Consider the following 139,733-nt stretch of genomic DNA (forward strand, 5'->3'; position numbering starts at 1 on the left):
AAGAGAGGGCTGCTGCCGGCTCTGGGGGTTGAGGTTGCACAAAGCAAGCTGGAGTATGCAGAGAGGATGGAATTGCCAGGCACGGATTCCGAGCTTTCTTCTTCCCTTTTCTTTTTGCCTCTCTTGTCTTTTCTTCTTTTGCTGCGAAAACGACACTGACCCTGATTGCCATTCGTGATACCCGTAACAGATTCGTAATATCAGAATGGCCATGCAATAATAGTCCACATGTATGGTGTGATTGCATGTAGTTCATAGCTGGCTTTCGCTGCGTCGTGTCGTGCCCCTTAGACACCAAGCCTAAAGACTAAGACTAGCAACACCATTCGATCGACGATTGGCGGGTAAACCACCCTTGGATATGGCAGTCTACAGAGACAAAGGGCTGGCTGGACCATCGACTGTGGTCAACATGAGCATGCATCTATCAGCGAACCGCTGCACCAGGCGTTGGCGTTGCACTGCTTCGTACATAATCGCCCAGGCAAAAGACGACATAAGGAGCTCCACTCCAACCACTGCTGCTGCTACAGTACCTACTCCCTATTCAACATAGTCCAGCTCATATCAGGCCCCCAGCGATCAATCAATCGTCAGGTGGTTCGCAATTGCTAGTTTCATGGCGAGATGCAATAGTTAATATCAGACCATCATTCAATTTGCCGCTGGGGTAGTGAGGAGAAACCCCCACGTTGTGAAGCGTCAGTCCACTTCCCATTTCCGTACTGACCATACAGTAGTGGGACGGGCGGTTCTCCTGTAACCCTGGGAGGTAGTGGTGGTGAGAAGTTACATGCAGGCGAGACAACCAAGTACGCTGCAACCTGGTAGAGCAGGAGAGAGAGAGACTGGGCGAGTCTTCGGTGGCACCGTCGCTGTGTATCTGGCTGTCTTCAGCGCCATGCGGCCTCTTCTCTGTTCGGAAAGAAGGCAAAAAGCAACGGGCTCAACATATCGAAAGCAGTCACTCACCTAGTGATTCACACAGAAACGGCACGGTAGGTATTCGCCCAAGGCGCACACCCAGGCACGTACGTACGTCCACAGTCCACAGTCCACAGTCTAGAACGAGAATCCTAAAACACAGTACGGAAGGGGAGAGACAGCCGCTCGCTTGCACGGTGCTGCGAGAATGAGTGAGTGCGTGAGTCCGGGAATGTACGTACTCTGGAGCCTGCTTCGTGCTTTTCTTGGCTACCGACGTAACCCTCTGGGCCTCTGCAAGTATCCCTGCTTGCTTTGGGGGCAGCCAGCAGCTTCAACGTGGTCCGCGAGGGCGAGCAGATTTTCTGTCGGCACACCCAACGCAGGATTTTCGTCCACTTGGGAGATTAGCCATAGCAGCACACCGTGGGGCTTGCTTCAGCAGATCGACACCCCCCCTTGAGGGCCCCTGCTCTCAGCCGGCGCTAGTCCGTGCCACCCCTGGTGACCATTGAGGACAAGGGAAAACTCTTCTGTCTCGAGGCTCGACTCTGTTTTAGACGGTGCACGCCGGTGTCCTCCCAATGTTTGGCATACCCCTTGCTGCGCACTCACACACCCTACCGACAAGCTACTGCAGGCGCTAACTGGCTTTGGATGATACATTAGCTAGGCATGGGGGGTGTGCGAGAACTGGGCTGTTGCGAGACTGCGTGAGGACTGATGAGTCTCTTCATGCGAGTGCCCATCAGGGTCGTCTGCCAGGCAGAGCACTCACGGAGCACGCTACCTGCAATTGCGAGTGGGAATGGCCTTGCTGGCAAGTACCCCCTCTCCGGCCTGGGACTGGTCTCTGTTAAGCACACCCCCTACTCCAGTAGCGCATGCTCTCTTGAATTCACCATTACTGCAGTGGTCCACTCTTTTGGCCGGTTTCCATGTCACTTGGCCCATGGGTCTTCTGCGCTGAGCAGAACGCTGAGCACACCATCTTTTGGGAATCTTGCAGAAGGATAACCGAAGATCAAAGTCCACAAGTACCTTTTCACGCTGATTCACCTACGCCAGGTACTTGGGGGACTGGCTGGCAAGCCTCCGTCCAGTCACTGAACATCTCCAATACATATGAGTCTTCTATTCCTCCACTTCCTGAAGCATCTCTTTCTATTTATTTTGATACAGCTCTACTCTTCACCACCCTCGTTGCTCCTCTTCAACTTGACACTACCATACTTCTAAAGATCACAGACTCCCAAGAAGACAACAACTGCAACACCATACCAGACTACTTCCAGACCGAACAATCCTACCATCTTACTGTCGACTCTGCTCTCTGCCCTGCTTAATAGACTTTCGACCCGCCTTGGAAACTGAAGATCACCAGTAAATACCAAGTCGGATATTGGACAGTTTAGGTCAACCTACCAGCCAACCTTGCGTTATAAACTCTTGTAGTTGGGGATCGACTCGAACCACACCTACCTACAACAACCACTTCACTCGAGAACCCCTCCTCCAGTCACAATGTCTTTCGATCAGTCCTGGGACCACCAATTTTGCCTGTCCTGTGACAGACAAACAGACGGTGCTACCTACTGCTCCGAGTCTTGCAGACTTTCGGACTTTGAATCGTCATCTCCCTCGACCATGATGAACACTCGATCTAACTCGCCCGGCCTGGCTGCCTCGTCACACTCGTGGGCCACCTCGAAGTCATCAACAAAGTTCTACCTCTCTCCAGCATACGACTTCACCAATGCCCAGCCCTATGGCTCTACACCTCAACCTCAGTCCCCTCTGGCCCAAAGGTCCGAGATGATGTCGGCCTCGTCTGGCCGGGCCCTTACACCCTCCAGCTCTCACAGCAGCCTGTGCTCTTTACAAAGCAACTCCTCGACTGGCAGCGACTCTAAACGACTCTCAGAGAAGGCCAAGAAGCAGCTGAGGGACTACGCCAGCTCGTTCGAACACGCCAAGGTGCAACGCCGCCGCTCTTATTAAACAACAACACCACCACCACCACCACTCAACTTCTTTTGCATCACTTTGCCTTTTAAATTGGATTTAACTCGTCACTCAACCCTATACCCCATCTCGGTTTTCCGGATGACTCAACCAACGACACGACTCATTACAACGACTACTGTTTTTTGCTTTCATTTTGTTACATTGGAGTTGAACATTGGGCCATACCCGAGGATGGTATGGAACAGCTGTTTGTATAAAAGCATATACCGGAGCTCAGCATCATAAAAAGTTTAGGGAAGGCATGGAATCGGCCATCTGATGTTCTACACGAGCGGCGCACTCTGGATACCTGGAATTGGACCACGGTGTACTATGATACAGATCGGAGTATCATTGTGATTTTAGCGGAACAGCATAAAGAGCTGTCAGGGAGTCCTGGCCCCAAGAGGCCTGGGCCGCCCCTTCGACGCCTTTTGGACATTGGGGGGTTCTGGAACGCGGGGAAAAACGCGAGGAACCTGGCATGAAGATGGAGGGCCACGAAGCAGCGTGCCGATGGGGCACATTCACTTTTATCAGTGAAGTTCGAGTATCACTCCGAACCTTGGCTGCTCGTTGGCGATTTAGACTAGCTTATTGATATATCACCCTCCTGCCTTCTTGTCAAGAGACAGATGGCAGGCAGGCAAGCAAAACAATATGAGAACATTTTGATCTCAAACTCTACTATCATCCCCTTCGCACAGTGACTTCGTACTACACAGTTGCCAGCCCCTCTCGGAATCAGGTCACGAACGCATGGGAAATAGATGCCCAGCCCAGAACCCGGGTGACCATGACTAATTCATCTGCAGCCTCCTCATGCGAGCTAGGTATACGTATGCCGATGGGGAACTCAGGAGCTCTCCCCAGATCAGCACCCAAATGGCCCGACTTCCACTTGGGAGTCTCGCGTTTGTGGAGATACCCTCGCATAGTTATGGGGTATACTCAATAGTGTGCTGGCAAATACTAGCCCAAAGGCCCACGGCTCCACGAACTAACAATGGGTATGCTAACTTAATTTTTCCCCAGAGTCGTTCAGAGTCGATCTCGCTTTTCCAGACCGGCCACTGCCGATACGGGCAAAAGGGCTTGGGCTTGCCTTAGACCGTCGTCACGACACTATGTATCAAGTTTGTTGTCTTTTTCCACAGGGGAGGTTCAAGGTTATGGAAATGGCCCCGACATTCAGACCAATCAGGTTGCCTGAATGGCCCATTGAATCATTCATTAACTGCCAATGTTTGCTGTGTATCTAACTTTTTCCCACTCGTTGCATAGAGCCGTAGCCTGAAGCGACTCACCCTCTGCCCTCCAGGGATCTGGCCTGTTGTCTGGCGACTCTTAGGTGAGGCACAGGGTCTACCCGCTGGCTCCGGCGTAGGGCTCTTTTTGAGTCTGTGAGGCGTGGCAATCATGTCGACGGCTATGTAACAGAAAAGCGCTCATGCACGCATACACACACCCATACACAGGGGGCCTGGTTTGTTTGTACAACCAACCACCAGATAGACAAGCATGCAATGTCAATGTGCGCCTCCGGCAACCGGTCCAGTAGGAATGGGTGTTTTTAAGGTCGTCTCTCGGGTACCTATGGCATAGTCGCGAGTTATTATGCTTGAGAGGTTTTTTCTCGCTCGCCCTATCATCTATTTGATTCCAGTTCACACAGCATCCACCCAACAGGCCGGACCCTTGCCCAGTATACGGCGGTTCAGCATTAGACAAACTCTACGGTCTCTACCTCTATTCTAAATTCATCCATGCATCTGGATCAACCCAGCCCAGCCGGGCCCAACCCAGGGCGGACGACCTCCTCTTCATCATCCCTCTAACGGCTGGGTAGAGCTTAAGGGCTAGTCGAAAGTCAGAAAGCCAAACAGAGAGGTCACCAGCCAAATCCTCAATGGCGTGCTGAAGAGCCCAATGCCGCCAGAGCCTTGATTGGATCCCAACTCTCAAGCCTTGCCCTTTTCTTTTTTTTTTTCCCCTTCTTTTTCTGCTGGCTGCTTCGGTTTCGATGTGTCTATGTGGCGGGCTTCCAGAACCGGGCAGAGACATATGTAGGTACACACTGTAAGTTTTTATAAGCGGCATACCCGAAGCATCCCCTTTCTGCCGCCCCTTTGCAGCACGCCATCCTGCATATATGCCTACCTACAGTACGTAAAGTGTGCTAAGCTGTGCTACCTGCCTGTGCCTCCGCTTGTGCTTACCAATGGGTTCCCGGCTGAAAAGCTGCGTGCGTTGTTGACGTGGACTGATCCGATCGAAGCATCGTGTGTCCCTGAAGCCTGAGGGGCTTGACTTTGGCACTTTGCCAGGCCAAAACCTAATAAAGAATATCCCGCAGTCCAGGTCCGAGGAAGGCTCGGGAAGGGCAGGCAGGCAGGCAGGGAAGGGGAAGCCATTGGAAAAAGTCAACTGAACTTCTTCAGCCCAGACTCAAGTCCAGATCGAGCGGCAGGCGACATCGAAAGCACGGCTGGGTGGGCTAAGTCGCAAGGTTATGCACCTGTTAGCTAATGAAAATAATGTGCAAAGTCAAAAGATCCAACAAGCATTTTTCTTACAGTAACAACACCAATAACAGCAGCTGGCTGGCTGGCGTGATCGATCACCCATCAACAACCCCCCAAAGTGACCCCCCCTCTCACTAAAACAGTCCGGGTTAGCGATTGAGCATAGCCTAGCGCTATTACTACGACGCGAACTCTCTCTCAGACCTCCGGACCCCGATTTCGTCTGGATGTTTATTATTGGCGTCATTTCACCCGCAGCTCAATGGGTAATTTCTCCCTTGCAAAGTTTGAAGAATTTTTCCCTCTCGTCTGTTCTCTTCATCTTGTCATGCCAACCAATCGCTAAGTTTGGGCGGTTGTTAATTCCCTGGCGGGGTCCGCGGTACGGGAATGCTCTGGACATGAGATTTCACACAATTAGCCAACCTGCCTGGTACCTTAGGTAAACTCATCTCATCTCATCTGAGCGCTGCATACAGGCACTGTCAACTCGGGCGTTTTGGGACGCGCACTGCATGGTCTAATGTTCCCTTGACCGAACCAAGGCAACCTTCTCTCCAATCGCAGCCATTGGCAGAAAATTTTCACCTCGTCTTCGGGTCTCCCTCATTTGCCGCCGCCGTCGACCTTGAGTCTTGACACCGGTAGCCTGTAGGGCCCAGGGGGAGGTGTGCTCCCAGTAAGGACCTCGCTTGGGCTTTGACACTCGCTGCCTTTCTGTTTATTTTTGCCGCCTAGAGGCGCTTACATGGATTGCACATAACGAACGACTTCAATACATGGTGCAATGCCTACATGCTAGCCTACTGCTGCTTGCTGCATCCTCCCAATGATGTGTGCAACTGATTGTTGCATGAGGCATTGCCGGGCGCCGATCAGCGTTCTCTGCCCAAAAAGTCGCTCAGGACAAAGAAAAGACTGTCGCAGTCTCGTCCCGTCACTGCTATGCGCCGATCCCTCCCACCGAATACGACACCAATTGCGCAATATGTTTCTGCTGCATGTCGACGGAGCAGCAGAGAGGGATGACGACGGCGCCTTCCAGGGACTATGCGCGACGGACGTCGTCGGCGCTACGGACTTTGTTTCGCCCGCCAGCCCTAAACAGTAGGACATCAAGGTCAGCGCTAGAACGTCAGAGGCTTTGCTGTCCTCAAACGATCGATGATTGTTTTATGCCTCCCTCCCTCACCTCACCGGCCCACCGTAGAGTGATGCCGGCATGCACACAAGCACACACTGCAGTCAGTCGTTTGTGACCGACCCCGCCCGGGTAAGCAACACGCAGCACGCAGCACTTGAGTCTCAAGAGGGATCCCGACTCAAGCCCAGTGGATCATCGATTGGAAACAACGGGGAGTGCCGCGAGAGAGAGGTACGCATGGAGTCTGATGCAACAACGGACAAACGAGAGGATCCCTCGCAAGGCGCGATGCGACTCGGCTCGTCGTCCCTCGCTAACATCTAGAACCCCGAGATTTAAGTGCACACGTCGTCGTCGACGGTTCGAGGTAACCCATCTTCATGCAGCATGGTTTGATTTGCAAATTCCCGAAAGGCCCTGCTGCATCGCCATGGCCCTGTTGCCCTGTCTTCTGCCCTGTCGCCCTGTATCCATAGTCGATCGCAGGATGGCTCGGGTTAACCAACAAGTTGATTGTTGGTTTCACTTGGGGGTTGAGGGCCCAATGAGATGCTGAGGCGCCCATTACATAAGGTGCATAAGGCTCTGTATTGACCGGGTTTGTTAATAATAGGAGTCGGATAATTCTTGCTAGACCCCTGATCTGCCGGGGACTGCCCTGTCGGTTTCGCGATCAGTCCCGCTCCCGCTGTGGGCTTACTGGACTTTGTACAGTTACAGCGGTGTTGGATCTCGATGGAGGATCGTCCAGCAGCAAACACCCTCCAAGCTACTAAATGCCATCTACCGGATCCGTCCAAACAAAACATCGTACCATTCTTATTGCTTCTGTTCCCATCCAGGTATTGAATTTGCTGCATCCAGTGATCCACTGTCCAAGCAGGCAAAGGGGTAAAGTATTTCCCGTCGCGACAACAGCAAACGACATCAATTGGGAGAGGAAGCAAGCCATAGGACAGGCTGGTATGTATCACACTGCATGTCTTCCGATATGACATGTCCGTGCTAGACGAGAACGAGTGACAAGCAATGCAATGCAACCAAATTTTCCGTGTTGGTAGGCATTGACTTTGACTGCGGACGGCGCCGGCGCCACCTCTTCTTCATCGTCGCTGTCAGTCAAGCCATTCCAGAGCACCGTTTCCACGCCGGTTTCCGCGGATGTACCGTACCAATGCCTGGACGCCCTTTGCTGGGGCGCCACGGGTCTCATCAATTAGTGGCACCACGAACCTCTCTGTGCAACACTTGGCTAAGCCTCTTTTCTTTCTCTGCTTCCGGGCACTGTGCTTACATAGCAGTCGCAGTCGGGAAGCTGCAACAAAAAAGAAACACGCAAAACGCCCACGAGAGTGGCTTGCGTCCATCTTATACGACGCTTCCAACGTGTCAGCCACGGAATTCCACCCAGGGACATCCAGAACCCACTCGGCCGAGCTGGTGAGGCATTCCAAAGAGGCAGAGAAGGGAGCATTCTCACGACGCTTTCCACATTGTCTCAGCGCCATACGAAACATTGGTGATGGCCGACGACGCCTTGGCGTCATTTTCTTTGCTTGTTGGTATCTTCGATCGCATGCCTTACCTTTCTACACCGTAGACGTCGCCTATGCCAAGCTCGGAACGCTCTCGTTGCTTCTTACCCGTGCAACTTCGGTGGGTCTCTCGGTTCAAGACAACTCGCTAGCACAGCAGCATCGTGGAAGCGCACCTGGGGCTTTGCCAAGGGCGACGACGATTCTCTACACGCTCTGTCTCTACCATCAATGTGTCGAATGCTGAATCCATGTTGTGCAACTGACTAGTTGTCACCATCGTAGAGGACGGACAGGTGCCACCAGGATCTCACGGTATCACTTGATCTAGAACACTACCAATTACGGAGACCCAAGGGAGCCACTGCTGGTCTCAGCCCGGCGCCGACTACCGAGAGGTGAGGCATCACCGCATTGTGTTTGTCCCTTCCAGAGAGACCTGACGCAAGGCACGAGTTGTCGGAGGTAGTGCGCAGGAACCATCCATCTGCCTGACCGTACCTACAGTAGCTTCCACCTAGTTTCTCTCTACCCAGTGGTTCAGGGTGAAGAGATTTCCATCGTGGACTCCGAATTGTAGGAACGCATGATATTGGACTGGAGTAAGAGGAGTTAAGAGGCTGATGTGGAACCGGTAGTGAGGCGGAAGGCTGACCCGTACCAAAGTTGAGAGGTCGATTCCATCTTCCCCGAACAGACTACTGAATTCCAGAAGCTCACAGGTAACAACGCATTGATGCCTTGCGTGTCCACCATCAACCATGCACCACCACAGCGCGCTCGACTTACAACGCAATGAGCTGAGGCGGCCTCAACCAGCTACCCTTGCGAAAGGGGGCCGTATTGTGTGGTTTTTTCCAACTTTTGGTCGTGCGTGGTCAGGCTAGATGCCAAGTGTCAGCGATGGTGTGACTAAAAGTATCCAACAACGAAGTGAGGTTTGTTTGAAAATTTTCATCGTCTGTGAGTCTGTCTAGTCCTAGTTATCCTGTTTCTACCGGTTGCTCGCTATGCATTATAGTATGGCTATATTAATATGTCAGTCATCGTCGCCGTTGACCGGCCTGCCGGCTTTTTTTTTTTTTTTTCTGGGTACAGTATAGAGAGCGGTCCCACCATAGTGACTCAAATGGCCGTTTCAGCAAAGGTGGAAAAGAAAAATCCAATTCATCTCGAGTTTAGGCGAATAGGGAAGCCACCCGTCCCCTGGAATACTCCATTGTTTCTCTCTCCTTTGCTGTCATATCCTACACAGGGCTGCATTCCTAGCGATTCCACACATCGAACAGGTTGCTGGCGGCCTTGTCCTGGTTCGCAACTCGTGGCAGCGTGGCAGCGTGGTCGGTGGCTCCTGGCTGTCTGGCTCTCTCCTCTCTCCTGGCTTGGCCGGGGCTGGGAGGAGCCAACAATCTTGATGAAAATGCCCGCCCGGATCGGATTCCGAGGTCCACACTGTGTGTATGTCCAGAAACGCAGGTACGAGTAATCGATGCGATGGACCTATCTTATTGCACACTGGAATTCCTTATTGTGTCTTTGACGGGAAACAAGTATCATATTGTAAAGAGTGAGAGTGTTGAAAAATTTTCACCGTTGTGTTCAGAGCTTGGTCCACGTGGTACTACGTGCTTGTGTTTCGGACAGATTATACAGATTCCCTTGGATCAAAATAGAACCAGCCAGTGGCATCCGCTACGAGTGAAGTGAGTACGTGCAAGTGCTCAGTATTCGTTCTTTGCGTTTCTGTAGCTGGGGCGGCCGCGAGAGGATCCCAGACAGGCTGAGACCTGACTCGGGATTAAGCATTTTTCGGACGTTGACACCACCCAAATAAGATAGATATCTAAGATGTGTACCGGTATGTACTGTGTGCAGCGTGCTATATCGGGTGAGATCTGGCTCACCGAAACCGACTACATACCTAACTAGAGAAGAATACCACCTTTGCTCTGATCCTCGTTAATCATTGCCATTGGACGGCTGTTTCACCACGTACGATTCGATTTGGACAGCGTATAGTGGCATGCACGGCTTGGGAATTCTGGATTCTGGGACTTGGGAGTGAACCACACATGGCTATAGGAACTCCCCCGAGATGGGGCACGATGGAGCCTCACGCTGGAGCTCGCACGCCCCGGCGTCCTCGTAGGACGGTAGGGAGAATGGGCTGGCATGTTCAATAGATCGACACCGTCTGGTGGAATAGGTACGTAGGGCGGCCCGTTCCCGAGTTCTGGCCCTATTTTTCTCGAGCGAGTGCTACGCGTATTAGTGGTATGTAACAGCAATCGCTACGGGTCCACGAGAGGAATAGCGGTCGAATGTTCTTGTCTCCAGCCTGAAGGGGCCTGACCGCCGGGCTTTACGGTAGCGGACGGGATACGTCGGGAAACGGGGGGAAACGGGGGAAATCAGTTTGTACGCTATTTGGCTATGTGAATGAATGCTACCACTGTCGCAATTTTGTCCCATCCAGCAAGGCCAGGGCCGCATATGCAAATTTGCACAGTACGCCGCAAACAGGGCCAAGCAGTCCCATGCGTGTTTGGCAAACGTATAACAATTGCATCAAAATCAAAAAACCTGCCGGCTGGTGGGGCTGGACATTCCGGTTTCAACCCGTTCAAGTCCTCTTATGACGTGAACAACTGCAAGGCGTCGAAGCCTTTGGCGAGGGCCTCTTCCCCGCCCGCCATGGCGAACTCGTACTCGAGGTCCGGCTGGGCTTCCCGGTAGAGGGCGTGCTCCTCGCTGGCCATCTTGAAGTTGTACGCGGCCTCCTCGTCGCTGATGACGTTCTTCTTGAGGCCGTTGGCGGCGGCGGCCTCGACCTGCAGCTGGTGCCGGCAGCCGCGGTCGAGCAGGCCGAACATGAAGCCAGCCTCGTCGACGGTGGCGCCGACGGTCAGCAGGCCGTGGTTCATGAGGATGGCGCCCTTGTTGCGGGCGCCCAGGGCGTCGGCGATGCGCTCCCCTCGTCGGCCGCGAAGACGATGCCGCCGTAGCTGGCGTAGACGGCGTGCGCGTCGTGGAAGTTGCAGATGTCCTGCGACAGCATGTCCAGCGGGCGCGCGAATACCGACCACGCCCGCCCGGCGTCCGTGTGCGCGTGGCAGATGGCGTGGATGTCCCCGGGCCGCCGCTTGTGTATCGCCGAGTGGATCAGGTAGCCCGCTGCGTTGGCCGTCAGCGCGCTGGCCGGCTTGCCCCCGCCCACGATCTTGCCCGTCTCGATCTCCAGGCAGATCATGTGGCCCGCTGTCAGCAGGCCGAAGTGCACGCCCAGGGGGTTCATCCACATGTATCCGTGGTGCTCGGGGTCCCGCACCTATGTCGAGACGGCTGGCGTTAGTATTGCTCTTTCAGGATACGGACCACATGTCTTATGGGGATGGCATCTGGGGAAGCGTGCTTGCGACCACAGGAAACGCTTAGAAAAGAATGCCATGGGTTCGGCGTTGCTTACCGAGATGTGTCCGCTCTGGCCCTCGGTGAAGCCATGGCGCGCGAAGAAGCGGAAGGTCGCCGCCATGTGCACCAGGATGTGCTTCCGGTGTTCAGTGAACGATGGAAAGGTCGGTATGCCTAGTTCTCGAGCATTAGATCAAATACTAGTCCACTACGTCGATAGATAACTTAGATCTCATGAGGACGAGTAATGAAATCATTCCTACTGCCCCCTTTGGACAGGCCTGGAACTTGAAGACAGGAAAGATAGATGAAGATTTAGGTGTACCTGGCATCACCGCGCCATGGGAGATGGCCTCGAGTGGCGTCTGCTCCTTCTCAACAGTAGTCGCTCCATTCTCTTTCACGTCGTCCGTCTTCTTGCTCTGGAGTACAGTTGGAGCAAGCTCCGAGATCGTTGACGGTGCCATAGCTAGGGGGTGGGCTGCTGAGACTAGAAACTAAATGTGCAATTCACCGAGTCTGAGGGGTGAGAACTGGGCGACTATCCAAGATGTTGTGAGATGAAGATGGGACAGCAACGGTGCTCTGTTGGACTTGCCCGACCCTTATCTCTTATTAGATGCTGAGGGGCTGTCGAAGCAGGCATCCCGACGCCACTACCGGCTGGTTATCGGAGCCGGATCCTGCCGCTCCTAGCCGGCCCGGTGTCGGGTGTGATCCGACACGGCGATCAACATGGATAATACAACCGCCTCTTACAAATCTACGAATATGTCCAGAGACTAGAAGTGTCACTCGCAAGACTCCAGAACAACCGGGTCTAAGCTGTCAACACTCATAACACTTTAATGGAATAAGTAAGGGTAGTAAATACCCAGGTCCACGGCAAGTAAATGCAATAGTCCGATTACTTAACCATTTCGTAGCCGTTATCTAGCTGTCTTGGTTCCCGGCTGTCGGCGAGTCTGGCTTTTTGATTAGTCCAGTGTCCTAATCATGCCCATGTCCCTACTGCGGAAACTTAGACCCGGATGGATCGTCAGCCCAGAAGAGAGTTTATCTATCATTGCAGGAGAGGCATAAGACATCCTGAATTATCAATAGCTGCGAAAATGGAGGCGCATCAATGCCGATTTTGACCTAGGTTGATGAGATGAACATATTGCCTCGATGTAAAGGTCTGGCCAGATGGACGCTGAACTGTACCGTTATGCGCACTTTGAGAATCCAAAGCTACCCTCATGATGCCATACAGCTAGTGACGTAAATAACATCTTCCTGTTACATATTCTGGGGGGAGAATGGGTGATGGATGGGCTTGATTATATACAACTTGAACTTCCCCGCCCCCACCATGAGATGTCAGCGCACGGACCAAAAAAGATACATGGCATACACGCCTGCACACAGCAAGGTAAGGTACCAGGCAGAAAAACAGGCGGTAAAACTGTTTCTCCAGCAGCTGCTTGATGATAGCTCTGCCAAAAGTTTTTGTGGAAGTCAACAGAAGGCCGACAGGAGGATTGTAATTTCAGCGAACATCGACCCTCCAGCCCCTCACTTGGTATTTTCGAGCTTCCATCGAGAATCCACGACTGCTGAACCATCAACGACTTCCCCAGAGCCCGTGAAACAGCGCCGCTCAAGATGCAGGCCCCGGTTGTCGTTATGAGTGAGCCCCTCCATAAGCTAGGACCCTGATATCTCCTGGAGATTTGCAGTAAGGCAGGACTGACGACGGCGAACTCGCTAGACACCCAGAGTGGTGAGAGGCAGACTGGCCGCAAGGCACAGATGTCTAACATCGCTGCTGCCAAGATGTACGTTACTGTCTTCACACAGTTCTCGATCCGACCCGACTGACAGACCCCCGCAGCGTCGCCGATATCATTCGATCATGTCTGGGCCCGAAAGCCATGCTTAAGATGTTGTTAGACCCCATGGGCGGCATCGTACTCACGAACGACGGCCATGCTATCCTGCGAGAGATCGAAGTGTCCCACCCCGCCGCAAAGAGCATGATCGAGCTCAGCCGGACACAAGACGAGGAGGTCGGCGATGGCACAACAACAGTTATTGTTCTGGGTAGGAGACCCATATCTTGAAGAATTAGCAACACATACTGATGATGTTTTAGCTGGTGAGATTCTTGCCCAGTCTCTCCCCCAGCTGGAGCGCAACATCCACCCCGTTGTTATCATTTCGGCATTCAAGCGGGCCCTGAAGGACGCCCTCGAAATTATTGACGAAATCTCTCTCCCTGTTGATATCAACGACGACGAGGCCATGAACAACCTGATTTCGACCTCCATCGGCACCAAGTTTGTGTCAAGATGGTCCGACCTTATGTGCAAGTTGGCCCTGACTGCCGTGCGGACGGTTACGTGGGAGGCAAACGGCAAGCGCGAAGTCGACATCAAGCGGTATGCACGCGTGGAGAAGGTGCCGGGTGGCGAGATCGAGGACAGCTGTGTCCTGGACGGAGTCATGCTGAACAAAGATATCACACATCCCAATATGCGCCGCAAGATCGAGAACCCCAGAATCGTGCTGCTCGACTGCCCGCTGGAGTACAAGAAGGGCGAGTCGCAAACCCAGATCGAAGTCAGCAAGGAAGAGGATTGGAACCGAATTCTGCAGATCGAGGAGGAGCAGATCAAGGCCATGTGTGATGCCATTTTGGCCGTGAAGCCTGATATCGTCATTACGGAGAAGGGTGTGTCTGATCTGGCACAGCACTACTTCGTCAAGGCCAACGTCACAGCGATCCGACGAGTGCGAAAGACGGACAACAACAGAATAGCCCGTGCAACCGGCGCCACTATTGTCAACCGTGCCGAGGATCTCCAGGAGTCCGATGTTGGAACCCAGTGCGGTCTCTTTGAGATTGAGAAGATTGGCGATGAGTACTTCACATTCTTGACCAAGTGCAAATCGCCCAAGGCCTGCACGATTTTGCTGCGTGGACCCTCTAAGGACATCCTGAACGAGATCGAGCGAAACTTGCAGGATGCCATGGGAGTGGCCCGCAACGTCATGTTCCAGCCGAGATTGTCACCGGGTGGTGGTGCCACCGAGATGGCTGTCTCCGTTCGGTTGAACCAGCTGGCGAAGGGCATTGAGGGTGTGCAGCAGTGGCCGTATAAGGCTGTGGCAGATGCTCTCGAGGTCATTCCTCGTACTCTGATCCAGAACTCCGGCGCCAGCCCCGTCAGGGTGCTCACTGAGCTGCGTGCGAAGCATGCCGAGGGCAACACCACATGGGGTATCAATGGCGAGGCCGGTACCCTTGTCGACATGAAGGAATACGGTATCTGGGAGCCTGAGGCTATTAAGCTGCAAAGCATCAAGACAGCTGTCGAGGTAAGTTCCCATTGCAAAACTCATATATACACATACTCGTTCAAGCTAACGTATTCGTATAGTCTGCCTGCCTATTGTTGAGGGTAGACGACATCTGCAGTGCCAAGAAGGCGCAGCAAGTTGGCGCTGGCATGGGCGGAGGCGATGAATAAACCGTTTAGAGGCGTTGAAGGCTGGCCATGAAAGAGTCATTACATATACCTTTGTACCAACATCTGGTTCTGACAAAGTTCTAATGAGATAGATGAATATGACGGCTCTGCAGCCAACCCTGATGCACTCCAAGGCTTTGAAGTGAATTATGCTTTACCAAGATGTCTTCCGTGTTGTGCCAACAGACGGTAATGGCTCTTGCGGTTCTCATTATTATTTATCATACAAAATGAGCTCTCTTGCCTGCCCATGGGGTATCTCTTTTTTTTTTTTCCGTAATTTGTACAGATGATTAATCCTCCTCGATGACGATGCCCTGCTGCTCCTGAGTTGCGCCAGCCGGCGCATCTTTAACATCGGTGTCGCCATCATCGTCTCCCTTATTGACCACGATGCGCGGCCCCTTGTTCACACCACCATTGGTCGCTGTCGTTGTCGTAGAGCTCTTCGCCGGGCCGACCTTGTCCTTGGCCTTGGCCTTGCGAGCCTTCATCTTCTCGCGCTTCTCGCGGTTGCGGCGAGTCTTCTCCTCGTCGCGGCGTTCGAGCTCCTCGCGGTTCTTCTCGAACTCCTCGGTCGCCTTCTCGAGCCGCACCTCCTCGTCCATCAGCCGCAGCCGCTCGTACTCGCGCCGCCGGCTGGCCTTGTACACGTGGAACTCGCCCGAGCCCGCGCCGGCCGAGGACCCCTGCACGTTGGTTACGATCTCGGGCGGGGGCGCGAGGCCGTTGCGCGACGACCGGTCCGAGGGCAGCCGGATCTCCTGGTCGGGGCGCGCGAACAGGGCGTCCAGGGTCGCGGCCTGCTCCGACACGGGCGTCAGGGCGCGCTTTTTCGTCGGGCGCTTCGAGCGCGGGTCCGCCGAGGTCGGGACGGATTCGGGGCCTTCGCCGGACATGGCGGCGGTGCGGTTGTCTTCTTTCTGCCTAACCGAGGCTTGTTGGCTAGTTGGCTAGTTGCTCGTGGCGTTGGTGATCAGATGCGTTTTGATGGATGTTTGTTGGATGCAAGCTGCAACGCTGCAGTAACCACGGCGGAATGAAACCCGCGCGCTTATCTCCGGGGAGTATGATTCGATACCGATGGAATGTACGGTGTTTAACCGCCGAGTGATGGAGTAAGGGATCAATCTAATGATACGATATTATGTGAATTTCATGTGAGATGGATGTCACCATGCGAAAATGGTACGATAAGGCTGAGAGGCTGATGGCTGATGGGCTCTAGATTTCGCAATCGTGGGTGGAACCCCACGCTGTTGGATCGTCAGCCTCACCAAACTTTTTGGTTGGAGGTCCCTTTTTCCCATGCTGCAGCTGCAGGACGGGCAGACGGGATTTGTAACGTGAACACCTGGTTCGTCAGATGCGGCCGGCAGCAGGGGTTCTTGGGGGGGGGGGGGGTTTAGTGCCATTCAGCGCCTAACGTGCTGAAGCTCTGCCGGGCAGATGGGCCGCTAAACACCCTGATAGCCGTCAAACGCCGCCGATAAGCCAATGATCAAACGGCTGACCCCTCCAGAAAACTGCCCGATAAGGTGCTGAGGGTGGGAGCGTTACAAGGGGCAAATTCAGGGAGGGGTGCTGGGCGCGAGAAGGGCGCAGGAGGGACCGAGAGTCTGGCATATGAAACCCTCAGCGTTTGCTCAACAAGCTGGAAGTCTGCCTTTCCGTTTCCCTTCGCCGAAACAGAAACACGCAAACTCTGAGGCCAGCTGTCAGGCCTTGAGAAAAGCGACATTTTGCATTTGCTCCCAAGACTTTCGAGCCCAAATATAGATTCGACTAGTTGCTATTTCTATCCATATCCTTGCCTTGCCTTGCCTTGCCTTGCATACGGCCTCCAAGACCCAATATCAAAAACCAATATCTGTGACTCAGACCCAGACTCAGCGGCTTGCTTCTGTTCTTGCTTTTGTTCTGTTTAGTTTCCAACCTGGCTCTGGAGAAACTTAACTTTGAGTGACAGCCAGCAACTCGAGCCCATTATCGACGGGGGAAAAAAAAAATCAGGTATCACTGTACGCCCAACTGCCATACAAGGATCTACCCCACGCCACCACGCCAACACCGTCCACACAATCCTGAGACATCACATACACCAAGGTGAGGCCACATTATGGGACGACCACGCCTTATCATCCTGATTCGACACGCTCAGTCGGAGGGCAACAGTAAGTAATACCCCTCGATTTAAGCACATGCCCACTGCGCCGCATCCAGATATCTGACCGCGCTTGTACAGAAAACAGAGAGATACACCAAAGCATTCCCGACCACCGCGTGAAGCTCACAACCGAAGGATGGTCCCAAGCACACGAAGCCGGCCGCCGGCTGCGTTCGTTGCTTCGCGCCGACGACACTGTGCAGTTCTTCACCTCGCCCTACCGACGTACGCGCGAGACCACTGAGGGCATCCTGACGACGCTGACCGCCGACGACCCGGGCCCCTCGCCGTTCAAGCGCAACTCGATCAAGGTCTACGAGGAGCCCAGGCTGCGCGAACAAGACTTTGGCAACTTCCAGCCGTGCAGCGCCGAGATGGAGCGCATGTGGCAAGAACGCGCCGACTACGGCCACTTCTTCTACCGCATCCCCAACGGCGAGAGCGCCGCCGATGCGTACGATCGTGTCTCGGGCTTCAACGAGTCGCTCTGGCGCCAGTTTGGTGAAGACGACTTCCCGAGCGTTTGTGTCCTCGTCACGCACGGTCTGATGAGCCGTGTTTTTCTGATGAAGTGGTATCACTTCAGCGTCGAATATTTCGAGGATCTGCGCAACGTGAACCACTGCGAGTTCCTTGTCATGAAGAAGCAAGAGGAGTCCGGTAAATACCTACTGGAGAACAAATTGCGGACCTGGTCCGAATTACGCCGGGAAAGGGCAGCTTTGAAGGCCAAGGAAGATGCGGATCGTGAGTCCGTTAGGGAGGAAGGCGCCGTGCCAGCCAAAGACGCCAGTAAGGCTGCAGAGGGCCACGTCCCGGCGCCGGCCGTTCAGCGTCGTTGGGGCGGTTGTCCAGAGGGTTGTAGCCATGGTCAGCACTTTAAGATCCGGCGAGACCTGGCAGAGTTACGCCTTGTTGATGAGAAGAGCGCTGCTCAAGCTAGCGCAACGCCTGCCAACTCGAACGGCACCAACGGCCTTCGCGGCACGATTGCCAGTCGGCGAACCAACTCCATCAGACGTCCTAACAACTCGGATGATGACTCGGATGATCCCCGTGGGCTGATAGCACCCTCTATCGACGTTACCAGGGCTCGTGAAGACGTAGTATCCTCGCCCGACGGCACCCCATCATTCATTACTGTGGAAGACCGATTGCGCTACGCCCTGAAGTCTCCTTCCAACAAGTCCATCTCCAACAAGCCTATTCACTTGCTTCACATTGGTCGCGACTTCGGCGGCACACACTCTGGTGCTAACAGTGATGCCGAGATGAGCGAAGATGATGCTCGAAAGCGGTTGGCCGACCGAGCTGCGCGGGTCAAGGAGGGTAAAGAGACAACCAACGGCATTAACGGTGCAAGCAAAGTCGAGAAATCCGAAAAGACCGACGGCAAACAATTGAACACCAACGGGTCTGGCCGTCAGGCGCACGTCAATAGGCTTGGTGATGCCCCAACACCGGCGACCTCTTCAGACCACGGCAGTGAGGATGGCGGCGATGAGCGAGAAAAGGATGACGACGCTTCCGATCAGCGAGAGAAGGACGAGGACCTGGAAAAGGCGGAGAAGGAAGACAAGAGTTTTAGAGGCAGTGTACTATAAGGGTGTACACAGCCTCGGGTTCCGGGAACGGGCGGGCAACGAACGAGATACGAAGACGATTCAAATGAGGTTCCATGAGTGGGCTGGTGATGACGCTTCTTACTTCGAATTGGTGTTTACGCATCGCATAGGTAAATTGGTGCGCCTCTTGCTGTTTCCGTAGGATATACCCAATACAGTATGTTCATTATCTATTTATATGACCTCGTTCAGTTTTTATTTGTTACTTTCCTTGGTACGTTTCCGCGGAGGCTCAGATGCAGACTCGGCTGGAACGCCTGCTGGGATCTGTAGAGTTTGCTTCTTCCCCTATCTTTCTCCGTCTCACTCTACGGCTGCATTGAGGGGAAGCAATATGAGGACGCGGATGGCCGAACAGAGCCAACTTCAGTACAGGGACCATTTTTGGATTTTCTGACAGCCCATATAATAATCAGTTACTATCAATCTTGAATACCTTTTTTTACGTACCCCTATGTGATATGGACAATGACATGGCAGAATCGTAGCCACCAATGCTCATCTTCAACGGACATCACTTGACGGATAGACTTTCATCCACAGCTTTCTATGCGCAATTTCTCTTGCAGCATTCGCGACATCGGTTTCCATATGTGAGCGGCCATGTCTACCATGTGTTTACATATTCAAGACCAAGCTACTGTAAAGGATCTAGATGCTGGTTGGCTGGTTGCCCTTCATACAGCATAATGGGATATCAAAATATGTCCAGCAGGCTCTGGTACCCATTTCCGTCTTAAGGGATTTCAGTCTACCGCATTTATTTACTACTGCCAGCCCGGCTTGCTGGTTGGGTTTGTCTATTCCTCATGCCGGTATTATGGTAGCGACATAGACTGCTATATCGAACTCTCTGCTCTCTCCTCACGATCCGTGTAATTAGTTGTGCTTGCGAGTGTGATAGGAGTAGCAAGGTAGTGCTTTCACGCTGGCTTGGGGAGACGGCAACATCATTGACTTGGCTCTGGAAACCTGCATTGTACCGCATGTCACCGTTGGCGTCAATTGCTGGCCGGTTCGAAGCTGGGCTGGTGAATTGGGAGGAAAGTGGAGGGGAAGCTCTTGAACGGCGTAGTGTGCAAGATAGGGGGGAGGCAGCCATAACCACCTAGTAGGTCTACCATCCTAGGAGGTTGGTCAGCATGGCAGGCCCTAAAGAATTGATCCTACCTAGGAAGCAATAGGTGACCTGGAGGTGAAGGAGAGGTGATTGTTGTATGGCTTCAATAGGTACCTTATGTACGTAGCTCAACTGTATTCAATGCCACTGAGCTTCCTGTCCCTCACCCGCAGGCAAAACATCTTGGTGGGTTGCTGGAAAATAATTCCCAACTCGAGATTCCCTTTCACAACAACGAAACCGCAAAGCTTTTCACAACTGCCTCGAGCAAGTCTGAATCTTTGATCGCTTTCGTTTACACACATCTCGCTGAAGAAGCCTGTTAATCCTTACGTTGTTTCGATTTGATCGTTACTAGGACCCGTTCGATTTCACTTACTTCTTCGCCTCATCTCACCCTTCTCCTGCGATTTCTTTACAGATTTCAGCACCACCCACACGTTGTTTTTGGTTTCATCCATCTGAACCAGCATCTACCATCATCATTGCTGACAGCATTCACAATGCCACGCAAAGAGCTTAGATCTGGGAAGACATACGGCGTCGACTCCCCGGTGACCGCCACAGCAACGGCCAGCGCCAGCTCGGCCAACCAATGTAAGTTTGATTCATGTCTGCAGAAATGTAGGATGCTTTTTTCTGGTGAGTGCCAACTAATAACAAATGTAGCCGAGGAGAATGTTGCCGGTCCCTCTGTCACCACCAGTACCGCAACTACTGCTGCCACCAGCTCTCCTGCCGTCCACAGCTCCCCTGCTGTCTCCCTTCCTCGCTCTCCTGCCTTACCCAATCCTACCGCCGTCCCCAGCACTTCCACAGCTGCTACTCCTGCTCCGGGATGGGACGAGCCGGTCCCGGACATGTCGAGTCTCCCCCCGACGCCCAGCAGCTCGCGCCGCGAGAAGCGACGCCGGGACTTTAGAAAGGATGGAGACGACTACGAGAGAGAGGAGGATGACCCAGAGCATGGCACCGCTCTGGCCGCCGCCCGTCGTGGCAAGAGAATTTGTGTAGAGGATGAAGGTGCAGAGGGCGAAGAAAGCTCTCAACGAGCAGTTCCTGCTACCTCCACCCCGAACACCACTTACGCCGTCAACTCCGCCGCTGCTGCCAACGCCGCCGAAGCCAAAAGGCCGAAACTTCTCGTGGGGGCCACCCCAGCCATCACTGGTCCCGTCGATCCCGCCATTGCTGCTGCCATTGCCGCCAAAGCCGGAAAGCCGAAACTTTTGCCTTTGAAGACAAATAAGGATCGCCGACCAAATGGAGGCAAGCCACGCCGATCCCCCGACCGAGACAACCAAAACTTGCCTCTTTCTCGAAAACGTTCGGGAGGTCGGACCAAGACGGATCTTCTCCGTGCCGGGCTCCGTACTGGAACTTTCCCCACTCACAGGAAGGGGCCCAAGGAACCGGCGTCTCAGCCCGGACCTTCGCGTGACGCTGCTGGCGCGGTCCCTCAGCCTGGACCTTCTCGTGATGCTGCCGGCGCCGCCCCTCAGCCTGGACCTTCAAGTGACGCTGCCGGCGCCGCCCCTCAGCCTGGTTCCTCTCGTGATGCTGCTGGCGCAGACCCTCAACCCGATACCAATTCGCGCGAGCATTGGATGTCGAGGGGCTTGGATCTCGATGAGTTCGAGCAGTTGCGAGACCTCTGGGCCCACAAAGAGCGGCGACGCCAGCTGTATCCTATGTCCTCCAAGTTCCGTGCCAGCGGCAACACCAGAACAGGCGGCCCTCGCTATACCTTGCTGGAAACCGTGCGCCAGCGGGAGCGAGAGCGAGAGCGGGAGCGGGAGCGGGTGAGGGACTCGGCTCTTTCTCAGCTGCAGCGGCTGCAGCGTCGACCTGGCTTTCTCCGTCGCATCGTCCAAGCCGGCCAGCGCGCTGTTCGATCCCGCTTTGACGCCATTCGGAACAGAGTCTCGACTTATTTGCACGACCGGTTCGAGGCATACCAGACAGAGCAGCGGTTGTACGAGGAGCGCCAGCAGGAGGAGCTCCGCCGACGACAAGAAGAACAGCAGCGACAGCAGGAGGAGCTGCGTCGGCAACAAGAGGAGGAACAACGGCGTCGAGAAGCAGAAGAACAGGAACGAGAAGAACAGGCACGCCTGCAGGTGCGGATGGAAGAGCACCAGCGGCAAGACTATCAATGGTTTCAGCAGGATTGGCTTCGGCAGCAAGGCCACACCGACCTTCCTGCTGTTGCCCCTCCGCCTGCCACTCCGAGGCCTCAGACGAACATGAACCCTCAAGGCGTCAATGGCTGCTACCATAACCCCAACTGGTCTGTGTCTGCCTCCACCAGCTCTGGGGGATCATCCGATCACAGCGGGGAGAACACGCATGACCCGCATAGACTCTGGAAATCGGGAAAACACCGACGAAACTGCGAGCGTCGGCTCGACAACTTGCTGGGACGAGTACGAGGTCAATCATCTTCTGCTGCCTATATACAGCGTCATGAGGGTCAACCGAGCCAGCAGTCCCAACGCTCCCAACGGCGTCGCAGAAAAACGCGGTCTCGAACTCCTCAGGGGCATAACAGTCGATATTATTTGCCTGACGATCTTGGCGATTCCTCCAGCGAAGAAGAAGAAGACTCGATGCTTCCTTCTCCTTCCTCTTCTTCTGCTGCTCACAAGCCGGTCTCGAACCACGCCCACTCTTCTTCTCGTATCCCCTCTGCTTCTTCCGCGACCAACCAGCAACAGTCGCTCGCTCCATTCGATCCTCAGATCCCCCAGGGAACTGATGGCAGGTTCTATGTTCCTGATTTCCCCGACAACTGGTCCGAAATTGACAGTGCCATGGCCAGCCCCAATGACAACTCTGACTCTAGGAGTATCAGTAACGAGTCTTTTTTCGGGACATATAATCGACAACAATAATTGTCTCGCCAACCTGGAGTCGCAGAAGAAAACACTTGGGGTTCAATTCCCCCTGCGCCAGTCATTTATACACGCATACCATCGCGACTGGGCTACTTACCCAACTTCATACCTGCAATCTGCGACTGCCAGGGCCACGCCGTGTCGACCCTTCCATTTTTAGTTCGACCCCAGCGTTTGCATACGCAATCAGACACGGCATATATGTCTACGAAAACAAGCATTTGGTACCAACTGAGCCAGCACTGCATGACAAGCATTCTCTAACACACAAGACACTCACCCTATAAAGCTGTGGCTTTCATCCGAGCACTACTCTCACACCAACACGACCAGTCTGGACCAGGTCAGCTCTCTCCTATATTGGTTCGATTCCAGCTTTCATGTGTTTGTTTCACACTTGTGCCGACAGGGCCAAGCCCGTTCGGTGAGTCAGTGACAAGAAAACACCAGTCGCTATTGGACTTATCATCATCTTTGGCTCGCCTGTTCCTGGTGGGTTCGATTCCCACACTACTTATCCAAGTATAGTCCTGGTCATGCTATGCTGGTTCATTCCCAGCAGTTATACATATGTCGATTGTTTATCAGCTCGACCAGGCTAGTATCATGAACAGACGCCGGAGAAGATGATTGTCCAAATGGCGACGGTATTCGAATCGCTGATTTGCTACACGAGCAAGACCCCGTTGGTACTCGATGTCTCAATTCTCATGAACAGCTGGCATCTGTCCCAGTATGCAGAGAGAGGCTTTTCCTGGCTTCCCAGCTGGACCCAAGCGCTCGCGTGAGAGAGGAACACCAGAGAGCACCAACACAGCATCCCCAGGGCAAAGCAAGAACATTGAGCAGACAAGACATTCCTGCTGCGAAGTACCATACGTGTCTCCTACCATGACTTTGGATAAGAGGGTTCAACCCTCTGGGCGGCTCGCCACCGTCTATGTCATATGGTGCTTAGTTCTTCCCGCCGCCGCCGCCATCGTTCCTTATCTGGGTTCGATCCCCAGCAGTTATCTACGCCTGGTCAGCACCGATCGATGCGCCGGCGGCAAGAACTACCAAAGTCAGAGACACTGCGATACGACACGACACTCGCACACAACGCTCATTTTCATTGCCTCGCCATCTTGGGAACATGCAAACACCTCTCAACCTCCATTCTGTTGGACTACAATGTACATCTACACACCCCACAACAAAGCGCAAGGAGCGCTGTGTGCTATAAAACGATTCACGATTTTTCGACGCAAGGACATTTTTATACTTTCTTTTTTTTTTTTGGCTGTTTGGCAAGGCGTCCAGGTTCTACACGTCATGATTGTACGGATACATGATTTCTATTCTCTTTCTTTTTTTTTTTGGACAGGCGCTTTAGAGCCTTCGAGTACGGCATGACATTGGCTCAGGATGTACACAGACACATTGTACGGATATTTAACTAGGACAAAAAAGAGAAGCGAGAGTGAGAGAAGAAGCAACACGAAAAAAAAGAACAAAAAAAAAAAAAGACGAAAGGAAGGAGAGGACGAAGGAAAGGAGAAAGAGACGAGAAGAAGGGAGGGGGGGGAGGAAAAGAAAACCGGATTGAAAAAAAAAAACAAAAACAGGTCTATTCCAGAACGAAGGCTTCATTTGCAGCAAGACGGTCGACGCTGCACACACCATTTACACGGTATACAAGATTCGTGTTTCAAAACAAGCCCTCCTCAGAGAAAGGAGGCCACCATCCATTGCTCCAGACCACGACAAAGGAGCACTTCGAAGAGCCGGAGGCGACCAAGGAACTGCACCGCAAGTGCAACGAACCTGCAGCAACAAGACAAGCCGAGCCCGAGGGTCTGGACAGCAGCAGGGGAGTTCATCATCTCAATGAACTCAATCGAGAACCCTAGGGCGAGAGAAGACCCTCAACCAGTCCACCGAGCTCGGCACGGCTGCAGGAGCACAGAACACTCGAATTCGAAAAGGTACACCCGCAAAGAGCTGAGGGAAGTTCATGTGGGTGGGAGCCAGATCCAGGCACGACTGCATGGATACAGACAGAACATTGGAATTGGAAGACACCCCCTCTGAGAGCTGAAGGGAGTTCAGGATGGCGGAAGCGAGACCCAGGGCCAGGGAGGATCTCACACGTGCCCATCCTATTTGGTACAGCACCTATCTGTACGACTTTGAATTCGAAATGTCTGAACAAATCCAGACCCCCTTGGAGGACAGATGCTTCCTTCCGATGGCGCCGGGATCTGGGACCAGGGAAAGGTCTCGCAACGACCCACCAACATCGCAGGAACTGCACAGGATGAAAGAAAAATTATCCTTGGCCGAGCCCTCTTCAGAGTACAGGGGCCACATTCGCAGTACTGAGGGACAAGAGAATCCCATGTTGGTGGAACCGAGATTTGGGATAAGGAAAGGTCTCTCTGTTCAACAACCCATCAGACCATCAGACTGGACAGAAGAGTTGTGCAGATACAAAAAGCCGTATCCTGCCTAGGCCGAGCCCTCCTTAAGGAACAGGGGCCGTTCAGATTCAAAAGACTTATCCTTGGCCGAGCCCTTCTCAGGAAACAGGGGCCACATCGCAGTACCGACAGAGAATCCGCGATGGTAGAATCGAGATACGGGACCAGGAAGGGTCTCACAACAAAACAACCCATCCGATTCGGCACAAGAGTTGTGCGGATACAAAAAGATGTATCCTTGGCCGAGCCCTCCTCGATGAACAGGGGCCACTCAACTTCAAAAGACATACTCTCGGCCGAGCCTTCCATTGGGTACAGGGGCCGCATTCACAGTACCAAGGGGACAGGGAATTCATGTCGCTGGTATCGAGATCCAGGAGATCAAGGAAAAGAAAAGATCTCACACAGTGCCATCGAGATTTGGTACATCATGCAGTTTTAAATAGAAGATTGGTAGAATTGGAATCGGTTCCCCCTTCAAAGGAGACGTGGTATATTTGGTATTCATGTCAATTGCAGACCACAAGAACAAGAAGATGACAACACAATTCCTCTCGCCCTCTCTCCATTTGACTGATGACTGACTGTGCGCCAAGCTCCTCCATCTGGAATACAAGCAGCAGACCAACAACAACACAGGACGGCCGTTATTAAAACGATTCTATACTCGAGCACTCTGAAAAGTGTATGGGCTTCTTCTTCCCCCCTGCCAGCCACAATATATGCAAATCCAGTTGTGACCGAGTAACCCATCGCCCCAAGTAGACGCAATGCCTAAAACCAGTTGCCCCATCATGAAGAAATATCAAAATCCGAGGGCAAGGCTACCCTTCCAGTAGACCAACCAATATACCTGACCTAGCCCAGCCCCAGCCTTTCAGCCCCTGGAAGGACCTGCTAAATGTTCCGTGTCTAATGACCCCCTCCCTCCCCTAGGAGTATCCGTTGTAGAATCATACATACAGACACGCCATCTATGACCATGAAAACCACCCATGACTCCTTTGTATGGGCAATTCATATCAAAATCCAGCCGAGTCTTTATTAGACCAACGCTTCGCGTATAAGTGCAGAACCCTCTTTTTTTCGAGGCACATTTTGACAGAAAACGCCATGAAGATGCAGCAATGCTCGCCGAGGCTTTGTTGGGGTTGATGCAGTGCAAGCAGTAGCGAAAGTAATAAAATTGAAAAAGAAAGAAGGGAGAAAAGGAATCGAAGAAGAGGGTATCAGGGGGTTTAAAAGTATTTGGACATGGCAGTACTCAAGTCGGCGAAGTCGACAGGTTTCGTGACGTAGTCGCTAAAGCCCGCCGCCACACATTTCTCCTGGACGTCCGACATGACGTTTGCCGATAAAGCAATAATGGGGAGCTTGGTGTGCTTCCCCTCCTTCTCCCACTGGCGAATCTCGCGACAGGCCTGGTAGCCATCTTTCCGTGGCATGTGTAGATCGCACTATAGTCATAATTGTCAGCCACAGAGGTCGGCTTTCTTTGAAGGCACCCGGAGTATCGTCCACTTACCAGAATCAGCGAATAGAAGCCAGGAGGGTGGGAGAAAACGGCTTCTGTACACTCGACACCGTCGGCAGCTATCTCTGCCACGATGCCGACCTTCTTCAGATACCTGACGAGCACTTTCTGGTTCACCGGGTTATCCTCGACAAGGAGAACTTTGTACCCCTTGTTGCCAATGCGCTTCTCAACGTCGAGAAGATTCTGCTTCTGTGTTTCCACCATTTGGAGAGCGCTTGACCGGTTTCTGTCGATGCTGAGATCCCGTGATTTCGCAGGATCGAAGACTGCAGCGAATCGAGATGGCTTGACGGGCTTGTAGACGAACGAGACCTTGTGGTCCGCTACAAGTTGCTGGTGGCCATTGTCGGAAATGAGTTTCAGTACCGACTGGCGCTGCATCGAATCGGTCAAGACCAAAATGGAGGTGGTGTCGGCGGCTGTCGCCATTATCTTGCCGATGAAGGCAATGATTTCCTCTGGAGAGCCCAGGTTGAGAACAATGTGCGTGAAGATGACGGCCTCTTCGCCGCTGATTAATTTCTGCGCCTCTTCCACAGTAGCCAATGCTGTAATCTGGTGAGGGATATCCTTGGGCAGAGTCATCTCGATGTGTTTGACGGTTGCTTCCCGGCTGTAGGTTTGCGGACAGACGATGAGGATGGAGTACATCGGGGGCCGGAATTGTTCCAGGGGGCCCGCAAGATTGGTAATGCCAGGCGTTGACGAGCCGCTTGGTGACAACCGCCCCGAAGGCATCTCCAATTTCATCTGCGACAGATCTTGCCCGCTTGCTTTGGCAGCCTCGCTGAAGTGGGTCAGTCCCACGTTGACCGACGATACCGACGACCTGGCAGTTGCCTGAGAGGGCGCTGATTTGACAGAGGGATCCGAGCTCGCCGAGGAGTTCAGGGTAGGGGATCTCACGGCGGTCTCGGAACCAGGACTAGGAGATGCCTGAGAATCCGCTGCTACCTTGTCAAGCACCAGCGGCCGCACCGTCCGCGTGCTGCTATCTTCGGACGGTGGCGCCGCCGTCTCCGCCGTCTCCGTCGGCGGCGTAACGATGACATCTGGGTGATCTGTGTCGGTAGGGAGACCGAAACGCGCGGAGAATGTGAAGGTGGATCCTTTGCCCGGTTCGGCGGTGCCGTCCATCTTGCCCCCGTGCAGTTCAACGAGCTGCCTGGAGATGACAAGGCCAAGGCCGCTGCCACCGTGTTGACGAGTGCTGCTGCCGTCGATCTGGCTGAAGGGCTTGAAGATGAGCTCCGCTTCTTCCTTGGTGAAACCACGGCCCGTATCCACGATGGAGAACTCGAGCACAATCTCCGCGTCGCCCAAGTTCGTATTGTGGTCAACGAGAACCTTGCAGCGACTGAAGACCTCCCCTTGCGCAGTGAATTTTATTGCATTGCCGATGACGTTGAGGAGCACCTGGCGGATGCGGACCTTGTCGCCCTTGACCCAGAACGGAACGTCCTCCTCAACCACGTAATTCAGTTCCAGTCTCTTTGCGATGGCCATTGTGGAGACCAATTCGTTAACATCCTCAATCAGTGACCGCGTGTGGAACCACTCAAAATTGAGCTTCATCATGCCCGCGTCCACCTTGGAAAGGTCGAGGATATCGTTGATAATCATGAGCAGACTGTTTGCGCTTGTCTGGATCGTGTTGGTATAGTCGCGCTGCTCCTCGTTGAGCACCGTGTCTTGTAAGAAGCTGACCATGCCAGAAATGCCAATCAGCGGTGTGCGGATCTCGTGAGACATGTTGCTGAGGAATCTGCTTTTGGACTCCATTGCCTCCTTCAACTTCTCTTCGAGAAGCTTGTGGTCGTTGATGTCGGTTGCCGATCCAAAGTACGAACTCTCCCCAGTGCCGAAGTCGATGGTATCGATCTCCACGCACCTGATGAGATGCCACCGATATTCCCCGGACTTCGACCTTAACCGCAGTTCGGCCGTGTAAGAAAGCCGTCCGGTGCTATCAGTTGCAACCTTCACGATGCCCTGCTTCTTTGCAAGCTCACCGAGTCGACCCGCTGGCAAATCGTATGCGGAACTGCTGCTTGAGCTCGTGTTACGAGACAAGGTCCCGGGCCCGGGCTGCTTGGTCGGTGTGGACGTGAACTTCTCGGTTGGTATCCTACACTTAGCCAGGTCGTCTGGGTGAACATAGTCCATGAAACCGACGCCCATGGCGTCGTCGAAGCCTTGGCCGGTGTAGGACAGCCACTGTTGGTTGGCAAATGTGATACCATCCTCCTCAGTAGCCGTGAAAATGATCTGGGGTATCAGGTTGGCCAACAACCGATGCTTGGCCTCTGACGCCTCGACCTCTTCCTGGCGGGCGGCTCTGAGTTCCGCAATCTTTTGGTCGTGGATATCCATATAAGAACCAATGTACTGGATGATCAAGCCTCTCTTGTCTTTTGAAGCAACAGCACGAGCTTGGTGCCATCGGTAAACGCCGTCGAAACGACGGATCCGGACAACGTGGGCAAATGGGTCACCAGTGCGTAGAGCGGTAGTCCACTGCTGCAAATACAAATCGCGATCTTCGGGGTGAAGACTACCCCATGGATCCATAACGAGGTCCGCAATAGTTTGTCCGCGATATGTAAGATATTTACTGTTGACCCACATGATTTCCCCGTTAACAGGCATGGCGACAAACACATGTGCAGGTAGAGAGTCCAGCATAAGCCCTTTCAGTCTGTCAGTCGGTGGGAGCATGCTGACTTGTGCCGTCGTAATAGTGTCCCGGCGTTGTAGCGATGGCGTCGCTACCGAAGGACTTTGGACCAAAGCCCCCGAGGGCAGGGACTGGAAGGTGGATGAGAACTCGGCCCCGTACGAGTGTAGTCTCGTGTGTTTGTGCGCAGCCTGATCCGACAGGCTCTGCGCCGCGATCTGCTTGACCAACTCATCGGTGTCCTTCTGGGCTCCGCGTGTATCCTGCCTTGCCGTGTCGTTCGTGGCCACGGCGTTCTTCTTGAGCACGCTCTGTAAGGTCTCTTCAGAGCGACCAGTACTCTGGCCACCGGTGTCACTCTCTGTGACAGAAGGCGTGTCTGGTTGCACACTTCTCCAGCTGCTTGTACGACCTTGCGCTGCTAGAGAGAGCTCCTTGGGGCTCCTGTTAGATCGACTACTCTGACCGGATATATTTTCTGCAGATACAGTTGGTTTGGATGCCGACGCAAAGTAGCCGTCTCCCGCAAAGTTTCCTGGGCTTGTGCCAGTGGTGCGCCTCTCGACAACCAGACCGAAAGATGTAGGGTCCCAGTTAGGTGTACCACCAGGAGAACCAGCGGCACTGCGGGATGGGCCCGAGTCGCTAGGACTTGTCATACTTCCTGTGATTGATCTCTGTGAAGGATCTCCGGAGGGTGACCACGGCATGTGCGCAAACAGCAAAGGATCTGCGATAGGTCGCCCATCTGGTCCAAGAGCCCCAAAACCAGAAGTGGTAGGTCTCTTGCGGTGTACACCGGCGAGTTCGGTTTCAAGATTGGAGTAATGACGACTAAGGGAGAACGACGTCGCCAAGTGAGGAGCCAAGTGTTCTAGGGAGTTGCGAAGGTTGGATGGGTACGGTATCACTGGTGTCAGGATTGACAAGATCGCGATTGGGCTTTGTTGGTCCTTCTTTCGTGAGTCCGCCGAAGAAGGTCGTTCGGCAAAAGCATTGCCCTCTGCACTAGGATCGTCGCGGTTGCGCAGGCCCCCTTTTTGCTCTAGAGCAGAAGGGTCTAGCCTGAATGTTTGCGGGGCTGGCTTCGAGAGAAGTATGTGCTTAAGGGGGATGTGAAGAACGGTCCAGGCGTTGTCAACACCTATCGTTTCAGGAGCTTGGATATCTGTGTAATCGTGAGGGCTGGGGCCAGGGTTAAACGAGTCTTCATCCACCATAGCATCGGTAAAGAAGGGGTTTTCGGAGGGGTCAGCACGAACGGCTGGCGAAGGGGCTGGCGACTGCGACCAAGGGGACGGAGGAGTCTGCTCGTATTCCTCATACTTCGGTGTTGGTGGCCGCGGCTCGTCGTCAATGTCTAGCACTGACATAACATTGGATATCTTGGACTTCTCTCGTGTCGCTGATTTACCGATCCGACCTCCCGTCCTTGGGTTAGCGGCGTTGCCAAGAAGAGAAGATAACTTGCTAGTAGAGCCAGCTCTTGTTGGCTTTTTGGGCTTCTTCTTCTCTTCTACTACGGGGGCCTTCTTTTCCGGTTGTTTTTCTTCTGTGATGGCATCAAGGTATGGGTAACTGCGAGTGAGCGCAATCACTTTGCCTCTCTCGATCACCCTTTGGATGCCGTTATGGTCAATCAGAGGATCGGCCTCCAGATCCAGCCCTTGTAAAACGGGCAGAACGCGCCCTTTGACCTCTGGACGGACCGCCAGAGGTGCTTCCCATGCCGGAAGGGGCGGTTGCTGTTCCTCTTCTGCATCATGCTCCTCGAGTGCCTCTTTATTAAGCTGGGGTCGAGGGGAGGTCGGGGAAGCCCTCTTAGGGGTCGGGTAATAACTTTTGCTGCGAGGCAACGCTGTCGGCCTCGAAGGAGGGGTCTGGCCTGCATTTCCAGAAGGCAGACCTTGGCGGGTATCCCGTTTATCTTCGTAGGAGGTAAATGAATGGCGGCTCAGCAACCCGGGACGCGTCTGCGTCTCCCTCCGCGATTGGAAGTCGGCAATCGAGGCCAGATCGGACACGTCTTCTCTACTGCTCGGTACCATGCTGCTGCCGCCTCGGCCCATATACCCCATACTGTAGCCGTCTCCTTCAAGGTTGTTGTATGTGGCCTTCTGACCCCAAGGCACATTCTCCAGGTCTGTTGAATCGGCCGGGATAGAAAGTGTCATCCGCTCGGCCTTGAAGTGTTCTTTCATTATCTGAACAACAGCACTCCACCAAGCATCCAAGCCCGGCTCAGCTGTGAGCATAAGAGCCAGCTCGTACAGATTCGGCGTGGGGAAGTCGAAGTTGTCCTGCATGATCGGAGTTGCGCCATATGGTTGGAAGGTCATGGCCGAAGCAGGTGTTGACGGATCAGACCGCAACTGATCATGCATTGAAAAATTGTCGAACTGATCTCCTGCCGCATTGAGTATGCTGGACTGGCCACTGAAGGCTCGATGCAATGCGGACGGGACATAGTTAGGCGTTGCCATCCTAGGAAACGGATACGAAGGTGTTCGAGCTGCAATCCCGGGTGTAAAGGCAGGGGTCGTACCGCCCCGGACGGTCTTATTCGACTCGGTGGATGCTGTTGGCAGATCCGAGCTGGAAGTAGATTCTGGAGTCGGGGAAATTGATATTTCCTCACGTATAGGCGAGGGCGAGGGACGCTTCGCCTCCAAGTGTGCGAGATGGGGGCTCCGGGCCAACAGCTCGCGCCGCTCCAAGTCCCGTGCCAGGCGTTCTCGATACTGATTAATGATAGACTGGGAGTCTATAACTTCGGGAGAACCAGTCGCAATGCTGACCTCCTTCCCTTTCTTCTTCTTCGCTTCATCCAAAGACGGAAGTGCTTCTGCTAGTGAGGTGCTTCCGCCCAGTATATCATCCGTGTCGGCTCTCGAATCTGGTGTCTCCTGACCTTCCTTTGCATTTGGTCCGCCGCCACGCAAATGAAAGCCGGCGCCGTCGCTCGCCCTTTCAGAATCCGCTGTGCATTCGGAGTTGTCGGTTGTCGCCAATGACTGCCTGCGCGAGCTTAGCATGGCAGGTTCCTGGAGAAGATCATGCCCAGGTGCTATGTTCGAATTCTGGGTAGATGGCGGCTCGCCCTCCAGTTCCACATTTTTTACCGAGACGTCGCTATTCAGAGAGTTGTCGTGACCGGTATCGAGCGCATTATTAGGCTGTTGGGTCAAGTTAGAGGTTCGCATTGGCATTCCTCAAGTAGAAGCGCGCCCATGCACTTCGAGGATAGCGATAGGGATGCCGCATTCGCTAATAGGGAGATAGGAGTTTTTCAAGGGGTCCGTCGTGTGCCTATGCCGTAATCATGGCCAGTATTTGGCGGTGATGTCGAATGGCAATATTCGAAGAGGAGTTTAAGTGGATTGTGGGCGATTTCGCAAATTAGGCCCTGGATATGATGGGAGATGGCGGCGTGAGAGTCGGTTGCGTCGACGTAGAAAGCGAATGGACGAGTGGTGGTGGTAGTGGTGGTGGTGCGTATGTTGAGTTGAGCGTAGGTGTGCGTGTGTGAGTGTGTGCAGCAGTGTGTGTTGTGGTCGTTTCGTGGTTCAGGTTCGTTTCCGAATGACGTAGCCAGGCTTCTGATCTTTCTTTGGCAGGCAGCCCCCGGAAAAGAAATCAGTGCTACAAGTCTGTACGTTACACAAGGGAGGCCACTTTTTTTTCTGGTCAGGACGGAAACTGAGTCGTGTGGGATGGGAAGGCAAATGCGTGCATAAAGTACATACAGGCCGACGGTTGGGCAGACGAGACTACAGGGCAGCTAAAATCAAGAAAACAAAATTCGCATACCGGTCAATGGTAATTGAGCCCAGGCGAGGGTTACCTGTCCTTCTCTAGATCCCAGTAGATGCGAAAACAAGAACAGCCTCATCCTCTACTACCGACTTCTGCCAGGTACTTGCAATACCCGCTTGCACTTTTGGTTTGGGGTTACTCGCGATCAGGCCCGTCGCTAATCCTTTCCCCATCCACTAATCACGCCAGGTATCTGCTACCATGTACTTCACTCATGTATGTGCATGTAACCACCCATGCAGCAAGAGGTGGTAGTGTAGCACCTATCTGGGCACTGGGCAGGGCCTAGGCATGTATCTGCATGTACATACGCGCCTGCGGATCTGGATTTAACAAAGTCGTCAATGTCATTGAGCCTCCTATTCATCCTTGGTCTTGTGTTCGGGGAATGCCTAGGCCCTCATGTATGTAGATGCGCATCTCTCGCTGTTGCTGTCGGTCTGGCGCTGCTGTTTATCAACCACGTTTCTCTTGGTGCAAGTTCGTGGGCGATGCCCACAGTCTACATCCCTCAGAGTACTCCAGTGTTGCATCGGCCTTGGTTGACTGGCTTCTGAGCATGGCCGACCGTCCTAGCAGACCTATTCTGGTCGCTAGGGGTCAGCCACTAGCCTGCCATGCGATCCGGAAATGCCTTGGATTTGCTGCGCTACATGCTACCATGGGGCCAGCCAGGCATTATCACCCCATTCTATTGATATTTCCAGCAGGTCCGTGTTAGGACGCCGCCAGTTAGCCAGTCTGTCTGCTGGCAGGATTGGGCGGCGGCACCAACGTTCGGTTCTAGCACAAAGCACCAGACAGATCACGATAAGTACCACTCGGGGTGTTTCTTTTAATCGCCTCTTCCTGCAACAGGACACATTGTCCCTGATGAGCCTAACGACATACCCAACCTTCGGACCTTTTTTGAGAGCGGGATGCGGCTGGCTCGCTTCGCTAAGAGCTCCATGGCACTGGATTCATATTTCATGCTCTATTTCATGCAGGGTCAAGAATGCCATTGGTGAATCAATGAGCGGTGCAGTCTGGACCGTCTTGATGTTGTCCTCGCTAGGCTGTCAGCAAGCGGCCGCAGCCACAAATTACTGCAGCACGCCGGGGCTAGATTTTTCTTTCTCTTTGCAGTTGAGCTCAGCCGCCGTTGCCACTCTCGGTGCTCTGCCTACAGTCAGTTCTGAAATGGTCCGATGAGGCGGCACTTTACAGGGCTCGTTGCTCTCGCATTGCTGTCCAAAGACCCCCTGATGCAACGGCGACAACGCTCTTTTCTTCTGTAGGGGACGCTGGAGTTTATTTACTTATCTTCGTCTCATGCGCCAATGTATCTTTCAACGTGGTCCCCGATCCTTGAGCCCCATCATCTAACGGTGTACCGGGATGGACCCAACCGACATTGACCCCGAACAAACTTTCTGGCAGTTCGTCCTTTTTCTCAGTCGACACATCTCGTGTTTTCCCTCCCCCATAATCCAAGTTTTCTTTTTCAGGCATGAACCAGTGACCAAGGCCCGTAAAGAAAGCATGACCTCGCCCTCTCTTAGGCAGCCGGGACGACATGGCACTGGTGGTCAATTTGGTTCTTCTCATGCGGATACTACGGCAACGCTGCCATAGCCCGCAGACTGAAGCTGGGGGTCCTCATCCCGACTGGTCTTCTAGAAGGACAAGACCGCTCGAGTAAGGTGCCCTAAATGCTCATTCCTTGGCCGCCGGGCTTCACTTTCCTGCGGCGTGACTCGTCAGCGTATCCACCCGGAGCGGCCTGACTAGAATGTCCACGAGACTTCGAGAATTTAGCCCTCTCGAGTAGCGTCGCCCAATCCGTCGATAGCCACGATCCCAAAAGGGGGCCCGGCGCGTTCCCGAGGAAAAGAATCGCCAAACCCAGCAGTGGAATGCCAATAAGAGCTCGTCGCTTAGGATGACGATTAGCTGGCAATTGCTGCTACCAGATCGTTGGCCCTTTGGGCGCGGCTCGGCCGTATGGTTCCGCTCATGATGGCACGGCAAAGAATTTTGTTTTTCCTCTGTAGCATAGGTAGTCATGCTGCCGGCACAAATCCCGCGTCATCGCTGAGATGGCATCATGACGTGCATGTCATCTATATTCCCCTCTGTTTGGTGGGATGAATAGTCTTGGCGCCGGCCTGAGCCACGACTCTGAGTATGCTATCTGACATCAACGATAGATATAATGGACGGTATGCAATACAGTATTTGTCCCAAGATCTAGAGTGCAGACCACATCGCGCGCAAGTACCGATTGGTCCCGGCTGTCTGGGCTTGTAACACCATGATTTCAAAAGCCGTGCCTACTTCACAGCTCATGATTCCGACGGATGTGTCACGTCGTGGCTTTGTAAAGTTATGAAATGCAACTACTCCCCACTCCCTATAGAGCACCGAATCTGTTTCGCGGCTGGATTTCAGGACCTACAGTCTTACCCCTGTTTGTTTGTTAATTCATCAGATGTTTGCGCAGACCCTGTGAGTATAATTTATGCGGCCGAAGTACTTCTGAACTCTTCCGTATACCCTCGATTTATCGATGTATCGTCTATATTCGTAAAGCCTGTCGAAAATCGTCCAAAGTCCGAAACGGTGCCCGTGAATTAACAAACTTACAGGGGTAAAACTGTATACCTGACCGCACCAATAAGGCGCCCAGTCGGACATAAAGTGCTGGATGCTACTTGAAGCGAGTGTGTGTGTTTCATTTTCAGCTCCGTCTGTACCGAAGCGAGGATATGTTGACTCGCTCGGCCGGGTGGTTCAACCCCATTTTATCAAACACGTTACCTAACTTGCTTGGAAAAAGCACTGTCCATAAATCCGGTATTATGATATCGTACCATTTTGTCCTGCTGTGTGTGATTTCCCGATAGCGCTACTATTTTCCAAACGCCGAAGAGCTTCAAGACCGAGCTCGATACTTATTAGATAGAGGCAGAGACAAAGAAGTTGGCACCGCTGCTTTCTTGCGCCAACGACACCCAACTAGTAGGTGCGCTAATCGGGGGCTTGCTTGCCCCCCATTCTCGCGTAAGGGATCCAGTTTCTACCAGTTTGCACCAGCCGCTCCAGAACAGGCTGTTGGTAAGCATTGGGCATTATTAGGTGAGTAAGTGCAATACGCAATGGATAGCCTCCGGGTCTAGGCCTCTTTTCTCTCTCCCTCTCTCCCTCTCCCCCCCCTTTTTTTTTTCTTTTTTTCCTTTTTCTAATCATTGGAGGTTGCTCGGGTTCATGTTAAGTCTGATCGCCGACGCCCCTTCGACAGGAAATTCGAAACAGCAGTAAGATCTCGAGTATTTGTATGTATGCATTGCCAACCCAGTTCGTGGCTTGTATACCAAGTAACTAAACCCCCATTCTCATCCACAAAAACGGAGACCAACGGAACTGAATTCCGCAATCTTGGTACGGTTAGTAAACGTACAGAGCGCCATCGTTTACGTAAGCAGCGATATTCAAATCCGATAGATAGGCTTCATCATTGGCATTGTCAATGGCTGTTCATGAATAGGAGGGATCGGCTCGAGGATGTGCGCTGGATAAGTGTTTATCTGAAGGAGTTGGGGTCTTGCGGAGATGGAAGTCCGTCTGCGGCCCAGCCCCTTATCAGCACCCGCTACTATCGAAGCCGCCTTTCTCTGAAGCTCCTTGAATAACGAACAGAGGTGTCGGTCATAACTCTGGAAGAGACTCGCATTATGAGATATCCTGCTTCACCAGACCCTCGTTTCTCAGTCAGGACGTAGTCTTGCCATTTTAGCTAGCACCCGCAGCAATGGTTACAGAACCGGCACTGAGAGACCCATCGTTGTACAATGTGCTGCCCAAGGAGGAAGAGGAGCCCGGCTTACCCATAGCCCCGGTCCTCTCTTCCGGCCTGCAAGTCCGCAAAGCCGCCAGGGCCAAGACCTTGACCGCGCCAACATCGGGCCTCGCCCCCAGCTACCTGCAAGCAAACCTCATCGTGCTACCATCGCGCTACGCGGCCGACTTCCGTCTCCTTTGTGCCCGGAACCCGGTGCCGTGCCCCTTGATCGCCGAGTCCACCGCCCCGGGGCGATACGATTCCGTCAAGTCGTGCCTGGCTGGTGCGCGGGATGTGTTGTGCGACAAAGACGAAGACGGCGGCGGCGACTGCGTCGACCTCCGCCACGACATACCACGTTACATGGTGTACCGCGACTCGGAGCTCGTCCGGGCCGGGGCCCTGGATATCGAGGACGAGTGGGACGACGATGACCACGTGGCCTTCCTGATCGGGTGCTCGTACAGCTTTGAAAGCGCGCTCGGCCTCGCGGGCCTGGCCCCGCGGCACACGGTCCTGGGCCGAAACGTCCCCATGTACCGGACGCGGCTGCCGCTGTGTCCCGCGGGCGTGTTCACGGGCAGCACCTATGTCGTGTCGATGCGGCCGTACAAACTGCGCGACGTCCAGCGCGTCCGGGACATCACGCGGGGTTACAGTGTGACCCACGGCGAGCCCGTCGCATGGGGCTGGGAGGCGGCACACAGTCTGGGGATATTGGACATTGACGCCCCTGAGTGGGGCGAGGCGCCCGTCACCGCCGACGGGAGACCCCTGGGTGAACTGCAGGGCTCGGGCGACCTCGACGAAGTTCCCGTCTTCTGGGCTTGCGGGGTGACGCCTCAGGAGGCCGTGATGAGGGCGAACATAAAGGGGACGGTAATGGCACATGCCCCTGGGCACATGCTACTATTGGACTGCAAGGACCACGACATAGTTGATACGTCATTTATCTATTAAAATCATGCGCTATCAAATTCCCACACATTTGTCGGGGCTGAGGAGAGGCCATCGTACGTCTTTGCGCGGTTCAATCCTACATCATACCTCTCAAATAAAAATCCGCGCTCAACCAAATAGTCCAAGGGAGTGGAGTGAACCACTCATATTTCTTCGTTCATTGATGCCTGAGCTTTAGTATTACACCGAAAGAGTACGTAGGTTAGCAGTTGTAACGGCACTGAGGCTACATACAGAGGTAGAGTTCAGGGATTGCGATCGACATACAGAAACGATATCCGAAGCATCATTCATGCAGTGCCTCCGTTTCCAACGTTGGCCCAAAGACAGGATCCATCAGGAAGTCGTCAGTTAGAAGAATCCCCAACTCGGCATCAGAAATATTCATGTTGATGTCGTCCAGGCCTGTCGCATTTGCAGATCCGAAGTCCGTAAGGAAACCAAAGTCCAGAAGAGGATCTTGCGTTGACCTGTGTTCTTCTGCCCCTGAAATACTCATGGCCTGAACAACGCTCGTTTTCACTTCAACTATGCAGGGCCAAGTATGCTTGATCTTGTCCATCGCATCCAGTATGGTCTCCATGGATTTCACGACGCTGGAGTCATCTGGAGGCAAGTCTTCCAACGATATCCGCATTAGGACCGTGCCGGCGGCAACCGAAAGAGTGTGGACGAAATCTAGAGGCAAGGCCGAGTACTTGTAATAGCGCGAATAACTGCGAAGCAGTCGGATGATGGCATGCAACGACTCGTAGCATATGTCTACGTCATCGCTTTTACTGATGCCTGGTCTGTTATAAAGATGCCGGGGCGGTCGGTGGAGAATGATCATGGCCGTATGGAAAACCATGCTGATATTGAGAATGTCAGTCTTCCATGAATAATTACGAATGGGTGTTTCTACGTACTGTAGATGAAGCACGAACGGCTGGACCTGTCCGTTGCTCCATTGATTCCAATATAGCTTGCTTGGAAGGGTGGCAAGCCACTTATTGAGTTGCACGTGAATTCGCTGGGCCGTTGCAGCGAGCACAGCACTGTCGGCATTGTGCCTCCTGTTCTCGAACAGATCCGTAATCATCGTATGGATAATCTTGTAGAGCTCTACTCGATAGATAAAGCTCCCAGAGAGTGCAATCCCATCCTCGTAGGCCGTGACCGCAACATCCTTGGCGATATAGATATCCAAAAGCCCCTGCCAATCCTCCGGGTAGGGTATTCGTATGGTATTGCGCACGTCAGATTCATGTGGGTACAGGGCAGGAGGCCGACCGAAGTACATGCTGATCTGTTTATCCGAGTTGAAAGCTGCCCAGTATACACGCCGGAGGATCTCTCGGTCGATCTGCGATTCAGATGGCTCCTCAGACGACCAATTATTTGGGTCGAGGTGCACTTCGAAATTACATGTTAGCAGATTCTACTTGGTGACGACATAGGGGTATTGCAGAGCTTGTAATGCGCCCTAGAAGCCTACACTCGCCGGATGCCTTGAGCAAACGATAACGGCCCAAGAACTTCTCCATCATGCCGAGAGAGCTCAAGCAGGCCACAGATGATTTGAAACCCACCTACAGCCCATTTCGTGAGTGATTCTGAGTGCAATCCCCAAGAATAACCAGCCCTTAGAGGCTTTACCATGACCGATTGCATGATAACTCAGCAATATCAGCGCTTGAAGCAGTGTCAAGTCTGGCTTATCAAGAGATGCATAGACCATACTCTCCGCCTGGCTAGAGAAAGCTTCCGACATGCGCGACATTGACGCATCGCCTGTTGCCAGTGCGCCTATGGCGCAAATCGCGAAGAGTAGCACATCGGAGTAATAACGGCCTGCTCCTGTGTCATAATCGCGCAGGAAGAACTCCCGGTAGACACACATGTGGTAAGGATACTGTTCCTTGAAGAAAGTAGACATCAAGCTCTGGCATGTCTCATCATGTGGAGAGAAGTGAAAATCGATTGTGGACACTGGTATGCCCGTTGACTCACTGGACGAGGAAGTAGCTAACACTTCGTCGAGGTTCAGATGCTGAGCATGTGGGAGGAGCTCGCTGGTCCCTGGATATGCGTGGAATAATCCAGTCGAGCCAAAGTATTGTAGAGAAGCACTTCCGGTGCGAGTCTTTTTCAACTGGCCAGCTCGTGCCTTTGCTAAGACGACATCGGTATCGTCCGGGGACGGCGAGGCAGGCGAACTCACGTCCACCTGATTTTCTTGCTTTTTCGTATATCCCGACAGCATCTGCTCCCTCCTTTCTCCATCCGCTTTAGCCAGTTGTTGGATGAAGAGCTCGAGAGAGGCAACATGTCGTTCTAGCGCTTGAACGTAGCTCTTGGGAACCGGTCTGCACGCCGTGTAAGCACCACATGCCAGGACTGGTCCGGGACCTAACACACCTCTGTTTCTCTCCAGAGCCCGAGATGACACATTGCGTGCCGGCCTTTGTACAGCCCGAGCAAGGATGCTGGCGGTCGCATTTGATCTACGGGGACTTGCGTTAGCGTTTTGCTGGATACATGCAAAGGTTCACAATTGGAAAGAAGCTGTGGTGTGGTTTACTTTTCTTCTTCGGCATCTCTCACAGCTTTTATGCGAGTCAGCTAGCACGAACTGGATCATGGAATTAGAGGCATGTCGCTGGAACGTACGAAACATGGGCGATATCTCCTCTTGCCGTTATCGGACCAGACGACCTATTCGTGTCCATGGTTTCCTATGCTTGGGGTACTTCCTAGATGAGGAGCAGTTGGTCTGAAAGAAGACAAAAATGAGAACCTTCTTTCTCGCCAAGAGTAAAGCTGGAAATGCCAGATAAGACGCGGTTCAGCCGCATGCTGTGATGTGTTTATGTAGTGCTGATAAATACGTCGGGTTACACATGGTTATTGGAAATACTACGGAGTATGTAGCTTACATGTAGAGCATCTTAGTCCCTTGCGACAATGCGGGGTATGACTTATACCAACAAGTATAATTTATATATAACCTGTCAACTGGCTACATCATCAAGCACCTATAGAAGTAACGCCGGATGCGTGAGTTCACCTCGGGGAGACATAAGCTGACTCGGGGACTGACCCCAGTTGAATCATCGATAAGAGAGCAAGTCCATACTATGGCCGTTCCGCGTCATTCTATACCTCTCTTCACTTGAGCAGAACGGTGGGCATCCTACCGCCCGCACTTCCAGGTTCTGGACCTTTCAGGCATGCAATGCCACGCCTAGGAGCAGCGAAAGACAGCAAATGGGCTTGAAATCAGTCGCATGACGATGGTTTCCGTGTTGTATCTGTATTGGTTGTATTGGTCCCATTCTTACAGGACTGAGAACCAATGCTCTTTGACTTGCATTACGCTCACTAAAGCATATCGGCCCAGAGATGCAATCGGCCCCTGCCCCGTACCCATTTGACCGCTAAAGATCGAAAAATCGGGGGAATGCATGTGCGCCATGAGGAAGTAAGTTTGATCGCACTTACCTGGAGGAAATTGAAGGTGCACATATATAAAGTACATCAATGATAGGTAGCGGTGTCCAATCACTCTGGCACACGATAAGTGGCTACATAGCATTGGTGGAAGTCTACCTCCCTCACCATACCTATTGATTTCCATGTGCCTGCGATAAGCAGAGAGCTCGTGCAACACCACCGTCTGATCAGCCGTTGAGATGAATGATTCGTCGTACATGCTTCGGAACGGGATCCGCCAGGTGGACGCTAACTAAAAGTCACAACGCCGCCCGTCTGCCCCGACAGTACCTACTTTAGACATAAATTTCCTCCCCTGCGACAAACTTCAAATCATTGAAACCCGTTGCTTTTCACGTCACACGAAAGTAGCGATCGTCTCGTTTCTGACTGCCGCCTTTCCAGCCGAACTATCCTGCCCAACCAAGTCCTTTTCACGCTGCGACCAAGACGCAGCAGTAGGTCGTCATCGTTATACAACAGGACACCGGCAATTGTGTTGGACACCATCTGAGGCACATCATCACAGTTACAGCAAAGGGCACACAGCAAAGGGACGTCGCTTCTCTACAGGTTAAAAAAAGACATCAAGGTGGCTCTTCAAGGAGCTCGTGTTATTCCCGTTCGAGCCAGCCCAAATGATTCAATAACAGTTGCTAAAAGTCCCACGGCCTACCATTGCCTACTTGCCTTACGAACCAGTAAGGACGACTCCGGAGTGACGTGACAGTACCACCACCATTAGAGGCCTCATTCCTCGACACAATGCCTAGCCTGGACCTCACGGATTTCAATATTCTGGTATGCCATATACTCTAAGCATGCTGTTTCTCGGCTTCTGACCTGATATCAAATAGACCGCTTTGCTCGGTGGGTTTATCAGCGTGTTCGGCCTGGTCTCGTACCTTGTGAAGGAGAACTTTTATCTATCCGAAGCACGTAAGCATTTGGACCAATCGAGATCCGTCTTGTTACTAGACTGATCATATGTTTTAGTGATATCGCTGCTGGTAGGTGTTGCCTTTTCGCCGGCAGCAGCCAACCTCATCCGGCCTCTGGACTACGCACGTGGCAATCAAGATAACCTCAATGACATCACCCTCTACTTCTCACGGCTGGTGCTTGGGGTACAGCTTGTACTGGCTGGCATTCAGCTCCCAAGCCGTTACCTCAGGAAGGAATGGAAGCCTCTCAGCCTTTTGCTTGGCCCTGTCATGACCCTAATGTGGCTCGTCACCAGCCTTCTGATTTGGGGGCTGGTTCCTCGCTTGCCCTATCTCCATGCCCTCGCTATAGCCGCATGTGTTACGCCGACAGATCCTGTTCTTTCCAACGTGATTGTCAAGGGTAGATTCGCCGATAACAACGTACCGAAAGAGCTCCAGAAGATCATCATTGCAGAGTCAGGTGCCAACGACGGGCTTGGTTACCCGTTCCTGTTCTTCGCTCTTTACTTAATCCAGTATGTGGGCGATGGCAGCAGCCATGCCGCTGGTGGAGGAGCCAGGGAAGCTATGGGTCTGTGGTTCGGGGAGACCTGGGGCTATACGATTCTGCTGAGTGTCGTTTACGGCGCCGTAGTTGGCAAGATCTTTCTGCACCTGCTGCACTTTGCCGAAGAGAAGAAATGGGTGGATCGCGAGAGCTTTATAGTATTCGCTCTTTCACTGGCCCTGTTCATCACCGGTACGTGTGGCATGATCGGCAGCGACGATGTCCTTGCCTGCTTCATAGCTGGGAACACGTTCACGTGGGACGACTGGTTTCGACTCGAAACCCTTGATGAGGTAAGTTGCATTCTGTACACATTGGGCTGTATAGATGTGCTGACAAGTTGCAGTATGCCATTTCCCTTTGTGCGGAGCGTGACATTTCGTTCTCTGACTAATGATCAACAGTACGCTTCAACCAACGATTGATATGCTCCTGAATGTCGCCATCTTCATGTGGTACGGTGCTGTCTGCCCCTGGTCCAAGTTCCTCCACAATGATGTTATCCCGATTTATCGACTCATCCCTCTTGGTATCTTAATATTATTGTTCAGACGCCCGCCGGTCATTATGGCTGTGCACAGATATATTCCCCAGATTGAAGACATCCGCCAGGCTATTTTCATGGGCTTCTTTGGTCCTGTGGGGGTTTCGGGAATCTTCTATTTGTATATCACACTTCAGTTTCTCGACGGCCTCAAGGTTAATGGGCAACCGAGAGAAGATGTGGCTACTTTGGGAGAGACGGTGGAGGTCGTTGTATGGTTCGTTACGATATGCAGTGTTGTAAGTTTCCATCCCTGCCAGAAATGCCCTTTATGCTGACTTGCCTTCCACAGGTTATCCATGGACTGACTATTCCCCTTGGAAAGTTTGGGGTGCAACTTCCCCGGACTATCTCTCGGAGCCTGAAGTCGCCCAGCGACGACGGAGGAGGTGAGACTCCTTTCCGTATCCGAGGGAGAGTCAGTCACTTGTTGCCCCCCTTCCGCGCCGCGAAAGACACACAGAGAAGTCCCCGTGAATTGACCTCGCCTGCCATTTCAAGGTCGACAACATCTGCACGACCTCTTTTCTCAATCGGTGGTAGCATTATTCCCGAGGATGCCGATAGGCAGGCAGCCACGTCGGGTTTGCCGAATCGTACCATTCGCTTCCCCGACGAATACTTATCGAAACCAGGTCATGACCAAGCCCGACCGGCGGAGCGGACTCAGCCGGTTACAAACCATGAGCAAAACCCGAGTACGACCACAACCCATGCTCAGGATCACGAGCACTCACGGCTAGGCTCAAGCTAAGCCTGGTCGTAGATCCATCCAAGGTTTCCTCGCAAAGGCCCGGCCATAGGGACCTGATGATCATGGAGCCTGTCCCTCGACGTTTCACAATGGCACCTGACAAGCAGTATATGATGGGCTGGTGTACGGCCCAATCCACCCTATCACGATCTTTGCTGTATTTAAGGTCGACATTATCTCCGTTTCGGGTTACCTGACATCCCCAATTACGTTCGCTTGACATTCTGACGTGTTTGAGCCCCAATGTTTGTCAGCAATAACAAGATACGCCTGTCGAGCGAACAATCATCCTACCTTTCTTTTCTTATCACACTCGCTACAAAGTCTGCACCTCTCATCCCTTACTTTGCTAATGGCGAGTAAATGGAGTTAGATGGCGCAAGACAGCTCCTTATCACATTGTTTTTACCTTTAGTGCTAAAAGTAACCTCGCGAACCAAGTTGCACCATCTCACAGTTAGCGAATTTCGGCTCCTGTCTGTTTATACGTATGTAGTATTATAGCTTTCTATATGTATCCTATGCAGGCAAATAAGTCAATCCAGCACGGATGCAACACGCTTCGGCCAATATAATTGCGTGATACGGGCAGTTCAGGTTTATTGTCTTACTTAGGCCCGTGTAACGGCTCTCGACCCCGACTGGCGCAATGTTTTAGCCGGCGGTTCAGAGGCCTGGGCGATACAGGTTTTTGGAGGTCTACCGAATCGGGTGACACAGCCTTCCGTACCTGGATCACATCATAGCGATTGGCGGGAGCGATCCCAACTCTGTGCCTGGTAACTCAGCAGGCAAGCTTTTGGGGCAAAGTATGATTAGAGGCGCCAGTGCATCTAGCCGATAATTTCGGCGAACAATGACAGCCCCTGACAATGGTCTAGATGCTGCTAGCTGGATATGCAGCCAGGGCCCTACGAGCGGAGAGGGTGCGTTATGAATATGCAAGAGCCTCCGATTCGCCATGCAGCTGCGTGTATTCCATGTTGCTCGACTGGGATGCGCCTGGTGACGAAAGACGAGAGAGAGAGATATAGAAAGAGCGAGAGCGAACTGGAGAGAGAAAGAGCGAGAGAGGCAAGAATTGGCGTCATTAACCCACCATGAGAATATCGACACGGCCAGGATTCTTGGCTTCGGATTCCTCTGCATAATAATGCTTCTCATATCGCACTCTAGGTGGCAGTGAGCAACCATCCATGAAGCTGCTCTGTAACCCAGTCCTGCAGGCTATTGCCTAGATAGTATATTTAGGGATGCGGAACCGGAATGTCGAGTCTAGCGCCACGTAGCTGTATGGATTTCAGTTTGAGGAGGCGGCTGTAAAGATAATGCTGCTGCTGCTGCTGCTGCTGCTGCTGTGCTCTATGCAAGCCATGCAGAGTTTCGCCGCAATGGTTTCTCGACGACAGGTCTTATGTGCTCCACCTCTTATGTAGGAGGGACAGCCAATGGAACCCTATCTGACTTCTCCTCATCCTCAGATCCCAGATAATTTCGTATATGTGTGCTTGTGTATGCATGCTGCAGTTGGGCTCTTGAGTGATATAATACGCAACCAACTAAACCGCTCACAATCACTGGCCTGCCACATACAGCTACATGATAGGACGAATGCCACCTCCCTCCCCGGGGCCAGGATTCGAAGCTGCATTACACACAGTGTTGTAATATATACTTGCTCTAAATTGACATGCGTTTTGAGTTCCAATTCCCAAGCCAGAGCGCAGGAGGCGGCGGCTAGATCGAGGGGGGAAACATAGCTTCCAATGGCATTGGCTGGGAAAAGAGACGACAGAAGATCACCAACCACACTCGCAGCTGGCCTCTACTGCTGCAGAGGTACATAGTTGTTACCCCTCGACTTACACCACCGCAGTGGACTATGGCGTAACCTCTCCCTGTTTGATCTCCGTTCATGTGAGAATGCCATAAGCTGGATGTTTCGACAACCCGCGCATTGTACGCATATGATATTGTTTCACCGTAACAGGAAGTGCCTGCTTCTAATCAAGCTTCGACGCGGCTGCGAGAGTTCGGTGTAATAGATGCATTTGCTCCATCGCCAATCTGCCGTGCAAGGCAACGGTTGCGGTTGCGTGGGGGGCTTTCCCTCGATCATGATGGATTAATGTTGTATGTACAAGGGACAGAGTGGCCGAGACCGCCCTGAGAGCAAGGCGCTGCTGCATCATACACGCAGAACGATCCGAATTGAGTTCAATCTTCCACAAGGCCCTCCCCGTGGCAACCTAATAAGTGTCTTCAAGTGTCTCTAATCTCGGTGTGCGTGCGTGTGTGCGTGTGCGTTCCAGCTCCATGAGGAAAGATTGGCCTTCCGAGAGCCGGGTGGATTTTATCATTTGGCTCCCGCTGCTGGAGGAGGGCGGGAGTTACGCCACTGGACTGACTTTTCGTCGGACAGGAAGAGCGGAGCGCCAGCAGCAACTAAGTAGCGACACAATGGCAAGTAAGCATACATGGACTGAAGCAGCAGCAGCAGCAGCGGCGGCGACAATAGTAGCGACAGCAACATGGTGGCCGGTCACAATCTTGTAGTTTGAGACAGTCGACACCTTATTATAGCTTCATAGCTGTGCAAACCAGTTCGTTCTTTCAGGTCCCGATAGATGGGGCACCGACGCCCAAACAGGGTTTCGCAAGCCATAGCTTAGCCAGAATACACCGCTCGCCTGCTTTCTTCCTCGACTCTCTCTAGTTCGCCATCGTGTAGGTAGTATTATGTAAGTAGGTAACTATTTTAGCAACGAACTATTGTCGACACGCACTGTGAGCGTATGAGAGAGATGATATCGAGTGCGCCTGGTGGGTATTCTGTAGATATGGACACTCTAGGCACTTCTGCGTGCATTTGTTCGCTACTAGTCGCAGTGATTCGCTCTTGATTGCAAATCAAAGTTGCAGAGACCGTGTTCGTGGAAGATGACGGTATACTGTACTGGACGCAGCAAGGGCTACTGATAAGGCACACCCGACACTGGGAACTGGGATTGGAACCGAGCTGGGGGATGCCACTTCTGCGCTTCTTGGATGCAGCTCTGGATGCATTACGACTTGGTCCCCGACGAGCTCCATCCTAGTCTTTCTCTCTTCCACTCTCCCTCTGTCCCTCTCTGTCTCTGGATAGTTTTTGCCGTGGTGTTGCACCCGCTAGCCCGCATCCCATCCCATCGCGTCCAATCCGATCCATTCTTCCCTGTAAGTATTCCATCAAAGTGCGCCAGTGAATCCAATGGCCAATCCCTAGAAATTCAAACGTCCCACCTCTGCCTCCACTTTTCGGCCCTGGATAACGGGTGGAGCTTCTTCCTCCTCCCCCTTCAAGGCCCTTTCGTTCGCAGAGAACAGCTGCACTAGCCTACGCATCCTCCTTACGACTCTATCCTAATCCACCCACCCCAGCCGCGTTGTTGTATGTGTGTGTGTGTGTGTTTTGTGTGTGCGTGCGAGTAAAGAGAAGTGTGCTTGCTTGTTGCTCTACTTACCTACCTACCCTTCAGGCGCTTTTTGGAGGAGAACCCCCCAGTCCGACAATATACAGACAGTTGGCTGTGATTGAAGAAGTCATCTCCTACCACACCCTACTACATACACTACTACCACCCGGAACTGTGTGAACCAATCACCCGATAACGGAACGACGATAATCGGCATAGCGCATTTTTCAACCCTTTCAATTTCCACGAGGCCCTGAAAGGCTGCCTGCCTGTCCATATACGCGTCCCCCTGCTTGGCCACATCCAGTCATCATTGCGTCCCAACAATTCGACCTCGATTCGAACCACCGAATCACGCTTACGCCAGATTGCTCAGCTTTTATCACCAAACGTCAACCGCAGTGGCTCCAACCGTGTCCGTCGCAGTCCGAACAATTTTGTTTGGGAGATATACTTGATTCGGTTTCCCGCATTTCCATCTGGGCGCGATGCTGCCGCAAGACTAAGATCATCGCCGAGCTATATTGCAACGACCGGTTAGCGACAAGAAGTAGTGGGTGCGATACAGAACGACACTGTTGGATCCGGCGCTCTACGTTCATCGACGACAAGCCACCCGCTTCTGCGCCGAGACTCGAACGCCAGCAGACAGATAATCACTTTGGCGACGTTGGGCGTGTTCCGCAATCTCGCCTGGGAAAAAGCACGGCTGCACAATTCAAAAGCCAACAAATATCAGAGGTGGCATTTAACAGGCCATGCCAGCCGATGGACATACCGTCTTCGGTGGCGCCTTTGACCCCGATCTAGGAATGCCTTCTACGGCGTACACCGGCGAGTTCATGTTCGATACGGATGACTTAAACGCCGACAACGCTGGGCTATTCGGTCTAGATGCTGGCGACTCCGCCGCTCTGCAGACTTTCGACCCGGCCGCTCTTGGTGAACCCAAGAACCTCTTCGCCACCCCTGGCCGCCCGGAACAAGACCTCGATTTCTCACCGCCGTCTCACCGCGACTCTTCGTCTTCGGGATCGTCGAGGCGGAGTGCCGACTCAAATTCTCCCAAGACTAGCCATACCTCGGGAGACGTCATGATGACTGAGGATGCGTCGTTTGCCGAGTGGAAACCATTCGATGCGCTCGCAAATGGCCATGACACCAATATCGACCTGCTCTCGGGGCACTCGTTAGACCAGTCTGTCGATCCCTCCACTCATTTTGATGACAGCAACTTCTTTGACTTTGCCAGTGCGTCAAGCAGTCCGAGCGCACCGCCGACAAATGGCAATATTTCCCTGTCTCCAGAAGACCACTCAGTCGTCTCAGCTAAGAGCCCGAGCCTTCACAGAAAAGGCCATGGCAAGGCTCCGTCGGTCAGTTTTCTTGACCTTACTAGCCCCGCTACGCTAACATATACTCAACAGTATGCATTCACCAATGGCAAAGCAGTAGGCTCTAGGGAGGCCTCGCCCATGTTCTCGAGCCATGAATCATCACCAGCTGGCATGTTCAAGGACTCACCTTCTTCTGATATCAATATGAATGTTGCAGCCGATGGGTTTCACTTCAGGGTACCGCCGCAGGCGCAGAATCCTGGCTGGCCGGCTCAGGCTCCCTTTGCCGCGCGCCATGGCGCGGGAATGCAGCAGAATGTCCATACGGGCGTCCTAGCAGCATCTGCTCCGGGTGTGGCGTACAATGGTTTGGCGTTCGAAGGGAAAGCAACGCTCAGGATTCAGCCAACTCCCCTCAAGTCGCGGGTAGAGACACAGATTCCTATCAAGCTAACTTTCCACAACCTCCCATCGACCATCAAGCGCCTGCATTTGCCGCGGCACAGTATCTCGAAAGCAAAACTACTGCACAAGGGGCCCGTTGAATCTGCGCCAGACATGCTCGAACTCTACACTATGCTTGTATGCACAAGTGCTATGCAGGATGAAAAGAAGCGATCTAAGGCCTTTGAGCAGGCTGCAAAAGCTTCTCGTCCCACCTCACCGAATCCTGGTCCGGAGGCCGATGAAGTCAAGCCGCAGAATGGTGGTGAAGTCCGGATCTGCCATGGATGCATCACTCGAGAACGCAAAAGGGCGGGGCGCAAGAAGAACAAGAAGCCGGAAGAGGATGAACTTTGGGACAAGTACCAAAATTACAGGGCTATCGTCTTCAACACACAGGAGGTCAAGGAATGGCAAGTAGCCACTGATACTGGCATTGGTATGACACCACCTCCGGGGACTATGCAGGTAGATGCACCTATGCGCATCGCTTGTTATTGCCGACATCACCAGGAGAAGATGGGCTTCCAGGTTATTTTTACCCTCAAGGACTTCCAGAACAACGTCATCGTACAGGAGATGTCCAATGCTATTATGATCACAGACGACCACAAAACACACCTGCCCCCCACCGTCGGCACGACGACCTCCAGCACTGCAGAAACACAAGCAGACTCTACGCCCCACGAGGCACCTTTACCCTTCCGCCAAACACAATCATCGTCCGATCTCCAGGGCCTCCAGCGCGGAACTCCTTTGCAGGCCGCGGGCCCCAAGCAGCACAACTCTCAGACTACATCGACCACTACGACACCTCGCAATCTATCGCGTCAAGCTTCGCCAACTTCTCCAGCAGGGCCCGCCGCTAAAAGGAGGAAGCCGAGCTCGACTAACAAGCTACCACAAGGGTTGGCCATGACCCGCTTGGAGACCGTCCAGCCGCCAGGTGCGCCCCTAAACAACGCACAAAACGACGGATCGATAGTGTCTTCTGCCACGTCGCCGTTCTCTCCGCCTGTCAACAACTTCCCGATGACGACCGGCACCATGTTCCAGCAACCGCCTCCTATAAACGGCATGCAGCAACCGTTTGCTCCTGGTCCTCTTACTCCCAATAGTAACAACAACGAACTTTACCAAGGAAACGGCAGGAACATGAGCATAGACAACATGCCCTTGACACAGCCAATGTACTCGGCCCCGGCCTCGGCTCACCCAAGTCGGGCCCCGAGCCCCAATCATCTCCGTAATGAGATGAATGTGCTTCAGCAGCAAACCCCACTTTCTCAAGCCATCTTCAATAGCACGCCCGTTGGCATAAACTCAATTAGAAGCCCAAGCCCTACTATCCACAAGATTATTCCTGGCGAGGGCCCCAAGGATGGAGGCATAGAGGTGACAGTCCTCGGAAGTGGCTTCACCAACGGCGGCCTGGAGGTGATGTTTGGCGACAAGAGAGCACTTACCACTACTTTCTGGGGCGAAAGCTCTTTGGTCTGTCTGCTACCCCCGTCACACGTCGCAGGGAATGTCTTGGTCCGCATCAGGCACCCGCAATTACCCGATCAGCAACATGCTTACGGTGGCAAGCAAGCCATCTTCCGCTACATTGACGATAGCGAAGAGCAGCTGATGCGAACCGCTCTTGTCTGCCTCGGGAACAAACTCGGTGGCACAATTCAAGACGCCACCGATATTGCGAAGAGCATCATCAACTCAAGGACAAATCCCGGCGGCTGGGGCCTTTCCCCGGGCGGCGGCAACCCAGTTTCGGGCGGATACAATTTCCGAGAGGCGCAACGAGAATGCATTGAATCTGGTCTCATGAAGATCCTTGACCTCATCGACTTGGACGACAGTGTCAACAAGGCCAGGATCAACATCAGAAAGTCGACCACAGGGCAGACGATGCTGCATCTTGGCTGCTCCCTGGGCATGTCTCGATTTGTCGCCGGCTTGTTGTCGCGCGGGGCCAACATTCACTCTCGCGACAAGGGAGGCTTCACACCTTTGCACTTCGCGGCCATGAACAACCATGCAACAATCGTCCGCCGGCTGATGATCTTCGGCGCCGATCCAACCATGAGGAGCTTGTCTGGTCTCACGGCCGCGGATCTTTGCCAGAGGGCGGAGGGGTCTAGAGAGGTGCTAAGAGCCCTGAGGAGCGTCGAGCGCAACGCTCGTTCTCGTAGTCGCGGCTCTCTCCATAGCCGTGTCAACAGCGCTACCTCTCTTAGCTCTTTGTGGGGATCTCGGGAGCCGCTTGAAATGTCGGCTTATCACGACGAGCCGCTGATGGATGGCTCGGGCTCCGGCGAGTCCAGTGATGACGACTACGAAGACTCGTCTGAAGAGTTCGACTCGCAGTCGGGTGAGCCAAAGGAGTACCTGCAGATGAGAAGACGCAGTATGCCTCACAACCATCGCCTTCCGGAAATTGTTTCCCCGCCCCCTGCTGGAGTCCCAGCAGGTATGGCATCACCGGGCGCTGCGATGACAGCTTTGCAAGGGCGTGTCTTGCAACAGTGGCAAGCCGTATTACACAACTGGCAGCAGTTCCAGATGCCGCAAATGCCGCAGCTTCCAGGGCGCAATGACTATCACAACATACTCAATAACGCACATCTCATGCAGCGATTCGCGTCCTTGGTCCCCAATATCGGAGGCTCTCGCCCGGGATCCGCAGATGACCACGGGCCCCGTGACGGCGACAAGCAATGGTGGGAGATCACATCGCTCTTTGGAGCCAAGGACTCGCCACCGCCGGCATACGAGGAGCTGTTCCCTGAGAATCAGCAGAGCGTCGACACCAAGCAAGCATCGGCGGCTGCGGCCGCAGCAGAGTACGAGGCGGATGCCAAATGCGCCGCCCTTTACGACCAGGCCGAAGAATCGACAGCCGAGTCTTCCAAGACACGACAAGTTCCACATCTTTTACAGATTGGACGCAAAAATGCCATCACCAAGGAGCAGCAAGAGGACCTCCAGCGCGCGCATGCTGAGCGACTAAAGACTGGCAGCAGCGACAAGATGCTGTGGTTCGTTTGGGTAAGTGTTCCCCTAGCCACAACATGCATATCACGAAATTTCCGTAACTAACATTCCGTCACAGCTTCCTCTTCTCATTTTCATTGTGGGGATGATGGTCTTCAACGGCGCACCCGCTGTTATTCAGGGGGTGACTAAATTCGGCCAGCTGGTTGTGGACATGACGGCTACACCGCAACAGACATTGGAACAGCTGGGCAACCGAGCAGTTGTTGAAGCAGTCTAAGGTCGTGCTTCATCTCCCTCTGCCGACCTTTCGTTAAAATCAAAAAGACATACATTTCGATTCATACTTACTGCGTACACCTATTAATTTTTCTTCTTCATGGTCTTTCGTTGTATAGTATACATTTCACCATTTGGGGCATGGGGAGTGAGGATCCTCCTACTTACCACATCGGCCTACTACATTTCTAGGCTCAGACATAAATCAGGCGGGCTCTTCACTATCGCTTACGGACATATGGCGCGGACAGGTGGTTTCCTTTCTCTTTGATATTCCTCCTTTTCCCATCATCCGGCGTACTAAGCCGCCAGGGGTGGTGCGGAACCGGTATTGGAGAAAGCGGTTGGATCATGGCGGGGTGGGAGGGATACTAGAGATGGGAACAGACGGCTACTGGGTGTTATCGAAGTACGGACGACATCGGGTTGTTTTCTTTTGGTATGGCCAGCGGGTTCATTTTATCTACGTTAGAAGCGTGTATGTGTGCGCGTGCCCCTACAACAAATTTCCGCTGCTCCTATTGGCGTATAAAGCTGGGAGAGGCGAAGAAGAGGGTCAGGAAGAAGAAAGCATATGAAGGAGAGGGAAGAAATCAGGTGTTTCTCTCCCCCTCTGTTGAGCGAGATGGGCTCGTTGAGTTTGTTACTTACTCCCTTTCGATTATGTATCTAGATGCTTGAGGAGAAAAAGTTCAGACAGAACGCACATCGACACAGTGGTTGGGGGTTGTACGGTCGATATATATAGCCAACGCTTCAGATATAAATTGACTGTACATGAACGACTATTCTTCGTGACTTTATCCCTATGCCGCGTGCCGCAGACGTCTTTGGTCAGGGTTGCTGGACTTACAAGCCTTTGTCAGTTCTGATCAAGAACGGAGTATATATATGTATAATATACAACTTAAGTACCCTATCATATATGTCAGATTGGCTCTGGTTCAAATGTAATCTTTCCAGGGCCGTCTCCTACCCTCATCTACGATTCAACTCCTAAACTTCTTTCACAGGAAAAATGGTATGTACGTCTAGACACTCGAGGCATCAGTGGGGAACACAGGCACCCCAATCTCTACTTAGTTCAAACAAGCAAGCTCTAAGGATTTTGCACAGCTAATCTCCATTCGACGAGTAGTACATATCTATATACAAAAATCTGGCCATGAAAGCGAATTTGGAAAGAACCATCCCCTAGAAGGAGAAGAAAGACAGTAGAGCTGACGGCCGAATCAAAGTAGCCATCAGCACAGAAAGCAGCAACCCTTACCCCTGGAGGCAAGACGGACAAGTCCAAATGGAGGAAACATAACGCCTATAACACCTTTTCGTAACCCGGGTATCCGTCCGTTAAAAAATTCCAACGGGGTTGAGAATCATCGATCGTACAAGGTATACCAGCGGGTTTATTTTTCGTTGTTGCTTGCGATAACATCGTGGACTCATGAATTCGTAGCGTGAGAAGTCGAAATAGGGGGGGTGAACAGAGAGAGGGCGGGCGCGGAAAACAGAAATCCTCCAAAAGACCACAATGCCACAGCAATGATTTACACGCGCGCAGGATGCGCACCCCACAAGGTCGACGGTCCAAGCCATCAAATCCATGAACACCAGTGAGCCACCACCGGACGTGTCGGGCCGGAGGGTCTCACGGCGATCAACTGTGGTGCCATATCTGGCTCTTCAACTCCCAGAATCCACAAGTGATCCTGATCTCTGGGGAAGACGCGATGTCCGCGTCTAAGCAAAATAGACGGGCAAAAGGTCATAGGGCCTGTCCAAACTGCCAGTCAACGTCCATACGATGGTTTTCATTCCTCGCCGCCACTGCTGCTGCCACTCCCTTGGCCGCAAAGTACCCGTTCTTGAACGTGTCTGGGATTTGAGGGACCATTGGAATGCCGCGGTTTGCATCGGGCACAACACACAAGGGTTCTGCCACGCCTACTGCATCTCGGAGGGTGGTGCCGCGGCCCTTGCTGCCATCAAGAGAGTTACGGCCACTGCTGCTCTCGCTCTCTGGCGTCATATCAGCATCTACCTCCAAAGACCAATTAGGGGAAGGACCGGAAGAGCGATTGGACGACGGCATCTGCGCCGGCAAGCCCCTGTACTTGTCCAATGTGATGGGCGGATAGCTCATGTTGTTGACATGAGGCTGGCGTCTGGCCTGAGGGCTGTACTGATGGGCCTTCTTGCGAAGTCGGTTTGCACCACCAGCCCCCGCAACAGAACCCGACCGCGGAGGTATAGTAGGCATCAGTTCGTTTTTCGTGCCATGCGGCGACTTGCTCGTTCGCACGGCAGGAGGGTCGGGGCTGGGAGTGCGCATGCGAATCGACATGGTTGCGCTAGACGCCTTTCTTTCGACGCCGTCGCCTTTGGAGGGCGAGATGGCCTTGGGCACCCCTTCGCTCTTGTTAATGTCGCCGCTAGCAGCGCCACTAGGCATTTTGCGCAGTTTTTTGGAAACTCTTCTAATGATTCCTTGTCCACTGTTGCTACTGCCGTTGGCGCCGGGCCAAATGCTCCCAAAGCTGGCACCGGTGGCGCTAAGCGGAATGCCACCGGCACTGTTCTGCTGCGTTTGAGGGGGCGCAGGTATATCCGTGGCCAGCACATTGATGTCGGCCTCAGCACGGGACCGCTTGCGACCCCTAAGGTTATAGCGAAGGGACTCGCGAGAGGCCTTGGCCTTGGCCTCGAGCTTCTGGTGAGACAGCGGAGGCGGAGCCAGGCGCTGCATATGGAAGGATTGTCTTGGGGGACTGCCCGGTGAGTCCGGCACGGCAGGGTACTTGGGCCGGTCGGGGCTGGTTGACTGTAGTCCGTCGCCGGGCGAGGGAATACGAGGCAGAGGCTGCGACTGCATCGAATGGCCAGCCATTTCTCTCTGTAGTCGACTCCCTGGTGGCGGCTGCCTTGTGGATTGGATGGCATGGGATTGAAAGAAGCCGTTGGCCATCAATTCATTGTAGGACGCCATGATCTCCTCTCGACTCGGGCGGTCGGTGCCAGCACCACCGGGCACGGGGGTCGTAAGGGCCGTGAAGGCCGGAGGGAACTGAGGAATGTGCGAGTGCGAGTGCGCCTTGGTCATGTGGTGGGTAGGCCTCTGGTGGGTCGGTACGTGCTGCAGGCTGATGCGCTTCTCCGTCTCCTGCTGGACCTTGCTGACGGGCTCCTTGCGTCCCAGGCCGATAGCATCTCGAACGCGGTTCAGGAAGCCCATAGACTTCTTATGCCTGAGCTGCCGGTGCGGCACGTCGGGGTCGTCCTGCAGCAGCTTCTGCGTGTGCTCCTGCGGCTGTGTGCGCAGCCGTTGCAATGCCTGCGAAGGGAGCTGGGCCTGGGCCGACAAGGGGCGGTCGCGGCGTTGGGAGCCGTTGCTGGGGGAGGGGGCGGGGGCGGCGTAAAACTGCTTCTCGAACCTGGCCAGCTGGTCTTCACCGAGGAACTGGACCGGGGGCGCGGCGCTGACTCTGTCGTTCATGGAGCCCTCGTGAAAGCGCGAGACGGGGCGCGAGGGGCCATCTTGAGACGGTCGCGGAGTTGGTTCGAGGACCATTCTGGGCGACCGCCAGTCAAAGGGTGACTGACGCTCTAGATGGAACTAAGCTGGAAGATGAGGTAAATCGTGCGAAGCCCATGGGTGTGGTGAGGTTTTGAGCAGGTTGTGGTGGCGAGCAAACGGTCGGCTGGTGCGGTATTGGTTGTGTGAGTTGGTTGGTTGGTTGGTTGGTTGGAATGGGCCGGGCAACTTTTGTTTACTTTCTGCAGCGACAGCTCATTGTTGACATGGGTAGTCGCACCTCTTCTGGAGCCCGGGGCGTGCAGGAGGCAGGAGGAGCACCTGCCTAAAGCGGGGGACCCGTCCGTGTACAGTAGCTAAGAGGCCTAAAGTAGGTAGTCGGTAGGTACTTAAGTAGGTAGGTACGTATAGTGCAGGCTGTAGTGCAGGCTGTAGTCCAGTCACCAGTCTGCAGTACCTCAGGTAGATAGATTGCCGATAACGATTGATACGTGCCACCCAATTCGCCGACGACAACTACGATGCTGTCGTAGGTATCATATATAGTGTGTATGTTTACAGTTCTATCAGAAAGAAGCTCTATCAGCCAATACTCCTGTCTCCCTCAATCAATTGACAGACGCCAAACCCATGGAACCCATGCGAGCGCTATGGACGCACGCACTCACGCACTCGCCCTCACGCACGCACACGCGCACCACCAAGCTCCACGTGCCCTGGAAAAGCGGGTGAAGCTTGGGCGCCGGACGGGGCTCTGCTTTTAATGAGCTGTCTCTTCCCACTTGCTGGTATCACAGAGCAACCGGGCTAAAATCGCGATTCGCCTGAGCTCGGAGCTCCAACTGAGCCAACTGAGATGAGCAGAGAGCTTCGGCATTGTTCATAGCGCACCCGAGTCAGTCATGCATCGCATGCCAATATTGATCGAATCTGCTTTGCAACTTGGGCTTTTCATTCCCTACGTAGGCAAAGTCCTATCGGGTGGCTATCTACAATCCGTTCCAACTACTGTTCCAACGCCATCGAATCCCATACTAAGTTAAGTGTAATTGAATATACCAGTGAACAGAGCAGCCAACCAGCACCGCACTCAACCAACTCTTGGGCGTGTGCTGGCTCGTATTTGCTTCGATTTGTGCTGCCGTTCGTAGTTGAGAATAAGTAACATCTCGGGTCCCCGAGGCCGGTCACGTAGACCGGCTCGCCCGCGTGCTGGTGTCACGAGCGGGTCCCGCCATCCCCCCAACTCCGTAGCTGGGCGCGGTTGACGCCGACGCCCCTTTGCCATAGGCGTGTAATGTGCCAGGCCAGATGTTTCCATCCCTATTCTCCATATTTGACAAAAGAAATCCCGAAATGTCGCTACGTACTGCGTATATACAGCAAAAAGACTGCTGGAACCCAAACCCGTGGTATCAAACAAGAACCCAAAAAAATACATCACGTGTCGTTGACTACCCGCGCCCCGAGCCCTCTCAGACTCGCTGCTCTATAATGTGCCCATAGCCGACGCTGTGGTTGCGTCCAAGGTGTAGTCGCTTCCTAGAATAGGCCTCTTGGTCTCGGATCTCGGCGTACTTGATTTCCTCTGGTGCAGGGGGCACACTGGCTTTCAATAGCGACGGGTCTATAGGCAGCTCGTGGTCGGGATGATACTGCTTCTCTCCGGTCCCGGCAGCATCGCCTAGCGAGAACTTTTCAACAACGTCGCCCGATGATCTCTTATACCGCAGCTGTGTCGATGAGTACCCTGTCAAGAGGTGGTGGTCGCCATCGAAAGACACGTCCTCCTCCGACAAGCCCCGCTTCGTGGACAGACTACTCTGTGTGGGGTATAAGGGCTTGCCTCCTGACGAGGGGGACATGGAGCTGTTTGGGCTCCATACAGGTGACGATTCCGTCTTCGTCGAGGACGTGTTACCGTCAGTGGTAGAAGCGATACTGTGGCGCGCTTGCAGATGCGGTTGGATAGGTGGCAACGACATGCCCATGGCGCCCACAGGGCCCATAGCTGGTCGTCCGCTATTAATGATATGCGGTAAAGACGGCCGGCGATGGTCGTCGAAAGAGGCATATGGGCCTGGCCCGCTCGGCGGCGGTGGGTAAGGCGAGGCACGAGGACCAGTTACGGCTGGTGGAGGAGGCGGTGGGGGGTATGAGCTCAATGAGCCGTGACGGGGATAGGCTCGGATTGGCGTGTTGGGTTCAGATGTTGGCGCCGGTGCCGGGAACGAGCTACTGGGAGGACCAAAGTCGAGTACTCTCTGCTGCGCCGGGCGGGCAGCAGCAAGCGGCGGTGGCGGCGGCGGATGTTCATATGCAGATGTCCTACGAGAGAAGACCCCCCGGTCGGCACTAGAATGGCTGCCGGACCGGTCTCTGAAGGCGTTGGGTGACTGTGACCGGCGATCTGCCTTCTCACCACCCTTCTCCGGACGTCGACGCATCCGTACATCACGTCGTATGCGAACGCGGCAGCCTTGCTCAGCCACCGTTCGGCTCAGAGATGTGCTCTCGCCGAGACCAGGAAACTTCTTGGCGCTGTAAACCTGGAAGGTTACCGACTTGACCTCCATCATGTGAGTGACAAAACCATCCGCGGCCTCTTCCGACACGGGCTCCTGCTTCTCCGATCCAAGCGTCAGGTCCTGGGGATCCTTGTTCTTTTCGTACAGGCGGAAAATGAGCTTGTAGAAACCCTCGTGCCGGACAGAAAGATCCGGGAAGAGGAAGTAACCAGCCGGCTCCGGTCTATCCAAGTAGCAGCAGGCCGATACAGGTAACCCTGTCAAGACCGGCGGTGTCGAGGTTGCCTGAGTTTGCACTCGTCCATGGGCCATTGGCCGGGCATTCTCCAGCGAGACGAAGACGAAGAACTCGGCGGCATAATCAAAAGTAATATCCTTGGACTGCTCATAAGTGTCGCCTTCGTAGACGTTCAGCTTCACAATCGGGGGCGGATCCACGGGTCGGCGGTCAGCGGATGCTACTAGCAGTCAGTCTCAACTTTCTTGGAGAACAGAGAATCATGGCGTGACGGTGATTACATTTTGGGCCGGAACCGCAGGCTCTGGCGCGATCGGGCTGTTGTATTACATTAAGGGCATAATGCAAGGTCCTGCCACCAACCGTCTTCCGGGTGTGCGTCAGAAGCGGCCCTTCACGAATGGGGCCGTTCATGATGGGAGGGCCGGTCATTATCTACATCGCTATCAGTATTCGAGTATGGACAGGTTGTGATTGTTGGAGTGCATGAAATGCCAAGTAAGCAACACACAATGCAATGCTTACACGGGTCAAGACCCCGCGCGCTCAAAAGGTGGGCAGCGAAATATGGCTGATGGATGTTCTCACCAAGATGTGGCGAAGTTGACTTACAGCAGCTAATATTGTGAGAGAGAAAGGTCCAAGCTAAGCAGCCAACATCAACCAAGTTGGCAGCTGGGCCTTCGTGTCCTTGCTGCAGTGGCTTCGAGGCCGTCACCAGATGCGGGTTCGTCCAATGGGGTGCAATCAGATCATTAATCGAGTCGGGGTGCGGTTTGTTGTCGAGTTGAGGGCTCCTTTCCTTTGTGACAAAGTGCGGATTGAAGGTGCGTCGCGACAACCAAGTCAGGGACCCAAGGCTCTGGGACAGACAAAGTATGTATTGATGGAGAAGTAAGGAGTGAAGGGAAGAAGAAAGTGATCCGTAGGTTTGGGCCGAAGGCTATCGGTCGGAAGGTAGGTAAGGTATGAGAACGAACGAATGAACAAATGACGGGTCGGGGGGTGTGGGTGGGTTATGCTTATGGGGACTGCCTGTATGGGTAACCTAAGGTATTATCCAGTCCTTGGGGGGGGGGGGTACTGTCTGGGGGGGCCGGGCTGCTGGGTTCAAATGTTCGCAGGAGAAAAGAGGCGAATGGGCCAAAAGCCAAGAGCAGCGAGACAAATCAGATCAGAGGTCAGAAGTGTGCTGGAGTCCCAGTCCCGGAGTGCTGGTGCCGCAAACTGACTCGAGCGACTTGCTTGATTGGACCCGGCTGTCCGGACTTGCGCGGTTATGGTACCTGCGACCCAAAGGCCAACAGCAACCGATTGCTCAATCTCACTCTTTTTTTTTTTCCTTTGTGCACTTTCCTGCTCACGCTGACGTCTTATTTCTTCCGCCCAGAAGTCGGTCCCACCAGGCTGTGCTTATTTTATGATCACTATCCTCGGGCTCTCTTCCTGGGTTTCGTCAACTCTCGAAAATGACAGTTTTCAGCCGCGAGGGCAGACCAAACATCTGAGAAACCAAGTAAATTACTAAGGGTGCGGATTAGAGCAAAGAGGAAAAGAGCGAAACGATCCAGAAGAGAGGAGGGGAGGCGTGCTAGACTGGATGCTACCTCCCAGTACCCAGAACCAGAACCAGAACCTATTGACTGAGAGGTACAGTGTGTGCAGGCCGTACCTCCAGCACACACGCATGTACATCCAGCTCCATTAATAAAGTAAGGAGTTGGGAGTTGGGACGATTGACGGTGCTGGCTGACCCTACACATCGTGCCGTACTGTACAGAGCGGTACTCGTACTGGGGGGGGGTGGAGGGTCGACCATTTGGGGATAACCGCCCCCGCTCTTCTGTCTAATTCCCGTCAAATGAGAACAGCCCGGCCCCGTCCTCGACGGCCTAACCAATCACAGCGCCCGAAAACCCCCGGTCTCCAGACCCAGACCCAAGACGACTGCAGGGTGTGTCCCACCCAATCTTACAAGGATCGCAGGCAAGGGGGGAGGGGGGCATGGGCTGGCAAGGAGCAGCGTCCAGTCGCGAGTGGGCATCTGGCCCTGATGTCTGGTTCGGGTTTCTGCAACTGACTCCTTGTCTTTCATCTGCTCGTCCGTCCTGCCGGCCCAGATTACCCAAAGCTGCAAACGAGTCGCTCAATACCACAAGGACTTTGTCGCATAGTCAAGGCATCCTTACGCACATTGGTATAGCGCTAGTCCATCGTGAAGGACCAACAACTCGGTCCGAAACCCTGGGTCCCCTGATGAATAGCACGTACTGTAGTAGTAGTGCCTGCACATCACTGGCGAACATGCTATGTGCACTTTTGACTATGCCTAGATAGACTTTAGGTAATGTGAGGATCCGGCACGTCATCCCGCCCATGGTCCAGTTGTGCGACTTGTCCCTGGTCCTGTGTATTGAAGGTCAGAGGTCAGGTGCCCCAGGACCATGGGAGCATGGTCGCGCTCTGTTTATGTTACCATCCATCTCTATTTGGGCCTTAGCATTCATTGGCATTGGTATTAGCCGATTGCTGCAACGGGCTATGGCTATGACATCCAGGTATGATGTATCTCTGCACGGACTTGGGCTGACAAAGAACAAGACCCGCGCAAGATCTGTGGGAGACTGGCAACTGGGACTGATTGAGTGCCTCCCGTTCTATTCCTTCTGCCTATTTCGCACGGGACTACATTATGTAGCACAATTCGCACAAACTGACATGTCCCAACAACACGCAACACTGCAACAGGGACGTTTTCCTTCAGTATCCCGGCATCCAGCTTGTTGGTCGGGTGGGTAATGGGCTCACCAGCCAGCAAGCAAGAAATTCCGACTGGGGTGTGGCTAGGAGTAGCGCCGCCGCGGTGGAGCTTATTTCCCTGTAACCGGCTCGCTGGAGGGTTTTTGTTGTTTTTTTCCTATCCAGCCATCCAGCCCGGTACCTGACGGTTGCGATTCAAGTGGGAGATCCTGGCATTTTTACTTCTTACGGTGCCGCAACACCCTCAAACGTTCGGACTGCAAAGTGGGCTTCTCAAGAAAGTCGTTACGTTAGAGGGGGGCGTGCTTGGTGACAGAGCTTGATTTCCCCCGGGGAAAAACTGCAGGCACAAGAGTCATCATCCTCGACTCTGGCGGCTCACCTTGTCGAAAGAAGCAACACCACCGCCGGGTTGGTACGGGTACAGATATGGATAGCAATGCATGCTGTGTCGGTGCCAATCAAAGCCCCGAACCACCACGATGGGTGGGTGTGTTGGTCACTGTATTTGAGCACCGCCCAAGCCATCCACCCAACTGTCGAAGGTTCGCTTAAGCATACGACGTACCTGTAGACCGACCTTCAGGGGGCGGATGTATCCACCTACCTACATACCTATCTACCTAGGTGTGGCATCAAGGTCAGGTGCCTATGTTCATCTCTGTCGTGCAGACAGAACTCACCTATCACAATGTGAACGTGCCAGTTACGTCGGCAGTGAACTCTACTCGTATGGGGAAAAAGCTAGCTGGGACGCCCGACGCCATGATAGCGGCGCCGCCTGTGAAGTGTGTTTGGTTGTTTGACGCTCGCAGGACGCTTATTAGTCCTGTCGTTGCCCGGGCTATGGATGCTGTACACGTGGTGGTGACACACATGCGGCCTTAGGCTTCAGCCAGAGCACGTTTTACTACTACTTGACACTTCGCTGGCAGCTTTCGCAACGCCTGAGCAGCGCCTAAGCAGCGCCTGGGAGAGGGAAACAGGGCGAGCAATCAGGTACCTGGCGCACTAGACGGCACTCACTTACCTGGCGCAAGGTATCATCGGGCCTCGCCTTTAATCGAGGCTTGAAGTGCCTTGAAGAATCTGGGCGTTCTTCTCCGAACGAACACAATGCCTTTGAAACATTCTCGCCCAATCTCCTTGCATTGCGCAGTAGTCTAAACGATGGAGATGGAGTTGCGGATGGCGCCTGCGAAGAGCCGAGATTACTATTACTATAAACGGTCGCGGTGATTTGTTCATATGGGGACCGATTAGGGCGAGAGGCACTGTGGAGCCGGCCGCTGCATGCATTCTCAGAAATGAGGATTTCATATGTCAATGGCTAGACCCCATCAAACATCTCTTCTCTCAGCCCTGATCGACAATTCCCAAGGGAACCTGGCTGGCTGGCTGGCAGTTGTCTCGCTGCCCTTTTAGGCGCATCCGCAGAAGCAAGCAGTGGCTCATACGAGTTATACACCACCTACGCCATGGCGGTCGCGCTAATATGCTTGGCGAGTATAAAACTGTATACCCGGAGTCGAGGAGAGCCGAGTGCCCACTTGTACGCCCACTCACATATTTCCAACCCACCACGCTGCAGATGTCTCGAGACTCGATATCACCAGTAGGAATAGCCTCCGATGCCTCCGCCCGATCCGTTCCTGTGCATGGGTGTTATCTATAGTAATAGGTCGGGTACTCATCTTGCTCATCTACCATCGACAGCATCTCGCCTCGAAGCAGGGAAGGCAGCTGGCAGCAGAGCAGAGTATGCCTCAGAGTCTGCGGGTGTGTTATGCGGGTGTGTTAGTAAAGTATACTTCTGCCAAAGTGTGTGTATGCTACAGTTGGGCGCCTCCCGCCCGCACTGTCTTTTGAGGGCCAGCCAGAGACACGGACCTATAGTTTGATGATCCAATGGCTCTCACCTCAATCAGTGTTGAGTCAATCAACCCTACACCCTTCCTCCCGGGCTATAGCACGTCCGGTTTACTCTCCCGTTCTAGCATCTTAATTGTGTCGATATAGCCAGGCCGTCCATATACCCCACACTCATCTCAGTTTATCGAACCATCGTCCCTATCCAGTATCAACTGCCGTTTCATGCACGGGAGGAGCTGCCAATCCTGGGCGAAAACCGGAGTTCCTACTGTGCAAAATTGCGTGCCAATCCCAATACCGGCGCTCTGCTGCATCTCCATGCACGACTACGTAAAAAAAAGCGAGAGCTTGCCACCTCCCTCGTTTCTGCTGCCACACTGCCAAACCCCATAGGCCAAGACGGTTTGGGCAACTCTATCGTCGCTAGCGCGAAACGAGAGTCCCTCAGTCCCAAGTACCGACCGTACCATACCGTACGTAACTGTAGCTTACTTTTAGTGTTGGTGCAAGCAAGGGAAAGAATTGCCCGACGACCGGCTCGCCCCAAACCTCAAGAACCCTGAGTGCACTATGTCACTATCATCCGATATGGATCAATATGAGATAGATACATACGATCGAAACCCAGCCTGCCGGCCATCTCGACGGGCATTCTGGCTCGGTGCGATGCGCTGCGATGCGAGATTTTGAGACTACCCTGCTATGATGCTTTTTGCCTACAACGTTACTGCACCACTTTGTTTCTGTTTTTTCGTTTGCTGCGAAATAAAATAAGCCCGAAGTATTTTCCTGCTTAGGTAAATGACGTGATCTTGGACCTCCATTTCGATCAAGGAGGGGCGTCAACCGTCAACTTCGAGGTCACCCGACACTGTTGACTGCAAGGAGAGAGAGAGAGAGAACATTACCCAAGAGGTAAGCAGCAAACAACGGCTGCACATAGCAAAGCAGTCAGTGGGAGGGGAAAGAAGCTTTGTGCTCCAACAACCTCGACCAACCCAATTGCCGCAGCACCGAAGCTGCGGTTCATGCACATGAACCACAACTCTGGGACATCACCAGGCTCGAAACAGCACAAGACAGAACCATCTTGTTTTGTCTCAACCCTAATCCAACTGTCATCGCATGATTTTGGATTTCTCGCCAGCCATGGGCGACAAATGCTGGACTGGATTGGGTTCCCGGGATCGTTACAGCTCGAAGCCTCACAGCATTAGTTGGTTACTAGTTTGGCCTGAACGGTAAGGAAGAAGGGCCTTCTTTTGGGGGTTGTTTGCTTCGCCTGTACGAGCCAGCCAAAAGACCATGCTACGAATTCTATTGCCATGGCATGTATGTAGAGTAGAAAACCGACAATACTTCAAGCCACCGTCGTAGCAGATCATCGATGATCAGCTACCTACCACCAATGCTACCTACGACAACCACCATGGCGGCGTCTGAGCGTGTTCGGCCTTCCTTAGTCGGTCGTACGAGGCCACTTACTCGCGTGATCAGAAAATGTAGCTGGCTCATTAGGCTGAATGGGCGTACCACGTACAGTAGCTGTACAACAAACTGCTTGCAAAACCGCCTCCCTGGGGAGGTGTTGTGCACTCCGCCTCCTCGGATCGCAAGAGAAAAGGGAGGGGGGGCCAAGAAAAGCGATTAAGCCGCTTCACTTTATCAAGGTTTGTGCTTGGAGTATGGGGATCGAAGCAAGGGGGCCACGGATCTAAGCAGTTGCGCGATCTGATGGTTTTATCTTTTCAGGTTTCCCACGAGACTGGTAGCAGCAACCCACCGGAGGACTGGGCAATCGGTAGGTAGCTAACCCGAGCCACCGGCTTTCGGTATGTGTCTGGGAGGGGACAAAAAAGAGACTTTCCCAAGTATCCGCGTTCAACCGGTGGTGGGCACAGCCCGGGGCACCGTCGAAACTCTCGCGCCGGTAAATTGGGGCCGCTTGAGGCAATTCTGCGTTCATCTGAAGCTTATAGACTCTGGGAAGCACCGAACTGTATGCGGAGAAGAGGTGTAAAACCCATCGAGTTCAGGCATCCTGGACGCCAAAGCCAGCACGCTCTCTACGGCGTCGTTCTGGGAGCCGATGCGTATTCTCGTCTCAGCCAGCAGCACCTTTTTGTCCATGTGTGGTTGGTGGCAGGTGCCAACTTGTCACTCCCCATGCCCCGTCCGTTGAATGCTCGCGTCAAACTGCCTCGTCTTGTATATGGGCGGTATGTAGAGAAGAAGGGCGTGCGAAAAGGTGACTCATGTCAGCAAGCGGTGGCCGCAAGCACGCAATGACAACAACCAGCCCCTTACTTCTGCTGCTGACGGCATGCTGCCTGGGACTTCTCATGTAGCACAAAGGGGGCTGAACGATCTTGTTTGCGTGACTATAGTTCCTCACCGGTATTTCGCGCTGCTTGCCTGCCTGGCTGCCTGCCTTTCTGCCTCGACGTCGAGAACTATGAAACCGTTTCTGTGCATGGCCTCGGTGAGGTAGAACCGAGAGGTGCTGAGGAGCGAGCGAGGCTAACATTCTAACCAGTACTAGATGGTGATGGTGTCTCGTCTGTTGGCGCGTGGCTTCTCATGATGGTCGTCGAATACGATTTGCCTATGATGGACGAGTTATGGTATGTAAGCAAGCATCGTGCAAAAGTGAAATACCCCATCCAGTTCAACACAGGCTGGAGGCAATAGAGGTGGTAGGATATTCGATGCAGCATTTTGGTAAGCTGGCACGATTGATTCCTGCTCACCGGTATCTGGTATATTCCCACCTGTCCATAAGTTACTTGAGCCGGATGCTGTCCATTGACACGAGCAAAGCACGTAAACCCATACGTTGCCATGCATTCCAGCTCGGTCATCCGCGACCCCTATCATATTGGGAACCGGTGCGACCTCTGTCAGAGAACATAGCCGACGGCGTCGTACCTATCTGCATGTCTGAAGCAAACCCATTGGGCTGGGCTCGACGAGGGAGGGCAAGCGAGATCGCACGCAGCCAGCAACCGGCTCTGGTTGGGTGCCACCACGTGGGGTCCAAGGGCCGCGCCCTGCGCAAAGAACCTGAGACATGCGGTGACCGACCCGGAGTTCGAAACTTTTTTTTCTTCATTAGCCAAGAAAATATTTTCCAACGACGGCTGCCCGCCACTGCCCGCTGCTTGCTTGCTTGCTGCTGCTGCTGCTGCTGCCCGACAAGTGGGAAGTGAATTAAGATGTGGCGCCTGCGGGTAGCCGATCGGTGACGAGGAGACGCCGTGGGACGTTGCACGGGCGCAGAGGAAAGCCCTTGCTGGCCGGTCCTGGTGGTTGCTGCATTGGGGGAGGCCATGTCACCCTGGAGAGCCAAGGGAAGCAATGTAATATGTAATCAATAAAGCGCAGAGAGGAATGAACAAAGTGCATTAGTTTCTGCATCAAGCGAGCATCTTGGGTACCCTGTTTTGCGTGACTCTGTTATTTCGGACATACCAATCCCCCTATTGCGTCAAGCTAGAGGGCTGTCTGCTCACCATTTCAGAAGAGAACCGTCGACCGGATAAATATGAACGGATAAGAGCCAAAACCTTTCTCTCCTACTACTCGCGGTCCCATGTGTCGCCTCACACGGCAGCAGTGAGTAGCAGTTTCCGGGAACGCGTGCTCAGCAAAGTGGTAATGGAGGGTCTCACAGATAGACGACACTGTACGATGACAAAAAAGCCGTTTTGGGGGACTTTGTGATCACACAGACACCCGCCCTTTGCAGTCACAGTATCTTACGCAGAGCTGTCACGGTAAAGGACGATCACCGCGTGTGGTCTAAAAAAAGAGCCATTCGAGCCACCCCTATTCGATGTTTTTGTGGCCAAGATAGGGGTAGCTCGTACATCTTGCCTAGTGGTCAGGTAATGCCCCGTACAGGGACCATTGAAAATAACTCAAACCATACTCGAATGCTTGAAACGTGATGGGGGTGACTACAGGTGCTATTGGGCTTGACTGGAATAGAAGGAGGCACAAGCGCCTATGCTCTATAACGGCGTCCCAAACTGCATTTTGTCTCTTGTTATCCGCGATACTCGTTTGAGGGGTGTTTACCAGTTGGGCCAAAGGTTGGGATAACGGACCGATTGCGGTACCAAGCTCTAACATCATCGGCCATTACCCACGAGCCATCGGTTCCCGTGGAAATCGGATGGATGGATTCCTAAGCGGGACGTTGGAGATTGGCATGCTGAGTGACGTACGATGCACCTCGAGTAGGGGTCGGCCATGCAGACATGATGTTCTTTCTTGACTCTGGCGTCGGTATGAAACACAGATCCGCTCGAGATCCGTGTGGGTTGGATGCCTGCCGGCCCGGATGTTTTTGTCACCCCTTTCGCGGACTATGGCCCACTCATATTTCCGGACAACCCAGACTGCTAAGAAAATGCAATGGAATACTGCGCAATGAGCCACAACTTAGAAACACATGTGTAGAACTCGTCATATGTCCCGGTGAAGGCTCGCGTTGGAATGATCGCGGGACTGGCCCAAGACTGTGATAAGCCTACCCGAGAAAAACAAAACTGTTCGATGTTTAGGGAAGGGGACAGAGAATGTAATTAATATGATTACTATTATAGACTAAAAATCATAAACGGGGGTATAAATGTGTTAAAGATCGTGTATCGTGGGAGTCAATGAGTGTTTGGGTATCATATAAAGTCAATAAGGAGTGAGAACACGGGATATCTTTTGGGAACGCCGCCGGCCTTTCCAACCATGCCGAGGTACTTCGAGCTTCAGCAACAGCGTTGTGGTCCCTGAAGTCCTGTGGTATCCCGCTGATGGGCGTACAAAGACGACCATTCCGGGGAGGTACGAACCCTCCTCAGTTTTCACGGGAGGAGCCACCCATCATCTAGACAGCTGGCTGCGCAGTAACACCAGGAGCAGGTGTAGCGGCCGGGGCGTTCTTTTCAGGGAACGAGCCGGCATCATGGACCCGGCCATATCGAGTAAATGCTATGTCGAGGTCAGTATTCCATAGCTCAGCGCAGGTAGGCCTTAGCCCTTTGACGATTCTTACCTAGATTCAGCCTGCCATAATCCCACTTGCGGCTCAGGGCAAGGACGACGACCGAGGTGACTGGCAACAGCAGCACGTCGAGGACGCCGAAGAAGATGGCACTGGGCGTGATGCCGATCGTGTTGCCCCCGTCGGAGAGACCAAAAGCAATGGGGTAGAGAAGCCAGAGCAGGTTCACCCAGCCAGACAGGGCGTAGTGGTCTCGGCCAAGGCCAACGCGCTTGGCAGAGGTGCCGCCGTGGCCCAGGGTGTTGAAGGCCAGCATGAGCCAGGCCACGGTGCCGAAGGCGTAGAAGCCCCATTTGTAGTTACTGGTAGTGTATGCAGACACGAGATAGGAGATGACCCTTTTGTTGCAGCGTTCAGTAGACGTACCCGGCGGCAGAAGACAAGACCAGGCAGGTACTTACCAGATCCAAGACAGGAATATGTTGTAGACAATCGTAGCCCACGAGACGCCGCTGAGAAGACCGAGAGAGAGGATGATAGCAGGGAATTCCACGACCCACTTGCGCCCAATTGTCAGTGACCATGTCCTCGTCATTGCGTTCTTTCCTAGGAAAAACACTTACATTTACGTACTTCACCCAGAATATCTGGCGCGTCCAGCCTGACACGGGCTTGCTGTTGACAACCGGGACAACGCTGTACCCAAGGTCAGAGGCCCAGGCAAAGTAGGTTATGGATCCCACAAGAAGCGCGACTGAGAAGATGTAATGGAATATCTTCTCGCCCGAGAAGGGCTTGAAGCTGGCAGCATAGAAGGCGATAAACAGGATGGCATAGACAGCTGTGACGGCCCAGAGCCAGTCCGAACCATGGACACTGAAAGCCTCGTTCCCAGCTGGAGGGTTGATGTCCAGAGCCTGGTTGCTGCGGATGATGAGACCCATAATAGGCGACATAGATAAGGGGTTCGAAATAGGGGTAGCAGAAGTGGTGTGGTGATCTGAGAGAACTCTACAGCAAATACCGGCTCAACTCAATGCGATAAGTTTCCAAAAATCACTGATCAGACTGGTGGTGGTGTCGCAGATATAACTGTGTGGCTGAACCATGGAGCGTGTGGATGTAGGTTTGGAGGAGGAAAGAAAGTGCTTACTTTATATAGGATCGGCTCTCGAGGGGATATCGACCAGAACCGCAGCCTCCCAATCTTCCAGACTCGTACTAATGCACCGGTAAGAGCGGCGATCTTGCGAATACGCACATCTTGGAGGGAGAATCTCAAACCCGAGTGGTCCGACAGCCAGCAGCGACACACCTGGTGCTTTGACGCCTTTGGTGCCCATCGCAACCCTATGCGGGATAGGCCGTTGCAACAGGACCAGTTGGGATACCAGGATTGCATTCGTGCAGATGCAGATGGAAGGTACTGGTCAACATCGCGTCTGCGGGCACCGATCGGACCTTGGCCGGGTCTGCTCGGCAAATCCAGTCGGTCATAAGACATCCAGCCCGGGCTTCAACGGCATTGGCTATTAGCTCCAAAACCTTTTTGGCATCTCGTCAACGCATGATCTCCCTCAAGAGAGAGAGAGAATTAACCATGAGTTTGCTTGCATGCTGCAATATTGCTGGTAATGAGCATGTCCCATATACTTTTGGTTACTGTAGGTCGAATGGAGATGGCGATCTAGGCCCCCTGCAGTTCATACATTCACTTACACATTGATATCAAACACACGCAACCGGAGAGTAGCCGCCATCTGCACGCGGTTGACGTGATGCAAATGTGATGGGCTACTGGCACCTTCCATGGCCCACCGGCAGGCTCGGGCGTAGGTTGTTGAATCTGGAAACCCGGCCTACCCAAGAATAAGACCCTGAACGGCAGTCGATTGGACACGGCGCGGGATACCCGGGAAGCGAAATAGGGCTGCAACCTTGCAATGCACGCCCGGTAGTTCTGCTAAGCTCATTAGCTCATCACGTATGCAAGCCAATTTATAATGGTCGCAGTCACAATGCATTAGTCAACCTTGACAATTGGGCACGCCTTTCCGCTTGGCCTTGCCTATCGAGTGAATCATGCCATGTGGTGAGGAGACCAGACGATTACTCACGACGCGAATGTTTTTTGCCGTCGTACGACATGAAGCAGGTTGCAAAGACAGGTAGAGATATACCAGATACTTAGAAGAGGCAATACGTCGCACGGTGAATTGATTCAATTCACCTTTGGCTGCTTGCTGGGTGGAAGCTAAGCAACACGGGTACAGGGACGGACTTGACGTCCTGATGCTGGCTCGGTGGAGGTGACCGCTGACATATGTGGTGGCGTATGTATGGCAAGCCAAAACAACTGCAACTTGTTGATCATGGAATACCTCTTTGAGAATGCTGCTCACATATCGGCCGGCAGTGCAACCAGCCCAAAAACCGATGTTTGCCCAATTGGAGCTACCTTGGGTTTCAAGGATCAACTGTCGCTCAGAAGGTTCGGCCTTGTACTGGGCCTTGCCCGTGGCATCCGAAGCCACTGTGCTGATCGAATTGTTGACTGTTGCACTCAAAATCCAATTTGTAGTATGTATCAGCACACCGGCTATATCCGTGTCTGAACATCTCCTCTGCCATGCGTCAGTGGCTTTAGCAGGTAACTACAGACTAGGAGTCGTGGGCGATTGCTAGTAAGGTGCTAGGTCCAGGTACTGAGGGTCCGACAGTCGAAACTCTCTGTCCTTTGGGATAGGCGACTCTTTCTGATAAAAACCACTCAACTATTCGACTAAACCATCCAAGAAAAGGATCTCTGAGGACCTAAGCTACAATTTCATTTATAGAAGTCAGGGCCACAAGAATCATGTCGCCTATACCCCTGACTTACCGCCTTATATTCAACTATGCCGAGCCGCTTATGGCGACCCTCGGCGCCGTGCAGGCCGTTGTGGCGCCCCGAGACTTGCTCCAGCTGAGCCTCCCCTCGGTGCCCTACACCACGGCCATGTACCCGCTCGTCTCGCAGATGTGCGGCGCATGGCTTATGTTCGCCTTCCATGACGTCGTCACCCTCCGCATCTACCAAGACGTCCACGTGTGGAAGCACATACTGGGCGCGGCCATACTCAGTGACCTGGGCTACACCGCCAGCCTGGTGCAGTCGATGGGCGTCGCGTGGTTCTGCAACCCGCTGCGATGGGACGCCGCCAACGCATTCACTGTGGTCTCAACGGCACTGCCTCTGCTGGCCAAGATATGCTTTGTTCTCGGGGTCGGCTTGCCTCGCGCTGCGCCGAAAGCCAAGGTATCCGGCAAAGAATTGTGAGAGGAATCAAGCTTTCTAGATGGGTCGAGATGCATCACAATTGGCAAACTTGGGGAGGATTCTTTGCTCTGTCTATCTAAGATGTGGTATAGGTACACTTTGTTGCATGCAGCCATTCTCATTGGGAGGAGTGTCGAGTCCAACACGCTGCACATCGATGTAAGCAGACCACAAGAAGGCATGTGCCGAGCATGCATGTATGGTGACGGATCGCCTATGATCTGTCAATCCGCCTTATCTACATGTTGTATACTGCTCTGGAAGAGCTAATAAACATTGCCATTATTACATCGAACTTAGCTATATTATCATACATCGTTTTGTTGCCAGCTACCTTTTCCTTGCCAGTCCATGTATTCTCAAAGCTGGCTGCATCAATGTTTCTGCTGCAAGACAAGTAAACGTTGATTTGGCCAATGTTAGTCTACTACTAGCCGTCACCCCTGGTAGTCCGGGTATGTGTAGTGCATTACCCTGGTGACCAGACTCCCCGCTAAGCGGAGCTAGAAGCCACTGTTGCCCCGGACTTTTTGCCTGGGTTGCTGGTGATGCGCATCGCGCCTTCTAATCGAACGTCATTTCTGTTGGGATTTCATGGCACCAGCTGCCCAGCATTGAAATTGTCAGATCTTCCCAAAAGCAACCCTCCATGCTCTACATGTATTGATACCTCAGTAACATCATCTATCGTACAGTAGCCCTCGACCGACCGACCCATTTCCATCCAGTGCAGCATCATGGCCGTCGATATAGCGCTGCTCAGCACCGGAACCCTGGCCGACCAGCTTGCAGCCCTACGAGCTTTGAAGCATGACATTATCGGCCATATCAACAAGAAACAACAGTGGATACGGTCAGGCATACTACCGCCGCTTGTCAGTCTGGTCAGGCAGTCGGTCGCCGCTCCAGAATTGAACGGGAATGATATACAGCAGCAGGCAGAGGGCGCGCATCTTGACGATACCGAAGCAGTACAACTCCACGCCATGCAACTCCTCGCAAGTTTTGCTAACGCCGGATACCAATTCCTGTCGCCTCTGCACGCCTCGGGCGCTATCGAGGCTGTGCTGGCCCGCTCGTGCCTGCAAAGCCCGCGGCCTCAGATTGTCTTGACGGCGCTGAGGATATTGCGCAGTGTCACCGAAGCCGCCGCCTTTGCGCCCATCCCACCGACCGACCAAGCGAGTCGCAACTCTCAACCTTCACTCGACTCGAGCTTTCTGGCAAATATCATATTTGCGAACGATCACTTGGAATCATTTGCCTCCATCCTGAAGAGTGATGTATCAGCACAAGTATCTGCTGTGGCCAGCCTCATTATCGGTCTTTGCCGAGAAGAGCGCCACCAGTTTGCACTTGTCCACAGTGGTGTCCTCGATGCCCTTGCTACGCAACTAGCAAGCTTTGCAGTTGCTGAAGGGCAAGTCATACCACGCGCTGAAGAGATTAGTCAATCGAACGGGCTTTCAAGTTGCTTTCCAGCGCCCGCCAGACCAGGCGTGGAGCTATCAGATATACTTGGTTCTATCGCTGCTATCATTACAGACTCGCCTTATAGAACGTGTCGACTTTTGTACTCACCGTCCATCCTGGCGGTTTTCCCCAATACTGATAGCGACTGGGACACCTACTGGAAGATTCATGCAGACACCCCAGATAAGCTGGCTGGGTTGAGGCCCACGAAACACAAAGACCACGAGCCAATGGACTTGCTATTGCCATATACACCAATCCAACTACGGGGTCTCTCATCACATTCGTCCAGGCCAGGTACGGACTCTCCCCCGTGGACCATCCCCGAGTCCACCCGAGACGACTCAGAAAACCCAGAAAGCCCTTTGGTCCCCTGGCTTATCGGGCTGGTACGGTCATATTACAGCCTTGACGCACTGGCTGCAGCCTCTGTCTTGGCGTCTCTCTTCAAATGTGGCTTCACCTATAGACCACGAGAGACCACGCTCGGTCTTTCGGTTGTACCTAAGCTGCTGCAGATACTCGGCGCAGCTGATCGAAACGTATATGATTTAGACACGTCGTCTCTAGACTCGAGAACCCAGTCCACCTGGGCAGTCATCGAACGTGTTCCCAGTATACTGACACGTCTGATAACTGATAGTGATAACCTGCAAAAGGCCACTTTTGATTCAGGAGCTGTTAAGTCGATATGTAAACTTTTGAAGGGCACATATGATGCTGAACCTCCGTCCGTTCAGACCGAACTCTGGTCACCGGATCCAGATCCTACACCGGCATCGATGGGCGAACACCCAACTTGCCAATTAGGCCAGCCTGGACAGCATCCGCAACTTGTGCATCGAAGCCGGCTGAGGGAAAGCTCGTTGAAGGCTCTTGGCGCACTCGGGGCTTCCAGAGAAGAGTTTCGCAAAGCGATCGTGGACCAAGATCTGATCCCGTATATTAAAGAGTCGCTCTATCAATTCCCAGTCCGACCGAGGCAGTCAAAGGAACAATCGAATGGCAATGGTGCGGGAGGGCAAGATGACCGGGCGAAAACGGAACTGGGAGAGAACCCGACTTCAGTAATTGTTGCGGCGTGCTATGCAACGCGAATGCTAGCCCGCTCGGTGAGCATATTGCGTACGTCACTGATGGATAACGCTGTGGAAAAGACCATAGAGAAGCTTCTTCTGCATCACGAGGTGGAAGTTCAGGTCGCAGCCACGGCAGTGGTATGCAACATGGTGACGGACTTCAGCCCCATGAAGGAGGTAAGCTTTGGCCTCTCATTTGATCCGTATTGCACTAACATCTGGCTCTCATAGTCATTCATCCTTGCAGGACATGTCAAGACCCTCTGCAAACATGCCAAATCCCAAAACGCTGCTTTGCGATTAAACGCAATATGGGCTCTTAATCACCTTGTGCATGCCAGCAGCATAGAGTTGAAGAAAAACTGCTTAGAAGAATTGCAGCCGGGGTGGCTGATTCAGATTATCTGTGATGATATGGAAGATGCGGCTTTGTCCTCTACCAGAGCGAGGGGTGATGGTTCCTATACTAGTGATGAGGAAGACGATATGGACATCGACGATCAGAATCGCGAGTCGTCATACAAGCCCCTGGACGACCAGGCCGCACTCGAGAGCCGCATACTTCGCTTGGCGGATGCACGACTACGTGCACTGCGGGAGCTAGAGCTGAATCCCGTGCGGAAAGCGAGAAAGGACGATCTTGAGATTCAGGAGAAAGGACTTGGCTTCATCCGAAATCTAATTGGCGAACCTCATCTTAACGGCGCGGATTCGGCCAACGACACGACGGAAATGATTGACCATCTCTTCAACACACTTGGACAGGACCGTTTCTTCGAGATACTGTCCACAAAACTGAAAACAAAGACATTGAACCCCTTCGGCCGGCGTGGGGCTACGGGCGAGGCGCGGGTTCTCTATCCCCAGGCCAAGATTATCGAGGCTGTCGTTTACATCCTGGTTCATCTGGCAGCCAGCATACCGCGTCATCGCCAGCTCGTTATTTCGCAGAAGGAATTGTTGAAGCTTTTGGCAGGGTTGACCAATAGCCAGGAGCGAGAGGTTAGGGTTGCACTCTGCCATCTGATTAATAACCTGACCTGGAGAGACGATGATAGTGATGCACCGGCCTGCTCACAACGTGCGTTTGAGCTCAAGAAGCTGGGCTTCCTTAACAAGTTAGAAAGCCTCGGGCAGAACGACGAGGAGCTCGACGTGCGAGAGCGGGCCAAGACTGCAGTATGGCAAATGAAGCATCCACAGTAGTTGCATAATACCAAGAACAGGATTCTACTTCTGTGTATATCTTATCAAAATGAACTTGAGTTTTTCAAGAATAAGTATGCTTGGTCTGCATCATATCTTTGTGTTACGAGCTATCTCGCTATCACCTATTGCAAAGCTGGGTATACTGTTAGAAGAAACTGATTGATGAGAAACCCGATATCAGAGTATGCCGGCTGGCTTTGTAGTAATTTGAGGTTCGTTCGGCTACCATAGGATACGGATGTGGCAACCAAGAATTTAAGCCGACACGTGCTCTCTGGGTTGGAGGTGTTCCCCATGGAGCCGCTGTGTGCAATCAATAATGATGACGAGATCATGACAGCTGCGATGACTTGCAGACAACCCAGTTCAGTATCAAGTGACCGCACCTATTCCGGTAGAGCCACGCCGCTTATCGTGGGACCCCGCGAGGAATTGGCGGGCAATCACCGCCGCGATCCACTAATGTTGGGCTGTCGAGAAAAGGCGTGCTCCGGGACGAATTGCGGGTGTGCTTGCCAAGGGCGGATGTGGAGGAGGAGGAGGCAATCCGTTCTTGCACTCACGAGAACGATGGGAGTCGGAGAGTCTCAAGGTACTGTATGCGTTACGTAGATGGGATTCGATAATTATCCATACTTACTACATACATACTTACTGCCTACGTCTTACCGTAGCTGTTGAGAGGCGGGAAAAGCCCCGATGTTGCGCGAGTCGTGGACAGCACGTTTGCGGCGACTCCAGCCAACAGAAGCCCAGTGTTGGCACTCGTGGCCGAGCGAGAGCCCCTGTGTCTTTGGGCAGCATCGTGTTCCTGGGAATATCAATCCCAGGTCCCACAACGCTGCGTGCCTATAGAAGTGCCTGAAATGGACTGCAGGCCCAGGTGGTGGGTGGTGGGTGGTGTCAGTCGAGTTGAATACTAATTACTGCTATGTACCATCTGCTTGTCATCTTAGACCCGGCTTAGCCCCTTTGAGAGCTCGGTCAAGCAAACGGCCATGGATGGCGAACGAGGATGCCACTTTCAACAATGTGGCATCCAACAGCAGCAAGCTAGCCGGAACTCTAAACAACCGGGGCTCGCAGTGGACGGTTAACTGATCAAGATGGCGGCGATAGTCGCCGCTACCGGGGACTAGAGTCGACGTGATCAACAGGAGCCTTGGTGGGTGAGATGTACGTAGTAGGTAGTAAGCTACTGTACAATTCAGTAAAGAAGTACTGCTCTTGGTAAGTTAGCGGCGATTAGAGTAACGGAGATCTCAAACCAAGGAACAAGAAGAAAAATGTCAAAGAGCAGGACACAGCTTGATTCTGATACTGGAAGTTGACCGGATAGCATTGACCTGTACGTAATGCGCACATCAGGACCAGGCACCTGTCACTGTCACCCTCGTGTGTGTTCACCGATCTTTGCTATCTGTACCGCCTCTGCAAGGCCAGCCAGTGTGTAATTTTCAACGTTCGGTAGCCCAAAACGAATGTCGACACCCCATGATCCATCCATCATCGGGATTGGGGTCAGGCCACCGAGCAATTTTTTTTTCTCCGTCTCTCCCAGGCTTCCGTCGTTCCTTGGGGCTGGACTCGCTCAATTCCTCACTACTTGACTGGCGCCTGGGGATTACCTAGTAGCCACTACTGAGCAACCATTGCCCACAAAATCTTCGCCGGCCAGCGGGGCAACCTTGCACCACCAGCAGGACTTGCAACTCGGCCTCCCACACCATACCAGAACAGCGGGCTACGGGTGGTACTATAGGAGACATTTGCACGGAGAGTGAGGGACAGACAACCTTGAACGGCCAAGACCCGAGGCATTCGTTTTGTCTTACTTATTACTTAAGTAACACACACCCATTGCGCTTGCATCACTGCTTACCAGATTCCTCTTTGAATTATATTGATCTCGTACGTGATTTTGTGCAACGGACCGGACTGGAACTGGGCTTTGTTTGTCACTGCCACTACTCAAAACGTAACCGGCATACCTTTCCACGATTATTCATCGCAATCCCCATCGTATCCCCCGCCAAGAAACGCTGCTGCTGGAATCAACGAGTTGCCATCGGGTTTCGAGGTACGACGAAAACTCGGTCGGGTTGGCACCTAAACTCGCAGCAACTTCCGATCGATAGGGTTCGCCTTCCCACGACTTTAAACGGAGACAGGTGGTGATTGGGCTGTCTGGAGCAATAGGATCTGGGCCTGCCTCGTGCGTTTCCAACGAACCAGGTTTTTCCCATTGATCGTATATCCAAGCCAGAAGGCGTTGTATACCAGTGCCGCCACGGCCCTCACGGACCTTTTCTCCTCGACATTGGCCCGTCTTTTTTTCCACACCACCAAGGCGTTTGTCGTTTCTTGTCGCACCAACATACCAAGAGGAGGGGCAGCGAATAGACGCAGCGAAGGCAGCGAAGAAGCAGCAAGAGTCGCAATCGCAGCGCAACCAAATCAGTAGCAGGATGCTTCGGGGACCATGTTGACTTCGTCTCCCATTGCACCACAACCCACGAGCGCATCTCCTCGTGCTTTCCACTATGCACCTACCCGCTCGCCCCATCATTCGCCAAGGGTTACGGCCGCTCTGCCGCGGCGGCAGTCGAAACATACCATATTGCACTCGCCATCGGGCTCCTTAGTTGGCCCAAACAAGTCGACGTCGCAGACCCGTCCGAAACAATATGTTGGAGTCGACGCAGCGACACAATACTCACCCATGGAGCCCTTTGACCCCACGGTGATGCTCCAGGGCGCCAGGCGCCAGGCCTCGGGCGATGCAGCTGCGTCCGGATCAGGCGCGGCGCAAACAACAGCCCAGACGACGACAGCCGTTGTGAATCCCCAATCTGCGATTCCCGAAGCGCCGCCCGAGCCGAATATCGAACCTATTAGAAGGGCCGAGGAGGTCAAGCAGGCAAGTGCGGCAGCAAATAACCCTCTGTCGCCGGCCAAGAGGAGGAATTCGCAAGACCTCACCCAAGTATCTACTAGTGTCACCGGCTCCACGAGCGCATCATCTGTCGTTACGTCGAGCCGTAACTCGCCCAAGCGGTCAAGGCCCTCCGAGGGCCCTCCCAAAGTGCTACCTCTGAGATATGAGTTATGCGATGTGGAGGACATGGTAGTCCTGATCTCGAATATGCTCAGTGAGCTGATCGAGACCAACGACTCGATAGCTATGAAAAATAGCCATCTGACCAGGTTCCATTCGAGGTGAGTAACAGTTCACCGCCCACTCCCTTCCCTGGGGTCCTTGCTAATTTCGCTCTGTAGGACTGCTCCAGGGATCTCGGTCTTAGATTACCTACATCGACTTGCGAAACACGCCACGCTCTCACCCCCTCTGCTTCTTTCCATGGTCTACTACATTGACCGCCTATGCGCATTATACCCAGATTTCACCATAAATACACTTACCGTGCATCGATTCCTAATCACCGCCGCCACAGTAGCAGGCAAGGGCCTGTCGGATTCGTTTTGGAACAATACGTTTTATGCCAAGGTCGGTGGAGTCAAGGTACAAGAGTTGAAGTTATTAGAGCTCGAATTCCTGTATCGAGTGGACTGGAAGATTGTCCCCAACCCGGAAGTCTTGGTCGCGTACTACAAGGGCTTGGTTGAGCGCTGCGGAGGATACGCCCTGGAAGGAGATGCAATTCCAGGGGCGGACGGATACGGCGAGGACGAGTCAGATGTAGTTGATGAAGATAGCGACGAGATCTCCGATCAAGACGGCAGCGGCGAGGACGTCGCAGTGCCGTCATGACCATAAACAGAGAGACTCAAGCCTACACGAGGGAAATGCGGCAGGAATGGGTTTCTGGAGTTATACGGCGAAATAGGGACGGGCACGGTGAATAGGGCTCTCGGTACGGAAGAGAGCAGATATACTCATATTGCACAACCGACATGTTGACGATGGAGAAACAAACACTCTACGGCCATGGTTGGGATTTAAAGCCATTTTTAAGCTTGGCTGCATGGTAGGTAGTGAAACGAAGTAAGGGTTTCTTGACGTTGTATCGAGATCCCATGAGTCGAGAGCACCTAGGGGGAGCATGAGAATACGAAAATGCCATCACCTCAAAATCAACGTCATACTATTCACCAGGACTATGTACATAAGTAAGAACGGAAACCAAGAGATTGCAAGCTATTAAAGTATAACTACATGAGTGCGAGTCGTTGGTAATCGTTCAACCGATTTTCGTCGGGTCCCTGGAGATCTCTGGGCAGCCCTACGCGCAGAGGCGGTTTTGGGGCCTGCAGAAGCTCGAGCCTTGTGTCTTGGTGTTCGTTCTTGGCCGTACCGCCGCTAAGATCGATCCCCCATTCGTCCCAATTGTGCAATAGCCGCAACTACAATTGATAATAATATCTAAGCCACCACTCATTTGAACGTCGCATCCTCCTACGCAACCCGCCAAAGCGTACTGGATTTGCTTCGGCTACCGCGAGGTCTCTTTCTTTTCTTCGTTTTCATTGCGGCTTTACCACGGCGCAATTGCTTGACTTTGCGACAGGCGACGAAGCGAAACGGAAGCGACATCACGTAATACCCAACACACAGACACCGACGCCCGAAACGAAAATGAGGACGTCTACTACCCTCTTCTTCTCCGGCCTGGCCACCCTGACTGGCCTGGCCGCCGCCGCTGAGCGCGCCGTCCCCATCTACATACAGCCCGTCACCGTGTCGCCGCCGGCCCCGGTGCTGCTGGGCGAGGTGGTCTACGACGCCGCGCTGCTCGCCGGCGCCGACCCGGCCTCGGCGGCTAAGGTGACGTCCTTCGAGTACCCGTCCGATCTCCTGTCGCCCGAAAGCGAAGACGACGACGAGACCGCAAAACAAAGTACAGAGGTGCCGCGGCACGTGCGGGTCGGCGCCTGGGACCCCGCGGCCAAGGCGTGGGCCTCGTCCACGAGCCTGGCGTCGACGGCCAACTTCGACAAGGGGTTCGCGCCGCACTTTGTCGTGACGGTCGACTCGTCGGGCCTGACGGGGAGTGGGGATGTGGTCGGGGTCGTGCTCAAGGGCGTGCGCATCGACGCCGGGCAGACGCGCGACTTCGGGCCCCAGGTCGTGCTGCGCACTGCGGAGCCGGGGAGCCAGGTCGAGCTCAACAAACCTGTGGTGCTGTCGCCCGAGGGCCGGAAGGTCGCGGAGGAGCCCGAGAAGACGTTGTTGCAGAAGTACGTATCATTGCCATTATTTTCACCCCTGCTACGGTTACGCCACCGTCACTCCAACCTTTTTTTTTCTTTCTTGGTATACAGTTGCTGATACTCCTACAGGTACTGGTGGATAATTGGTATCGTTCTCATGCTTACATTGACCGGTGGTGGTGGAGATGGAAAGTGAGTCGTCTAAGGGGAAAGGGAGAGATATCACCAAGAAGACGCAGGTTGCCCGATGGGCCAGATAGACCTACCAAGCTGATATCGGAAAACACATAAACTGTGTTATACAAGTGATTTAGCTGGGCATAGAGAGTACGCGCCTTCAAACCCAGCGGGTGGTACTTGGGAATTAGCTCGCAGATTATGGTCGTTGTGCATGAGTACGGCCATGGCACGGCACATAGGTTGTTCATGGCCGATGGTGAGGCTTCAACCGGTGATGGTTACAAAGCTGAAGCATGAGATGCCATGTTACTGGCTCTCTGGGGCGACATGTTGGCTGAAAGCAACAACAAACATTATGAATACACCTTATTACAGTTACAGCAATGTAACAAAACATGACGGCTTTGTCTGCATTCTCCCTTCCCATGCAGTCTTTGTTTGATGCAAGCTATCCAACACTTTGGCATATTTGATTCACCCAACATGACTGCTTGTTGGATGGCCCCCCGCAGCATCAGCAAGCTGTCTAAACGCTCACCCAGACTCACCCACAATCAAACAGTGCATTGCACTAACCAACAATGGAATATGACAAGTAATTAATAAGGATGAGGACATGGTTGCTCATTGTTCTTTTAATAAGTGTTCACTTCAAGGACAACACGAGAGATTCACTATCGCCTGTACTGGGCTGGGTACCTTCCCTCTGCTGGCCTATCTCCACGTGCCGCCCCACCTTCAGCCCACTTTGCCAGCGTTACCTAGCACTTGGCTGTTAGCAACCATCTAGTAACTGACTGGCGAAAATGAAGCTCTAGGTGTGTTTATCGATTGGCGCTAGTAAACACCTGCAGTGGCAGCTCCATTTGATTTGGGCCAGTCGAGTCGCCTGCTTCGCAACCTGCACCTTGAACCTGCATCTGCAACTGCATTTGCAACTCTCCTCTACCATTTCTTCCCTCCCTTCCCAAAAACTCTCACCGTCTTCTTCCCACCTTTGCGACTTTTGCGACTCCCCCCGCGCCAAAGTCCCTTCTACTTACTTGTAAACAACAACATACCAAATTCACTTCTCCTCACCCACATATCTCATCCACCATGTCGAGCTCCAACGGCGCAACCGTCCCCGAGCAGGCCAACCAGGCTGCCCAGGCCCAGGTCGAGAAGGGCAAGGGCAAGGCCGCCAATGCTGAGGAGCCCGTTGAGCAGTCCATGGACGAGGACAGCGACGAGGACGAAGAGGTTAGTTAATTTGCCCCGCTCCCCCAAAATCCAATATGCGTTACATCACTTATACTAACTACTTTCACTCTGCAACAGGCTGGCGAGGGTAAGCACACACGCACACAACGCGATATATTGCAACACCGTTCACGAGAGCCAATCCACTAACATTTCTACGCGTCACAGATGCTGGCGAGGAAGATGATGACAACATGGACGAGATCGACCTGAGCAACATCGTCGAGGGCGGCCGCCGCACCCGAGGCAAGGTCATCGACTGGGCCAAGGCTGCCGAGAACGTCCCCACCAACGAGGAGGACGAGGATGATGATGACGACTTCGAGGGCGAGGGCGAGAAGGACGACGACAAGATGGATGAGGACTAAACAGTGCTCTCTTCTCATGATGACTGCCGCCTGATCACGAGCCCTGTGTTTTGCCTTCGCGGCATTCCTTGGTTCTATTGTCGTCTGGATTTCTTCGAACCCCTCGTCTCTTCCGCTCTCGTGGTCTGGTATAGACTCATCTCGGATAGATAAGATTGGTGGTTTTGTGGATAGAGATGAGCCCTCGAAAAGCTTGATGGGCATTTGGGCCTCTACAGAAGAAGTACATATGCTAGGATTTGCTTTTTGGGCGTTGATGATTCCCCTAAAACAGGTGTCGTGATCATGGATCTCCACCAGATGGACACGGTTTAAGGGCATATGCATAAGTGGCAATAAACAAACATACAAAAACGGGTGCCCTCCAAAGTTGAGCTCTTGGATTTGGTCCAATGGCCCATGTCAAGTGATTAGAGCATTAGGTATGCATATTGTGACTGTAAAGACGAGATTTAGTTATGAGGAACGAGCAGTGCATTGTCGTCTCAGCTAGCTGTGAGCTGGGATGCGTCTGCCACTCGATAGACACATGCTATCTGCCGAGTGCGTACATAGAAAGCAATTTATATTCTAGTTGCACCAATCATTGTTTTCAAGATAGAGGGGATGGAGCATAGGTAAATATTCATATTCGTCGTCTCCATCACAAGGAGGAGGGGGTATCGTTCGAGGCGAGGTGTGGCGGATGTGATGAGGCGGTGTGTGGACTGATTTGGTAATTCTGATTCTACCAATAAGACATGCGCCACAACGATGAATGGTCAACGTTGATCACGTACACAGCAACATCTTTTAGCATTTACAGGCGTTCGGGCGCTTACTTTGCGTGATGGCGTATACCTGTCCGTGCCAGTTGCCGTTTTGGGTCTCTTCACGCCCTGGGGTGCTCGGTTTAGCTGAGTTGCGTTGTAGCTCACGGCCTCTTGCACAAGCAACGACGACCGAACTGCAATGTCAACCATCAGCAATGACACACCGGCCTGACTCTTCCGTGTGGTCCGAGTGTGTTGAGTATATGCGTGTTGTTCGTCGATCTGAGTGGTTTGCGGGAAGCAAGCCAGTGAAGGCGCTCGCTTGCTCTTCCAAATGAGACAAGTGACCCCTAGCTACCCTGTAACGATTGCGATTGGTGTTTCAGTTTCCCTTCCCTTGATGTTATGCTGACGGCATGACAACTTCCTGGTCAATAGTGAAAAATATGTTGAGGACTGGGGGAAGCCCGCGGCCCATATAAAGACGATGAGTACCCAGTGTAGGATCACGCTCTTAAGTGTACGTTCCTGGTATCGTTATCCATTTCAATGATAGGGGCGTTGGCATATTCTCTCTGGCTCGACACTACCCTACTGCCTCCCCGTTGTGTGCCTAACATATACGCTATGCCATCTTCTTCATACCGTCTATGGCGGTCTTGTATGTATATGTTCTTCCATCTGATATTCTTCTTCTCCCACTCTTTCTTATATGAACCCCGTATTGAATTTAGCTAGTTATGATGAAGGAAGGTCCTTGTAATCTATAAACATGAACAAACTAGCAAAATTCTCGAAGTGTAAGCCCCATAGCGTTTATTCTTAAGGAACATTGCTAGATGTTGAAGAAAAGATCCCACGATCTTATTAAATACTCTCATACCGGCGTCCCTTCTGGCCCGGCGTACAAGCTCCGCAATAATCTCTTCCCTCCGGCGTGTTTTACCAGGTATGTGGGGGTAAAACCCCCCGGCCGCTTCTTTCGGGGGCGTGAGCCCCGTATGGTCTCTCCTTTCGGGGTGTTCGACCAATGGTGAAGCCCTAACCCCTCCGTATTATAAACACAGCGGTACCATCCTCCGGGCTTGCGCACCAGCGTTGCGCTTATCTCTTCCCCGTGGGATTTATTTATCTCATTCCCGGAAGAACATGGTGAAGGGGAAAAAAAACCTCTGATCTGTACACATAACCAGACCCGCCGCCGCACCCATTCTCTGTGGTTCTGTTTTTCGCCAACGCAGCCCCGTATTGCTTTCCTCTCCCTCCTGCAACATTATTCTTGTCGCTGGCTAGCTGTTTCCCCCTCTCATTACCCAGAAGGAGCATTGCAAAGAAAAGACCCCTCGATTTGTGCGCATCATTAGACCGGCTTCCGGCCCCTGCTCCGGCCCCTGCTCCGGCCCTTGCTCCGGCCCTTGCCCCGGCCCTTGCCCCGGCCCTTGCTCCAGCACTTGCTCCGGGCCCTCTAGGGTTTTTTCTTCGCCAACACAATTATTGCCGGCATCAAGGCCCATCAAGCATACGGTCAAAAACACTTCATCCTCTTCCGCACTGTCGTATTCTTTTCCCCGAGTAAGATCGCCGCTCCACCCCGAAGATGGAGCCTCAAAGGGGATTCGCAGCACTCTTGCCTCCGTCGCAAGGTCATCAGAGCCTGTCGCCATCCATGATAGACGCTCCTCTGCCGTTGGACAAGAAGTTCAAGCAGAGCCCCTTGACCAAGTGGGACGAAACTCCACTCGACAAGCGCAAGAATGCCAGCGCGATATTTGCCCGCTTCCGCAGCATATACGCCAATGCCATCTTCAAGGACTACGAGATGTTGCGAGCCATCATGGACCGGCACGAAGTCCTGATCCGTCGACGATGGAAAAAGAAGTCCCACTCAGAGCGGAGGAAGCTGCTTCAAAAGACATGGCCGTACATACCGACCAAACATCGGGCAGACTTTCGTGCAGTTAGGCCCTTGAATGAGACGGGCATGCCCAGTAAGGAGGAACTCGAGGAGAATTTGGAGTCTTGTATGTGGCCTGATCTAAACCTCGAAGATCTTGTGCTGCCCGAGCCTCTCCCCCTGATGTTGAGCGCCCGGTCATCTGCCCATGACCCAAGTTCCTTCGCCGACGCGGATTGGGCCAGAAGCATATACGCTACCAACGGCTTGGCCATCAGTGCCTACCGCAGCTTTGCAATGCAGTTCTTCCCGAGCGGCAACTCCGTTTTCCGCAATGAGCACTCGGCCGATACCTATGGCAAGATCAAGCAATGCGACAGTGACTGCACTCACAGTGGCCTTGCAGCTTGCCGAATCGGATTCGATGTCGGCAGAGGCGTTCTCTTGCTTGAAGTACAGGCACGCATCTACGACTTCCTCGTCAAGATTTGCAAGACGGTGCTCCACGATAAGGACCGCAGTGAGCTGACCGGAAGCCACATTCCGACCATCCCGAGACCTCTCGAAGACACCACTACCTCCGCCTCTCTGGGTTCACTGAAGGCGGCCGCGATCCGGGCGCCGTACCGAGTACCTGCAGAGATGGACACGGACAGGATGCTTGAGATGGTATCTGCAAAGTTGGATGCTGCAGAGGACCACTTGCATTCGATGCGCGAAGATCCCGCATACTTCGCCGGCGTCTTGAGAGATTTCGAAACACACGACATAGATTGGCTATTACAGCGTACGGGAAAGCTCTACATGGCTGAAATGCGGACCCATGGCCACGGCGCCATCGGCTATCCTGCAGCGTTCGCTCTGCTCTGGCCGGCAACATGGTCCCGGTTGCTGCATAAACTGCAGGAGTTGGCCGCGATCCTCGACCGCAAAGAGCACAAGGTTGAGGAAAACCTCCCTCCGGAGCTAGAAGCCGCCTATAAGGACGCGCTGGACTATGTCAAAGACTTGGAGGCCAGCATTGCCTACGAGATGGATATGGCCTTTATATCATCACCCAATGTCCGCCCCATGTTCAAGGACTGGCTACCTGTCGGAGATTGGAAGAGCAGTCCGGGCTTCAAGGTCGAGGAACATTGGCATCATGAGTACCAGGCGTTTCGCGCTTTCAATCTGACCACTATCGCTCTCACCCGCGATTTAGTAGGAACCCACGTCCTGCTGGAGGACCTGGACAAATTCCGGAACCCAACGAACGATATGGACACAGACCCCTGTATCGACTCATACGTGGCCGCCATGATGTCGGATCTGTCCATCGTGGCTGAATGCCGACGGCAGCTGGCACTATTCCATCCATGGGCCCGGCATTACCATGAGATCGTCATCCCTAGGGGCATATCTACAAACATGGTCATCGACACCCCCGAGGCCATGCGGAATGCGTCGATGCACACATACCGCGACCAGCAGCTCGAAGTATGCAGCAGCAGCAACTTCTCGAATATCTTCCCCGGCGCCCTGACAGACGACATAACGGAAGACATACTTCCTACGAGCGAGAAGCTCTACGGCTCAGTCTGGCAGTTCTCCCCGTCCGCCGGCGGCGCCGCTGCTGCCGGGCTGACGAAGGTGCGGGCCATCCAGTTTCACGAACCGCATCCTTCTTCAAGGATCCCCTTCAAGATCGCGAGGGCCATGGGCAGGAGGATGAAGAAGTGCTTTGGTTTGGAGGGAAATTGAGCTTGCTTTTAGGGGGGTGAGCTTTTGGATATGTTCTTTCTGATTGAGCTCCCAAGGGATGGATTGCTAGTTGGTAATTGGTTATTAAAGAAATGAACAAGAATGTATGCCTATTTACACCGATCACTAATGGAATAACGCTTGTTAATGGCACGATGATATTGGCATTTCTACGAACTACGCTGTTCCCGCTAACTACGACACACTCTGGAAGATAGTTCGGCCATTCTTACACCTTCTACATGTTTATAAGCTGTCCGCCAATAACTCGGGATCTGTATTAGTAATTGCCACTATGCCCTATAAAGATTGACTGCAGGGCGTGAACTCGGCAATTGCACCGCCTAAGTGGAGTGCTTGGTAATGCCGAGATGATGTAAATTTTTTCGGAGGTAATCAATAATAGATGGCGCCATCTATCGTTCTACCCCACGATCCAGTAACGTAGTGCCGCTATATAAGAGGGGGAGGAAGCTTCCACTATCTATCTCTTGTTGAAGATTAAGAAATCAGATACTCGGGCAGAATAAGACGAAGACGTGAAGACACCAGACCATCCACCACACCAGACAAGATCAGACCCTAGTGACTGACTAACTTGTCGCTCCATGCTCTCGTTGTTCACTGTTTCCCAAAGAACACTCCCCAGAGCTGCACGTGCAAGCACCAAAGCACTTACAGCGTTGTCCTACCGACAGACAGCCAAGATGACGACAGGGGTCTTCAAGCACATAGACATGGCGGCGATGCCGCCTGGTGTCAAGCCGTGGACCAAGGTGGATGCCGACGCAGCGTCCTTCAAGCTGCTAGAGCATAAGCGCTCCGTTCACAACCTGCGGGGCCGGGAGAGCGAGTTCACCACAGACAACTCGGGCTTCGCCATCTACAATGAGCCGGCTAAGGAGAAGAAGTTCACCGACGACGCGGCGGTGCGCAACGGCTACTATGGCGAGGTGGAGGCGCTACTACGGAAACACATCCCCGGCATCAAGAAGGTCACCATCTTCGACCACACGATTCGCCGACGGGCGCCCGACTCGCCGCGTGCCCCCGTGCAGCAGGTGCACGTCGACCAGACCCCTGGCGCGGTCGAGGTCCGCGTGCGCCGCCATGTGCCCGCCGACGAGGCCGAGGAGCTACTCAAGGGCCGGTACCAGATCATTAACGTGTGGCGCCCCATCGAAAACCCGGCCAGCGACTTCCCGCTCGCCGTGATCGACTGGCGGACGACGCAGCCGGGCGACTTCGAGCCGGTGGACCTGATGTACCCCAAGGACGCCGACTTTGTCAGCGGCAAGGAGGTGCGGCCGGACGAGTCCCAGTGGTACTCGACCGAGGGCTACGAGGTCAAGGGCGAGACCATGTCGGTGTCGCCGAACCCGGCGCACAAGTTCTACTACCAGAAGGACATGACGCCCGACGAGGTCCTGCTGCTTAAGTGCTACGACTCCTTTGGCGAGGGGCAGCCCATGGGCAGGAAGGGGCTGGCGGTGCGGACGCCGCACACGGCTTTCATTGACCCGGCGACGCCGAAGGATGCGCCGGGCCGACAGAGCATTGAAGTGCGTTGCTTAGTGTTCTACGAATAGAGGCAGTGACTTTTGTTTTGAAAACACCACTTATGAACGTTGGGACTGCCTGATGTACCAAGGCGAGCATTTACTGGAGTATTGTCTTTTGTCGTTTGGCGGGGATTGGGAAGGCACTTTCAAACTGGACTGTAGGTATCGAGCTTAGGAGAAGTACGAACCATAATGACACACATACGTTGCTGCAACCTGTAAAGAAAGGCCACGAATCCAATCAACAATGAGCAAAGCATAAGGGAATTAATGACCTGTTCTCCGCAACCCTGCCTGAACCACCAGCCATCATCTATTTATATTACTTTGGACAAAAAGCACCACGAAATTGCATTGCCAATCTAAATGCGTCCGGGGCGACGATCAGGTACCTGTTTGTGCATTCAAGCCACAACCGCCCAAGCCACAACCAGGATCACGATACCTGACAGTTAATTATTACGCAACTCCGTCAAGCGAGCGAGCGAACCTGGATGCAATCCTTGGAACCTCCCGAGCAATCTGTGTTTGTGTACAGACGAATAGACCGTACACATGGCGTCCAGGTGAGTAGACACACCATTCCTATTTCCCTATCGCGAGCCTCCCGGATCCGATGCGCTTGCTCGGACAGTCCAACCCAAACGCCCCCCAAGCCCGCCTTCCGTAATCTCGAACCCGCCGCGCCGGCCGCGCAGCTATGGGGAAATGGGAAAAGGGGGCAAGGCAGTCAGCCAGGCCCGACTGCCCCCAGCACCCTCGTATTCTGGGAAAATTCAATAGATTCCGTTCCCAAGATCACGCAAGCGCCGGATCGGAATGGACATGGCCCACTGGCATCGGTTGTTGCCGCCCTTTTGCGCCATCCGTCCGTCCGAGTCGTCGTCGCTGTCGCCGCCGCCGGAATGGTTGATTGATTTGATTTGATGTGAATTTCATAATGCTGACGTGAAGGAAAAACCACCACTCCAGCAGATTTCCCAACTCGACGCTCCACCAGCGCGACTCGCGCAGCGCGCTCTTCGAGGGCTACAATGGCGGCGGCCGCAGCAGCAGCGATGCGACGACGACGCGGCGCCAGTTCCAGACCCCGAGTCCCAGCCCCGGGGTAGGCGGCGGCTACGGTTACAGCGGCGGGTACCCGGGCAGCAACGGAAACGGGGGACACTTGGGTGTCGATAACAACAGCCGGGGAGGCTTCAGGCCAGCGACGCCGAATTCCAGGTACGTCGAGTCTCGTCATCATACTGCAACAGAAACCTACTACATACACAGACCCGTCTTCCCTCTACGATGTCCTTCTTCTACGGCACCACCTGCATCCACTTCCTCGTAAAATTACCCAGCTAACAACCCCCCTCCCGCTTCGCAGAGGCCAGTACGACGACGCCACAATAGAATCGCTCGAATCGCAAAACGACTCGCAGGTGTCCGGGATCCTGGACAAGGTCAGCATCCTCAAGAGCATGTCGGTGGCCATGGGCGACGAGATCCGCGACTCGACGGCCATGATGGAGAAGATGAACGACACCTTCGACAACACGCGGCTGCGCGTGCGCGGCACCATGAACCGCATGATGATCATGGCCGACCGCACCGGCGTCGGCTGGCGCGTCTGGCTCGGCTTCTTCGTGGCCGTCGTCTTCGTCTTCATTTACGTCTGGCTGTTCTGAAGAAGAAGCGGGCGAGAGCAGCGCGAGCAAGAAAACGGGAAGAAGAAGAAAAATCGACGCTACATTCTCTTTCTTACGACACGATACACACACATACGCGCGAAATACCTTTATTGTTACAAACCCACCGATAACCTTCTTTTCCCTCCTGTTTTCGAAATATTCTGAGTGGCCGGCCGGCTCCTGGTATCTGTCGTTGTTGATGTTGTTGTTGCCGGCCTAGTGATTTTTAGTCGACTAAATATTATTCGCATGAGAAACCGTGCACGTATAGGTATGATACAAGCGAGAGAAGGAACCTGGTGTTCCCTTTGGTAGCTGTTTCCGCGGTGTCTTGCATCACCGCAAAATTCCGGCGTTAGGAATTGCATGGTTTATCACTGCACAGAGCAAGCCTGGTTGTGAATACGATGGGATGAGACGGACACGAGAGGGAAAGGGTACATATATACACGTTGGAACGTTAGAAACACACTGCGAGAGCCGAGGCTTCCTCCTAAGGCCCTGCGCTGTATGCATAGCTTTATTAATTATACTGGTTCTTCATTTCATCATCCTAACCATGATCGAAACGCGACAGGTTCGCCAACAAGCATTGAATGCGTCAAAGGGTATCATAATGTGTGTTGAGGGTCCTGATGGGAGTCTTTAGGGGCCCATGTGGCGCGCCAGCTGTGGGGAGCTCTCCAGCAGCATACTGCTTCCATCCATTGACAACAAGTCGCTAATCGCAATGCTATTACGTGTCGCGTCAGAACGAGCTAAGCTACCCCTGAACCTTACTCTTTGGGGAGCCCGCGATGCAACGAAACTCACCTCAGCGGGCTCATCATTGCCATCGCTGGTAACCGATGCCTCGGTGTCAGTGTGCTCATAGCCCATATCACTCTCGGCATCAGGGATGTCGTCATCCAAGTCGGCGTCCATGTCGAGTTCGCCGCCGTCTCCATCCAGGTCTTCTTCCTCGATCATATGCGCCTGGTCCTCATCATCGACCTCGTCTTCACCGCCATAGAAGCTGTTGCCCTGACTGTTGTTGGCCGGATGTTCTCGGAATGGGTCAACGGCCTGTTGCATCCTCTGGGCCATTAGCGCCTGCTGCGCTCGGGCAGCCCGCTGCTCGGGGTCTTCTATCGTCTCGTCCGGGTCATCATCTTCGTCTTCTTCATCGTCCTCGTCGTCTGGATCTTCCTCGTCCTCATCATCACCACTCAGCCCAAAGTCGGCGTCCTCTGCTTCTGGGATTTCTTCATCCAGGTCACGGGCGCCGTCAAGTTGCACGTCATCCATGCCATCTTGGGCCGGATCTTCTAGGACGCCTTCGCTAGGGCCAGCCCCGGCAGCTTCGGCTTCAGCTAGCTCTTGGGCCAGATGTTCCCGCCGCAGAGCCTCCTGATGCTCTTCTTGCTCGCGCCTCTCTTCGCGCAACTGGTGCAGTGTTTTGGCAATGCCGGGTGGCTTCAGCCATGTGCTGCCAAAGTTGGCGATGTTGTGGAGGCGGCGGTCGAGTAGCTGCTCATCGGCTCGTAGTCTTGCTAAGGGGGATCGCTCTATGACATGGACGTTACGCCGCTGATTTTGGTTGTGCGGGTTCAATTGCGTGCTCTCTTGTTGGGAAGGGTCGTATGCTGCAGAATTGGGGTTCCTCGAGGAATTGTACCAGAGCGAATGAGACTACATCATCCATCGTTAGTAGCGCTCAATGGGTGCAGGAGTAGTAGAAGGGCAATCCTTACATCGCCTGGCGCAAGGTCGGGGAGTAGTGATAGCATCATGGGCATTTGGAGACGAATGTTTTCCGCCTACCTAGCTCAGATAGAATGACATGGGCTCATAACCAGTGTAATGATCTTTTGGGGTGCGCCAGTAGTTCTGCAGCTGTAATGCGACAGTACGGCTATCGTTGTTGTTGTTGTTGTTGATGTTCTGGTCGCGATGGATGTCGGGGCAGCCCCTCCATAAAATCTTGACCGCCTGCCTGATCAGATCTATAGGTGGTAGTAGCTCCAAAGCTTGACAGGGATGTATTTTGGATCCTTGACTGGGATGGAAAAAAAGGGTGTGGGGTCGGTGGTCAGTGTTCCTTGCGGGGTCTGAAGAATGTAACCTCGTACATCTCCTACGGGAAACTGCCACGATATTTCCCTTACTCATGTCGGGTGTCAGTACCAAACACACGAGCAAACATAGTCATACGCATAGCAATGGATAGCAATCGCACCTAGCACCACCCTGGCTGCTTTAGCCTGCACGTCAACTCGGCAGTAGAAGAAATACGGCATGAACACGACACTTAAGGCTGCCCTAGGATACGCTTACTATATGCACGATGATTGGTGCGTTCGAGATATATGATGTATCAAATCAGTATCATCACCCATACTTGTATTCGATTCTTGCCCAGGGGCCCTTTTCGAACTCTGTTTATTCAGCGATACGTAAAACCATATGCCGCCGTGGTCCTAATAAATGGATCAGTAGGTAGTGATGTGTTGTTAAAGCCCTGTACCCGGTCAATGGTATGAATATTCATGGTTCCGTGCTCTGGTTCCGTCTTCAGGTCCCATTTGCCGGACCACACAGAGAATCTAATTTCTATCTCATATTTATTACCTTATAAAAAGGGACTCTGGGGCTACCTACTAGAGTCCAGACTCATTAGTCCCAGACATTCTGTACCTACAAGTTTTATCCCAGCGGTGTGGTATGTGGGAAGGTAGTATGAAATGCAGCATACTGAAACTAGGAGAATAGGCACGGCAAGCCTCAATTTTGAGAAATTGTCGCCAAGAAGGAACAGAGACATTAGGCTGAAATGCGGGCTATACCCTGAGTCACCTTGTGAATTGTCTATACATAGGTGTCCTGTAGATGATTCTGGCCCCGTCATTGGCATCTCTCTTATTCTTTGCCTTTCCATCATGTCGGACAGTGCCATTGCTGCTGCTGGGACTGGATGCCACTATTGCCAGGCACTTCGCTTCCAGGGTGGGATAGAGGCCAATGCGGCATGATTTCTGACTAATAACGGATACGGGAGACTGGCCAGCTTCCCAGTGCCTTGAAACGAGAGCCATAAGCTGCGAAAGCGCTGCGGTCCGCCAGACTGTGCAGTTCCGACAACGGGAAATATCGGAAGACCAAGAGGACTTCGGCGCTTTGCACGGAGGCAGGGTATCTTGTTGGCGTCGAAATGAGCTGACCTCTATGGTGGTATCCACTGGTTCTTTGGTCCACATCTGCATCTGAACAAAGTGATGCTGCCAAGTACGGAAAGAAGGAGAGAGTGAGGGAAGTAGGCCCGCGACATGAGAGTCTGGTTAGATCGGAATCCGATCTCGGTGCGGCTCTTGAATGTGCCGACGGTACCGCGCACAACACCCGACATTGATCAATTCGTTCCCAACCCCTCTAGTTGATATCTCCGTTAGTGCGGACGGCAAAGGCCTGCAATCGTACATGTAAACCATGTCGGAAAAGGATACAGAACTTTTATCGAGTGCAACGCCGAGGATAGGACATATGTATCAGATCAGTCACTGGTGTGTCGTCGCCCGGTGCACAGGTTGGCCTACCACCCCTGCCTGGCCCTTACCTGCAAGATCTCCGCCGTGACAGAGCGTCCCGTTTCTTTGGCCAATTGAGCTGCCCCGTTCGCCCCAGGAAGAGCATTAAGCTCACGATAACCTCCTGCCACCCTCTGCAAAAACGTACATACATGCGCAGTAGCTTAGTAAAACGTTCCAGCATAGGACACCTCCAAATCACGCGGAGGGCGCCTGATATGCCCCCATAGTGACGTGTGGTTGCAACATACCACAGCTTTGACAATGTCGGGGCGGCGGACCCTAATGCATCAAGATCTAAGCTATTGTTTAGAGGCAGACTTCGAACATGGTTGGCGTAAGATAAGCCTTTTCTGGATATAATCCTCTCTCTGATTGGCTGCTCTCGGCAGTCTATGTGACAATTCTTTTACGGACATTTTGCAGTTTGCTACCGGCCTCCATAGCAGCGTTGCCGATATGGGTATGGTTCGTATATGCCCATGGGGAATAGAGCAGCCTGCATTTCCTGAGGATTAATGATTGTCATTAACAAAAGTCACGAGCCCACTTCCCATGCCATTGGCCGTGGTGATTGGAACAGTGAAGCCAGCATCAAGCTGCTTGCTACGTCCGCCCCATTCGGGAAGACTACCAGCACCACTGCTTAGGAAAACGCCCGAACAGAGTGACCCCGACTGGGGTTGCTCACCCCTCACGGGCTGCTCGTAAATCCGAACTCGTCCATCCATTCCTGGAGTAGTATGCAGCAAGTTCGGGGCCTTTGCAGAGCCATCGGCTCGCCTAGTAGCACTCAGTGGGGGTCAGAATATAGTCACTACGTCGTAGATGATGTTGCATCTTACAGAAGAGCGCTTTGATGTATGATGACACCCCTGCCCTGCTGCTGCACCACCAATACATACGTCCCGTACACATGACTGGCGATATCGGCGAACGTGCGACAAGAACGCCAGGCTCTCGCGAAATTGCGTCTCGCTCATTGGATATCCAAGAGCCAGGCTTCTCAGCCCCCACACGGAACAACAGTCGACGGGCGTTCTCTTTCGAGCTTTTTTTCTTTTCACCACTTGCCTGACAAGATGCCATTGGAAGGAAAAAAGCCATGGTCCTTGCTGGACCCCTGTCACATGCGTCCGGGTGCGAGTGTGGGGTATGTACGTTTAGTATGGCCTTTTTGGGCAATAACAAAGTGCTGCCCTCAAAACGTACGTAGTGAACAGGACAAATCACTCCTACGATAGGCAAGAGTAACTCAACAATTGCACGAGGCTGGATATCCAAGTCCATTAGCCAGATCAAACAATTCTGCTAATTTCTCTATATTTGACGGGAGACTCGAAGATCGCCCTATTCATAGGCTTGTACATTAACTGCATATGCTGTACGAAACCGGGCCCTTTGGTCACAGCTGCAGCTTACCCTGACCATCCCCCTTCTCTATTATCTAAGAGAATCTGCAGATCTGAGAGCCAAGTCTTCATGATTTACAATAAGCAAGCAGATAGAATGTATTCCAGTAGACTTGTCACAAATGAGAACCGTGTCGTATTTCAGCCTTGCCTATTGGACGGACTGCGCTCTGGGCGAAGGGTCGGCTGAGTTAGGAGCACCACGTCGTGGATGATTCGTCCACATATACTTTTCAGACAAAGCCAAGAGGCCCGACTTCGTTGGGCTCTACAGATCGCCATGTTCATGACGGCGTCCAGGAAGACGATCTTCGCAATCACACATTAACCACAATGGTTTCTTCCCAGCCCGCCGAACAGACACAGCCGCGCAAGCTGGAGGGTTTGTTGCAGGGCAGGGCAGGGCAGGCTGGCTCCGTGGGCTAGCTATCCAATCCATCAAAAACAAGCCGGCATCAAACATGCGACCGTTTCGTGTTTGGTTCCAGCAATCACGGCGATGTACGTATTTCATAACCAAAGTAATATCACTGCAATTTGCAAAGTAAAGAACATTGTGGGATGCAACATGGGAAAATGGATAGATCCAGTTCAAGCCGCGTTTTGACGTTTGTATAGTACAGTTTCACGGGGCCCAGGACTCAAATAGACTTAGAATAAACCCAAACCTAGCAGGGATTCATTTTTACAGCGAGCAATATAATCTGGCAAATAACGTATTGTCGAACAGAAACGAAATCCAAACACGGATAGCCATCGCCTACTGCACTGTATTGCACACCCCCATTGTTTGGTGATGGATTTCCTGCTGTTTCCGCAAGTCGTCAAATGCTGGGTGTGCAAAGAACCCAGAGTCCACTAAGCTAGAAGTACAGGCTAGCTGGTGGTAACCAATGAGACTGAAGCATTTGTCAATTCCCCCAAGTGTTCATTAGGGAGAAGGAAAAAAAGGGCTCCATCAACGTCACCGAGAGTGTTAGGCCATTTCTTCACGGGTCCCAAAGCCCTTGCCTGCTTGCCAGGCCTGCTTTAGAGCTCACTAGAGGGGTGGACCCCCGTTGTTTTTAGGTGGACACCTACTGGCTTGGGAAGAGGATTGGGTTCCGTCTGTCGGCCAAGGGCCCCTGTCTCAGCGTCTCAATCTTCCCCTCCCCCCACTTTGATGGCCAGAAAGCGCTGGGTTCTGCCACATGCAATTAATTGTATGGCCTAGATGTTTTTACGAGTATGTATTGAATATTTTTTTTCTGCCTACCTGCTCCTCTCCTACAGTCGGACGAGACCGACCATATTGAGTAGTGCTTGCTTCTATCCGGCTTGGCCCCTCTCCTCCCTCTCCCTCACTCGCGCTGCCTGGACTGAACTGATCGTCCGTCCCATTCCATCCATAAAAGCGAGGCTGCTACCTCCTTCCTTCTCACCCACTCTTTTACCCTTCCTCTCTTCTCTTGCCAGACCAATCTACCTACTTGTTCACCTCACCCTTTCCTCCGTGTCCAAGACTTATCTTGTTGTGTTCCCCCAGAAGTACAACAAATCTACAGACATCTGTGTCATTTTTACCTGTAAGTTATTTCTGACGTATCTGTTTGATATATTTGCGCCCTCTGGATGGCCACCCGACCCTGGAACCACTGGACGGAAAGCACAACCCACACAGCCCATGAATATAAAGAATTCCATATGCGATGCGCGAGAACCATCCAAGTCCCCACGAACCGACAGCCCAATTGTGTATAGGGTCGGCGCACGCCCTATTGCCTATTGCGATCTCCTGGAACGACAGCCGTGCGGGCACCCGAAATCACTTCACCAAGCTGTGACCAAACAGCTACCAGGCCCCTCCCTTCAGCCCTACTTAAGTCGTTTCGCGGCGAGCTTGAACCGAAATCAAGAAGCTATGTGGATGGGATCACCTGCATCTATATCTACACGCGACGACCCTTTGGGAATTTGGAGAATGCCTGTTCGCTTCCGCGCATATGTTACAACAGAGTGCAGCCAGACCTGGAACGCCCCCCAGAAGATCGACTACCAAGATGGGCTGGGTTTTCGTCCTATCACAACCCCAATCGTTAGCCGCATGGTCATATTATGACAGCGAGCTTCCAATTGGCTGCCGTCATATCTTCCCCACGCTTTTGGATGCAACCCCCCTGCCACCAGCTGCTCTGTGATTCGATCAGATAATATGTCAGATGTGGACGCAAATGCTTAGCCATCCAGCAATACTCAATATTCGCTGGTGAGCCAGAGCTGTGCGCTTGCATCATATTCGGCATTGCCTCAGATGGAATTCAGAAAACTATTGGTGGCTAGGTTGGTTTTGGTGGTTGCAGCTTCGATTGCTTTAAAAGAGGGGCAACCCTCCTTGACTCTCGAGCAAGAGTCATGGCGATCGGGCGGACGGCGACGAATGCTCAGAATCCTACGCAAATCCAGCAACTCTTATCTATGGACTGCCCGGCCAAAAGAGGACCACAAAACTGCCACCGAGAGACTCTTAATTCGTAATCTTTACGGAACTTTCTCACAAGAGCCGGTGGCCTTGGCCTCGCACCCCACGTTCAACTGGAGCCACCCAAATTTCGATTCCGATACACCCCGCATCTTCGGTGGTGACTGCCACACGGAACTATCCGCATATACTGGGCGAAGCTCTTCCTGGATATTTGGGACCATCTGGACAACCTTTTTTTTGCTTTGATAATTTTTTTAATTGCTAGTTCATGTTCATGTTTACTGTACTGACCTGATTTTCTACTTTGGTGTATAGATTAACGTAGAGCGGCGTTGGCTGCTCTTATCGCCGCCTTACATTTATCTGCCTTGTGATACCCAACCTCTCGGCCAATCCGGTATCTCCAGTCAAGCTGCCTAGCATGGGCCTACCTTCCGACTTCGACGACAGACAAACACACATTGACTCCGAGGCCGATGGCTATCACCCTTATGAATATCAAACGGAGAACAATGACTCGTGGGCTGGTGCCCTTCCTGTGAAGCAGTATGTCTCGCCCCTATATGGCTGTATGAACATGAACAAAGTACTGACTGCATTTTCACAGGGGTTTGTATGACCCTAGCTTAGAGAAGGATGCTTGTGGTGTTGGTTTTGCCTGGTACGCATTTGCTCGACTTGCTCCCCTCTCGGAAAGCCGCTGTAACATGGACTGACTCTGTATAGCCACATCAAGGGCAAGGCAAGCCACAAAATCGTCAGCGATGGTAAGTGGATTTTCCAATAGCTGGAACAAACTTTGCTAACAATATGCGATTGCAGCTCGGAACTTGCTGTGCAACATGACCCACCGTGGAGCGGTTGGCTCTGATGCTCGCGATGGTGATGGTGCTGGTGTCATGACGTCGATCCCTCACAGGTTCTTCATCAAGAACTTCCAGAATGAGCAAGGCATTAGGTTGCCTCCCCAGGGTCAATATGCTGTGGGAAACCTGTTCTTCAAGCCAGACGAGGAGACGCTGCAGGAGTCAAAGAGGCAGTTGGAAGACATTGCTGAATCCCTAGGCTTGAAAGTTCTTGGCTGGAGAGAACCCCCCGTAGACTCTACACTGCTTGGTCCTGCTGCGCGTTCTCGTGAACCCATCATCTTGCAACCCTTTGTGGTCCTCACCTCTGCTTACGGTGCTGAAAATGCCCCTGAAGTAACAGATGCGAAGCCGTTTGATGAGAGGCTCTTCGAGAGACAGCTCTATGTCTTGCGAAAGCGCGCCACTCACACCATTGGCCTTCACAACTGGTTTTATCTTTGCTCTTTGTCGAACAAGAATATTGTTTACAAGGGACAACTGGCACCAGTTCAGGTCTATCAATACTACCATGATCTGGTCAACGCCGACTACCAGGCACATTTCGCTCTAGTCCATTCTCGTTTCTCCACAAACACTTTCCCGTCGTGGGATCGTGCTCAACCTCTGCGATGGGCAGCGCACAACGGTAAGCAAAGCCTAGTTAGTTCTGGCCATAAAAGGATCTCATTGCTAACACACTAACCAGGTGAAATCAACACTTTGCGTGGAAACAAGAATTGGATGCGTGCCCGAGAGGGTGTTATGCAGTCCGATGTCTTTGGCGATGAGCTTGAGCACCTGTACCCCATTGTTGAGGACGGTGGCTCTGATTCTGCTGCCTTCGACAACGTATTGGAGCTGTTGACCATAAACGGTGTTCTGTCACTGCCGGAGGCTGTCATGTTGATGGTCCCCGAGGCTTGGCAGGGGAACACAGCTATGGACCCCAAGAAGGCAGCATTCTACGAGTGGGCTGCTTGCCAGATGGAGCCGTGGGATGGGCCGGCTCTTTTCACTTTTGCCGACGGCCGTTTCTGTGGTGCCAACCTGGACCGAAACGGTCTGCGTCCATGCCGTTACTATGTTATGGACGACGACCGCATCATCTGCGCTTCCGAAGTTGGTACCATACCCGTTGAGCCGGAGTCAGTCATCCAAAAGGGTCGCCTACAGCCTGGTCGTATGCTTTTGGTTGATACGCAAGCCGGCCGAATAATCGACGACTCAGAGCTCAAGGCTGCGGTCTCCAGCCGCCACGACTTCCGCTCCTGGCTTGACAACGAGCTTATCACTTTGCCCAAGATTCTTAGCAAGGTGTCCGAGACCATGGACGTGTCCCCAAAGCCTGACGAGTTTAAGCTTCAAGAAGATCCTCTTCTGCACGCTTTCGGCTATACTCACGAACAAGTCAGCCTTCTCCTGGCCCCTATGGCCTCAGACGAGAAGGAAGCTCTGGGGTCCATGGGTAACGATGCTCCTCTTGCCTGCCTGTCAAACGCTCCCCGCCTCCTCAGCGAGTACTTCCGTCAGCTATTCGCTCAGGTCACCAACCCTCCCATTGATCCTATTCGAGAGTCTATCGTCATGTCACTTGACTGCTACGTCGGCCCTCAGGGTAATCTGCTGGAAATGGATTCCTCTCAGTGCGGTCGGCTCCATCTGCCCAGTCCCATACTCTCCATCCCCGAGTTCAACTCGCTCATGAACATGCCCAAGCTGTACCCGGAGTGGACCGTCAAGACTATCGACCTTACTTTCCCTAAGTCGGAGGGCGTTGCAGGATATCTGAAGCACCTTGACCACATTTGCGACGAGACGACTGCCGCTATCGAGGGCAGGGACAAGATCATTGTGCTGTCTGACCGAAAGACTTCTGCTGATCGCGTCGCCGTCTCCAGTCTCCTCGCTTCCGGTATGGTCCACCATCACTTGGTCAGCAACAAGTGGCGTTCCATGGCCGCAATCGTACTCGAGACGGCCGAGGCTCGTGAAGTTCACCACATGTGCGTGCTTCTTGGCTATGGTGCTGACGCTATCAACCCTTATCTCTCCATGGAGTGCATCCTCAAGCTTAACAGAGAGGGTTTGATTCGCAAGAAGATGTCTGACGACAGTCTGATTGCCAACTACAAGCATTCCTGCGACGGTGGTATCCTCAAGGTCATGAGCAAGATGGGTATCTCAACCCTTGCCAGTTACAAAGGTGCTCAGATCTTTGAAGCCCTTGGCATTGATGACGAGGTTATCGAGCGCTGCTTCCGAGGTACCGCATCACGTATCAAGGGTGTCACATTCGAGCTGATCGCCGAGGATGCCTTCCGATTCCATGAAAGAGGCTTCAACTCCAGATACACCGTTGGTGTTAACGGCCTTCCAGAGTCTGGAGAGTATCATTGGCGCGATGGTGGCGAAGCTCACATCAACGATCCCACGTCCATGGCCAACATTCAGGATGCTGTGCGTACCAAGAACGACAAATCTTACGAGGCATACTCTCGGTCCGAATATGAGCAGATTAAGGCCTGTACCCTTCGTGGAATGCTTGACTTCAAGTTTGATGAATGCACCCCAATTCCCATCGACCAAGTCGAGCCATGGACCGAAATCGTTCGACGTTTCTGCACGGGTGCCATGTCTTATGGTTCAATTTCGATGGAGTCTCACTCCACTCTTGCCGTTGCCATGAACAGGCTGGGAGGTAAATCGAACACTGGTGAAGGTGGTGAGGACCCCGAGCGGTCCCAAGTCATGCCTAATGGCGACACAATGAGATCCTCCATCAAGCAAGTCGCTTCTGGGAGATTCGGTGTCACGTCTGCCTACTTGGCCGACTCTGACGAACTCCAAATCAAGATGGCACAAGGAGCGAAGCCTGGTGAGGGTGGTGAGCTGCCTGGCCACAAGGTCTCGAAATCCATCGCTCGCACCCGTCATTCGACCCCTGGTGTCGGTCTTATCTCGCCCCCCCCCACCACGACATCTACTCCATTGAGGATCTGAAGCAACTTATTTACGATCTGAAGTGCTCCAGCCCCCGATCTCGTGTCTCTGTCAAGCTTGTCTCGGAGACGGGTGTCGGTATCGTCGCTTCTGGTGTCGCGAAGGCCAAGGCTGACCACATTCTGATCTCTGGTCACGATGGTGGTACCGGAGCGTCCAGATGGACGGGTATCAAGTACGCTGGTCTTCCCTGGGAGCTGGGTCTCGCTGAGACTCACCAGACTCTCGTCTTGAACGATCTCCGTGGTCGTGTCGTTGTGCAGACAGATGGTCAGCTCCGCACCGGTCGTGATGTTGCCATCGCTTGTTTGCTTGGTGCAGAGGAGTGGGGCTTCGCTACGACTCCGTTGATTGCAATGGGTTGTATCATGATGCGCAAGTGTCACCTGAACACATGCCCTGTTGGAATTGCCACACAAGACCCAGAACTTCGAAAGAAGTTCACCGGTACCCCTGAGCATGTCATCAACTTCTTCTACTATGTGGCCAACGAGCTCCGAGCCATCATGGCCCAGCTTGGTTTCCGCACCATCAACGAAATGGTGGGCCACGTTGAGGTTCTCAAGACCCGTGATGAGTTGCGCACTGCTAAGACTTCCAACATTGACTTGTCGCTCATCTTGACCCCTGCTCACAAGCTGAGACCCGGCGTCGCTACCTTCAACGTGAGAAAGCAGGATCACCGACTCTACGTCCGCTTGGATAACAAGTTGATCTCGGAGGCCGAGTTGACTTTGGACAAGGGTCTTCCCTCAAGAATCGAGTGTGACATTGTCAACACTGACCGCGCCATGGGTACATCGCTCTCATACCAGATCTCCAAGAGATACGGCGAGGCTGGTCTCCCTCAGGATACTGTCCACGTCAACATTAAGGGATCCGCAGGCCAGTCTTTCGGTGCTTTCCTTGCCCCGGGTGTTACTTTGGAGCTGGAGGGAGATGCCAATGACTACGTCGGCAAGGGTCTTTCTGGTGGCCGACTCATTGTTTACCCCCCTCGATCGGCTGTGTTCAAGGCTGAGGAAAATGTCCTGATCGGAAACGTCTGTCTGTATGGTGCGACTCTCGGAACCTGCTTCTTCCGAGGTATTGCTGCTGAGAGATTTGCGGTCCGAAACTCAGGTGCCATTGCTGTTGTCGAAGGTGTTGGCGACCACGGCTGTGAGTACATGACTGGCGGTCGCGTTGTTATCCTGGGCGCCACTGGTCGTAACTTCGCTGCCGGTATGTCCGGTGGTATCGCCTACGTGCTCGACATCCACGGTGATTTCCATTCGAAGCTCAACATGGAGATGGTTGAGGCGTCTGAAGTCTCCGATCCCAGTGAGATTGCCTTCTTGAGAGGGCTCATTGAGGACCACCACCACTACACCGGATCAGAGCTTGCAGCTCGTATCCTGGTTGATTTCAACCGCGCTCTGCCGCGCTTCGTCAGGGTCTTGCCCATTGACTACAAGCGCGTGCTCGAGGAGGAGGCTGCTAAAGCCGCCGAGGCCAAGCGTGCTGAGTACAACCTTCCCATTGTTGCTGGTGTCCAGGCCAAGAAGGAGGACAAGCACAACAAGCTTCAGGATATGGAGGAAGCTGTTGGCGACAATGCCGCCGAGAAGAAGCGATCCCTCGTTCTCGACAAGACCAAGGGTTTCATGAAGTACCAACGGCGATCCGAGAAGTACCGCAGCAGCAAGACCCGAACCAAGGACTGGCAGGAGCTGTCTACTCGTCTTGACGAGGATGAGCTGAAGTATCAGTCGGCACGATGCATGGACTGTGGCGTACCGTTCTGCCAGTCAGATTCTGGATGCCCCATCTCCAACATCATTCCTAAATGGAACGAATTAGTTTTCCAGGCAAGTACCATGATGAATGCTGAAAGCATGTAGACACGATACTAACATATATTTCTTCCAGAACCAATGGCGGGAGGCATTGGACCGTCTCCTTATGACCAACAACTTCCCCGAGTTCACCGGTCGTGTCTGCCCCGCGCCTTGCGAAGGTGCTTGCGTCCTTGGTATCAACGAGGATCCCGTGGGCATCAAATCTATCGAGTGCGCCATCATTGACCGTGGCTTCGAGATGGGTTGGATGATTCCTCGGCCACCCGAGGTGCGGACTGGCAAGAACGTCGCCGTCGTTGGCTCTGGACCTGCTGGTCTTGCCTGCGCCGATCAACTGAACAAGGCCGGACACAGCGTTACCGTTTATGAGCGCGCCGACCGCCCCGGTGGTCTGCTTATGTACGGTATTCCCAACATGAAGCTCGACAAGCGTATCGTCAAGCGACGAACCGACTTCATGGCTTCCGAGGGTATTGTTTTCAAGACGGGAGTTGCAATTGGCGAGGACGTTACTCTGTTGGACCTCAAGGCTCAGAACGACGCTGTTGTCATTGCTACTGGTGCCACGGTCGCTCGAGACCTGCCCATCAAGGGCCGTGACCTTGAGGGTATCCATTTTGCCATGGAGTTCCTGCACAAGAACACCAAGTCTCTACTCGACTCTGAACTCCAGGATGGATCTTACCTGTCTGCCAAGGACAAGAACGTTGTTGTCATTGGTGGTGGTGATACCGGTAACGACTGCATTGGTACCTCGGTCCGCCACGGTGCCAAGTCGGTTATCAACTTCGAGCTTCTGCCTCAGCCTCCGCCGCAACGTGGCCGCGACAACCCCTGGCCCCAGTGGCCCCGTATCTACCGTGTTGACTACGGCCACAGCGAGGTCGCGCAGCACATGGGCAAGGACCCCCGTGAGTTCTGCATCATGTCTGAGGAGTTCGTTGACGACGGCAGCGGTCGCGTCAAGGGTATCAACACGATCCGCGTGGAGTGGACCAAGTCTGCATCCGGTGGTTGGGACATGAAGAAACTGGAGGACAGCAAGCAGTTCTTCCCCGCTGATCTGGTTCTCCTGTCTATGGGTTTCCTCGGACCGGAGGCTCGCGTCCTGGGTGATGACATCGAGAAGGATGGTCGCAAGAACGTCAAGACCCCGGCCGGCTCCTACGCCACCAACGTCGAGGGTGTGTTCGCGGCAGGTGACTGTCGCCGTGGACAGTCGCTGATTGTCTGGGGCATCAACGAGGGTAGACAAGCAGCCCGTGAGATCGATCTCTACCTGGAGAAGTGCACCAGCCTGCCCGTGACTGGTGGTATCGTTAAGCGCACTGCCCAGGAGACCTTCCAAGCCGTTCATGGTGACAACCAGAAGCCGACGGTGCAAGTCCAGGCTTGAGCACCAAGGGCAGAGTAGATGTACGCTTTTGTCAAGGATTAGAATTGGGGTGTTTGGAGCAAGGTCGGGCGACGCGAGACCAACACGTCTTCAACAGGATTGATTTATGATACCATTGGCAAAAGGGAGAGGCAAAAATGGCAGTGGGCCACGGCGAGCATGATGTTTTCGGTTGCATTTTCCCTCTACGTTCGTTTCGTTTGTTTCCACGATGCAGATCGAGCCACCATCCTGTATATAGTCATGGTTTAAGGTCATCAGTTCTTTATGGTACATGATAGTAAACGATAGTATATGAGTATTTTATATACCATCTGCAACGACTTCGCACCTCGTAGAATTTTTTTTTTTCTTCGCCCCTTCCAATTGAACACCGTTGATCAATGGCCGACATGCCAGTTTATTCAATCAGGGGTTATTTGGACTGTTGTCCGCCCTCTTACCGTGCCACTTAGAATAACATTGAGAGCAAGTCGGATTTTGGTCGAGGTGTCTCCAGAAGCATGCAGCAGTGCATCAAGCATGTCGATGGAGTAGGTTCGTGTACCTAGTTCGTTCGGCCCTGAGAGAGCTGCGCAGTTTTCCCGCCAGCATCGAGCACGTGTTGGTTGTTCGGCCTATTGATTGGTCAATTAGAGCGACAGGCAAGCTCGGGCAAATATGGGCGGCGCAGACGGCAGTAGCGAGATGTAGGATAGTGGGGGAGAAACATGGGTCGGATATGGAGACCTGTGACGAAACTTTAGCAACCGTTAGGCCATTGTAGGCCATTGCACGTTGCTTTGACGATCGAGGTCTTTTTCCCGCTTACCAGGGCCTACCAAGCTGTGGTCAATGTTTACATGGGATGTTACTTGGGGCTTGCAGAAAGCCTAACACCTCGTCTTTTTTTCTTTCTCTTCTTCAACAGCAACATCATACCTCAAAACATAATAATATTTATTCACTAGGCAACAAAACCATTTATTCATTCCCGAACCGTTCGATCCGATACTTTGCCCACCGCAGATCCCCGGACGGTGCAGTGCAGGGTCGGCTAGCTTCAATAGCCTTCATTTCTGCCGACTGTCTGTCTTACCTGTACATGATATACTGAGACCCGAACCCCCGACGGCACCATGCGTTTCGGAAAGACGCTGCAGCAGTCCGTATACTCGCCATGGAAGGCCCAGTATATGGACTACGCGAAGCTCAAGAACCTGCTTCGAGAAGACCGCAAGGATGACGACCAGGCCTGGACCGAGGAGGACGAGAACCAATTCTGCGATGAGATCTTCAACGTCCAGCTCGACAAGGTCGCCAAGTTCCAGGAGAAGGAGCTGGGCGCCCTTAAGGACCGCATCGAGGTCGCCTTCGACAAGCTCAAGGAAATGGCCCCGACCGACGACAAGCCCAAGAGCGACATCACCAACTCGAGACTTAAGGAGCTCAAGGCCGAGCTCGATTCCATTACCAACGAAGTCAAGGAGCTCAAGAAATACAGCAGCACCAACTACACCGGCTTCCTCAAGATTGTTAAGAAGCATGACCGCAAGCGCGGTGATCGCTACAAGGTGCGGCCTCTGATGAGGCTGACTCTGTCCAACCGTGGTCTCAACTCCGAGTCGGCCTACACCCCGCTCCTCAAGAAGCTGTCCACCATGTACTATATTATCGACTCCCATCTCGAAGAGGGAGAGCAGCTCCAGATTCCCGACTTCGAGCAACAGGAGGTCGTCCATAACGGCGAGAAATACACCGCCCAGAAGTGTAGGATTGCACTTTCAAGAACTCATCTGGAGTACCTGACGACTGACCTCTGCATCTATAGTTTGGATTCACCCCGACAACCTGCTCGAAGTAAAGGCCCTCATTGGGCGCCGCCTTCCTGCCCTCGTTTACAGCGACTCGTCCTCGAAGGAAGTTGACGGCAGCGATGACCCAAGTATCACTTCACTTTACTTCGATAACTCCAAGTTCGACCTCTACACTCGCAAGGTAGAGCGCCAGACCGATACTTCGTCTTTGCGACTCCGCTGGTATGGCCAATTAAGCACAAAGCCCGACATCCTTATAGAGCAGAAGATCATCCACGAAAACGGGAGCAGCGAGGAGAAGAAATTCAGCATCAAGGACAAGTACATCAAATCCTTCATTGATGGCCAGTATAAAATGGAGAAAACAGTTGAGAAGATGGAGCGTCAAGGCCAGGAGGCCGCGCAAGTGGAAGCCTTCCGTCAGGTTGCCGGAGACCTTCAAGACTTCGTCGTCAAGAACAAGCTTGAGCCGGCCGTTCGGGCAAACTACACTCGCGCTGCTTTCCAGAAGCCTTCCGACGACCGCGTGAGGGTCTCCATTGACTCCAATATCGCCTTTATTCGCGAAGATACTCTGGATAAGGATCGGCCTTGTCGCGATCCCCAACAATGGCACAGGACGGACATCGACAACAGCAATATGACCTATCCTTTTGCAAATATCAACCAGAGCGAGGTCTCCAAGTTTCCCTATTCCGTCCTGGAAATCAAGATCAGGGAGGATGCCAACCGCAAGAGGCCGGCATGGGTAGAGGATCTGATGGCTTCGCATCTGGTCCATTCCGCCCCTAGGTTTTCCAAGTTTGCTCATGGCGTGGCGTCCTTGTTCGAAGATTATGTGAACAATCTGCCATTCTGGCTTAGCGATCTGGAGACAGATATCCGCAAGGACCCCCACAAGGCCTTCGAGGAAGAGGAGCAGAGAAAGGCCCGCCGGGCTGAGAATGAGCAGGTGGTTGGCAGCTTTCTTGGGAAACAGGCCGGGTCAAGCTCGTACAAGCCCGCTGCCAGCTCGCCCATTGGAAAGTCATACATGTCGGAACGTGTTGCGGCCGAAGTTGCTGCAGCACGTCCTGCAAACGGAGCCCGTGACGAAAGCCAGGAAGAGGATACTGCCACGGAGGGAGACCGCAACTACGGCGGGACCTCGAGTTCTGTATTCCCCAGCTTTTCCATAGCCAGCTACGCCCGTTTCAAGCGGGACCGTGACCGTGCCAAGCTGCCCGAGGGTGTTGTCGAGCCCAAGACCTGGCTCAAGAACGCAGGCCCCTTGCAGATCGAGCCCAAGGTCTGGCTGGCCAATGAGCGTACATTCCTCAAGTGGCAGCACATCTGTATTCTGCTTGGAAGTCTCGCGGTCGGCCTTTACACGGCGGCCGGCGAGAATTTCCTGGCCGAGTGCATGGGCATTGCCTACATCGCCATCGCCGTCATGGCTGGCCTCTGGGGCTACTTCATGCTCCACCGCCGTCGCAACATGATTGTCGAGCGTTCAGGCAAGGACTTTGATAACTTGATCGGCCCCCTGTGCGTCAGTGTGGCGCTCATGATTGCCCTGGTTCTCAACTTTGTCTTCGCATACCGCGCCGCCTTTGCCAAGGCCCGCGGCGAGGATGACGGCGTCGCTGTTGGCGGTAATGCGACTATTCCTCAGTATGCCATGGGTGAGTTGTAACGAGAGTGCCATATCTGTACTTATTTGTTTGACTACTTCGCGCGAGGTGAGATGACGTACGGGTCGAGTTGCCTCATGGAGAAAACAGGACATCCTAATTGACATCCCCGGAGGGGTGAATAGGGGTAATTAGCTTGTACCATACCGAGTGCATTGAATGCCTTCATATAAATTGGTGTAAGGGCCAGAGACCATCAACGAATTGGGTCCGTTGAAAAATTGGATAGGCTAGATTGTTATATGAAAAATCACCCGCCGGATACATTATTTTTGATCGTATGAAACCAGCGACTGCGCGTATTGTGTGAGGCCGTGATAGCAATTCTCAAACGAAACGTATAGATTCGGCGCGCAAAGACTCTGGTATGCACGCGGGCTATGATGACTACTATGAGACGGAGTGATGATCACTCCGGATCCTATAAACTACAAACATGCAATATAGCTGCTGAAGACCATATCTCCCACCACACGGTTGCCTGGTAGATGATCTTGTGGCGCAGTTGGTTTTCTGCTCCAACTGACAAGCGGTTGGCATTATCCATATTGCGGAGGATGTCGTATCGCATACCAAACACCCTTCTATCTGTCACCTCCAAACTCGTCAATCCAAGCAGCTGTGGCCTTGTCGACCTTGCGGCGGTAGTCCTGCTGCGTGTGGCATTGCTCCAAGAAGACCTCGTACTTGGCGTCCAGCAGAGTCTTCTCGCCCTTGGACGTGCCGGGCTTAACGAGACGTCCGGGCTTGCTCATGCGGTCCATGATGGTCCAGAGGTTCTCGGTGGTGCCGTCGGCGTCGGCGCTCGCCGCCTTGGCCCCCAGCATGGCGGCGCCGTGGACCACCGCCGCGTGCACGTATCGCGGGATGAGGACCGGCATGTCGCACACCGTGGCAATCAGGTCCATGAGCATGTCGTTCTGGCATTGCGAGCCGGACATGAAGATGGAGGCAATGGAGTGTCCCGACTTGTTCATCGACTCGATGATCTGGCGCGTCTGGAGGGCAATGAATTCCATGGTGGCGTAGTAGTAGAGCGCGAGACCATCCACACTCGAGTCGGGACTCAAACCGATCACAGCACCCTTCATGTTGGGATCCGCAACGGGCGAGCGGTTGCCCCAGAGGTCTCCGTAGAAGAAGAAATGCCGTCCGAGGTAGGACACGGAGGGCGCGTTCGCCTTCTCCGCAAGTTCTCGGAGATGCAGGTTCAGATAGTCGTAGATATTGAGCTGCATTGCTTCTGCGAGGGGCTGGACCTGGGTGTGTGCGGGATGGGTCTCGATGACATGTCTCAGAAGCTCGCCTGTAGCCGACTGTCCGCCTTCAGCCATCCAGTAGTCCGGAAGCAGTACGTCTCGGTACGGGCCCCAGACGCCATTGACGAACACTGGCTTCTCCGACATGGCCAAATGGCAGGTCGATGTGCCAGCGACGGCAGCAAGTCTGGTGAAGGCCTGGGGAAGGTCGTTCGCGGGTAAGGACTCGTCGGACTGACCATATTCAGTATCGACTTTGGCACCAACAGTACCAATCCAACCGGCGTAAGCGTCGATCACACCACTTCCCACGGCAATACCGACAGGAAGTCCAAGCTCTCGGCTTGCCTTCTCAGACAGCGTCCCGACCAGTTCACCAGCGCTCAGGTACTTCCCATTCTGTATGAGCCAAAAGTGTCAGCGTTTTGTTCGTAAGGGGGAAATCTTGACTTGTAAGGAAATAGGCTCACCACCCCGTTGACTCCTCCCATGCGCTTGAAGTCCTCCTTCACCAAATCGCCCAAGCCAATGGTGTGGTAGAAATCTTCCTGCCAGCCCTTGACACTGCCGTCGACGCCAACGGGAACAAAGCCCTGCTTGCAGACGGTGCTGCAGAAGCTCCGTGTCTCGCTGCCGGTTGCCAAATGGGTCAGGGCATCTGCCAAGTCGTAGAACTTGCACCGGTCGAAGAGCTCGGGTGGCATGTTGTTCTTGAGCCACAGAACCTTGGGGATCTCCATCTCGATGCTCATCTTACCACCAACATAGCGCAACAGGTTGTGGCCGGTTGCGTTGATCTTCTCCGTCTCATCCACAGGTCGGTGGTCCAGCCAGAGAATGACGTTTCTGGCATTACCATCGTCTGCAAAGGTTGGTCCAGTAACCGTGACGGGCTCATCCGTATCATGAGAGAAGACCGCCAGTGAGCAAGTGGCGTCAAAGCCGATGCCCTTGATCGTGGCGGGATCAACATTGGATTGGTTGACGACTTTGTGCACGCATGAGCAGATGCAGGCCCAGATGTCGGTTGTGGATTGTTCCTGGTGGGATACAAGTGTCAGTAGCCATGGGTACCTTTTCTCTGGAAAGTCGAGGGCTCCTGTCGTCTTACATAATAGCCACCCTGGGGCTGCCAGAGCTTGATGGACTCCGAGGCTAGAGCCTTGATGTCTCCGGTACTATCGATGAGGCAGGCCCGGGCCGAGCCAGTACCTACATCGATACCGATGAAGTAATCCTGGACAAGGTGAATCATTTCAGGTTCCATTCTGTCTGATTTGTGCGAGGGTATGGTGGTAAAAGGTTTGGGGGGAAGGATGTGGGTTAGAAACGAGGGCGGGCAGCCCAAGCTTTTGTTTGATGGTTACGGTCAAGAGTGAGTGGTCAAGCAAACGTACATTGTTTTCAATGTGAATAACATTGCGCAGACTGCACGAGGCATTGGCTTCTGTCAGCAAGTGCCATCATCCCACGGTGAATACAAAACTAGCTTCGAGACACAAAACGCTGATCCATCCAGCACAGGGCTACGTACTCCATCGTGTGATCCGATGCCGGTAGTGCAGTACGCGAATACAACACCAGCTTTTCAGCTCAACGGTTGAGAGAGCCCGACAGGTGCGAGCAAGCGAACGAATAGCGGCGTGGCGGAAGCTGACTTGAGGGTGTTGCACGGGTCAAGCGTGGGTGGCTTGTCTTGATGACGGCCGAGTGTGTCTGCTTTTTCTCTCTTTCTCTCTCTGGCGCAAGGTAGGTACAGTACAGCAGGGTGGGCAGGGGCAGGCCAATCCGATCAGATCCGATCACTCAATAATGTAAGACAAGTATGCACCTCTGGAGCAAGAAAAGGAAGTCTGGTTGCACGAGGGGTTGCTCTCTATTTTGCTTTCTAGGTCACTTACATGGCTACCTTTTGGACCATACGTTGGCAGACAGGGCAAGCAGGCATATGGCCTCATGTCGGATGATCTCACCGGTGCTTCCAGCCGGGATCTCCATTGGATTACGCCCAAGACGGACAGTCTGGTCTCTGGCGATGATCACTCATCCAGCCAAGCAAGAGCAACAACTGGACAGAAGCGGCTGGCTAGAAGCTGGGCTACATGTCGATGTAGGTAGCTGGGAGTGGGGGGCGGCGGGGCATGTCTAAAGCCTGAGGGGCAAACCCCGGGGGACCCCAGGATTCTAACCGGTAGTGATTACCTCCCCATCTCACCATATGGGGGGTGGGGTAGCTTCCAATCGAGTCTTCCGATAGGGCTACCTCGAACTCTCCGTTGTGGAACGGTTGGGGGTTTCCCTCGTGCAAAGACCGTAGTCCGGCTTGACCGACTATCGTGACTTCTCGTGTTGTCTTGTTGTCTGCAGGGGAGCAAGAGCTGCCTGACCGCATTGGGTGCCGCATTACCCTGTACATCTGAACGACTTGTTGCCGTCTCTCACCTACATCCCGGGGGCTACTGCAAAGTGAGGCAAGGTGGGCAGGCCAGAGGTAGAGCCAGAGCTCATGTCTCGATTACCATGGCCCATGGGCTATGGCTCTTCGTTCAACGATTCTATTAAGAGTGTCCACCTCTTTTCACCCAAACAGCCAAGTGATCATCGTGAAGTTGACACGGAAATATCGTCATCATCAGACACCCCTACTTGTATATATATGTAGATGACCGTATAGTCCAGCCCTTCCTATGCTGCCAAGTTTGATAGTCAGTCAGGTATAGTAAGGATATGGTTGATCGTGGTGGGTCATCCGGGCTAGGATTTGGTGGCTAGACTCTTCTATGCGGATACGACGGATTCCACACCTGCGCTGTTGAAAGAGGTCGAGACTCTTGAGGGTGATTGCATGTATGGATGTCCGATGCATTGTCGCTTAAGCATCCCTCGCCCCCTCCCTCGTCTGGTAAGCCATGTGGTCATGAAAATACTTCACACTTCCTGCCCCGAACCGAGAGCGGGAAAGACGACACCACCATAGCCAACATGCTTGATCCAATCAGCGATTCTGCTTGGGCATAGCTGAAGACACAAATTGCAAGCACATGTAGTAGTATGGAGCCCCATGTGCAATTTTGGAACTAGGCATATAGAGCTAAAGCTGCAGCAGATATCAATGAAAGCACCTGACGTTGAGCTGCGTCCTGAGTGGTCGTCTTTGCCTTTATTCTGTTTGCTACGAATATTCGAAGAAAATTCGCGCGATGATATATAGCTCTTGCTACGTTTTCGCTACTATTGATACAGTTTCTACAACATCGAAGACTTGCTTGCCTTTTCAAGTGGGAGAAGCAAGCTAGAAACGGTAGCCAGTATCCACGCGAAAGTGCCCCCCTTCAATTCGGAGTTACAGGAGCTGCCTGCTGCCACTGCCGATTGTAAGTAGCATCCCTGCTTGGCAGCCGAGAAGGGACCATTTTGCCCTTGGTTGCCGTGGAAAGGTCGTTGGGCTCACTTTCTGGAAGCCCTTTGCGCCAAAGAGAGCAAGCACTGTGTCTTATTTCCGAAAGAGCCTCCTGGACCTCTCCAAAAGTTGCGGCAGATGGCGGCACTGGTTTCAGCATCATGCATCAGGCAAGTAGTCACTGGTGTCGACGACTTAGTGGTGGATTATCATAGCCTTCATTTCATGCATAATCTCTATTTCGGTTCGATCTTGACAACCTTCTGCACGGACAAACCCAAGCCCACGAGATAGGCCAGCAACTCAATCAGCCGGTTTGTTTTGATTAGATCGTCACTAGGCTTGGCCGCTTCAACAACCAAACATTAACGCCGTCCTCACCCATCTTGATGCTTTGCGACGTTTCACAGTGACATGAAGGCATCTGCGCCAGACACACTCGTGGGCGATTCTGATTTGCTGATTGATTGACCTTCACCCAAAGCCCATTATCGCCACAGCACTGAACGCGTATTTTTGACTCAGCCTCATCTGATTCAATGTATTGAAGAACCTCGGTAGATTTAACGCTCTATGCGCAAATCGTGCACCTCCACCCACCGTTCCCAAAGCGACATCAAGAGCTTCGATAGAAGATGAATGACGAGAAGAAAGGCCTCTGGGCGAGCCTTCGCCGATCGATGAGTAAGGCTCGGGCGCCTAGTGGGAGATTGGTTCGCATACAATTCTCATCATGCCATTTTGTATCTGCCACTGACGTGCATTTGCAGGCAAAGGAGCCACCAAGGCGGGTGAGTGAGGGAGATGCAGTGATACGCCGACGGCTGTCCAAAGATCCGGACGTGCCCAGCGCTCGTCGCAGGCCGCGCCGTGCGAACCCAAGGGACACCAAGGGGAAAGGCCGTGAAGATGCCAACGGCCACAGCTACGAGTCGTCTCCCCTCTCCGAATGGCCGCCGCCAGGAGTTTCCAGCCAAGAAGAGCTATCTCTTGGCCATGCCATGGAGTTGATCTCCAGAGGCGTCCCAGCCCACAAGGGACATAAGAGGCAAATCCCCCACCGGCCGGAGCAATACTACGCCCTTTACGCGACGACCGCCGGGAACAAGGGCGACGGCACCGATGCGGCGAATGCGCATGATTCGATGACGCAGCTGATGACGGTTCGCATTCAAGGCTCCAGTGCGCCGACTTACCCTTGGGACACTCTGGAGCAGCCCAGCTATGCGTTCGGCATTGGCAGCCGGCCAGGAACCATTACCCTAAACCAATGGGCATTCCTGTCCAGCATGATACCGCCCATTATGGAATTACGGGACCCGGGGATAAGCCCTCGAGAAGTCACCTTGGCCCAGATATTTGAGCGCCTGAAAGAGCTCGAAGTGGGACTTGAAGATGACAACGACCAACTGATGTACAGGAATCTGTACAAGCGGTTTCTAAAGGACCCGGACAAGGTCGTAAGCCCTCACAGATCGATGGACCGCCAAATCATGGACCTCATCATGGTCCTATCTCGTCCCGACTGGCTAGACTTCACCCTTCCCAAGAACCAAGTCGTCACCAAGTTCATTTTCGACAATAGCCCCGCGAACCACCCACAATACCTCAAGTTCTTCCACCAGTTGCTGTTGAGCCTCGAGTTAAATCTCCGGATAAATTCGAGCTTACACGACGACTGGGCCAAGTCGAAGCTGATGGAGCAGATCCCTCCTAAAATACAGTGGAACCTTGCCCTTTCCCGCAGATGGAAAGATAACGTCCGCATCGAGGAGTACGGCAACATGGCCGAGGAAGTGCGACTTCGTTTCAAGCTCAGAAAGCGTCAGGGGCGGATGCTGAAGCGGTTTGCGCAGATGATGAAGTGGCCGAATCTTGGCGACACTCTGGACGCTTTGAAGACCAGGGCCGTCGATGGAAGTGCGCTGGATATCAGTTCCCGTGAGTAGCATCCCCTTTCACTAAATCCCCATTTATCAACTGCCATCTACTGCTTCGAAGCTCCCGCCCCTCCCAAGTCCCGGTCGTGGGAAGCGGGCTTGCTAGTACAGCAATATAGTGGCACAGTTCTCAACTTGTACTCGTATCATGTTTGCTAACCTGACCCGATACAGACACAATGGCCTTCTTTAGCGGTCTAGTTTTGCCTGGCGTAAGTTGATCGCTCATCACCCATCTTGTCAAGATACCAAGCAACATTCGCAAGCAAATGCTGACCAAACTTGTTTTAGCCGACATTTCCATTTCTGATAATGAACTCATTGGTTGATATCGACCCCGACGAAGATACGGACTCGTTAGCGCTTCTGACCCATCTCCACCCGCATTGTGGCTTCCAGTACCGCAACAGCTATACATATTGGTCCTCCTCCTCGATTGTAGGGAAGGTCATCGCACCCACTTGTCTCGAGGTAGCAGGCTGGATTGGTCCAGCCCAACCTTGTGACGATCTAAGCTCGTCGCAGATTGCTCGGATCCGCTCAAGGCGGCCACGACACCGTATTACTGCGGAGGATGTAACTTCTATGAGCGAACGATCCGACCCTCTAGGCCCACCAGCAGAGGTGTTTCCGGTGAAGGAATACGAACTTCTGACCCCAGATATTGGTGATGATGTGGATGCGGTCCGAGTCAAGCTGTTGAGTCTCCACAGACTTCCGGAGCATCACCAAGATAGGGGCCCGAGGTGGTTTGATGCCTCCATCCAGTTTACGATTGATGGAACTCCCTGGCCGTTGAATCTTAACTACGACGTGTCGTTTATCAATGCTTGGCCCTGTTCGGAGGGACCACATCCTCTATTTTTTGATTACGTTTATACGCCCATGAAGGTGGATGAGATTATTCAACTTCAGGACTGGGGAAAGCTGGCCGGGCTCAACGAGCGGAGCGCGAACTCGACGCCGGTCGGAGGCAGCAAACCGTTCCGGCCCACGATTCCGGACGACGACGAAGAGAGGGTCCTGGTCGTAGAAGCATTTGGGGCCAAAGACAACGAGGTCTTGGCAAGAGCATGGTGTTCGCATTGGGGACACAGCGCTGTGGTGGCTGATATCAGCAAGACATGGTAAGTCTTCAATCCTTAACCCTTTTTTACCCCGAGAGGGTATGCTCTGCAGAAGCAGAAGCAGAAGCAGCAACAACAGCAATAGAAGCTAACGTTGGGTGGAAGCATGGCTTGTGCAATACGAGAGGCATATGCGGCAACCTTGACAGTGGTGATTCTCGTAGAAGACGCCTATGATGCTCATGAATGATGCGAGACTTGACGATGATATACCCAAAGAGCAGGTCGCTAGCAGGTGGCCTTGTAACTCGCTGACGCGATTCAATGAATTATACCCGACCTAATCACCACTGTGCTTGGTCACCTGGAATGTGTGCAGTTTTGCTTATAGTTGTTGCTTAAGATCCTGCTTCGTCTTGTTCCAGTTGGCTTTTGGGTGTATAGCATAAGGCAACTCGTGTGGTACCCGCTGGTTCGTTAGCTGCCAAAGGAAGTATTTACATGTTCTAATTTTTCACCTGGCCATGACAATCAATATGACCACAGGGTCATTATTATCCAGTGATCTCGACGGTTGCTATATCCAGGGAAACATCAAAGCTGATATCAGACATTTGTGTAGCTATGCCACTGCATGGTTCTTGAATACAGCATAGGTACTGCCTAATTCATAGAAGAAGAAATGAACTGATTCCACCACTTGACTAACAAAAAAGACCTTTGCTTTATGCGTGATGAGGACTGTCTTCAATCTTAGCAGCAGGAGGACAACATTCAGTAAAGTTGGAGGTTCCTATCGCGCTGGAATTAGGCGCGGACTACTGATACCTGGGGGAAGGTGCAGGAAAGAGCCGTTGCTCCACTAAAAGACCCACCCAAGCTACAGACCGTTCCCGACTTGTTGATTTCCATCCCAAATGTTTTCTCAGCTTCGCTAACAGGATTTCATCTGGTCAATAACAACACCAGCATCGCTTTGGCCTTGCTGTGACGGCTCGCTTGTGTATCTGCTCTAAGATAGCCAGACAGCTCCCTCATACAAAATGTCGGGCTTATTCGGGAACAAGCCCTCGCCGTTCGCCGCCTCTACTGCTCCCACGACCACGGGTAGCAATTTGTTTGGCTCGACCACGCCGGCGCAGCCAACGCAAAATGCGACCAACCCAATCGGCCAGACCCCCAAGCCAGGAGGTCTCTTCGGCGCTCTGAGTGGTACGACGAACCAACAGCAGCAATCGTCCCCCTTCGCGAACACGATGACAACTCAACCTCAAACAGGCGGCAGTGTCTTCGGTTCAACCCTGACAGCCCCGAACCAACCGACCAACCCATCGCCATTCGGCTCATTGGGGCTTTCCACGAACAACCAAGGAACCACAGGTCTGTTTGCTGCTTCACAGCAACAGTCAGGTGGCGATGCTTCCAATGCGCAATCGCAGGGCCCCACGACTGGCTATTTCGACAGTCTGCTAGCCAAGAGCAAGAAACAAGCCGCTGGCGAGACAGCCCTCGAGGACCTTCCCAGCCTCCAGCTTGGCTTGGGCGACTTGCGCCAGAAGCTCCGGAATCTTGGCCCACGTGCGCAGGACCCTCTCCAAAGTAACAGGGCTCAGTATATGTTGGCTGCCTCGGGTGTTGATCCAGGCGCAGCTGTGAAAGACCTGAACTACTTCGATATCCAAGCCGGTCGCGTCGAGAGACCGGTCTCCAACAATGGCCCCTCTGAGCTAGACGTCGACACATACCTTGCCAACCTACAGACCAAAACAACACTCAGCATGATCGCAGAGGGACTGGAGAGGTCAGCCAAGGAGTTCGATAATTTCCTCGAAGATAATATCACGATGGAATGGGATGCGCAGAGGAAGCGAATTTACGAGCACTTTGGAATTCAAACGAGAGATAGCGGCCCTGACAACAATGCTGGCGCGCCCAGGGAGTCCGTAGGAGGCTTCGGCCGCTCTCGACGAACCAAGGCCGCACGCTCAACCCCAACTGGCGACCGAGCTAGTACTTTGGGCAGATCAGTTCTACATAAGTCCGTTATTGGGACACCTAGCAAGATTGGTTCCCACCAACCCGAATTCACCGATGTGGAAAACCAATCTGGAAAGAATGCATCGATGGGTGGCTCTGCTTCCGTGGACGACCGGTTCTTGCGAGAGAAGCAGGGAAAGCTCGCCGACAAAGTTCGGGAGCTTAACCGACATCGACTGGAGCAAAGACCTTACCCCCTGCTCCACGAATTGAGCGACGTCGAGGGCAGGTCTGGTGACCGACACGCACAACAGGTTGTGGAGGCGTACCAGGCCGTAATCTCCATGGTCGGTGAGAACCCAGAAGCAGAGACGTTCACAAATAATGCCACCCCTAAAGAACGTCAATTTGCCAAGCTATACCTCGAAGGACAAAGCAACTCCCCACCAGCTGTGGAGATGCGAAAGAGGATTCTCAAGGGCGCCAATGAGTTTTTGGAGAACAAGTTCTTTACGGAAGTTGAGACGCTCATCACAAAATACCCTCGCGAAGCAAATCTTGGCGGCCGCCCTGATGTTGTAAGCAAGATCAAGGCGTACGTTCGCCTGCGCCATGCGCGCAGAGATCTGGTGCCAGACAACACCGAGCTTCAACAAGTCGGTGGCGAGTATATCTGGGCCCTGATTTTCTATCTCCTCCGATCCGGTCACGTCACTGAGGCGGCCGAGTATGTTAAGGCGAACTCGACGATATTCCGCACAATTGACCGCACCTTCTCGTCATACTTGCTTGAGTATGCGTCAAACGAAGACAGACGGCTGAGACGTCAACTACAAGAGCGTTGCAACAACGAATACACGCAACGAGCCCGCAACGCCCCTGAGAACAGCATCGACCCATTCCGCATGGCCTGTTACAAGATTATTGGCCGTTGCGAGATCAACAACCGGCAGCTCGAAGGATTGAACACGGAGATTAACGACTGGATATGGCTGCAATTCAATCTTGCTCGAGAATCCGACAAGACAGGAGATCTCCAGAGTGAATCCTTCACGCTGGTCGATCTGCAACAGACCATTCGCGAAATCGGCGCCAAGCACTTCCCCAAGACGCCAGCCGACGATACAAACGGCACATTTGGCATGTATTTCTTCCTGCAGGTCTTGTCAGGCCAATTCGAGCAGGCGATCCAGTACCTGTACCCCTTCTCTTACGTTGATGCCGTCCATTTTGCGATTGGTCTCGAATTCTACGGTCTCCTGCGGCCTGCCGATCCTTTTGCGAACCCTAACGACCTTGTTACTTTCAACACTCGAAACCAAGCTCAAGTCAGCTTTGGCAGGATGTTGGGCTACTACACGCGTGACTTCAGAGCAGCTGATGTCGGGTCAGCGGTTGACTACCTAGCATTGATGTGCCTTAATGCAGATCTAGATGGCGAGGCCGGAAGCCAGCAAGCCGAGCTGTGCCATCTTGCCCTTCGCGAGCTTATCCTTGAGACACGGGAGTTCAGCAAGTTGATTGGCGATATTCGACCCGATGGGCGTCGTATCGTCGGCTTGGTCGAAGAACGCGGCCCGCTTATTGGGCTTCGTGAAGAGGACGACTTCGTCAAAGCGGTTACGCTGCAAGCTGCCAGATATGCGGACGACAATGGGAGAACGACGGACGCGGTGCTCTTGTACCATCTCGCAGAAGACTACGACAGTGTGGTGACTATTGTGAGTCGGGCGCTGAGCGAGGCTATCTCGCTCGATATCGGCGAAGATCCGATGCGACTTCAACCAGTCAAGCCTCGAGCAGGTGGCAAAGAGGACGAGGTTCAGCCCGGCAGCAGTCTCAGCCTGGCCTCGATCGATGACCCAGTAGACCTCGCGAGGACCATGATGGGCATGTACGGAAAGGATGCCATGTTCTACACCAAGATCGAAGAACACAACCGAATCGCTTGCCATCTCCTGCTGCAGATGAGCGAAATCAAGGGCATGGTAGAAAGCGGCCAATGGCCAGAGAGTCTAGACGTGAGTGACATAACCTGAATTGGATTGCGAAGCGAACAGAGTTGGCTAACTAACTTGTCTACAGAGAATCCGAGTGCTGGAGATTCTTCCTCTGGACGCCATTGGCGACCCGGCTATCATCCGGCACTATGCGTCCAAGTTCTCTGGGTTATCTCAAAGCGTGTCGATGAATGTGCCGAACTTGCTGATGTGGACTTTGGCATGCTGCATGAAGCAGAAGGAGCGGCTTATGAGCGGACAGTACAGCGGCAACGAAGGCACGCGGCGAATGATGTATAACGGACTCAAGCAGATGACCATGGATTTGACGACGTACACGAGTCAGCTCAAGTACCGCTTCCCGCCTCACATCCACCAAGCACTGGCCAGAGCCTCGGCGGACTAGGTATTAGCCGGAGACTCGGAGCAGGAAGATCTGGAGGGATAACGAGAGAGAGAGAGAGAGGGCAGGTAATTCAGGCGTAGAAAGGCAAAAGAGAGAGAGACAAGAACAAAAAAAAAGCATTAGATTCCTTGGCCGTAGCAAAGCTGCATGATTTCCGAACAGAGATTTGACCAAACCCCATGAATATATCGTATCGCATCATGCTAGGCTGGCTTAGCTAGGTTAGTCGGGACGACGAAGCACAGGCTCACAGGCACAGGCACAGGGCCATCTACCCACTTAAAGTTAGCGTGACTCAGGCGCCGATCGATCTGGGTGGCCCCCCCGGTCGTCAAGTTGCGCCAGTGCTTTCAAAGGCCCGTCTTCTGTCCAGTCGATACCAGGAATTTTCTCCGGGCGACTCCCCGGGACTGCGATTGCTGCTGCTTACCACTTGCTTACTTGACCAACCTGCACCTGGGCTCACACTGCAGTACGACAGCAATGCCGCTACGGCTGCCACTCTCCGTTTCGGCATTTCCGATTGCGGCCTGATGAGCCAATCCATTTCGTTATCCTCCTTGGTTCAGTAAATGCCATAGCCCCAATAGGAAGGTTCCCTTGTCTATCTTTTTTTTTCCCGCCTTATCGGGGGCTTGGGGTCAGGGCCGCCTGCGTGGTCCAGTTGGGAGGGCCAGAGAATGCCGTCGCCTGCAACCGCCTCTTCATGCCAACCACAACATCGCCATAATCCCACTGCCGCTGCCGCTACCACCGCCACTTCTTCAGCCGCCCCTTCCGCCGACTCCCACACGCCCGCCGCCTCCATCGGCTCGCCCTCGGCTGCTGCCTACCACACCACCGGCCACAAGCGAGGCCTGTCGCAATCCCTTGACGGCCATTCGCCCGCCGAGTCCAACGCCTCCTCGCCGCATCCCCTCCGAGACAACACCTCGGCGCCCGATGACCAGAGGGCTAAGAAACGGAAGCCTGGGCCGGGCTCCAGGGGCGTAGCGAACCTCACGCCCGAGCAGCTGGCCAAGAAACGCGCCAATGGTATGTCATCATCATCGTGGTTGCTTTTTATTTTATTTAATTTTCTATTTTGGCTATCTTCCGGCCACTATGTCTTTGTCCTCTCCCTGGCGGCCGGTGGGGATGGTGCCACTTGCCTGCGTTGCACCTGCCCGGATCGGCATATACTCCCCCACACTATACTATAGTTGGATCGTACGACGGAACAGCTGTGGTACTCGACTACGCAAGCTGGTATAAGGCGTATCCTTCATGTTGCTAACTACCCGGTCCTCCGTTACGTAGACCGAGAGGCCCAGAGAGCCATCCGTGAGCGGACCAAGAATCAGATCGAGGCCTTGGAGAAGAGGATTCGCGACTTGACCTCGCAGCAGCCTTACCAGGAGCTACAGGCTGTGATACGTGCCAAAGAAGAGGTCGAGGCTGAAAATGCCGATCTCAAGAATCGGATGGCCTCTATTGTATCCTTGATCCAACCGGTATTGAGAACCCCACAAGGTCAGCATACCATCACGATATACGTATATCGCCCACCCAGGTTCTGAGCCGGGCGGCTAACTGTGATTCCAGCAGGGGAAGGGGCAGGAGCATATAGTGCGCCTCCTGTGCAGCCTTTTATGGGTGCGCAGGTAGCTCCAGCTAACCAGCCTCACTTGTCCGCTCCAACCACTTCGACGCCGCCGAGCACAGCTTCGCCCACCTCGGCTGAGCAATCATGGCAGCCCTCAGGCGCCCACAGCACGGGATCGTCGGTGCAGGCTAGTCCCAACTTTGCCCAGGTCAAGTTGATCGGTCAGCAACGAGCGCAAGCCCTCGAGCTGGGTGCCGGCGAGCAGCTAAGATTGGATTTCCTGTTGGATTCGTCGTCTGCACACAAGCTGAACCGGATGCAGACCGGCGTCAACGGGGCGCAAGACTCGCCTGCCTACAGCCACTTACCTATGAAGCATGACTGGAACGGGATTCCGATCCCAACCGCGCGGTCAGGCTCTTTGGCGCAACCCCTACCGCAGCCCCAAACTCATCATCCGTATGAAAATGGTGGACAGGTAGGACACGATCAGGACCCCTCCTGGATGGCCTTGTCGGGACCAAAGAACTGTGGTCCGACGTGCCCCCTCGACAGCCTTCTTCTCGACTTCCTCCACGAACGGCGACAGCGTGCTGCGGAAGGCGTCTCGACGCACGAAATCGTCGGCCCCCGCTACCCGTCTGTCTCGTCGCTTCTGAATCCCGCCAACAGCGCCTACTCTCATCCCCTCTCTAAGGTATTCACTGACATCCTGGCCACCTTTCCGGGAATTTGCGGATTACCTGAGCGCGTCGCAGTTTTGTATGTCATGTTCCTGGTGATGCGCTGGCAGATCTCGCCGTCCAAGGAAAACTATGATCTGCTGCCGTCCTGGGCGCGCCCCCAACCCTCCCAGGTCTACATCAGCCACCCGGCCTGGATAGACCATCTGCCCTTCCCCCACATGCGAGAGCGCATGGCCAAGGACTACAACCCGGCGGACTACTTCTTCGAGAACTTCTTCATCCCCTTCACCACCACGCTGAGCCTAAATTGGCCGTATGAAGAGACGGACTGTCTGCTGCAGAGCCCCGATGGCGACGAGCTGCTCATCAACCCCGTGTTTGAGCGGCACATGCGGCGTCTGGAGAACTGGACCCTGGGCGACGCGTTCCACCAGACCTTTCCTCAGCTCAACGGGACGTACAACCTCAAACGAGACGGGAGTATAGCTCGAAATAACCGCGACGGCAGTTTGGAGGTCCGACCAGGCGGGGGCTGATGTGTATGATGCTGCGATACTACCCTAGCCCGGTTGATATGTTTGATTGTTTGGATCGAAGGTGGTGGGTATGATGGTGTGTAAGAGAACGGTGATATCCAATCACACCTGTACAAGAAAAAAACATGAGTATCAGTGCATTGCATAGTCACCGGAGTTATGTTGGATGTCTGACTTTTTCCTGCTTTTCGGCGTTCGTTGTATGGCGGCTGTTGTTGTTTTGGGGCTGATATGGATACATGAGGACCGGCAAGGACTGGCGAAGGTGGCATATGCCGCGTCGTACTCGTCACAGTTCCTGGTCACTGGGTAGGTGTCATTATAGTCGGTGGCCGAGCAAGGAGGGCCTGGGCGATACATGAGAATCTTTGTGGCCTTGTATTTACGTGTTAATTTGTGTATATATACATATCCCTTTTCTGTCCAGTTCACATTCAGGTCTGGGTATGATTACAATGCACTGACAGGCAGCGTGATAGCAGACAGCGCAACGTAACTTATGTTGGTAATACAAAAGGTCATAATAACAAACACTGGCTGATGCTGTCCACGATGCTATAACTCAAATTTATCGATGCAAGGAACGGGCTGCCATCCACCATGTATCTTATGCTTCGTCGTCCAAGTTCCTTACGCCAAAGGAGTAGGTGTGGAGGTTACTGCCGTTGCCGACAAAGAGTGTGGGATGATTATCCCGCGGCATCGTCTCGAACTGGAGTGACTGGATGACGCCACGGTGCGACCGGATCTGGTCAATGTCCGGCGACTGCAGGCGGTGGCCCGTCTTGGTGGAATAGACGGCCACTTTGCCGTCGTCATGAGCAGCCGCAACGATGCCCTGCTCCCGATCGACGTCGAGCCCGATCTGGATATGCGGGCCATTGCGATAATCGGGGAACTGGACCACTGGCATAACGTGCGCGAGGGTGGGGTGACGCCGATTCGCTCGTGCGTTGTTGTTGTTGTTGCTGCTGCGCAGCATGCGGACGTCGTAGACGGCCATGGCGTTCTTGAGGCCGCTGACGAGGACGTTGTGCTCGTTCAGGGACTTGATGTGGGTTATGGGCGAGCCGAGCCTCTTGGAGACGTTCCGGGTATCGTCGTTGCGATCGCGGACATCCTTGATCGAGAGATGCCCTGGGCGCCCTCCGGCTAACAAGATCGATGGATGTTCATCCATAAACTCCAGGGCAAATATATCACGATATACCCTATCGATTCTCGGGGTTAGTAACGCATTCTTCTATGCAGTAAACAGTCTATTTAGAGAGGGGATAAGGCAACGGCGGAGTAATGTGTGGGCTAACTTGAGCACTCGAGAGTCACTTACTCTGCGTAGGTTGTGGCGTGGATCGAGGGTGCCAGCCACCGGGGGTCTCTTTCGGCATCCCATTGCAGAATGCCACGATTGGACCCAATCGCACACACGGTAGATGAGGCAGCTGGCCCGGGAGCAATAACGTTGATCTGATAGTCCGTGATTTTACGGTTGTGGCCGGGGATGCGCACGTTGGTAAAGGGGCTTTCTGAGTCTCCCACTCCCCATCCAAGAAGCCACTGGGGGGTTGTTGCTGTGGAGTTTTCGGGTGCTTCGAGAGGCCGGAACCTCCAAAGCGACATATCCCTGCCAGGGGCGCGGCTCGCGACTAGGACTGTCGTGGAGGGCTTATGAAACTTGATGTCTGATATCTGTGACACTGCCAGCTCGTTGTAGGGGTTGCCGCGGGGCGTGTTGTAGTTGGCAAGCAACTGTCGATGGGCTCTAGAACAACATATATGTCAGATGATGAGAGACAGCTCGTTCAGCCCCAGGGCCGAGCAATATTGATACTCACCTTCCATTGCGATCCCTAGGGATGTATGTCGAGAATAGCAGCAGCTCATCCAAGGCTAGTACAATGTCAGAAACTGGCTCGGTAGATTGTATAATTTCTTGCCATCGCACCGCCGGCCTCTGCTCAACTTACTTGCATATGCTACTCCCAGCCCCGTCTTGGTATCGGCGCCGATAACGCACAGTTGCTGGATGTTGGTGCTCGAGCGCCAGCGGGCATCGGCCAGGGGAAGGACACCCTTTTCGACGATACCCTTGGCATAGCCGGCCTGCTGGACGTCTCGGCGAACAATACCATATTCGCGAGCATAGACCCCTCCTATCAAGGCATCGTTCATGAGGTGGGAGCGTTTCAGCCGTCCCTTTTCCAGGCTCAGCCGCTGGAGGACGGCCGCGGCCTCCTGGCTCTCCAGCCGGCGCTTCTTGACATTGTCAGAGGAATAGGCCGAGGTCGAAGGGGCGGTCCGGCTACTTTCCACTTTGAAGTAGCGTTTCTTCTCTTCATCTGCTGGATTGTTAGTAAAGAAATCCGGCATATAGAGTACCACGGATGGGCCGGACGAGGGTCATGACTTGCCGTAGAAGTAACCTGGGATCTCCCTCATTGTGACTGGTACTATTGCAGGGCATCGCAAACGTGAGGATGGGGTGCCAACGAAAAACTCTGCAACGGTCGCAGTGAGTAATCTTCTTCCCTCCCCAGTATTCAATACGTCGCCCAAGTTTGGCTTTGGGAGAAGCCAGGTACGCGAGATCACGTGATGGTTCTCGCGATGATTTTTGTATGGGGTCGTGTCGATAGTGATAGCGATAGTGAAGCCCGGTGGTTACGTAGTTGTACGCTGTTGGGCGCATTACTCATACACTTGACCCCTTGAAAGTTTATTAATTTCGAACCCTTATAGATATTTTATATTTTATTAATAAAATTATATTAAATATATAAATATTAAATAAATTAATTATAATATATATTTAAATAATTATATTATATTATATATTAACTTTTTTTATAATATTTTTAATTTTTTTTTAAATTAAATAAAATAATTCCATTTTATAAAGAACGTTAAATTATTATTTATATTAAAAAGAAAATTTATATAAAATTTATTACTTTTTATACGATAAATTAAATTAAATAAATATATAAATTAATTAATTATATAATAATTAATTAATAATAAATTGATAATAATATATTTATTAAATAATTATTTATTAATTTCGATTTACTTTTTTAACTTTATTTCCCGCTTATTAATATTTTAGTATTATTTGTTTTATTATTTCGTTATAACGAGTCTTTAAATAGCGATTAAAGATTAATATAACCTCCTTTTTTATATTTATACGGTTTTTTTTTTAACTTTATAAAGACGCGGTATTCGTTATCGAAATTATAAAAGAATTAATTATTATCTCTTTTAATTTCCTTCTTTATTTTTATTTTTTATTAAATAATAAAAAAAGAATATAAATATAAAGTTATTTTTTATTTCGACTTTCGAAATATTATATTATTAACGATTTTAATAATATTAAGGTATTTTAATTTTAATAAAATATTTTAATTTTAAAACGTTATAATATATAATTAATAAAATAACTTTTTTAACGTTATTAAAAGTATTTTTTATAAATATATATAATATAATATCGTTATTAATATTAATATTTATTATAATATATATAAATAAGTATTAAGATTTAATAATTATATATATATTTAATAATATATAAAGGATTAAAATAATAAATAGTAATATATATATATATATATATATATATATATAATAAAAAGGAGAGATAAATTATAGATTTTAAAAAACGTTTATTATAAGAATTTATATTTATTTTTAAAAAATTTTTTTAAAAATTTATATAAAATCGATATTTATATACGTTAATTTTAAAAATTTTATTATTTAATATAAATAATTTCCGATAAATTTTAAATTTATATAATATAAATAAATAATTCCTTTTTTAATAATTAAATATAATATTATTATAAGTTCCGGGTTTATTTTAAATTTTATATTATAAAGAATAATAAATAATTATAATCGAAAGTTATAATAAAAAAAAGATTTAATATTTATTATTTATTATTATTAAAGGTTTAATTTTTTTAACTTTATTATTTAAAATATTTATTTATTTTAATATAGAATTATTATTAATTTATATTATTATTTATTTATTTTATATTATTTATATTAATTATATATAATATATATTAAAAAAAAAAATTTTAAATAAATAAAATAATTATATATTAATCGATTTTATAACGTTTTTAAATTCTTTTAAAGTAATTAAATAATTATTAATATTAATTGATTTTAAATATATTAAATTAATAAATAAAATAAATAAATCGATTTTTATAATATTTCTTAATATTTTAAAAGTTAATTATTATTAATTTATATAATAATATATAAAAACTTTAATTTAATTAAAATTATATTAAAATTTAATTTTAATAAAAAATAATATAATTAATATTTAATTAATATATTACTTTTAATAATTATAGATTAAAATTATATAAATATTAAATAAATTAATTTTTAAAGAAAATTATATTTAATATTATTAAAAGTATTTTAAATTTTATATAAAAGAGTTTAATTATTAATTTTATAAAAATAGCGGTTTTTAATATCCTTTTTTATTTTAAATTAAAGGTTTTTAATAATATTTATATTAAAATTTTTAAAAAAGAAATTAATAAATTTATTAAAAGAGAAGTTATTAATAATTTAAATTTTTATTAATTTTAATTTATAAATTAATATATTATTTTAAATAAATTAATATTAAAGGTATTTTTTAATAAAGTTTAATAATAATAATAAAATATATTATTAATAATAAGTTTTATTAAAAGGTATAATAAATTTATTTAATTCCTTATTAATATCTTTATTAATAAAATTAATAAGAATTAATCTTTTTAAAATAGGTTTATTTATTTAATTTAAAAGGACTTTTTAAATTTATTATATTTTATTTTTATATTCCTCGACTTTAAATAATATATATTAATTAATATTATTTCTTTATTTAAAATATATATTTTTATATATATTTTAAATCAATTTTATAAACTTTATTATATATATATTATTATTTATATTAAAAATTAATTAAAAATTATTTAAATTTAATTAAAAATATATATTAAATTTAATTTATATATATTTATTAAATTTATATTAAAAGTATTTATTTATTTAAATTATTTTTTTTAATATATATTATATATAATTAATATAAATAATATAAAATAAATAAATAATAATATAAATTAATAATAATTTTATATTAAAATAAATAAATATTTTAAATAATAAATATTAAATCCTTTTTTTATTATAACTTTTAATTATAATTATTTATTATTCTTTATAATATAAAGTTTAAAATAAATTTAAAGTTTATAATAATATTATATTTAATTATTAAAAAAAGAATTATTTATTTATATTATATAAATTTAAAATTTATTAAAAATTATTTATATTAAATAATAAAATTTTTAAAATTAATATATATAAATATTAGTTTTATATAAATTTTTATAATAAAAATTTTTTAAAATTTATAATTTATTTCTCTTTTTTATTATATATATATATATATATATTATTATTATTATTTATTATTTTAATTTTTTATATATTATTAAATATATATATAATTATTTAAATTTTAATATTTATTTATATATATTATAATAAATATTAATAATAATAATAACGTTATATTATATATATTTATAAAGGATATTTTTAATAATTTTAATAAAATTAATATCGTTATATTAATAATTAAATTTTAATTTTTTAAAAAGTTTTATTTTTATAATTATTAATAGGCCTTAATAAAGGGACCTACTTAAATAAAATAAATAATAAAAGGAAATTAAGTATTAAACCCGATTAGGCAAACGGTCTTTAGAAATAGAAACGACCCACTTTTTAAGTCTATTCTATCTACTAATTAATTAGCGCCTTTTCTTTTTTTTTTTTTTTTTTATATATATATAAATATATTAATATTTATACCTTTTTTATTAATTTATTAAATAATAATATTTCTATAAAACGTTTATTTATATTTATAATTAATTTAAAAAACTAAAAACCCGATATATTTCTTATATTATTATTAATTTCGTTAAAGTTTTAATATATAAAATTAAATCGCGATTATTTATAATAATCTAAAAATTTAAATTTAATAAATTAATTAATTAAATACCTTAAACTCTTACGAATACGATTTAATAAATATTTTTATTAATTAATTAATTATATATATTAATTTAATTTTAAATAACTTTAATATATAAAGTTTTAATAATTATTATTATTATTATAAATATTATAATTCCTTTTTATAATTAATAAAGTTTTAATAATTATTATTAATATATATTTATTAATTTAAAAATATTTTTTTTTTAATTAAAGTTTTAATATATTAAAAAATTAATAATTTTATTTTTTTATTTTTATTTTATATTTATATCCTATTTCTATTTCTATTTATTATTTAATTATAAATTTATTAATCGTTTATATTAAACTTAATACTAAATAAATATCCCGATATACCCTTTATTAATGTCCTTAATAAACTATTTAACGCGTTTAATAAACTAACGCTTCTTTGTTTTATAATTTACCCCGATTTTAAAGGCGCGATAATCGATTAAATAATTATATCGAATTCGAAACCGGCTTTAAATTAACCGCGAAAAAATAGATTTATCGATTAAAAAAATAAATTTAAAATAATCGGCTATATTTATTATAAATTCAACGTTAATAAAGAAATAATTTTAAATCTTAATAATCGTATTAATCGCATTAAAACCGTAATCGATAAACTCTTAAATTTTATAAAAAACACCGCGTAAATTATTTAAAATAATATAAATATTATATTCGATAATTTATAAATTATTTTATTTAAAAAAATTAAAAATATAAGAAATAAAATTAATAATAATATAAATAAAAAAATTAACGTTACTTTAATTAATAATAATTAACCGATTTTATTACTTTTAATAAGTATTCCTTTTATATTTAATCTACCCCCGCTTTTAATTAACTCCTTAATACTTAAAATATAAAAAGTATTAAATTTACGTTTAAAATATAAAAATTTAGGAATTTTTAATTTTAATTAAAATAATTTCGATAATTTAAATATTATATATAATAAAAAAAATATTATTTTTTTAAACGTTAATTTATTTTTTATATAAATTCGAAGTTTTATAAATAACTTAAATAATTTTATAACGTATTAAATTTTAATTATTTTTAAAATATTATTTAAAAATAACGCTTTAATTTAATAAAACGAGGAATTTATTATATTTTAAAAAAATAAATTATATTAAATAAAATTAATATAAATAATAAACGTCCTTTATAATAAATTTAAATTAAACGCTTATAATATTATTAAAAAATAAATAACTACTCATTTAATTATTCACGAAATAATTAATAATATCAACGCTTTAAAATAATATTTTATTAAAATAATCTAATACTTTCATTAAATAGGAATATTAAATAGTTATAACTTTAATACCTATATTATATTAATTTAAATTTAATTTATAATAAACGTCGAAATTTAATAATATTTATAATTACTTTTATTAACCTATTTTATTTATATATATTTAAATTAAATAACTTTTATAAAAAATATTATATTTTTATATTATATTAATTTCTATATAAAATTTTATAATAATTATAATTAAAAACGTTCCGATTAATATAATTAATTAAATAAAGTTAAACTTATATTAATTTAAAACTAATTCTTAACTTTAAACTTAATTTTATATACCTTATAATCGCTATTTCTTTATTTTAACTCTTATACCTTTCGGTATAATTTTTATAATACCCCGTTATATTTATATAAAAATAATTAAAATAAGTAATACCGCCCTTAAATAAAAAAAGAATACTTTAAAAAAAGTTTAATTTTTTATTAAATAAATAATTAACGAAATAATAAATATAACCGCGATAATTAACGCGATTAAATTAATTCTTAAAATTAGGATAATAAAAAAATATATTTTATAAATAATAATAAAAATAATATTATATTAAAAATTTTTAAATTTAATAATAATAAAAATATTAAATATAAATATTTTATATTTAATTAAAATAAAAACTATTTTAAATATTATAATATATTTTATAATAAAAAATAAATTAAAAAATATATATTTAAATATTCGGAATTAAATATATTTATTTCGTTAATACTTAATAAACGAATATATTATTATTATATAAAGGAATTCCTTTTTTAAAATATATTATTTAATTATATTTATATATATAATAAATTTTATAATTTTAAAAAATTTAATTTTTTAAAAATAAATTTTAAAAAATTAAAAATTTTACCGAAAATTAATATTAATAAAAAAAAGCTTATTATATAAAAAATACTATTTATTTTAAATAGCGATTTTTTTACCCTTTTCGATTATATTTATTTTTATATTTTAATTAAAACAACCCTTAATAACGATATAATATATATATATTTAAATAACGAAACTTTTATAATTTTTATTAATAAAGAATTTTTAAAAATTTTAAAATATATTATTAAAAAAAAGCTTAATAAATTATAAAATATTAATAAAAATAAAATTAAAATAAATAAATAAATAAAGTTTATATTTTAATTTATAAAATATAATAATATTAAAAAACTTATCTTTAATAAAATAATTATAAAAAGTTAAGTATTTAATAATTTTTAATTTAATATCTTATTTATTAATAACTTTTTTATTTTATATTAAACCAATATTAATTATAAAATAAATAAAGTTAAATATAAAAAATTTTATAATTTTATATCCTTATTTAAAACTATATTTCGTTTTTACTTATATAATTATAAAATTATTAATAAATCTAAAATTATTTTATTTTTAAAAAAATCTATTTATATTAAAATAAATTATAAATTACTCTTAAAAAATTATAATTTTTATTTCTATTCTTAAAACGTTTTTATTATAAACGTTATTATAAACGTTAAATCGACTTAAATAATCTTAATAATAAATAATATAAATAAATTTATAAAAATTAATAAAAAATAAAAATTAAATTTTATTAATAAAAATATTAATAATAATTTTTTATATATTTTTTAAAAAAATTTTATAATTATATTAATAATTATTACCGTAATAACTAAAATTAATATAAAACTTATTTTAATTTTTATAAATATAATTATTATTTTAATTATATAATAACTTTTAATTAATTTAATAATACTTTTCTTATTTAATATCGATACCAACCGTTTTATTTTAATTAATATAAAATTTAATATAAACTTTATTATTATAATTATTATATTTAAAATAACTTTATTTATATTTAAAATCGATATATTTATATTAATTATAAATCTAATTTCCGTAAATTTATTAATATTTATATTTAATTATATATTTAATATAATCGCGAATTCCGATAATTATTTATTTTTAATTTCCTCGTTAAATAATTTAACTTTTAATAAACTTAAAATTATAAATTTATATTTTATTTTTAATATTAATAAATTTTAAAATCTTTTTAAATAAAAAACTTTTAAAAAAATAAAAATATATACCGTTAATTTTATTTAAACTATTAAATTAATTAAAATTATTAATAAATATTTAAATATTTAATATAATTAAAAAATTATAAATATATTTAAAAGTTAATAAATAAAAATTCCTTTAATAAAAAAATAATATAATAAAAAATTAAATTTATATATATATCTTTTTAATTAAAAAAATTAATAAGTATTAAATAAAATTTATAATATATTATATAAAAAAAGACGGTTTAAATAAATTAATAAATTATACTTATTTATTACCTTTTTATTTATTATTTAAAAATACGTTTATAACGAATTAAAAATAAAAGCCGTTATTAATTTTTATTTATTTAACTTTATTATAATATTTAATTTTTATTCCTTATTATTATAAATTAAAATAATTAATAATATTCGTAATCGCGAATAAATTATTATTATTAATATAATTTAATTTTATTATTAATTTTAAATTTATTTTAAATTTTAAAATAAATTTATCGTTATAAATTATAAAAGTTTCGAAAAATTAATAATAATATTTATAAATTTTAAAAACTTTATAATATATATATAACGATTTATAAATAAATTATTAAAATTATATAAAATATTTTATTATATTTTTATCGATAATATCGTAATTTTTTTAAAAACTTTCGAAAACTATATTTATTATATTTATACGATTTTTAACTTATTTAAATTAAAAAATATCGCTATAAATTTAAAGAAATTTTTTTTTAAATATTTATTAATTAAATTATTAAAATTTAAAATTAATATATTTAAACTTAATATAATTAAAAAATATTTTATAATAATTAAATAATTAACTTTTTTAATTAATTTATAAAGCTTTAAATAATACTTTAAAAATATAAAATTTCTTAAATATTTAATTTTTTACTATATATAATTATTTAAGTTTTTATAAAAAAAAAATTTAAATTATTAATTAAAAAACGAAAATAAAATAAAATAATTAATAAAAATTTATTTAAAAAATAAATTTATTATAACGTTACGTTATTTATTTTAATCGAAACTAAATTATAATTATTCGAAATATTATAAAAAACTATATATAATAAAATAAATTTAAATTATTAAAATTTTAAATAATAATTATTTATTTAAATTAACAGATCTTTTAAAAAAAGATTTAAAGTTATACTATTTTATATTAAAAACAAATATAAATAATAACTTAACTTTTTAATTTTAACTAGCGTTATTTTATTTATTATATTTTTAAATTATTATTTATTATTTTTTAAAATATAATATAAATTATTTAAATTTAAAATCGCTTATTTTATTTAAATAATATAACGGATAAAAATTATAATATAATTTATAAACTTTTTTATAATCGTTTTAATAAATTATAATATAATAAAAGAAATTTTTAATTAAATTATTTTAAATATAATAAATATAAATAAATTTAATTTATTTAAAATTTTTTTTTTTTTTTTTAATATATATTATATATAATTAATATAAATAGTATAAAATAAATAAATAGTAATATAAATTAATAATAATTCCGTATTAAAATAAATAAATATTTTAAATAATAAAGTTAAAAAAATTAAACTTTTAATAATAATAAATAATAAGTATTAAGTTTTTTTTTTATTATAACTTTTAATTATAATTATTTATTATTTTTTACGATATAAAATTTAAAATAAATTTAAAATTTATAATAATATTATATTTAATTATTAAAAAAAGAATTATTTATTTATATTATATAAATTTAAAATTTATTAAAAATTATTCATATTAAATAATAAAGTTTTTAAAATTAATATATATAAATATCGGTTTTATATAAATTTTCGAAGAAAGCTTTTAAAAATAAATATAAATTTTCGCAATAAACGTTTTTTAAAATTTATAATTTATTTCTTTTTTTTATTATATATATATATATATATATTATTATTTTTAATTTTTTATATATTATTAAATATATATATAATTATTAAATCTTAATATTTATTTATATATATTATAACGAATATTAATATTAATAATAATATTATATTATATACGTTTATAAAAAACGTTTTTAATAATTTTAAAAAAATTATTTTATTAATTATATATTATAACGTTTTAAAATTAAAGTATTTTATTAAATTTATTAATTTATTAAAATTAAAATATTTCGATATTATTAAAATTATTAATAATATAATATTTTAAAAATTAAAATAAAAAATAATTTTATATTTATATTTTTTTTTTATTATTTAATAAAAAATAAAAGCGAAAAAAGAAATCGAAAAAAATAATAACCGATTTTTTTACGATTTTAATAACGGATATCGCGTTTTTATAAAGTTAAAAAAAAAAACTACGTTAATTTTTAATTATTATTTAAAAATTTATCGTAATAAAATAATAAAATAAATAATATTAAAACGTTAATAAACGAAAAATAAAAAAATTAAAATTAACAAATAATTATTTAATAAATATATTATTATTAATTTATTATTAATTAATTATTATATAATTAATTAATTTATATACTTATTTAATTTAATTTATTATATAAAAAATAATAAGTTTTATATAAATTTTTTTTTTAATATAAATAATAAATTAACGTTTTTTATAAAATAGAAATAAATTTAATTAAAAATTAATAAACGTTTTTATTTATTTTTTTTAATATAATTTTTAAATTTATTATATAATAAATAAAATTAATTTTATTCCTAATATATTTAATTAATTAAAAATAAAATAAAATACTTTTAAATAAATAAATAAATTAATTATTTTAAACGAAATATAATTTATTTAAATTAAAATTTTAATAAAATTAAAAATAAAAAATTATATAATAAAAATATATTAAAAAAATATTAAATTTATAAAATTAATTAATAATTTAAAAAACGTTATTATAAATAATACGATATTTAATTATTATAATATAACTCGCTTTAATTATTTATTTAAATTTTAATATAAATTATTATATAATATCGATATATAAAAAAAAAAATATTTATATATATTTTATAAAATAATATATAAATTTTTATAAATAGCGTATAATAACCGTTATTATTTTAATTTAAAACGTATAATAAATTCTTTATTTAATTTTACATTTAAATAAAAAAAATATTATATAAAAAAATATAAAATATATTATTTAATATATATAATTAATAATATAAATAAATAATAAAGTTTTAAAAATTATATTTTAATATAATATAAAAACTTATTATTAATACGAATTATTATTATTAATTTTATTATTATTTTATTTAAAATAGTTTTAAAAGAAACTTTATAATAATTTAAAAATAAACCTTATATAATATATTTTAACGCTTTACTTACTATTTTTTACCTTATATTAAAATAAACTTTATTTATTTTTAAAAATAAAAAATATATAATAAAAAATTAAAGCTTTATTTTCTTAATTATATTTATAATATATAATTAAAAAATCTTAAAAAATATTATTTTTAACCGCGATAAAAAATTTATAAACGATTTTTAAAAAAGTTTTTAATTTACGTTATAAATTAATTTATTTATAATTATTATTTAATACTTTTAAAATAATAGGTTTTTAAAATATAAAAATTAAAAAGTTGAATTAATAATTTAATATTAAAACTTTATAAACCTTAAATATAATTAAGTTAATTTTATTTTAACGTTATAATAGAATTTAAATAGCGTTTTTTTATAAACGATTAAATTAATACTATATAAATAATTATTTAAATATAAATTTCCGAATCCGATAAATATTATTATTAATACCGACGAAATAAAACGCGCCTTCGCCGATATAAGATTTATAAGGAATTATATTTATAAGGATATTAAGTTCGTTATAAATTTTATTGTAATTATAATAAAATATTGTTATAATAATTATTATTATACGATCGATTTTATCGTTAACGATAAAATTTATTTAAAGTTTTATTATAGTTATAATTTATTTAAAAAATTATTACGGAAATTCTTTTAATAAAAATTTAAACTTTAAATTATACTTAAAAAAGTTGGCCCTTTAATATATAAATTAAACTTTTTTAATAATTACCGTATCTATTTTATTATATCGGTTAAATATTTAACGCTTATACTTTAAAAAAAGGATTTATTTAAATAAATATTACGGCTATTAGGATTAATTAAAATAAAATAAAATGACGATTTAATTTAATGTAAATTAAAAATAATTATTAAATATTAACTTAATTGTTAATATAACGAATATAATTATTTAATTAAATAAAAAAGCTATAATTATAAACTTAATATTTAAGAATTAAAGGATATTTTAAATAAATTAAAAAAATTAATTGAAAAATATTAATATTATAAAAGAAATAAATTAATGTAAATTTTACTTTAAAAAATACGGCATATTTTTTAATATAGTATATAATTTATACTATAAGCCGAATTTAAACGATTAAAAAAACGTCTTTAAAAAACCTTTATTAAAAATAATAATATATAAACTATAAACGAAATAAAGGTATATATAACGCTTAAACGAAAATATAATAAATCTTATAAAGTAATAAAGAATTAAAATAAATATTTATAATAATATTTTATGCCGCTTACTTTTAAATATAATATAAATTAATTGAAAATAGTTAAAAGTTTTTTCCGTCGCTAGTATTTAATAAATTTTAATAAAGGAATTTATTTAAATAAAATAAATAATAAAGGGAAATTAAATATTAAACCTAATTAGGTAGGCGGTCTTTAAAGGTAGAAACGACCTACTTTTTAAATTTATTCTATCCATTAATTAATTAATGTCTTTTTTTTTCTCTTTATTTTCTCCATGTATATATAAATATATTAATATTTATACCTCCTTTATCGATTTATTAATTATTATATCGCTTTTAATAAATTTAATTTTAAAATATTTAAAATTATATTTAATAATATATTTTTTAAATTATTATAATATATAATTTTTTATATATATAATTTATATATTATATATAAAATATATAACGGCGAAAACCGTTATTAAAATTATTAAATAATAAAAGGTATATTTATATATATATAAAACGGAAATAAAATTTTAAAAATCGTGGAATTTTTAAATAAATTTAATAAAAGTTAATATAATAAAATTATAAATTAATTTAATTAATTAAAAGGAAAAAATTATTATTAATAAATAGGAAATAAATAAATTAAAATTAATAAATAATTTTTAAATAAATATATTATTATTAATTTTTTATTAATTAATTATTATATAATTAATTAATTTATATATTTATTTAATTTAATTTATTATATAAAAAATAATACGTTTTATATAAATTTTCTTTTTAATATAAATAATAAATTAATATCTTTTATAAAATAAATATTAAAAATATTAAATTCTAATTTATTAAATTTTAAATTAAATTTATTTAATTTTTAATATTTTTAAAATTACTTTAATTTATATTAAAATTAATATTTTTTTAAAATAAATTAATTTTAATTAAAGTTTTTTTAATTAAATATATTTTATTAATTACTTTATTATTAATTTATTAATTTATTTATTAATTATAAATTTTAATTTATAAATATTATTAAAATTTATATTATAATTATAAAATTTAATTTATAATTAATTAATTAATTAATTTTTTTATTATTATTTAATTATTTTTATTAATTATTTAATTTATTTATTTATTAATTTATTAATTAATTTTAAATTTTAATTTATAAACGTTATTAAAATTTATATTATAATTTAATAATAAAATTATATTTATTTAAAAAATTTTTTTTAATATATATTATATATAATTAATATAAATAATATAAAATAAATAAATAATAATATAAATTAATAATAACTTTATATTAAAATAAATAAGTATTTTAAATAATAAAATTAAAAAAATTAAATTTTTAATAATAATAAATAATAAATATTAAACCTTTTTTTTATTATAATTTTTAATTATAATTATTTATTATTTTTTATAATATAAAATTTAAAATAAACCCGAAACTTATAATAATATTATATTTAATTATTAAAAAAAGAATTACTCGTTTATATTATATAAATTTAAAATTTATTAAAAATTATTTATATTAAATAATAAAATTTTTAAAATTAACATATATAAATATTAATTTTATATAAATTTTTAAAAAAAAACTTTTAAAAATAAATATAAATTTTTATAATAAACGTTTTTTAAAACTTATAATTTATTTCTTTTTTTTATTATATATATATATATATATATATTATTATTTATTACTTAATTTTAATTTTTTATATATTATTAAATATATATATAATTATTAAGTTTTAATATTTATTTATATATATTATAATAAATATTAATATTAATAACGATATTATATTATACGCGCTCGTAAAAAGCGTTTTTAATAATTTTAAAAAAATTATTTTATTAATTATATATTATAACGTTTTAAAATTAAAATATTTTATTAAATTTATTAATTTATTAAAATTAAAATATTTCGATATTATTAAAATTATTAATAATATAATATTTTAAAAATTAAAATAAAAAATAATTTTATATTTATATTTTTTTTTTATTATTTAATAAAAAATAAAAACGAAAAAAGAAATCGGAAAAAATAACGATCGATTTTTTCGCGATTTCGATAACGAATATCGCGTTTTTATAAAATTAAAAAAAAACTATATAAATATAAAAAAAAAAAGCCGCGTTAATTTTTAATCGTTATTCGAAAATTCGTCATAACGAAATAACGAAATAAATAATATTAAAACGTTAATAAATAAAAAATAAA

General features: G+C 48.9%; 32 protein-coding genes across 32 annotated transcripts; 21 read left to right on the forward strand and 11 right to left on the reverse strand.

Moving 5' to 3' along the window:
- Positions 1-2,448: 2,448 nt before the first annotated feature.
- Positions 2,449-2,925, forward strand: PG985_009072 (uncharacterized protein; the record flags this gene model as incomplete). Its single annotated transcript, XM_066828840.1, has 1 exon — positions 2,449-2,925. The coding sequence occupies one exon, from the start codon at positions 2,449-2,451 to the stop codon at positions 2,923-2,925; it is 477 nt and encodes a 158-aa protein (XP_066683752.1).
- A 3,519-nt stretch (positions 2,926-6,444) lies between these two features.
- Positions 6,445-6,924, forward strand: PG985_009073 (uncharacterized protein; the record flags this gene model as incomplete). The annotated part of the gene is made up of 2 exons (XM_066828841.1): positions 6,445-6,563; positions 6,702-6,924. 2 exons carry the CDS (start codon positions 6,445-6,447, stop codon positions 6,922-6,924), a joined length of 342 nt encoding a protein of 113 aa, XP_066683753.1.
- A 3,844-nt stretch (positions 6,925-10,768) lies between these two features.
- On the reverse strand, positions 10,769-11,008 carry PG985_009074 (uncharacterized protein; the record flags this gene model as incomplete). Its single annotated transcript, XM_066828842.1, has 1 exon — positions 10,769-11,008. The coding sequence occupies one exon, from the start codon at positions 11,006-11,008 to the stop codon at positions 10,769-10,771; it is 240 nt and encodes a 79-aa protein (XP_066683754.1).
- A 47-nt stretch (positions 11,009-11,055) lies between these two features.
- PG985_009075 (L-fuculose-phosphate aldolase) lies at positions 11,056-11,667 on the reverse strand (the record flags this gene model as incomplete). The annotated part of the gene is made up of 2 exons (XM_066828843.1): positions 11,056-11,463; positions 11,602-11,667. 2 exons carry the CDS (start codon positions 11,665-11,667, stop codon positions 11,056-11,058), a joined length of 474 nt encoding a protein of 157 aa, XP_066683755.1.
- Positions 11,668-13,193: 1,526 nt separating this feature from the next.
- Positions 13,194-15,061, forward strand: PG985_009076 (T-complex protein 1; the record flags this gene model as incomplete). The annotated part of the gene is made up of 5 exons (XM_066828844.1): positions 13,194-13,218; positions 13,300-13,366; positions 13,423-13,631; positions 13,684-14,909; positions 14,972-15,061. 5 exons carry the CDS (start codon positions 13,194-13,196, stop codon positions 15,059-15,061), a joined length of 1,617 nt encoding a protein of 538 aa, XP_066683756.1.
- Positions 15,062-15,354: 293 nt separating this feature from the next.
- On the reverse strand, positions 15,355-15,960 carry PG985_009077 (uncharacterized protein; the record flags this gene model as incomplete). Its single annotated transcript, XM_066828845.1, has 1 exon — positions 15,355-15,960. The coding sequence occupies one exon, from the start codon at positions 15,958-15,960 to the stop codon at positions 15,355-15,357; it is 606 nt and encodes a 201-aa protein (XP_066683757.1).
- Positions 15,961-17,180: 1,220 nt separating this feature from the next.
- On the forward strand, positions 17,181-18,832 carry PG985_009078 (uncharacterized protein; the record flags this gene model as incomplete). Its single annotated transcript, XM_066828846.1, has 2 exons — positions 17,181-17,235; positions 17,307-18,832. The coding sequence occupies 2 exons, from the start codon at positions 17,181-17,183 to the stop codon at positions 18,830-18,832; spliced, it is 1,581 nt and encodes a 526-aa protein (XP_066683758.1).
- A 1,644-nt stretch (positions 18,833-20,476) lies between these two features.
- PG985_009079 (uncharacterized protein) lies at positions 20,477-22,867 on the forward strand (the record flags this gene model as incomplete). Its single annotated transcript, XM_066828847.1, has 2 exons — positions 20,477-20,570; positions 20,643-22,867. 2 exons carry the CDS (start codon positions 20,477-20,479, stop codon positions 22,865-22,867), a joined length of 2,319 nt encoding a protein of 772 aa, XP_066683759.1.
- Positions 22,868-26,570: 3,703 nt separating this feature from the next.
- PG985_009080 (hsp90-like protein) lies at positions 26,571-32,749 on the reverse strand (the record flags this gene model as incomplete). Its single annotated transcript, XM_066828848.1, has 2 exons — positions 26,571-26,789; positions 26,858-32,749. The coding sequence occupies 2 exons, from the start codon at positions 32,747-32,749 to the stop codon at positions 26,571-26,573; spliced, it is 6,111 nt and encodes a 2,036-aa protein (XP_066683760.1).
- A 4,406-nt stretch (positions 32,750-37,155) lies between these two features.
- Positions 37,156-38,145, forward strand: PG985_009081 (uncharacterized protein; the record flags this gene model as incomplete). The annotated part of the gene is made up of 1 exon (XM_066828849.1): positions 37,156-38,145. The coding sequence occupies one exon, from the start codon at positions 37,156-37,158 to the stop codon at positions 38,143-38,145; it is 990 nt and encodes a 329-aa protein (XP_066683761.1).
- Positions 38,146-38,431: 286 nt separating this feature from the next.
- On the reverse strand, positions 38,432-40,856 carry PG985_009082 (fungal-specific transcription factor domain-containing protein; the record flags this gene model as incomplete). The annotated part of the gene is made up of 3 exons (XM_066828850.1): positions 38,432-39,540; positions 39,721-40,493; positions 40,798-40,856. 3 exons carry the CDS (start codon positions 40,854-40,856, stop codon positions 38,432-38,434), a joined length of 1,941 nt encoding a protein of 646 aa, XP_066683762.1.
- A 1,528-nt stretch (positions 40,857-42,384) lies between these two features.
- On the forward strand, positions 42,385-44,411 carry PG985_009083 (cation/H+ exchanger; the record flags this gene model as incomplete). The annotated part of the gene is made up of 6 exons (XM_066828851.1): positions 42,385-42,420; positions 42,477-42,558; positions 42,616-43,410; positions 43,460-43,475; positions 43,518-43,896; positions 43,950-44,411. 6 exons carry the CDS (start codon positions 42,385-42,387, stop codon positions 44,409-44,411), a joined length of 1,770 nt encoding a protein of 589 aa, XP_066683763.1.
- A 4,213-nt stretch (positions 44,412-48,624) lies between these two features.
- On the forward strand, positions 48,625-52,921 carry PG985_009084 (uncharacterized protein; the record flags this gene model as incomplete). The annotated part of the gene is made up of 2 exons (XM_066828852.1): positions 48,625-52,695; positions 52,760-52,921. The coding sequence occupies 2 exons, from the start codon at positions 48,625-48,627 to the stop codon at positions 52,919-52,921; spliced, it is 4,233 nt and encodes a 1,410-aa protein (XP_066683764.1).
- A 1,764-nt stretch (positions 52,922-54,685) lies between these two features.
- On the reverse strand, positions 54,686-56,488 carry PG985_009085 (uncharacterized protein; the record flags this gene model as incomplete). Its single annotated transcript, XM_066828853.1, has 1 exon — positions 54,686-56,488. The coding sequence occupies one exon, from the start codon at positions 56,486-56,488 to the stop codon at positions 54,686-54,688; it is 1,803 nt and encodes a 600-aa protein (XP_066683765.1).
- A 1,439-nt stretch (positions 56,489-57,927) lies between these two features.
- PG985_009086 (uncharacterized protein) lies at positions 57,928-59,632 on the reverse strand (the record flags this gene model as incomplete). The annotated part of the gene is made up of 2 exons (XM_066828854.1): positions 57,928-59,438; positions 59,500-59,632. 2 exons carry the CDS (start codon positions 59,630-59,632, stop codon positions 57,928-57,930), a joined length of 1,644 nt encoding a protein of 547 aa, XP_066683766.1.
- A 9,106-nt stretch (positions 59,633-68,738) lies between these two features.
- On the reverse strand, positions 68,739-69,799 carry PG985_009087 (uncharacterized protein; the record flags this gene model as incomplete). Its single annotated transcript, XM_066828855.1, has 4 exons — positions 68,739-68,842; positions 68,907-69,253; positions 69,317-69,414; positions 69,479-69,799. 4 exons carry the CDS (start codon positions 69,797-69,799, stop codon positions 68,739-68,741), a joined length of 870 nt encoding a protein of 289 aa, XP_066683767.1.
- A 1,913-nt stretch (positions 69,800-71,712) lies between these two features.
- PG985_009088 (uncharacterized protein) lies at positions 71,713-72,174 on the forward strand (the record flags this gene model as incomplete). Its single annotated transcript, XM_066828856.1, has 1 exon — positions 71,713-72,174. The coding sequence occupies one exon, from the start codon at positions 71,713-71,715 to the stop codon at positions 72,172-72,174; it is 462 nt and encodes a 153-aa protein (XP_066683768.1).
- A 737-nt stretch (positions 72,175-72,911) lies between these two features.
- PG985_009089 (armadillo repeat protein) lies at positions 72,912-75,932 on the forward strand (the record flags this gene model as incomplete). Its single annotated transcript, XM_066828857.1, has 2 exons — positions 72,912-74,903; positions 74,958-75,932. 2 exons carry the CDS (start codon positions 72,912-72,914, stop codon positions 75,930-75,932), a joined length of 2,967 nt encoding a protein of 988 aa, XP_066683769.1.
- A 2,485-nt stretch (positions 75,933-78,417) lies between these two features.
- PG985_009090 (nuc-1 negative regulatory protein preg) lies at positions 78,418-79,707 on the forward strand (the record flags this gene model as incomplete). Its single annotated transcript, XM_066828858.1, has 2 exons — positions 78,418-79,154; positions 79,215-79,707. The coding sequence occupies 2 exons, from the start codon at positions 78,418-78,420 to the stop codon at positions 79,705-79,707; spliced, it is 1,230 nt and encodes a 409-aa protein (XP_066683770.1).
- Positions 79,708-80,532: 825 nt separating this feature from the next.
- PG985_009091 (nuc-1 negative regulatory protein preg protein) lies at positions 80,533-81,303 on the forward strand (the record flags this gene model as incomplete). The annotated part of the gene is made up of 2 exons (XM_066828859.1): positions 80,533-81,134; positions 81,237-81,303. 2 exons carry the CDS (start codon positions 80,533-80,535, stop codon positions 81,301-81,303), a joined length of 669 nt encoding a protein of 222 aa, XP_066683771.1.
- Positions 81,304-82,385: 1,082 nt separating this feature from the next.
- Positions 82,386-82,897, forward strand: PG985_009092 (histone chaperone domain CHZ-domain-containing protein; the record flags this gene model as incomplete). The annotated part of the gene is made up of 3 exons (XM_066828860.1): positions 82,386-82,529; positions 82,608-82,617; positions 82,698-82,897. 3 exons carry the CDS (start codon positions 82,386-82,388, stop codon positions 82,895-82,897), a joined length of 354 nt encoding a protein of 117 aa, XP_066683772.1.
- Positions 82,898-85,315: 2,418 nt separating this feature from the next.
- PG985_009093 (uncharacterized protein) lies at positions 85,316-87,286 on the forward strand (the record flags this gene model as incomplete). The annotated part of the gene is made up of 1 exon (XM_066828861.1): positions 85,316-87,286. One exon carries the CDS (start codon positions 85,316-85,318, stop codon positions 87,284-87,286), a length of 1,971 nt encoding a protein of 656 aa, XP_066683773.1.
- Positions 87,287-87,993: 707 nt separating this feature from the next.
- Positions 87,994-88,875, forward strand: PG985_009094 (uncharacterized protein; the record flags this gene model as incomplete). The annotated part of the gene is made up of 1 exon (XM_066828862.1): positions 87,994-88,875. One exon carries the CDS (start codon positions 87,994-87,996, stop codon positions 88,873-88,875), a length of 882 nt encoding a protein of 293 aa, XP_066683774.1.
- A 928-nt stretch (positions 88,876-89,803) lies between these two features.
- On the forward strand, positions 89,804-90,521 carry PG985_009095 (SNARE domain-containing protein; the record flags this gene model as incomplete). The annotated part of the gene is made up of 3 exons (XM_066828863.1): positions 89,804-90,072; positions 90,124-90,180; positions 90,221-90,521. Coding segments are annotated over 3 exons (627 nt in total), but the record flags the coding sequence as incomplete, so codon positions are not given.
- A 648-nt stretch (positions 90,522-91,169) lies between these two features.
- On the reverse strand, positions 91,170-92,293 carry PG985_009096 (uncharacterized protein; the record flags this gene model as incomplete). The annotated part of the gene is made up of 3 exons (XM_066828864.1): positions 91,170-91,193; positions 91,338-92,195; positions 92,258-92,293. 3 exons carry the CDS (start codon positions 92,291-92,293, stop codon positions 91,170-91,172), a joined length of 918 nt encoding a protein of 305 aa, XP_066683776.1.
- A 6,088-nt stretch (positions 92,294-98,381) lies between these two features.
- On the forward strand, positions 98,382-105,045 carry PG985_009097 (glutamate synthase; the record flags this gene model as incomplete). Its single annotated transcript, XM_066828865.1, has 7 exons — positions 98,382-98,506; positions 98,568-98,621; positions 98,687-98,727; positions 98,783-99,454; positions 99,515-101,754; positions 101,811-103,649; positions 103,720-105,045. The coding sequence occupies 7 exons, from the start codon at positions 98,382-98,384 to the stop codon at positions 105,043-105,045; spliced, it is 6,297 nt and encodes a 2,098-aa protein (XP_066683777.1).
- A 1,118-nt stretch (positions 105,046-106,163) lies between these two features.
- On the forward strand, positions 106,164-108,516 carry PG985_009098 (VTC domain-containing protein; the record flags this gene model as incomplete). Its single annotated transcript, XM_066828866.1, has 2 exons — positions 106,164-106,794; positions 106,856-108,516. 2 exons carry the CDS (start codon positions 106,164-106,166, stop codon positions 108,514-108,516), a joined length of 2,292 nt encoding a protein of 763 aa, XP_066683778.1.
- Positions 108,517-109,098: 582 nt separating this feature from the next.
- PG985_009099 (uncharacterized protein) lies at positions 109,099-111,028 on the reverse strand (the record flags this gene model as incomplete). The annotated part of the gene is made up of 3 exons (XM_066828867.1): positions 109,099-110,172; positions 110,244-110,813; positions 110,885-111,028. The coding sequence occupies 3 exons, from the start codon at positions 111,026-111,028 to the stop codon at positions 109,099-109,101; spliced, it is 1,788 nt and encodes a 595-aa protein (XP_066683779.1).
- A 2,780-nt stretch (positions 111,029-113,808) lies between these two features.
- Positions 113,809-116,244, forward strand: PG985_009100 (uncharacterized protein; the record flags this gene model as incomplete). Its single annotated transcript, XM_066828868.1, has 3 exons — positions 113,809-115,114; positions 115,288-115,325; positions 115,405-116,244. 3 exons carry the CDS (start codon positions 113,809-113,811, stop codon positions 116,242-116,244), a joined length of 2,184 nt encoding a protein of 727 aa, XP_066683780.1.
- A 979-nt stretch (positions 116,245-117,223) lies between these two features.
- PG985_009101 (Nup93/Nic96-domain-containing protein) lies at positions 117,224-120,563 on the forward strand (the record flags this gene model as incomplete). Its single annotated transcript, XM_066828869.1, has 2 exons — positions 117,224-120,178; positions 120,243-120,563. 2 exons carry the CDS (start codon positions 117,224-117,226, stop codon positions 120,561-120,563), a joined length of 3,276 nt encoding a protein of 1,091 aa, XP_066683781.1.
- Positions 120,564-121,210: 647 nt separating this feature from the next.
- On the forward strand, positions 121,211-123,370 carry PG985_009102 (uncharacterized protein; the record flags this gene model as incomplete). Its single annotated transcript, XM_066828870.1, has 3 exons — positions 121,211-121,598; positions 121,809-122,075; positions 122,151-123,370. Coding segments are annotated over 3 exons (1,875 nt in total), but the record flags the coding sequence as incomplete, so codon positions are not given.
- A 607-nt stretch (positions 123,371-123,977) lies between these two features.
- On the reverse strand, positions 123,978-125,809 carry PG985_009103 (uncharacterized protein; the record flags this gene model as incomplete). The annotated part of the gene is made up of 5 exons (XM_066828871.1): positions 123,978-124,581; positions 124,701-125,132; positions 125,206-125,260; positions 125,338-125,709; positions 125,794-125,809. The coding sequence occupies 5 exons, from the start codon at positions 125,807-125,809 to the stop codon at positions 123,978-123,980; spliced, it is 1,479 nt and encodes a 492-aa protein (XP_066683783.1).
- Between the last annotated feature and the right edge of the window lie 13,924 nt (positions 125,810-139,733).

The sequence above is a fragment of the Apiospora marii genome (assembly GCF_038362585.1).
Source record: "Apiospora marii strain CBS 49790 chromosome Unknown utg000005l_segment0_segment0, whole genome shotgun sequence".
NCBI lineage: Eukaryota > Fungi > Ascomycota > Sordariomycetes > Amphisphaeriales > Apiosporaceae > Apiospora > Apiospora marii.